Below are 144179 nucleotides of genomic sequence, written 5' to 3'. Positions count from 1 at the left end.
CTTGTAGTTGATGGTACCATTATACTTATTTGTAATATATTGTAAATACGTTGTAAATACTGTATGATACTTTGTAAATATTGTGTATCGTAATATATTTTGTTGCTATATAACATGTATCAATGAGGGCCTGCTTGAAAAGCAGTGCTTGTCACTGAAGCAGTATAACCCTCAATAAAGAAAGAATAAATAATAATAATAATAATATACACTGGTATGGTTTTAAACAAGATTTGACAAATTTTGGATTTTCACCCCTGCATAAGCGGCCATTTTGTATTTATTCAAATTAGGAACAGTTCCCGCACTACTTAACTTTTGGGGACTTTTGATATGTTCTGTAATACACTTTTCTGAAAGGAATAGTAATTAGGGACCGTTCACAAACACTTGTAAGGGGGGCTGATGCAAAAAAATTCATCGCGAACATTTTTCGAGCCCCCCTTCCCCCCCCCCCCTTTACAGACCTCAAAAATTTCAGGGCCCCCTTTTTGACATGAACATTATGGGTCAACCCCATAGAAAAGCATATAAACTCAATTTTTTCTAGGAAAATTTGTGGTCATTTTTTTCAGCCCCCCTTACGAGGATAAAAACATTTCAGGCCCCCCCTTTTTGTATCAGGCCCCCCCTTACAAGTGTTTGCGAACGGTCCCTTAAATGGTGTCTTGCTATAAGTGGTGGGTTAAGCCATGATTTTCCTTAAATTGACTACCCCTGTCCCGACCCATGTCAACTGGGGTGGTGAATTATGGAGGTGGAGGTTATGCGCTTGCAAGGAAGGAAGAATTCTAGTTCCAGAAAAAGTAATCTCCCATCTTTAACATAGGCCTACCCTTAATGTTAAGGGGTGGTGCAATAATTATGTGTACCCCCGGGGTGGTGAATGGTGGTGAATTCTCAAAATGGTCTGCCAAAATCGCTTGCCCCCCCCTCCTTACACATGTACATTTTATATTCATACATTTTTGGACCTGCCAATTGGGGGGGGTACCCCATCAGGGGCTGTGCAAGTACCAGTATAAGCCGGGGGTAGGCTAATATTTCCAAAGGGCCCGCCAAATATTGATTGCCTCCTCTCACAGTCCGCCAAAATATTGCTTGCCCACCCCCCTCTTGGCCTGTCACCCCCCCCTTGGCGCTGCTTTGGGATTTGCCCAATTTTGCGAGAGCAGCGAACAGGTAAATTTGCATATTTAATCGTTTCTGTACTAAGCCTTTTTCATTAGAGCTTTTTATTTAATACCGACGCAAGCGTCCCATGAATGTGTGCCAAAATCCCCCCTTGGCTTGCCATAAATTGCTCCACCCCATCCCTGGTTGGCCAAATATCCCCAGTATCCCCGGGCTCAAATTATTGCACAGCCCGGCCCCTCAGTTGAAAAAGTGAAGAGCCAATCGCACCAGCCCTTCGCACCAGGCCTACTCCTCCGGCATTCCGGTAGCTCTATGGTAAGTCTCGAACGACCCCCACCCAACCCACCCCACCCGTAGGATCTTGACCGCCTCGATATTGGATTTTAAACCTTTTTTGTACATTTTCGGTCATTTTGACCATTTTGTCAAACTCCCCCCCCTCTGAGTTGCTTTGTCTAACCCCTCTTGCCCCCCCCCCCCTCCTCCGAAAACATCCTGGCTATGCCACTGCATCCAGCACATATCATGATATTACCTCACCATTTAATGTTTAGGCGTAGGCCTACTGTAGGCCTAATTGCCATTTTTAGACCAAAAAGAGTAGTTTGATGTCTCATATTTGCAGTAAAAACCATACAAAATATATTTAACCCTTGTTTGAAAAAGTTGTTTGAGTAGAATACAAGTGCAAAACAAAAATAGGCTTTCTTTCATCAAGGAAATCAAAGAAATTACTCCCTTTTATTTTCTGGGCGCTAGTATGTCAAAAAAATGAAGCTGTTCAACAATGCATTATTATTTCATTTTTTTGTTACAAGTATTTTGCTTCCCAGAAATGCTTAAAACGAAAAAAATATACCGCTTTTCTCGATTTTTTTGACACAGGTAGTTAGATAATAGTGTTTTGCTGTCATTGAAACTAAATTTAATCAATTTGATGTCTGAATTTTGTTATTAAAAAAATCTGCACAACCAGAAAATCACATTCTGATCAAGTCGGGCATGAAAAGTTGCAAAATGGTTGCACAGTCTAATTGTGTGTCAAAAATGTATTTTGTGTTTACCAATTTGCCCCAATTTGCGTATATTTCTTTGTAGGTTACGCTAGGTTACCTTTTAAACATTTTACAGTGTGGATCAGGAGAAAACTTGCCTGCAGGAAAAGTATAAAGTCATGTTAGATCCCGTGTTAGATTTGAATAAAAATCTGAAAGTTGTAAGTTCTACGAATGAGTTTTGTTTATGTTATAGTCGCTTCTTGCAAAAACGCCCTCATCAAACCTCTGTTACAGGCTTACAGCTATCACATGATTCGATATTTCGTTCATGAGTAGCGAGGCATATAGCAATTCAACGTAAGAGTATAGGTCCAATTAAGGGGTCGTCTCACAAAATTGGCTTATAAGCCGCATCGATCAGCATTCAGTTCCTGTACATGTACGTAAATGTACCTGTGTGCAGTGCATTGAGAAGTATGTGAACAATTGTTTGACCTTGTCGACTGTGTGAGTGTGTTATGGTGTCTCTTTTCGTCCATGGGCAATGCCATGGGCAATGGCATGGTAGTACGTAGTGCAGAACATGTATGCTACATATTACCGTAGAAATCGAGGTAGCAAATTCCGTCGACCGACATGAGTGTGTGTCTACTCTCATGACTCTAGTCTAAGGTAAGCTGGTAAATCTCTATTTCACATGTTCATAATAATTATATTAAAAATCATGATTGTTTTACTTTCAGACTTTTAACTTTAAGCTTACTTCTTCTCCGAGTCAGCTAGTCCTATAGGCCGTGTAAAATTAATATTTTGGTTCTCGTCCCTCCCTCCTCAATTTCTGGGATTTGTCAGATTTTTTTTTTTTTTTTTATAGATTTTTCAATTTTTGTAGACTTTGGAATGATTTATGAAATCTTCATACATATAAATAAGTTTATTAGAGAACAAGCATCACTTCCAAGTCTTTTTGTGGTACTCTGGGGGTTTATCCCTCAGAATCTCACATTTGAAAAAAAAAAAAAAAAAAAAAGGGCCTCATCGTTTCCTCGAGCACTGTTGGAGAAGACCGAAAACTACTGACAATGCTAATTTTACATTGAAACAAAAAAAAAAAAACAAAAAAAAACACCTCCCTCCCTCATCAATTCATGAAAATCCTCTGGACGAGAACCAAAACATTAATTTTATACGGCCATATGTATGCTGTTACCCGGGTTACCTGTACGTGCTGATCATCATGATCATATGTGATGCTGTACCTCAATTAGAGGCAGTGGCGGCGCCACGGGGGGGGGGGGGGGCATGGGGGAAAAATGCCCCCAGTCAGAACCCTTCCCCCCCCTTTTGCGCCCAGTAAAATCCCAAAAGAACAAAAATTCCCACTTTTTACAGGATTTTTGGGCATTTTTTAAAAAACTTTGCCCCCCCTGAAATTCACTTTTCCCCCACGGCCACGACAATTCCCCCGCCAAAAATTCCTGGCACTGCCACTGATTAGAGGTTAATGACTGTGCATCAGTTGTTTGGTACTTTTAATATTGTGAAATGACTAAACATTGTGTGCTTTGGAACCGAGGGGCGCCCGTACAGTTTTACCCCTGGTCATGGAGTTTTAACTAGATATGCACGATCCCGATTGATTGATATCAGAAGATATATGGTTCCTTTTTTTTATCTTTCAATATTTATTGGTTTTTATTCATAAACAAAAAATAATTATGACAATTAACATCAAATCATACACAAAAAGCCCACAAAGGTAGTGCTCAACAATGGTTACACAAATTATGCAGTCACTTCTACCCAGATATAGGCCTACTACATGTAAACCGGGGGGATCACTCACTATTTGACTTGCTACGCACCCGCGTCCATTCAGAAAAACATCTAAAAGGGTAGGCCTATGTTTTTCACCACACAGTGTCGTCGACGTCTTTTTGAAAATGGGGTCCTTTTTCAGCCAGATCCTTAGACGTTTGGGGTTAGTATTATTATTGTTTGAGTGAATTTGCACTAATTTGATAAAAATCACAACCAGGCCCGTACGCAGGATTTTTTTTTGGGGGGGTGCTGATTTTGAAAAAGTGGACTTTTTTCCAAAGGGGGCGATTTTGTAAAAGTGGACTTTTCCCCAAAATTTGGACCTTTTTGACCAAAAAACGTAAAAACCTGATTTTTTGCTCGCTACACTCGCAAATTCTTAAATTTTGGGACTTTTTGTATACTTTTTCAAATTTGGGGAGGTGCGGTCGCACCCCCCCCTGTGTACGGGCCTGATCACAACTTTTTAATTGATTCTTGTTACCGTTGTGCATGTTTTCTTTAGTATAAATTTATAGTTTGCAACATCAAAAAGACACTTTGTGTATCAAATTAGCTCATTTTCTGTTTACGCCACTTAGGGTATAATTTGGACATTTTTCAATTGACGCCATTTTAGGGTATGGTTTGTGGATGTGCTACGCCATTTAGGGTAAGATTTTGCATGTGTTTCGCCATTAAGGGGTGCAATTTGGTTATGTGAAAATTCGCCACTTACCGAAGTGTGACGTCATAAAATTTTCTTTTTTGCATTTCAACATTTTCATGACCATATTTCAGTAGAACATGATGAAAAACATCCACAGTCCAAATTTGGTGGGAATCGGATCATGAGGGCCCGAGATATGGCTGCATGAATACCTAATTAGCCCCATTGAAATCAGTGTAAGTTCCAAGCAGTTATGAAGCAGGCAAATTTACACTGATTTCAATGGGGCTAATTACGTATTCATGCGGCCATATCTCGGATCCTCATGATCCAATTCCCACCAAATTTGGACTGTGGATGTTTTTCATCATGCTCCACTAATACATGGTATTCAAAACACTGAAATGCAAAAAAATTTTGTGACATCATCAATTCGGTAGGCCCTTCTCTATTAAGGGTGCATTTCAGAGGTGGTCGGATGTGGGTGGGTAGCACTTTTGTGTGAGAGTGACCTCCCCCCCCCTCCGGATGTAATCATGCTATTAAATAACCTGTTCATATGCACAAGGTCACAATATAATCCAGTCACATAGTTTACAAAGTTATGAACAAAAAATCTAGATACTATGTCAAATCTCCATTTACGAAAGTGGCAAGAGAATTTCTTTTTCATTTTAGCAATGAAATACTCTGTATCTCTGTTTATTTTAATAAAAGCCTTAAGGGTAGAGTAATGGGAGAGAACATGGACCTTTTCGAGCTTCATTATTTCAGAATTGTATGTCCAAAGTATATAAAACTATATATTTTTGGAAAGGAAATGAGTCAAGGAATCCCATGGTGACGTCAGATTTGTTCAAAAATCTCAAGTTTTTGAAAAAATCACAAAAATTCACTTTTCACAACTTAGAAAAAAATCCGTTCGGAGTAAAAAAAATCCAGTTAGCTTTTCATGAAGAAGAGACATGAACTTAGGGAAGGTTTTTTTACTTTTTTGAAATTCGTCTCTTTTTCGAAATATTGAAAAAACATGTGAAAAAAGCTATTTTGTCACTCTATTAAGCTAAAAATTGCACATAATGGTGTATATTTTTGTTTAAAACATATATTTTGAAAAAATGAAAAAACCTTCCCTAGACTTTGAAGGATAGTGCAAAAAGTTTACCCTTTGCTTACATATTTTTCGAGTTATCTTGTCACAAAAATCGCGCAATATTGTCAAAAGTGAACTCTGAGAAATCGACGTTTTAGTAAAAAATTTCAAAATTATGCACAAAACGTCCTTAAATTTTAAAACGGTAATACTTTCACACTTGTAAAAGCTGTATCTGGTGCATGGACTAAATATGCATCTTTTTGCAGATTTGCACCAATGAATCTATAATCTCTGCTTTCAAAATCTAAGTGGCATTTTGACAGCAAATTTTTGTTTTGTTTACACCACATTTGCTGGCGTTAACGACATACCGAATGCGCCTTGACTGCGTTGGACATACGCGCAGAGTTGCGCCGCGTCACGCGACGCGAATCGCGCGAATCACAATATTTCGCATTTGCGCATTTCTGACTCATTATTTCCCGCCAATTTACTAAGCTGTCTTTAGCCATGTGACTTTTTAGAGTTGAAAAGAGTGAAATAAATCAAGCAAAAATACGAATAAATATTAGCAAGTTGTATTTTATCAGTTTCAAGTGAAAGAATACATCTTAGTGTTGATAAATATCAAAAAATCTCAAATTCGGTCGTGGACGAATGTGTCTTCCATTACTCTGGCCTTAAGACCAATTGTATTGGGAGTTTTGTTTTGAAATTTACACACATAGTATTTGACACTCAAAAACTAGTAGGCATCTATGTCAAAAACATATCGTCGAGCACCCCAAAATTGTTTTCAAAGGTTTTTATAATTTTCATCACCCTGTATACATAGAAGCAAGCATAGCACCCAGGGTCTATGCTATAACACATACATTTTCTGTTGGGCCATTTCAAGCTCTTTTTGATTTTGTGGTCCTAGATTGAACTTAATACTCAGGCACTGAAAAGAAAAAGGGACTCCCAAACTACCGTCTCAACAAAAATAGGGCCTGTGGAATGGGGTCCCTGGTTCAAGCTCACTTATTTTCACCCTTGATGTCAAAGTATTATCTTCTAAATAATAGTGTTCACATTTTGTTGAAGTTGTTGAAACAATTGATACTAAGGGAGTGTTCATAAATACTTGGTGGGGTGGGTTGGAAAAGTTAGAACCTCGGACATCAACATTTTTTTTATCCCCCCTAAAAAGGGTGTATTTTTTATCCTCCTCTTCATGGTCTAAAGTTTTTGGACCCCCCCCCCCCTTCATGTCCTAAAAAAGAAACCAACAATATTAGCTATAAAAATTACCATTTGGATTTATTACTCATTGGAGTCATAGTGTTACACCCAAATTGTAAAGCGCACACATTTTGTTCATTTGAAGCTTGAGAGTACATAATTTAATACCGGTACTTAAAGCCATCAGTGTTGGAGGACTCGGACTCGAGTCCGAACTCAAGTCCTTTTTTCAAGGACTCGGACTTGGACTTGGACTCGGACCCCAAGGACTCGGGGACTCGGCTTCGAGTCCTCCCCGAGTCCGGCAAAATAGGGTATTTTTATTAGGTCTTTTATTTTCATTCATTGTAAACTTCCTATGCTTGATTAATGATCACATCACGTGATTAATTTAAGTAATTTTGCATGCAAATAAATTCAGTTTGTAAATAAAAGTCCAACCAAAAAGCAAGCTTGCTTTCAGTTATATCTTTAAATGGCTAAATGGATTGTTTGTTTTGACATGACTGCTTTGTTAGACACAAGTCTAGAATGTACATGAATAATAATTAATTAATATCTTGGGGCACTTAAGTTAAAATTTGGCAGGGCTGTGCGGCGCCGAACTTTGGGAACTAAGAACTGATTGGGGGGGGTATAATAGGGGCTTGATGAACTGAAATTTCAACATTTTTGTGGAGGTCTGTGAACGTAAATTGGGCCAAATTATTTGGAGCTAACAAATTCAGAAATGTTTCCAAATTTGAGCTTAAGAGCTACAATTTTCAGAGTGTTAGGCTCAATGAACTGGAGCATGATGCAAATGTGATGGGTCTAAGGAACGCACAAAAATTTGGAATGTGCATGCCTTCTCGTACATTATCACAGACCTTTAGGCCGTATAAAATTAATATTTTGGTTCTCGTCCAGAGGATTTTCATGAATTGATGAGGGAGGGAGGTTTTTTTTTTTTTTTTTTTTTCAGTGTAAAATCAGCATTGTCTGTAGTTTTCGGTCTTTTCCAATAGTGCTCGAGGAAACGATGAGGCACTTTTTTTTTTTTTTTTCAAATGTGAGATTCTGAGGTATAAACCCCCTAGAGTACCACAAAAAGACTTGGAAGTGGTCCTTGTTCTCTAATAAACTTTATTATTTATGTATGAAAAATTCATAAATCATTCCAAAGTCTAAAATAATTGAAAATATAAAAAAAAAATCTGACAAATCCCAGAAATTGAGGAGGGAGGGACGAGAACCAAAACATGAATTTTATACGACCTTAACCTGAAATTTTTTGATCCCCATTTTTTGATCCCCCTTTCTAGGACCCAATTTTTTTTTTTGATACCCTTATTTTCCACCCCTGCCCCACCAAAGTATTTATGACCACTACCTAAAGAAACTGGTTCCACCAAAATTAACTGGTCCAGGGGATATATATAAATACTATAGCATTGATGGTGAAATAAACACAAAATGATAAATAACCCTGTAAATATAAGCATCAATAATATGCTTTCCAGCAATGAATATAGGCCTACTTTTATATAAAATGGTATCCGGGAATGGTATTTTATTATACCATTCTCATCTCAAAATTGATGTTCAGCTATGAAAAAATAGGGTCAAAACTTTTGACACATGCAGTGCATGGCCATCTACAAGTTCTAGCACAATATACTGCTGCATGCAATTTAGGTACCGTAATGTTTAGGCACGGTGAAGTTGGCTCGAGATTAGAGATTAGAGATTAGACATTCGTTATTACGTTGAATATTACACTTTCAATCGTTTTTCTGCATCGATCAAGGGTACTGGAGTCATTTGAGACCGTTTTTGGACTTTCAAAAATTTTGGCCCAAAAATTTCAAAATTTTTGAACTTCGTTATTTGGGCGAATTTCGACCTAAAACCCACTTTTATGCATCGGTCAAGTGTTCTCGAGTATTTTTACACCATTTTGGACATTCAAAAATTTTAGCCAAAAATTTCAAAATTTTTGAACTTCGTTATTTGGGCTAATTTCGACCTAATAATCACTTTTATGTATCGATCAAGTGTTCCGGAGTATTTTGACACTATTTTTGGACATTCACAAATTTTAGCCAAAAATTTCAAAATGTTTCAACTTCGTTATTTGGGCGAATTTCGACCTAATAACCACTTTTATGTATCGACCAAGTGTTCCGGATCATTTTGACACTATTTTTGGACATTCAAAATTTTGGCCAAAAATTTCAAAATTTGTGAACTTCGTTATTTTTGATAAATTTCGACCTAAAACCCACTTTTATGTATCGGTCAAGTGTCCTCGAGTATTTTTACACCATTTTTGGACAATCAAAATTTTAGCCAAAATTTCCACATTTTGAACTTCGTTATTTGGGCGAATTTTGACCTGAAACCCACTTTTATGCATCGGTCAAGTGTTCTCGAGTATTTTTACACCATTTTTGGACATTCAAAAATTTAAGCCAAAAATTTCAAATTTTTTTAACTTCGTTATTTGGGCTAATATCGACCTAATAATCACTTTTATGCATCGGTCAAGTGCTCTCGAGTATTTTTACACCATTTTGGACATTCAAAAATTTTAGCAAAAAATTTCAAAATTTTTGAACTTCGTTATTTAGGCGAATTTCGACCTAATAATCACTTTTATGCATCGGTCAAGTGTTCTCGAGTATTTTTACACCATTTTTGGACATTCAAAAATTTTAGCCAAAATTTTGAACTTTGTTATTTGGGCTAATTTCGACCTAATAATCACTTTTATGCATCGGTCAAGTGTTGTCGAGTATTTTTACACCATTTTTGGACATTCAAAAATTTTAGCAAAAAATTTCAAAATGTTTGAACTTCGTTATTTAGGCGAATTTCGACCTAATAACCACTTTTATGTATCGGGCAAGTGTTCACGAGTATTTTTACACCATTTTTGGACATTCAGAAATGTTGGCCAAAAATTTCAAAATTTTTGAACTTCGTTATTTTTGATAAATTACGAGCTAAAACCCACTTTTATGTATCGATCAAGTGTGCTCGAGTATTTTTACACCATTTTTGAACATTCAAAAATTTTAGCCAAAAATTTCAAAATTTTTGAACTTCGTTATTTGGGCTAATTTCGACCTTATAATCACTTTTATGTATCGATCAAGTGTTCCGGAGTATTTTGACACTATTTTTGGACATTCACAAATTTTAGCCAAAAATTTCAAAATGTTTCAACTTCGTTATTTGGGCGAATTTGGACCTAATAACCACTTTTATGTATCGATCAAGTGTTCCGGATCATTTTGACACTATTTTTGGACATTCAACATTTTGGCCAAAAATTTCAAAATGTTTCAACTTCGTTATTTGGGCGAATTTCGACCTAATAACCACTTTTATGTATCGATCAAGTGTTCCGGATCATTTTGACACTATTTTTGGACATTCAAAATTTTGGCCAAAAATTTCAAAATTTTGAACCTCGTTATTTTTGATAAATTTCGACCTAAAACCCACTTTTATGTATCGGTCAAGTGTCCTCGAGTATTTTTACACCATTTTTGGACAATCAAAATTTTAGCCAAAAATTTCCACATTTTTGAACTTCGTTATTTGGGCGAATTTTGTACCTGAAACCCACTTTTATGCATCGGTCAAGTGTTCTCGAGTATTTTTACACCATTTTTGGACATTCAAAAATGTTGGCCAAAAATTTCAAAATTTTTGAACTTCGTTATTTTTGATAAATTTCGACCTAAAACCACTTTTATGTATCGGTCGAGTGTTCTCGAATATTTTTACACCATTTTTGGACATTCAAAAATTTTAGCCAAAAATTTCAAAATTTTGGCCCAAAAATGCATTTTTAGACATTCGAGATTAGAAATTAGACATTCGTTATTCCGCAGAATGTCGATCTAAAAACCACTTTTCTACACAGATCACGTGTCCAGGAGTAATATGACACCATTTTTGACCTTCCCGAAAATAGTTGACCCAAAAAATGGCATTTTTAGACATTCGTGATTAGAAATTAGACATTCGTGATTTTCGAAAAGTGTCATATAAAAAATACTTTTCTACACCGATCAAGGGCCATGGAGTCATCTGACACCACTTTTGTATTGTATTTTTAGACATTCGAGATTAGAAATTAGACATTCGTTATTCCGCAGAATTTCGATCTAAAATCCACTTTTTTACACCGATCAAGTATCATGGAGTCATTTGACATCATTTTAAGACATTTTTGCACTTTAGACATTCGAAACATTTTGACCAAAAAATCGAAACATTTTGACCAAAAAAATCTAAATTTTTAGACATTCGTTATTTCGCAGAATTTCGATATAAAAACCACTTTTCTACACAGATCACGCGTCCAGGAGAAATTATGACACCATTTTTGACCATCCCGAAAATATTTGACCCAAAAAATTGCATTTTTTAGACATTCGAGATCAGAAATTAGACATTCGTGATTTTCGAAAAGTGTCATATAAAAACTACTTTTCTACACCGATCAAGGGCCATGGAGTCATCTGACACCACTTTTTTTTATTTTTTTTTTTTTGACTCAAAAGATTGTATTTTTAGACATTCGAGATTAGAAATTAGACATTCGTTATTCCGCAGAATTTTGATCTAAAATCCACTTTTCTACACAGTTAACGTGTCATGGAGTCATTTGACATCATTTTAAGACATTCGACACCACTTTAGACATTCGAAAAATTTTGACCAAAAAAATCTCAATTTTTAGACATTCCTTTATTTCGCAGAATTTCGATATAAAACCACTTTTCTACACAGATCACGTCCCAGGAGTAATATGACACCATTTTTGATATTCCCGAAAATATTTGACCCAAAAAATTGCATTTTTAGACATTCGAGATTGGAAATTAGACATTCGTGATTTTCGAAAAGTGTCATATAAAACCACTTTTCTACACCGATCAAGGGCCATGGAGTCATCTGACACCACTTTTGACATCAAAAAATTTTGACCCAAAAATTGCATTTTTAGACATTCGAGATTTGAAATTAGACATTCGTTATTCCGCAGAATTTTGATCTTAAATCCACTTTTCTACACCGATCACGTGTCATGGAGTCATTTGACATCATTTTAAAACGTTCGACACCACTTTAGACATTCGAAAAACTTTGACCAAAAAATCTCAATTTTTAGACATTCGTTATTTCGCAGAATTCCGATCTAAAACCACTTTTCTACACAGATCACGTGTCCAGGAGTAATATGACTCCATTTTTGATCTTCCCGAAAATATTTGACCCAAAAAATTTCATTTTTAGACATTCGAGAATGGAAATTAGACATTCGTGATTTTCGAAAAGTGTCATATAAAAACTACTTTTCTACACCGATCAAGGGCCATGGAGTCATCTGACACCACTTTTTGACATCAAAAAAAAAATTTGACCCAAAAAATTAGACATTCGAGATTTGAAATTAGACATTCGTTATTCCGCAGAATTTTGATCTTAAATCCACTTTTCTACACCGATCACGTGTCATGGAGTCATTTGACATCATTTTAAGACATTCGACACCACTTTAGACATTCGAAAAATTTTGACCAAAAATCTCAATTTTAGACATTCGTTATTTCGCAGAATTTCGATATAAAACTACTTTTCTAGACAGATCACGTGTCGAGGAGTAATATGACACTATTTTTGATCTTCCAGAAAATATTTGACGCAAAAAATTGCATTTTTAGACATTCGAGATTGGAAATTAGACATTCGTGATTTTCGAAAATTGTCATATAAAACCATTTTTCTACACCGATCAAGTGCCATGGAGTCATCTGACACCACTTTTTGACATCAAAAAATTTTGGACCCAAAAAATTTCGTTTTTAGACGTTCGAGATTGGAAATTAGACATTCGTGATTTTCGAAAATTGTCATATAAAAACCATTTTTCTACACCGATCAAGGGCCATGGAGTCATCTGACACCACTTTTTGACATCAAAAAATTTTGGGCCCAAAAAATTGCATTTTTAGACATTCGAGATTTGAAATTAGACATTCGTTATTCCGCAGAATTTCGATCTAAAATCCAATTTTTTACACCGATCACGTGTCATGGAGTCATTTGACATCATTTTAAGACATTCGACACCACTTTAGACATTCGAAAAATTTTGACCAAAAAATCTCAATTTTTAGACATTCGTTATTTCGCAGAATTTCGATATAAAAACCACTTTTCTACACAGATCACGTGTCCAGGAGTAATATGACACCATTTTTGACCTTCCCGAAAATATTTGACCCAAAAATAGACATTCGAGAATGGAAATTAGACATTCGTGATTTTCGAAAAGTGTCATATAAAAACTACTTTTCTACACCGATCAAGGGCCATGGAGTCATCTGACACCACTTTTTGACATCAAAAAAATTTTGACCTAAAAAATTGCATTTTTAGACATTCGAGATTAGAAATTAGATATTCGGTAATCCGCAGAATTTTGATCTTAAATCCACTTTTCTACACCGATCACGTGTCATGGAGTCATTTGACATCATTTTAAGACGTTCGACACCACTTTAGACATTCGAAAATTTTGACCAAAAATTGCATTTTTAGACATTCGAGATTAGAAATTAGACATTCGTTATTCCGCAGAATTTCGATCTAAAATCCACTTTTTACACCGATCACGTGTCATGGAGTCGGGTGCAGGGTGTCAGTCCGAAACGTCCTTAGTCCGAAACGTCTTCAGTCCGAAACGTCGTCAGTCCGAAGTGCAAATTTACTATATCTGGGGGTTCGTCATTCTGAAAGTCATTTTAGGTTCGTCAGTCCGAAAAAAAGCTTCACTAGTCCGAAAATAAAAAACACGTCTTTAGTCCGACACTTCATCAGTCCGAAGTCTTCAGTCCGAAACGTCTTTAGTCCGAATCTGAAAAGCACGCCTTTAGTCCGAATCTAAAAAGCGCGTCTTTAGTCCGAATCTGAAAAGCACGTCGTCAGTCCGAATCTGAAAAGCACGTCGTCAGTCCGAATCTGAAACGCACGTCGTCAGTCCGAATCTGTAAAGCACAGCATCAGTCCAAATTTGACAGCCACGTCAATAAAATAAAATAAAATAAAATAAAATAAATGGAAAACAAAATTGAATCCTCGCTTAATTTTTGTATTGAGTTCACAGATAAGATATGAAACATTAGCCTAACCCGAACCTAACCCTGTCCCTAATCCTTACCCTAAACCTAACCCTAACCCGAACCTTAACCCTGCCCCTAATCCTTACCCTAAACCTAACCCTAACCCGAACCTTAACCCTGCCCCTAATCCTTACCCTAAACCTAACCCTAAGCCTAAACTAACCCTAACCCTAATCCGAAGCCTAACCCTAACCCTAAGCATTATCTAATCCTAGGTTCTTAGGAGTTGTTCCGGTGCCTAACCATAACCCTGACGCGAACCCGACCCCTAACACTAGACCTAACCCTAACTTCTAAACCAAGCCTATACTAACCCTAAGCCTAATCATAAACCGAAGCCTACCCCTAACCCAAAGCCTTCCCCTAACCCTGAGTTATTTCGGCGTCTAATCCTCACCCGAACCCTAAACTTAAGCCTAAGCCTAACCCTAACCATTACCAGGGTACACCCGTCAATCCGAAACACCGTCAGTCCGAATAACCGTCAGTACTATTTTTTAGGATTACTAACCCTAACACTAACCCAAAAAATTCGGATTGACGGTGGTTCGGACTAACGGTGTTTCGGACTGACAAGGAGACCCCCATAACCGATAAGCCGAAACCTAACCCTAACATTAACCCTAACCCTGAGCCTTACCTTAAAGGGACCATTGAAAGAAAAACATATTTGTTATCAAAACAAAGCTAATAACATATAGAATCCATTTCTAAAAATATGATAAACGCAATTTTCCTTTATTTTACCCCTCAAATCAGCAAATAAAGACAAAGCGCCCAATGTCACGTCGTTCCGCCCAATTCATATGTGCAGAGACACGTGGCAACCCCTGTGACGTCAAAGTGGTTATCCTTTCCGCTGCATGGCAACACTGCATAGTCCAGACTTGGTCCTAAACCAACGCATGAACTTGACGTGTATACAGCAATGAACTTTTATGTGCCTTTTAGGCCTAACAATTATATTAAAAAGGATATTATAATATAAATTACAAAGCTACAATGACTTCTATGATAGACCTATATATAAATTCTAGCTAAGCCTACAAAATTGGCCAACAACGGGGAAACATAAGTAAGTTAGGCCTAGGCCTTCATATTGACAAAGTCAAAGCTGTCAGTGCTAGCTGCTCGGCGTTTGCAAGAGAGTATCATTTGTTTTGACTGAGGCATTCTGATATAGCAACTCTTTACTTATATTTCCTCTGAAATATCTGGTGAGGATAGGAAAGAGAAGGCAATGATATTTCGGGTTAGCCCATGACATGCGACTTAATTTCTTTAGGCCTACCTCCGGACGTGCGGCCTAGGTTAGGCCGTATAAAATTAATATGGTTCTCGTCCAGAGGATTTTCATGAATTGATGAGGGAGGGAGGTGTTTGTTTTTCAGTGTAAAATCAGCATTGTCTGCCGTTTTCGGTCTTTTCCAACAGTGCTCGAGGAAACGATGACGCACTTTTTTTTTTCAAATGTGAGATTCTGAGGGATAAACCCCCTAGAGTAGGCCCTACCACAAAAAGACTTGGAAGTGGTCCTTGTTCTCTAATGAACTTATTTATAGGCCTATGTATGAAAAATTCATCAATCATTCCAAAGTCTAAAATAATTGAAAAATCTATTAAAAAAATCTGACAAATCCCAGAAATTGAGGAGGGACGGGACGAGAACCAAACATTAATTTTATACGGCCTTAACCGCCAGGCCCAGGCCCGTACGCAGGATTTTTTGGGGTGCTGATTTTGAAAAAGTGGACTTTTTTCCAAGGGGGGGGGGGCGATTTTGTGAAAAGAAGACTTTTCCCCCCAAATTTGGACCTTTTTTGACCAAAAAAACCGTAAAAAACCTGATTTTTAAATTTTGAGACTTTTTGTATACTTTTGCAAATTTGGGGAGGTGCGGTCGCATCCCCGCACACACCCCCCCCCCTGCGTACGGGCCTGGCCAGGCCTAAAACGCAAGCCGATCCTGACTCCGAAGTTTGGAAGCTGAATTGTTTGTTTGTTTGTTTACCCAGGTTGGTCCGTGAGGAACACATGCTAATCCATGGAAAACCATGGACCGTTCCAAGCTCATACAAATGCACAAGCCTGGATAGCCAGTGTAGGCTAATATATGCATGCTGGCCTAGATAGCTTTGATAAACAAAGCAAGAAATGGAAGAAAATAGCTAGGAAAAGAGAAAAGAGAGTAGGCCACTCCCAAACACAATTGTACAATTTTACTCTTAGCCCTTACTTCGTGAGAAAGGAAACTGGAATTCCAATCTCAGGCCCCGATGCAAAGGCTAATAAAGTGTGTTGCTTGTTTCTAAACGGTCGCTCCGTGTAGAGACACACGTATGGGACCAGGTTCAAAACAAAAGTCAGGCTCGGGAGAGCGAGTTGGCGCGGTTGTTTCCTCGCCTTGCATCACTACTGAGGTCCCGGGTTCAACTTCAAGCCCTGGCGCGCGGCCCAAAGACTCATGTGAACTTGGTTTATCTCGATCCCGCAGGTTTTCTTCGGGATCTCCAGTTTCCTCCTGCTTCTCAAAAATCGGTGATTAGTTGTTTGGTTATCAAAAACTTCCTTCACCCAATGAAATTTGGGGAGCTGAAAAGATCATTGGTGGATGTTACAGTCCAAGTGCGGCTAGATTTGCGACAAGTTCGGCAGCATCCAGCCTAGATGATGCGATCTGATTGTGATAAGTACCATGGCAGTGAAATTACAGCGCTTTGAATCCTCCGAGATCTGGGAAAAGGCGTTATTATATAAAAGCCGAAATTTATTTTTAAATAGATAAATCCAAGATATACATCCAAGATGGTTGAAATCATCCAAAGGTAAAGTGCTCAACCAAAAATGGGAGCGAAATAATTAATTAATTGGATTTGATACAGCTACATAATGCTTTACAAATCTGTTTCGTAAGGCCACAGGGCCTCACTCCTCATTTATTTTTATTTATTTTTAAAAGCCTATGAAAATGAGAAACAAATTTGAAGATAAAGAACCACGAGAGGAACATATAAAGGCCACTCCAAACAATCATATGAACAATATTTACTGTCAGCCTTTAGTTTACGTTATGGACTGTTTGACTGTTTTAAATCAAGGGGTCTACATTTTATTCATATAAATACTCAATCACTGCTACCTAAACTTTCTGAATTGAAAATTATTGTAAACAAAACTAGAGCTTCAATAATTGCAATATCCGAAACATGGATTGATGATTCTGTTACGGACTCTGAAATTGAAATAGAAGGCTTTAATGTTCTTCGTAATGACAGAAATAGACATGGAGGGGGAGTGTGTTTGTACATTACAGATAGCATTGCCTTTAATGCAAGATTAGATCTTTGCAATGATCAGATCGAATCGATTTGGGCTGAATTATTGTTCCCCAAAACAAAACCAATTGAATATATGAATACAAAAGCCACCTAAGTCCATACTTTGGCCAAATTGAGTTAAGCATGGGAAATTGTTGCTATACATAGGCCTGTCATATGCTTGAAAGAACAACTCAAATTCATTCTCTGTGTCTATTGGGCATGTGAAAAATAGCATGTATGAAAGAATCACCCAATTCCATGATTTGAGTCTTGTAACACATTGATTGAAATCCAGTATGTATAAAAGTCCACTTGTAACACATTCATTGCTAGAGAATGACTTTTGAACAAAAATGGGTTTAATAAAGGAAAGTGTGTGGTTTATATTACATGGCAGAATGCTTATCAACATTATACATACCTGTGTGCTTTATTTTGTATTATCTTACTAGTGGTAATCTCATTCTAACATTGTTGTCTTTGTATATGATTCAAAAACCACCTAAGTCCAAAATTTAAAATGAACCCCACGAAGTCCCTGAAATGCTAATCGTCATACCTAATACAGGTTAATCCACTCATTTGCACGTAAAACTTACCATATTGACCAGGTAAATCTAACTGAAGGAATTAAAATGATACACGGGTTTTTTCTCTCAAAATAACTTCGCATGGACTTAGGTGGCTTTTGTATTCATGTATTCAATTGTTGTAGGGGCTTGCTACCGCCCTCAAACTAACTCTCACTTCTTTGACATATTTGAAGACACTTTGTCTAGAATTCAATCTGATTTGGAACTCATTATACTTGGTGATTTTAATGTCGATTATGCCTTAAAACAAGACTATATTTTGTCAAAAATGAAACATGTGTTGCAAATGTTTGATTGTAAACAAGTTATTGATTCCCCAACTAGAGTGTGTAAAACAAGATCTTCTATTCTGGACCATGTCATCTGCAATAACCTTGACAACATCACCCAGGGGCGGATACAGGATTTCGAGAAGGGGGGGCACACTCCTGAAAATAAAAAAAATAAATAAATGGCCGCAAAGCGGTCATCCCGGAGCGCTTGCGCGACGCAGGGGTGTGTCTGAGGGGGGATATGCCCCCCTCAGAAGTGAGAAACTTTTGGAAAATGAAGACCCAAGTGAAGCCATTTGGTGGACCATTTTGTCAACATTATGGTGTAAAATTTTAGTTTGAAAAAGCCTAAAATTTGCAAAAAGACGGCCCAGTTGAAGCCATTCGTGGACAAGTTTTGACCTCTTTTGTAAAATTTGCTTTATATGTACCCATAACGTTTCGCGACATGGGGGGTGTCTGAGGGGATGCCCCTCAGAAATGAGAAACATTTGCAAAATAAAAACCTAATTGAAGCCATTTGGTGGACCATTTTGGCACTATTATGGTGTAAAATTTGAGTTTGAAAAAGCCGAAAATATAACATTTGCGAAATGACAGGCCAATTGAAGCCACCTTTTTTCACTGTTATTGTATAAATTCAGAGTGCTGGGTTTGAAATACAGAAGCGAAAACGGGCAGTTGTTTATACAGGCAGGGGGTGTCTGATGTTCCCCCTCCGAAATTTGGAAATTTTATGAAATGAAGGTCCAATTGAAGCCATTTGGTGCATCTGTTTTACACTATACGAGAGTATATCATTGCTTTTTAAAACAAAACAGGGCCCGAACTCAATTTGTAAAATGTTACACTGACACTTTAATAGGCCTATAAGACTTGGAGATTCGGCATGGATCGAAGTCAGCATGGAGTCCGTATTAATACTGACTTTGGTGACAAAATGTGACGGGCCCTGCATCATCGACGGGCCATCAGAAATCAACAAGTACTGCCTAAAAGAATCCGGCCTATATTAGGCCTATATAGGGCCTACTTTTGATATACCAGACTGTGAGCTACTGTGCGGTTTATTTGGCATGGGCCTACTAATTATACGTGCAATTTAACTTTTCCCCTTCTCCTTTTCTCTTCTCTTTTCTCCTTTTTTCTTTCTCTTCTCTTCTCTCTTTTCCTCTTTTTTTTTTTTTTGGGAGAGGGGGAGGAAGGGCGCCGCCCCTGAATCCGCGCCTGGAGAGTGCCACCCCGGTGTATGATACTCACTACAGATTTATTAGGCTATAGGCCCGAAGATTTTTTTCTTTCTTTTTACGTTGTGCCGTTTTCTTTTTTCTTTCTTTTCTTTTCTTTTTCCCTTTCTTTTCTTCTCCTCTTTTCTTTTCCTCCTTCTCTTCTCTTTCTTTTCTTCTTTTTTTATTTTCTTTTTGGGATCCGCCAAAGGGGGGGCACGGGCCGGCTGTGCCCCTCTAAATCCGCGCATGACATCACCCAATCAGGTACAGTCGGTGTAGGCATTAGCGATCATCAGTTTCTTATTTATTGCACTAGAAAGACAAAGAAGGTGAAGTTCAATAAACACAACGTGGTCAACGTGCGTTCTCTTAAGAATTACAGCAAAGATGATCTGCTGGTTGCACTGACTGATACTGACTGGTCACATGTTTATTGCAGTGATGTGGATTCTGCTTGGAATGTATTTAAAATGAACTTGTTGAGTGTCATTGACAAAATAGCTCCTGTCAAAGAGGTTCGAATAAAAAATAAAACAGAACCATGGATGAATAATGACATCTTGGATAACATCCGTACAAGAGATAAGCTTTTGCACAATTTTAAACATGATAACAATCCTGAGGTTTACACAAAGTTCTGTAAAATCAGAAATCAAATTCAACGGGATATCAAAAAGGCAAAAGCTTCATATTTTTCTAACAAAATTGAAGAAAACAAAAACAATCCTAAAGGTCTTTGGAAACAATTTAAATCTCTTGGCTACAGCTCCAAAGGTAAAGATCATTCTCAAATTGTTTTAACTGTGAATGGTGAGAAGTGTTTTAATTCTAAAAAAGTCGCCAATTGTTTTAATGATTTTTACACTACTGTTGCCGGCAACCTAGTGAAAGATCTCCCACCATCGAAAGGTCTTTTTTCGACTGAGTCTGAAGTTTATAAAAAATTTTATAAAGAAAAGGATGTGAAACCAAACAGTTTTAGACTCTCATCCATCACTTCTGATTTTGTTTTAAAGAACTCTGTTCATTAAACATATCTAAAAGTACTGGGCCTCGATGGTATCCCAGCAAGATTTCTTAGGGATGGAGCCTTGGTCATCAAAGATCATTTAACGCACATTATCAATTTATCTATCAGTTCAAGTTCAGTTCCAACCGAATTTAAAATGGCTCGTGTTAAACCACTTTTTAAGAAAAATGTAAGAACAGAAGTTGGTAACTATCGTCCTGTGAGCATTCTTACTGTTACTTCCAAGATCCTTGAGAGGGCCGTCTATGTCCAGCTTGAGAACTACTTAACAAAGAATAACATCCTTTACAGCTTCCAGTCTGGATTTAGGGGGCTTTTCTCAACGGACACATGTTTGACTCACCTTACTGACTATATTCATAGTCAGACCGCTTCTGGCAATTTTACTGGTATGGTTTTGATTGATCCGCAAAAGGCTTTCGACACTGTTGACCATGTCATTCTTTTGAAAAAATTAGAGGCCTTGGGAGTGTCCTCGGTTGAGTGGTTTAAATCTTGTAGGAGGCAAATCGTCAATGTCAACCAGGTTGATTCTGCCCCACTTGATATTTCCTGTGGAGTTCCGCAAGGCAGTATCCTTGGTCCACTCCTCTTTCTCTGCTATGTGAATGACATGCCCACCAGTGTCGACTGCAAATCACTTTTATACGCTGATGACAGTGTCTTGCTTGTTTCTGATAAAGATCCCCAAAAGATTGCTGATAAACTGAGTCTGAGGCAATGGATGATAGATAATAAGCTCTCCTTCATCTTGGTAAAACTGAGGCCATCTTATTTGGTACCAAAAGGAAGCTAAATTCAGTTGATAGTTTTACTGTTGCTTGCAATGGGGAGCTAATTAATACCTCTCTGTCTGTGAAATATTTAGGGTCACCCTCGATAACACTCTTTCCGGTGAATCAATTGCTTCTAATATTATCAAAAAAGCAAACGGGAGACTCAAATTCTTGTACAGACATGCAGACTTTTTATGCATGAAAACACGCAAGACACTGTGTTCAGCTTTAATTCTTTGTCATTTCGATTATGCATGTTCTTCATGGTATACAGGGTTATCTAAAAACTACAAAAACAAATTACAAATTATGCAAAACAAGATCGTTCGTTTTATTTTGGATGTGGGGCCACGTACTCATATTGGGCAGAAAGAATTGGATTTGGTGGGTATGCTATCAAGTCAAGACAGAGTAGTTCAATTAAAACTTAGTCATGTTTTTAAAATTTTCCATAACTGTTGTCCTGAATATATGAAAATGCATTTTACTAGAGTATCATCTCTTCATAATTACAGTACCAGGGTAGTCCATTCAACTTTAAGGTTCCTCACTCCAAGGGCCAAAATAGCCTCACTTTCTTTAATAGTGCAATTCATCATTGGAACTCACTGCCAAATGAAATCAAGAACATCAATGATTTTAAATTGTACAAACAATCTGTCAAACAGTTTTTAGCTGATCAAGGGCCCATTTGATTTTGAGGGTTTGAGCTGGTCTCACATTTCTGCTTTTTGCGTCCTTTGTGCACGTTGTCTCTGTTCTTGTTTTTGTATGGCAGTTTGTTCCTATCTTTCTCTTGCTTGTAAAGGACCCCAATGGAAATAAGCTTTTCCCAAGGCTTTTTGGGCTATCCTTGGTACTTGTGTTGATTTGTAATTTCGTTATACAATTTTGATGTGCAATATATTTTATTTTGTTATAATAATACTGTATATGTAGTGTAATTTGTATGTTATTCTTATAGTACCAAATAAAATCAATCAATCAATCAAAAATGCTTATAGGCCTAATCCAATCTCAACTTGAAAGTGCAAAGTGTCCGAGCGTTTTATCAAAGGTAGGCCTACAGTTACAAAGTTTATGTTGATTGGGTAAATCTTGTAAAATACAGCGCGCCTGGCTGGATATTTCGTTTTTAGAAATGACTGACATCAATTTCGCATAGCCTAGGCCTACCCCGGTCCTAACCATCCATGGATTAAAATAAGTGTAGGCCTATAGTATTTCCCATTATGTTTGTAGCATATAGGCTTTTTGAACATGTTCGGCCTATGTATGTTTGTAGGGGCTCCTCGTAATTTATTTCAAGAACAGCTTGCATGTCATGTTCTTCTGAACCAACTTCTTCATCTGCCGTTCAGCTACTGCCCCAGTGCCAACGGCTCAAATAATATTGGCAAGTCTCCCGTATAACACATGGTAGGCCTATAGGGGAATAAATTTGTAAAATAAAAGGGCCTAGGCCTACTTTTGCATTGTTTGGGGTATGAAAATAAGCACTTTTGAAAGTTAACTTATGGAAGAAAAAGCTTTTTTATACCAATTGTCAGGTTTTGGAAAAAATAATCTTCTCTTGAATATTTTTTTAGGTAGGTCCTACGGAAAAAATACATAGGCCTATAATAATAATACCCATGATATGATAATATATCATAGGTCTATAGGCATACTCATAATTAGTTTTATGGTTTTATATATGCCATGTAGGGCCTACTACATAAAGTCATCGAAATCATATCTTAGTCATGTTGACCGGGGTTGAATTTATGAATACCCCGGTAAGTAAAATAGGAAGCTGCATGCTTGATGATGATTAAAAACAAAACAATTGATCGTCCCCGCCCGCTTCCTTTCGCATGGCATTGCAATTGAGGGAGTCTGAAATGTTTAATGCTATTTTCTTTATTATAAGGGAAAACTTCTTTTTTTTAATATTTCAAAAGTTAATAATATTGTCAATAGTTTATATTTGCTTCTGTCCAATAAGCATATCAATTTAGAGGCTTTGTTTTAATCATCCTCTCAGAAAACCATCAAATAACATATAACAAGAGCCTCGATCCTATCATCCTCCTCTACAAATTACACAACTAGTAATAATGTCCGGGAATAATACATAGGCCGGCCTAAATGTTCCATTTGCATTGTAAAAAATAACTAATAAATGATAAATAAAATGGCCCTCCACTTCCTCTTTTTGATAACATGTGGACAATCAACTGGAATTTTATTTTTACTTGACCTTTAAATAATTATAAGTGGTTGTATTATCATGATTATTGCATCTGATATTTAGATCGCGATCGCTGTTGTCAAATTATCCCGGCATCATCAGGAAAGCTCCCAATTTTCTACTTTTGATAATGACGCGCGATGTAACGTCGGAAGGGGGTAAATCGAGTACGTTGTTTTCATTGTATTTTTATTTCTAAAATAGTTAGTTCCTCAATTGTTTTAGATATTGATTCTATATTTTATGGGCTTTATTTTGATACCAAATCATATTTTCTTTCAATGGTCCCTTTAACCCTAGGTTATTAGGAGTTGTTCCGGCGTCTAACCCCAAACCTGACCAGAACCCTAACCCTAACCGTAACCCTAATCCTTACCCTGACCCTAGTTTCTTAGGCGTTGTTCCGGCGTCTAAAAATAACCCTTACCCGAACCCTAACCCAAACCTTAACCCTAACCCTAACCCTAAACTTAAGCCTTAACCTAACAGTAACCATAACCATAACCCCACGCCTAACCCTAACCCTTTACCTATATCCTGACCCTAATACTAAGTCCAACAATGAGCCAAACCCTACCCTTAATCCTAGTCCTAAATTTAAGCCTAACCACAACAATAACCATAACCCTAACCCTAACCCATACCCTGATCTTTAACCTAACCCTTAAACCTAACCCTAACCTTAACTCATGCCCTAACCCTAATCCTAACCCTTACCCGAACCCTTACCCTAACCCGAGCCTAACGTAGGCACCATCGAGTATAATTGTGCCTATAGCGCCAATTATAAGGCTATCAGTATTAAGGTCAAGTTTTGACAACAGGTTAAGATTCTTAGGTGTTCTTCCGGGGTCAAACCCGAACCCTAACCATGACCCTGATCTTAACCCTTGCCCCAACGCTAAGCCTAACCCTTAGCCTATAATCCTAACCCATAGCCTACCCCTAACCCTAAACCTAATCCTAAACCGAAGTATTACCCTAACCCTAGGTTCTTAGGAGTTGTTCTCGTGTCTAACCCTAACCCTGACCCAAACCCGAATTCTAACCCTAATTCTAAACTTAACCATAACCGTAACCCTAAGCCTAAACTAAAGCCTAAACTAACCATAAGCCGAAGTCTAACCATAATCCTATACCGAAGCCTAACCCTAAGCCTTACCCTAACCCTAGGTTCTCAGGAGTTGTTCGCGTCTAATCCTAACCCTGAACAAACCCAAACAAGAACCCGAACCCTAACCCAACCCCAACCTTAACCCTAACTCGAACCTATACCCTAACCTTAATTTAACCCTAATCCTAAACTTAACCCTAACCCTAACCTATACCCTAACCCTAAACCTAAACCTAAGCCTAAACTAACCCTAAGCCTAAGTTACCCTAATCCTAAGTCTTACCGAAGTCTAACCCTAAGTCTTACCCTAACCCTAGGTTCTCTACCCTAGGAGTAGATGGGTGATCTCTGAGCAAAGTTTTAAAATACTTGTGGAAATAATTGTAGTGACATTGTGTGAGTGGGAAAATAACCTTTATTTCGTTTGATTCGGGCATTTTACCCCCTGGACATGGCTTCTTGCGTTTTTGCTCATTTTAGTACATTGTAATGCATAGTGTGTTAGCTGATAATAGTTTATGGGTGGCTTCAAAACTCAACAGCCGGTTGACCGGCAGTTAGTGGCGGTTGAACTGCATTCCACAATGTTTAGAACAATAGAAACCGGCTATAAGGCGAGTCTGCACATTATCGCCTCCCACTTTCGTGGTGACCACGAGCCCTTCGTCGTTAGCTTGCCACCGCGTCGAGTTGTATGCTTGGCCACTAGCAACTACTAGAAAGCTACAGCAGTGGACGCCGTTCACCAGTATTTCTAAAAGACTGCTAGAATAAGAAAACATTTTGATGCTCTTTTCTTGCACATGCTGAGGAAGCCTGATTACCTTTTTAAAATAGCCGAGTGGGAGGGTTTTCAATGAAATATTTTGTGTGTAAAAACTGAAGCATCATATGTATAAAAAAATATTTGAATATTAACTGTACATCATGTATGACGATTCATGATACCCAATGGTGCTACAGTTTATGTGGTTTAGAAAGCAGAGAATTTTATTTCAATTTTATATACGCCAAAATATTTTCTGAATTTAGTGGAAATTAACTATGTAAAGTCCCCACTAAAAATTACTGTTTCGTCTTTATGGGAATCTAATCGCCAATATCTGGGAGAAAATTTTGAGGACCTACAAGGACTTCTCCTATAAATTGCAAAAATCCAGACCGTACGAAAAATGGTAGGCTCCATACTGACCCGGTATAATATTGAGTATAGCACGTGCGTTCAAATCGATAATGTATTGTGCATGTATAGCTGCCCATTTTATTGTCGGATTTCTGTATGTAGAACACGCAGTTATCAACAATTGAGCCAGGTGGTGGCCGCATTGCATTCTCTAAATTCAGTAAATTTTCATCGTCAACCGTGTAATTGAATGGGATTATTTTGAAATTTTAAAACGCTTGAAATATCACAAACAAATAGGCCTATGTTGATAAATAATATAAATACAAGCTAAAACCGTTGGGGTTCGATAATGAACCCCACAAAACTAACTGAGTATATTGGAAAATGCCATACGGCCGGGCGGTTTCACAAGTTGCTGGCTCGATCGTGTCATCCGCCGCCTGAATTGAGCGCTATACACATTAATGTTTTTAAACATATACAATTCCAAAATATGGTACGTTACTGCATACATGATAGCGGCGCATTGCAGCGTGGGTTCAAGCCCCACCTCTGCCGAAATTTAATTTCCTTTTTTTTTAAATTTCATATTATGTTAGGGAAATATGGCTGCGAGAATTTATGTATGACGAAGAGTGGTGTGCTAGAAAGCTATGCTTTCTTCACCGGCTTACACAACCTGAAATACTGGTACTTGAAAACTTACGACTCTCGTTGGTGTTGATATGTCGACTATTGTCAACTGAAATTAAATTATAATTATCCCGTCTGTGATGAGCATTATCATGATAAAATATTCTATGCATGGCAAACTTGAGAATAATATGGTTGGTTTTTCTTTATTTGATTTGTGATAATTGCCTGAAATGAACGTTTTTTATTGCATTAATTGACTTGTTTGAACTGTCGTAGGCCCTACACTTCCAGGCTGTTCTTCAGCTGTAACTTTTTGATAAATTTAGGAAGACACTAATTAATGTAAACAAATATCTGGACTGACGGTTATCATTGTTTTTTTAATACAACAAATTAGTTAATAATTATGCTTATGCTAAAATAATTATATAATTTTTTATAAAGCTTTCTTTATGTCTTTCAATTATATTAAACTAGTAAGAAGTATACAGTACATGAGAAAATTGTGGTGTTTTTTTTACTATTATTTATTCTATGGTTTTCTAGCCACTTATTATAAATCTGACATATTTCTGGTGAGTTTTGTAACTTTTTTATTTTTTGATTTAATTTTTAATGCTACACAGTAATGATAATGTGATAACCGTTACAGTTTGTTAAAAAGACCTGACTCAATATGTAAGACTCATGTAATATGTAAATATTACATTATTACATGAACCCATGCACGTTGATAGGGAAAACATTTAACCCTTCAACAATATCTACGTGCGTTCTTTTTGACAATAACACGCAACAGATGTTGACCATTAATTCTGTTTAAATGATGCTGTAGTGACATCAAAGACAAACAACTGTTACATGTAGAAATATTCACATAAACGATCAATTAAATACTTTGATAATGTCTATTTTATGGATAAATTAATGTAAATGTTAAATAATGTAAGATCCGTGTTGTTGAGTTTGTATTGTCGACTATGTTAGCTTATGCTGACGTGTAGAAAACGTCATTCGGACCAGCTGTGTACAAAGAGTTTTGCAATGATGTGATGTGTAGATCTGAATCGTGGCAATATGAGCGTGTTTAGGCTATATTATAGTAAATTTGCTGAATTTTAAGTACATCTTTGACGATTATCTTTAATTTATCGCTACGGCTGCTGTTTATAGCGAATCAAATTTACCAAATTTAAAATAACTATTCCTCCCTCAAATGGTGAGATAATAACTGCAAACATGGGCATCAATCCCGGGAGACAGGGAGACATAAATCCCGGGGGACAAGGGGAGTGGATATCCCTCATGTTTTTAGATATATGACACAATATCAAATCCTCCATGTTTTGTTTTGTAGATCAACCGATAAGCAAACATTTGGAAATTATTTGTTAGTAATGACAAAAATTCACAAGCAGTTTCACATTTACAAAACAGAAACATAAAAAAAAATCGAATTTATGTAAATTATGGAAAACAGATCCATGTGGCATGATAGAGGCAATGCTCTTGTATTAACAAAACTGTCTCCAGTCATGAGCATAATTACAACTAGAGCTGCTTGACATTGACCTCAGAGGCGGATTTAAGGAAAAGGGCCCTGTCAGCAAAATATCCCGGGGCCCGGGGCCCAATGGTAAAGAGTTGAAATCAGGAACGTACCTGAATTTTGTCGGGAGGAGAGTAACAACAAAATTTGATAGTGATCATTAGTTCGGCCCAATGTTATGAGATACGTGCGCGTAGTGCGCAAACATTCATTCCATTTCATACTATTTGAAGTAAAAGTTGATAAAAATTTCAAGGCTCCCCGTACGAGCATTCGGTGGAAATTAACAGACGGTAACAGTTTGTAAAAGCTTCTTTACTTTTAATTGAAAATAAGCCAAAATATCAGGCACTAAGGTACTTTCCCAGATGTTTTCCTCTCATCCTCATATATATTAGGGCACCAACACAAATTCTCTTTTTTCAGGCGAAACAACGAGTGTCAACTTGTAATGTAGTAATTATTCTCTTCGAATGGAGTTAAACTTATTTTTGCAATAGGTATGCCATTTAATAGGGTTAAGAGAGTATAATGTATAGGTGGATACATGTTGTAATTTCAAGCGAAAGTAGAAACAAATTGAAGGTCTGTACAATTTGTCTTATTTTGTCACTTTCCAATTAAATTAATCAGTTAATTAACTTCGAAAAACAAGATTTTTTACCACTTACCATTGTTTCAGGCGAGTACAGATTCTAGTATTGTGAAAATGGGCGATTTTGACATTTTTGACTCCCAGGGAACCCTCAGGCAACCCCTCCACCGGACTGGTAAATGAAGCATTACAGAAGAAAATGATCATAATTTTTAAAATGGGCGATTGCGACATTTTTGCCCAATTTTCTCGACTCAGGGGGAACCCCCTCCTCGGCTCCACCAAGGGGACGGGTTATGCAGGAAACTACAGAAAATTTTGTTGCCTAAAAATAATTTTGAAGAGTATAATCCAAGGTGAACGGCTTGAGGAGGGTAGGTGCAAAACTTCCTTTGACGTCTGCATTATGATCCCTGGAGGGTAAAATTGGGGGAACGCCCTCCCTCGGGCTCCACCCAGGATAAGTATGTGATGTTAAAATGCTCATCATCGAGGGAGGAGGCATCCTCAAGTCGGCGTACCGGTAAAAGGCGGTCTTTTGGAGCAGCGAACAATTAAAAATGGGGGCTTTTGGAGCTGCGACCAGTCAAAATTCCCGGGTCAAAATTAAGGATCTTTCTTGGCTTTCTGGTTAAAAATCGCCTGAAAATACAGAAATATGAGGATTTCGGAATGAGCAATTTTTGTTGAGTCTCTTAAAGCTGAAATTATCAAAATCAAGGGTGTTTCAGAGCTGTCATTTTGGTCAAATATAAAGGGGTCTTTCGGAGCTGTGAAATCCAAAAGGGGAACTTTCCGGGGGAAATACACATATGGTCATTTGTGTTATTGTGCCCCCGGATCTTGCCCCCTGTTCATAATTATTGTACAGCCCCCGGGGCACAGCCCGTAACTTGGTGGAAAATAACAGACGGTAACAGTTTGTAAAAACTTCTTTAATTTTAATTGAAAATAAGCCAAAATATCAGGCACTAAGATACTTTCCCAGATGTTTTCCTCTCATCCTCATATTATTAGGGCAAATAAAACATAAAATAAACATGTTTCACGTCCCCTCCCGCTTCCTTTTTTGAGATTTCTTCAATTATATTTAGGGCCTAGAGGTTTCTTCAATGAGAGGGGCCTACCTCTCAGAACAACAAATAAAAAGAGGCCTCCTCCTTTTTCCAGGCATTATTGCGTACGCTAAAACAGCTCTAATTATGGGTATTTACACCGATTTTGCAATAAAAAATAAAAAGCCCCCTCCTCAACCTTTTTTTTTTTTTCTTCAAAATCCGGATGTGAAACATGTTTTTTATTTTACTTGGCCTTTATCATATCAAATACACACTAGGCCTACATAGTGCACTCTTGTGCACCACCATATACAAGTACAAAATACAAGACACACGGCCATACAGGTCAAGTTTGTCCCTTCTCTGTCGGACCATGGTGGGATCATAGTGGATTACAATTACATCATTTTGAAGGTCTGGTCCAAACATGTTTAATAGTGTTACATAATACATGTAGTAAAGGGCACTAAAATTATGTGTTCAGCATAAAGCCTAAACATGCGCATATGATCATGATATTGATCAAAGCTGCGTATATATTAGGTCTACTCATATTAAAGCAGTATTAACGTGCGATTTGCATATCAAATAGATTCTTATTATATTTTCCACAAAATGTGTGCTTTCACTGATCACATTGCTATTTCTCTCCAGCACCTATATAAATTTGCAATTTTTTGGATTTTCAAAAATCACGAATGTCTAATTTCTAATCTCGAATGTCTAAAAATGCAATTTTTGGGTCGAACATTTTCGGGAAGGTCAAAATGGTGTCATATTACTCCTGGACACGTGGTCTGGTTGAAAGTGGTTTTTAGATCGAAATTCTGCGAAATAACGAATGTCTAAAATTGAGATTTTTGGTCAAAATTTTCGAATGTCTAAAGTGGTGTCGAATGTCTAAAAATGATGTCCAATGACTCCATGACACGTGATTGGTGTAGAAAAGTGGATTTTAGATCGAAATTCTGCTGAATAACGAATGTCTAATTTCAAATCTCGAATGTCTAAAAATAAAAATTTTGGGTCAACATTTTTGATGTCAAAAGTGGTGTCAGATGACTACATGGCACTTGATCGGTGTAGAAAAGTGGTTTTTATATGACAATTTTCGGAAATCACGAATGTCTAATTTCTAATCTCGAATGTCTAAAAATGCATTTTTGGGGTCAAATATTTTCGGGAAGGTCAAAAATGGTGTCGTATTACTCCTGGACACGTGATCTGTGTAGAAAAGTGGTTTTTAGATCGAAATTCTGCGAAATAACGAATGTCTAAAAATTGAGATGTTGTGGTCAAAATTTTTCGAATGTCTAAAGTGGTGTCGAATGTCTAAAAATGATGTCCAATGACTCCATGACACGTGATCGGTGTAGGAAAGTGGATTTTAGATCGAAATTCTGCGGAATAACGAATGTCTAATTTCAAATCTCGAATGTCTAAAAATGCAATTTTTTGGGTCAAAATTTTTTTGATGTCAAAAAGTGGTGTCAGATGACTCCATGGCCCTTGATCGGTGAAGAAAAGTGGTTTTTATATGACACTTTTCGAAAATCACGAATGTCTAATTTCTAATCTCGAATGTCTAAAAATAAAATTTTTTGGGTCAAAATTTTTTGATGTCAAAAAGTGGTGTCAGATGACTCCATGACACTTGATCGGTGTAGAAAAGTGGTTTTTATATGACAATTTTCGGAAATCACGAATGTCTAATTTCTAATCTCGAATGTCTAAAAATGATTTTTTTTGGGTCAAATATTTTCGAGAAGGTCAAAAATGGTGTCGTATTACTCCTGGACACGTGATCTGTGACTCCATGACTCCATGGCCCTTGATCGGTGTAGAAAAGTGGTTTTAATTTTCGGAAATCACGAATGTCTAATTTCTAATCTCGAATGTCTAAAATGCATTTTTTGGGTCAAATATTTTCAGGAAGGTCAAAATGGTGTCGTATTACTCCTGGACACGTGATCTGTGTAGAAAAGTGGTTTTTAGATCGAAATTATGCGAAATAACGAATGTCTAAAAATTGAGATTTTTGGTCAAAATTTTTCGAATGTCTAAAGTGGTGTCGAATGTCTAAAAATGATGTCCAATGACTCCATGACAAGTGATCGGTGTAGGAAAGTGGATTTTAGATCGAAATTCTGCGGAATAACGAATGTCTATTTTCAAATCTCGAATGTCTAAAAATGCAATTTTTTGGGTCAAAAATTTGTTGATGCCAAAAAGTGGTGTCAGATGACTCCATGGCCCTTGATCGGTGTAGAAAAGTGGTTTTTATATGACAATTTTCGGAAATCACGAATGTCTAATTTCTAATCTCGAATGTCTAAAAATGCATTTTTTGGGTCAAATATTTTCAGGAAGGTCAAAATGGTGTCGTATTACTCCTGGACACGTGATCTGTGTAGAAAAGTGGTTTTTAGATCGAAATTCTGCGAAATAACGAATGTCTAAAAATTGAGATTTTTTGGTCAAAATTTTTCGCATGTGGTTTCTAAAGTGGTGTCGAATGTCCAAAAATGATGTCCAATGACTCCATGACACGTGATTGGTGTAGGAAAGTGGATTTTAGATCGACATTCTGCGGAATAACGAATGTCTAATTTCAAATCTCGAATGTCTAAAAATGCAATTTTTTGGGTCAAAAATTTTTTGATGTCAAAAAGTGGTGTCAGATGACTCCATGGCCCTTGATCGGTGTAGAAAAGTGCTTTTTATATGACAATTTTTGGAAATCACGAATGTCTAATTTCTAACCTCGAATGTCTAAAAATGCAAATTTTTGGGTCAAAAAATGTTCGGGTAGGTCAGAAACGGTGTCATATTACTCCAGGACACGTGATCTTGGTAGAAAAGTGGTTTTTAGCTCGAAATTCTGCGAAATCACGAATGTCTAATTTCTAATTTTGAATGTCTAAAAATGCAATTTTTGGGTCAAAAATTGTTTGATGTCAAAAAGTGGTGTCAGATTACTCCATGGTACTCGATCGATGAGGAAAAGTGGTTTTTATATGGCAATTTTTGGAAATCACGAATGTCTACTTTCTAATCTCGGATGAATTTTTTTGGGCCAAAAATTTTTTGATGTCAAAAAGTGGTGTCAGATGACTCCATGGCACTTGATCGATGTAGAAAAGTGGTTTTTATATGACAATTTTCGGAAATCACGAATGTCTAATTTCTACTCTCGAATGTCTAAAAATGCAAATTTTTGGGTCAAAAATGTTCGGGAAGGTCAAAAATGGTGTCATTTTACTCCAGGACACGTGATCTGTGTAGAAAAGCGGTTTTAGGTCGATATTCTGCGAAATAACGAATGTCAAAAATTGAGATCTTTTGGTCAAAATTTTTCGAATGTCTAATGTGGTGTCCAATGTCTAAAAATGATGTCAAATGACTCCATGACAAAATGGTGTCAAATATATGTAGAAGACTTGAAGTATACATAAGAGTTGTTTTTAGGTAGAAATTTGACCAGATAACGAAGATACAAAATTTTGGGTATTTTGGCCAACATTTTCGGATGTCCAAAAATGGTGTCAAAAGACTTAAGAAGACTTTAAGTATACATACCAATCGTTTTTAGGTCAAAATGTGGTTAGATAACGAAGATACAAAATTTTGACATTTTTGGCCACATTTTTCGGATGTCCAAAATGGTGTCAGAAGATTGTAGAAGACTTAAACTATACATTTCAGAGTTTGATTTTAGGTCGAAATTTGGCCAAATAACGAAGATCCAAAATTTTGTATATTTTGGCAAAAGTTTTTGGATGTCCAAAAATAGTGTCAAAATTGTAGAAGACTTGAACTATACATAACAGTTGTTTTTAGGTCGAAATTTGGCCAGAAAACGAAGATATAAAATTTTGAAATTTTTTGCCAAATTTTTTGAATGCTCCAAAATGGTGTCAAAAGACTTAAGAAGACTTAAACTATACATAACAGTTGATTTTAGGTCGAAATTTGGCCAGATAAGGAAGAAACAAAATTTTGAGTATTTTGGCCAAAATTTTCGGATGTCCCAAAATGGTGTTAAAAGACTTACGAAGACCTGAACTATACATTACAGTTGTTTTTAGGTCGAAATTTGGCCAGATAACGAAGATACCAAATTTTTGAGTAATTTGGCCAAAATTTTCGGATGTCCAAAAATGGTGTCAAAAGACTTACGAAGACCTGAACTATACATAACAGTTGTTTTTAGGTCGAAATTTGGCCAGATAACGACGATGCAAAATTTTGAGTATTTTGGTCAACATTTTGGATGTCCAAAATGGTGTCAAAAGACTTATGAAGACCTGAAATACATAAGAGTTGTTTTAGGTCGAAATTTGGCCAAATAACGAAGATACAAAATTTTGAATATTTTGGCCAAAATTTTTGGATGTCCAAACATGGTGTCAAATATATGTAGAAGACTTGAAGTATACATAAGAGTTGTTTTTAGGTCGAAATTTGACCAGATAACGAAGATACAAAATTTTGGGTATTTTGGCCAAAATTTTCGGATGTCCAAAATGGTGTCAAAAGACTTAAGAAGACTTTAAGTATACATACCAATCGTTTTTAGGTCAAAATGTGGTTAGATAACGAAGATACAAAATTTTGACATTTTTGGCCACATTTTTCGGATGTCCAAAATGGTGTCAGAAGATTGTAGAAGACTTAAACTATACATTTCAGAGTTTGATTTTAGGTCGAAATTTGGCCAAATAACGAAGATCCAAAATTTGGTACATTTTGGCAAAAGTTTTGGATGTCCAAAATAGTGTCAAAAATTGTAGAAGACTTGAACTATACATAACAGTTGTTTTAGGTCGAAATTTGGCCAGAAAACGAAGATATAAATTTTTGAAATTTTTGGCCAAATTTTTTGAATACTCCAAAATGGTGTCAAAAGACTTAAGAAGACTTAAACTATACATAACAGTTGATTTTAGGTCGAAATTTGGTCAGATAAGGAAGATACAAAATTTTGAGTATTTTGGCCAAAATTTTCGGATGTCCCAAAATGGTGTTAAAAGACTTACGAAGACCTGAACTATACATTACAGTTGTTTTTAGGTCGAAATTTGGCCAGATAACGAAGATACCAAATTTTTGAGTAATTTGGCCAACATTTTCGGATGTCCAAAATGGTGTCAAAAGACTTACGAAGACCTGAACTATACATAAGAGTTGTTTTAGGTCGAAATTTGGTCAGATAACGAAGATGCAAAATTTTGACATTTTTGGCCAAATTTTCGGATGTCCAAAAATGGTGTCAAAAGATTGTAGAAGACTTAAACTACACACAAGAGTTTGATTTTAGGTAAAATTTGGCCAAATAACGAAGATACAAAATTTTGTATATTTTGGCCAAAATTTTCGGATGTCCAAAAATGGTGTCAAAAGACTTACGAAGACCTGAACTATACATAACAGTTGTTTTTAGGTCGAAATTTGGCCAGATAACGAAGATACAAAATTTTGGGTATTTTGGCCAGAATTTTCGAATGTCCAAAAATGGTGTCAAAAGACTTAAGAAGACTTTAAGTATACATACCAATCGTTTTTAGGTCAAAATGTGGTCAGATAACGAAGATACAAAATTTTGACATTTTTGGCCAAATTTTCGGATGTCCAAAAATGGTGTCAAAAGATTGTAGAAGACTTAAACTATACACAAGAGTTTGATTTTAGGTCGAAATTTGGACAAATAACGAAGATCTAAAATTTTGAATATTTTGGCAAAAATTTTCCAATGTCCAAAAATAGTGTCAAAAAACTGTAGAAGACTTGAACTATACATATAAGTTGTTTGTAGGACGAAATTCACAAAAATAAGGAATTTCAAACATTTTATATTGAACGTATAGAATTATTCAATTGCGAATGTCTAATCTCTAATCTCTAATCTCGAGCCAACTTCACCTCGCTCATCGGGCCTGGCAGCAACTTCGTAGCATTGCCAGTGTCCTAATGAGACTAAAACAGTATCACTATTGATCGGGTTGCATGGTAGGCTAGACTAAGACTAGTAGTCTAGCAGCGATATTTAACGAATACTGCTGGTAACAAGTATCCGATTCATATCGCTGGTGCCTACTAAATTAACCTGATAATATCGTAGAGCAACAAAAGAAGTATCAAAATACGCAGGAGAAAGCTGTGTTTTATATACATTAAATAAGTTTTTGCTATATATTTCAGTTCCCGATATATCTGACCATCTATAATCGTTTCGATACTTTATGGGTTGAGTTTATAATAGGTATGCCTTGTTTGCTTGTCACCCTTAGCACCCCCTCCCAAGAAAAAAGACCAGCTACGTCACTGACTTACTGGTGTTGAGCTATATATCATACGGCGATGGTAAGTGGACCTTCAAACAATTATTAAATATCTTGTTACTGCTATTGGTGAACACTTTTATTTTGACATAGAAACCAAATGATGAACTTCATTTCAGCCAATAATTTAGAAAAAGTCTTAAAAAAAAAAAAAAAAAAAAATATCTACTTTTATTGCGCAAAAAATTCAAAATAATAAAATAATCTGAGTGGCATTTTGACTGCAAATCTTTTTTGTTTTACACATGTTTACTGGCGTGCGTCAACATTCCAAATGCGACTGGACATTCTAGATGTTAAACATACACGTAGGTTTCACGCATATTTTCAGCCAATTTGTTTAAGTCTTGAGCCATATGACGGGAAGAGTAAACAAGTTATTTTTTAAATCAAGAATAAAATGAGGATATTATTAGTTTGTAGTATTTAATCAGTGTCCAGTGAAAGAGTACATCTTCGTGTTTCTAATTATAAGAGTCAGCATTTCCCCAATTCGGGAATATTTCCCTTTAAACGATCTGGGCAAAGTAGAGTGACCACTGTTGAATAGCCATTATTGACAGTATTGAGGTTTGCCGCTGATATAATCAGATACCATTTATGCTGGTTTCATACTTTCCTGCCGCTTGCCGCTTTGCCGCTCTGAAGATGATTTTACTTCAATGCGCAATCTCACCAAAAACGCTAGCGGTGACCAGCGGCAAGCCGATATATCGATCACTCCACCGCTTTGCCGCGGCGGCAGCACCACTGGAAGTTGAATTCAAGTCAACTCGGAGCGGCGCCGATCTGACGTATGAGAACAAAATACGATTTTGGAGCGGTGTTGAGCGGCAAGAGCGGCTTTCAGAGTCATGCCGCTGCCGCTCAGCGGTGTGCCGCTCCTCTTGCAAAAAAGTACAAGCGGCAGAAATTGTGCGTGTCGATTACAAATTTACCCCAGATATGATAATGTCCATAATAATATGCTGCTGAAAAGTTTGTATAAATAATACTACGTTCGCACACTAAATTACAAAGGACACGATTCAAACTTACACCAACCAATTATAAACACGTGAATGATACGTCACAATAAATAGGTGACACGATCTGGTCCATGGTGGCAAAAGGAGGCATTTTTGAAAATTGAGTTACTGTAATTATTACAATACCCATACAACAGGCTATCATTTACTGAAAACACCAACGGTCTAGCAAACTTGGTTCTAAAGTTTCGAAGTTTTTTGATGTCTATTTTCTTTATTGTCATTGTCAATTTGTTATTGTCATACGATGGAGTATATATTATGTTTTATAAAAAGTTAGAGCTCGCTAAAAGTACACGTGCACACAGGTGTATACAATGTCATAAAATTACAATCTCTGTAAAATGTTTATCAGAAATCTTTTTTAATACCTAGCTGCAGCTCAATAAAGTACACAGCTGGTTTACTGATATCATGTTAACCAAACGATATTATGCTTAAAAATGTACAGCTCGATAAAAGTAAACATGCACACAGGTGTATACAATGTCATAAAATTACACTCTATGTAAAATGTTTATCAGAAATGTTTTTTAATACCTAGCTGCAGCTCGATAAAGTACACAGCTGGTTTACTGATATCAAGTTATAATACAAAAACACACACAAACTCTGCATAGTTGCCCGGGGCAAGAAATAAAATTGGCGCCACCCCACCACCACCACCCGAGAATATCTTAGACCCACATTCTTGAAACAATTGGACAAATAAGGCCTACCACTAATTAATTTTGGTTACTAATAGTTGAATATAGGTCTTAAAATGTTCTTTGAATTGATTTTGTGTTGAAATGCGCACGAAGCTCGCGAAAATTTTGACTTTCATCGCTTGGAGGGCGAAGAATCGATGCTGAATCGGTCAATTTGGCGCCCTCCTAAGGGTGGCGCTGGGGCACGTTGCCGCCGCCCTAGTTACGACACTACCGAAGCCTGCGATTTCTTGAAATATCATACAGTCACGTACATTCTCAAAATGTGATTGCAAATTGTAAAAATTCGGCAAAGTTGCAAACAAATTTTATTACAAAAAAATTAAACACACTTTTTATGAACTAATCGTCTTTATACATGATATAATCCCAGCGGGATTAAATTAGCGAGCGCGATTCGAATCTTCCGCTACAAGTCGGCGTGTTATTATTACGATGGAAATATTAGTCGAACACGTATGCACAGTACGTACACGGCGTGCGGCATACGTAAATTCCAATTTTCTATGCTTTACCTCACTTGTTCGGCTCAAAATTAAAAGGGGACATATTTGACAGTGAAAGCTAACATTTTATGGAACATAAATACTAATCTATATTTACACGAATGTTATAATATGGATTTAAAGGAAATTTTGGTCATAAATGGGTCTAAAAGAAGAGATTCAGATCAACTACACTGACTTTGTTATTATCTGTCCTGCGTGCAATTAAGGGGGTAATCCATGCGTGCAGTACGCACTCGTTTCTAACTGGAATTTCTGACAAAATCTCGTTCGCGCAGCTCTTGCTTTTTGACTCTCGCCTACAGACGAAAGAGATACAGACCGCGTACAATCAGTCAAAGTCTCATCATCACCCGATAATGAGGGCCGATTGTTCAACGAAATGCGACAGGCCAGACTGCTACGCACTTACAGCGTATTTTTACGGTCTATCGCATAATCACGAAAGCACACAACGCTGTGTCGCGTATACTCGAAATCACGCAACGATCGAATCGGCCCTCATGAATATGCGAGAACTCACAGCATACAATGCACGGGGATTTTGGTTGTACGCGGTATGTTGCTCTTTCGTATGTGCTCTCGCCCCAGTGGGTGTAAAAATAACGTTTTGACCCGTTCTACTGGGACACGAGAAAATTTTCCATTTTAACCCAAATCAAGGTGATTATGTTGTGTAAAGACGGAACATTTTGAAATATATTTACTCTATTTTGCCCCAAATCATGATGATATACAATAATAATATTCTAGTTAACTTTTGCCGGTATAATTTTTGTCGCCTATATTGCGCATCTGATCTTCCCGAGGTTTTCACCCATGCATGAATATAAAACATTCCTCGATGATAAGTTTATAAAATAATAACTTTATTTTAGGGAATGGGCTTTACCGGTGGGCTTATGGGTTATGGATTTTAGTGTAATTAATTTGGGCGAAATTGATGTGGGATGGGACTTCTTTTGATATACTTGCAATTACTTATGTCTTTCTCGGTTATTTTATGCCTTATGTTTTATTATGTCTCTTTCTTACTTTATTGTTTCTTGCTTTATTTTTATTGACAACATAAGTCATTTCTCTTTTTGAATAAAATGTAGCCCTGAAAAGGGCTGTTTATTTTGTCTTTGGTTCTTTTGAAGTGAGTGTACTGTGCTGCTCTGCCCTCTACCTGGTTGCCTCCTTGACGAATAACCCTAGTCCTCATTGCATCAATTAAGTTGCGTACCAACCTTGTGCGCCGGATACTTGCGAATATAGCAGTAATACGTTTGCAAAGATCTTGGAATTTGCCACAAATGAAGAATTCAAGTGGTGTGAGGTATGGTGATCTTACAGGCCACGCCACAGCATAACCCATCCCAAGCACTCTGTTTGCTATCCGTGGACAGAGTGATAAACGGTTACTTGTCTTTAAAAGGATATATCTTCAAAAGTTGTGAGCCGATTGGAATAATTGCTTTGGTTTATTAAAGCTAACAATTAAAGGTTTATTTACATTCAGAAATAGGCGCCTCTTTTTGTGGGACACCCTGTTTGACATTGTTTACAATATTCAGAAATATCTTTTTAAAAGGAACTTTGTTGTGTTGGTATTTGGCGCCGAGCCAGGCACTCAAAATTATCATATGACATTTCAGCATTATGAATCTGACATTTAATTTAATTAAATAACATAACTTGTGTTTATATTTGGTGTTATGCTGACAGCAGACAACACCAATGACACGCCTTTCGTACATGTACTGTCTATTAGCCAATAATGCTCCTACACCGATGGAAACATTCACCAATGTTGTATCGTTGGTACCTAATGATTGGTCGAATAATATCACCACAGTACAGTGTGTTCAAGAACATACCGTTCATTTACAAATAAAAGCGAGTCACACAGTGTAGTATTCATAATTTGGACGTTCTTCTTCTCAAGTTCAGACATCACAACTTGAAGTTTCTAATATCAAACCAGTTGAAGAAGTTTTCTACAAACTCATCATGCGTGTGTTTGGATGTTTGCTGTTAGCTTGCCTTGTCATTGGGGCCTATGGAGCTGCAAAGGTAAGACTAATATTACTCAATCTTTTTTAATCTATCCGAGGAATATATGTTTGTTAGTGGTTTCAAAATGTTTGGATTGTTTTGGGTGCAAAGTCAACTATATATTGAGTTTAAGTTACTGAATGCCTATGAAGTTCACATATTAAGGTTATTAATTATTTTAAACTGTTGTGATTTGATAGTTCACAGCATCTTACGAATGGTAGTGAGCTTTGGCAAAAACTGCATTGCTCAATTCATAGCGAGCGGATAGAAGAATTAAAATATCACAGATATACTTTTATAGGTGCTGCGGTTCTTGAGTTACGTTGTAAAGAGGGCTGAAACAACGATTTTTAGGTTGCTTCGACCAACAAAAGCTCGTCTACCCTTAAAAGGCATATTCAGCGATTTTCTCATTCATTAAATAGTAAAAATCATCAAAATTCAATTTGTTGCCCCTTTCGTAGCAGTATAGATACGCTAAAGTTGCCTGCTAGTGGTTAGACTGAAAGTCGTGTATTAAAGTCAAAACAGAATTTTAATAACTGTAAAAACTGTAATATCTCTACTTAAGGTTACACAAAGAGACGTATAAAAAACGTATAAAAGACGTATAAAGTTGTTCTCTAAAACAGAGTTTTCTCAGTAATCAAATATCGCAGCGAGTGAAATGTTGGTGCATTGGATGTAGCTTAACATTTTGTGTGTGTTATATACAAATTATTAGAATAAATTTGAAAATCCTTCGTTTAAAGCATTTTTACCCACCATGTTCACAAGATCAAAAACACGTTCCATGAGGTTTTTTTCAAATGTGCGCTCCGTATAAATCCACACCGAGCGATTGTTTTCTTCTTTTTCGTATTGTATTACAAATCGATCAAAGAAATAATGTTGCCATGGGGAAGAACCAAATACAGTACCGATTAAATTTTAAAAGCCCGTTTTGGGGGAAAATTTTGGAGAATTTGCTTGAGAAAAAGCTGGTTTGTGAAATTATCGATATCTTGATTACAAGACGTTAATTTAGACATCTGAATACCTACATTATTTCTCAACATTCTGCCAATTGCTATTCCATTTGATTTTCACTCCAAATTGAAGCTAGTTTTGCAAAAAACGAGGTTTTCCTCCATCAGTTCCTTCAAAATTTCAGCGCCGACATGCGTGTTTATTCTAAGAGCCATAATGCGGACGCGATTGTAATCATGTAATTGCATCCAATTATAGTTATATCATCCGCTTTGAGAACAGTCAATTGCGTAAGGTGATCTATGGCCGAGTGGATAGAGCGTTGGACTGGGAATCTAATATGAACTATTTTTGTGGGTTCGAGTCTCCGTGTGGCTGAATTTTTTTTTTTTCTCTTTTCTCATTTTTACTTCCTTTCTTTCCTCTTTTCTTTCTCCCTTTCTTTTTTTATTTCTTTTTTTTTTTTTTTTTCTTTCTTTCTTTCTTTTTCGTTCATTTTCTTTTCTCTCTTTCTTTCTCTTTTCAATAGGCCTTTCTTTATTCTTTCTTGCTCCTTTCTTTTTAGTTTTATTTGATTGATTCGCTGAGTGCAGTGAATCGTGATTGATTGTTTTTCACTTTATATAATTCAGAAATTTGTAGGCCTGCTAAGTCTGTCTTGTTGATTTTCATCCCAAGTTCGATTTAGGCCTACAAATAATTGCTTTTTGATATTGTTTTTTTTTTTTTTTTATCTTTGACAAATAAATTGTCTAGCTTACGCCTTTATTTATGAAATTTTCTATATTCTTTCTTTCTCTTTTTCTTTCTTCTTACCATTATTATAAATGTAGTATCATTACATAATATTCCAATATATTTTACTATAATTCCATTTTTCTTTATCTATATTTATCCTCAGTTTTCGTTTTGTATTCAACATTATTTGATCAATTCTTTTTATTTCCTGCATAAATAACATCAATATAGGTACAGATTTTCCAGTATCATTGTATATTATTCTAGATTTGTAAATAGCAAAACACCCCAAAACAATTAAAATATTAGCTAAATGTTTTCATTATTTTCCATATCCCACCCACATAAAATGTTTTCCAGGTTTATTTTAAACAAGTTGCAATTTTCCATTTGACAAATAAAGTTTGAAAATTTAATCCAGAATACGTTGTTATTTGAACACATAAAGAAATGTTCCAAATTATCTGTACTATTACAAAAGTCACATGTATCTGAATTACTAAGTTTCCATAAATACAAATTCCTTTTACATGGAATAAGATTGTATAACACATTAAATTGGAATTGCCCCAATCTATTTTCAATTCTGTTTCGAATTTTAAATTGAAATACCTTTTCCCACACTCTTGCATACACACCATGTTTTCCCAATACTGAATACACACAGGCTTCTCCAGATCAGTATTTAACATACTATAAATTTCTTTCGTTTCAAGAATGGATATATGTTTAAATTGCTTATTCTGAAATTCAAAAATAGTGAACGATTTTTCTTTACAGGAGGGCATAGAATTACTCCTGACCTCTTTTTTCCAGTTTTCCGGAATCGCATGAATTAATTTGTGAAATAAGAACATGTTCAGTGGATTTTTGATAATTTGAGATAGTTCATTTAAATTTAAAAACCTATTATTTATAACAATGTCTTTCATGCGTATTACACCTGCATCAATCCATTCCTTAAAGAAAAGAACTTTATTTTTATGTCTTATATTTGTATTGCCCCATAATACAGTATTATTGTTTACAGAAATGTTTTTCCTTTGTCTGTTTTGCAGTGTATACCAAGCTTTTAAAACCTCTTTATAGAACAGAGGCATTTTGTCATACACGATTTCTTTTATGTCTTTCGCATTACAATTAAACTCGAGTATTAAAGACAAGCCACCAAGCTGTTTGAACCAATGTTGTGATATTTTCTTCCATATAGCGTTATTGTTATTTCCATCTAAAATTCTAGCAATCCATTTTATTTTTAAAGCAGCTATTTGATGCTCTAAGTTTATCATCTTCAAACCACCATATTCCATATAACCTGTTATTGTTTTTCTTTTAACCTTTTCTCTTTCTGAACCCCAAAGGAAATTAAAATTTGTTTGTTTACGTTCTTAACAACATACTCTGGTACATTTAGATTACTGGCATTATAAAGTATTTGTGAGATACCCAACGTTTTGATAATCGTTATTTTACCATAATATGTTAGTTTTCTCGCTTTCCAGCTAATTAAGGTTTTTTGCAATTTGGTCAATTTCGGTTTCCAGTTAAGGTCCTCAGTAATCTTCTTATCCTTCCCAAAATATAAACCAAGACATTTCACTGGACCTTCGGTCCATTTAAAATCTGGAATTAAATTCGATGGTTTATTTATTCCCAGCCACATTTCCTCAGTTTTTTGTTTGTTAATACTTATTCCTGAAAGAAAACTGAACTTCTCAATTTCTTCCAAAACAAATTTATAGAATCCATATCATTTACAAATACAGTGGTGTCATCTGCTAGTTGAACAATTTTAATTTGTAGGTCTGGCTCCTCTTTGAAAGAGACACCCTTAATATCTACATTATCTTTAATATTCATTGACATAAATTCCGCCGCCATAATAAATAATAAGGCCGATAATGGACAGCCTTGACGAATACCTCTTTTTAATTCAAATGATCTTGATAACCATCCATTCATTGAAATGCAGCTATTTATATTAGCATAAATGGTTTTTATCCATTTTAAAATTGCGAGCCAAAACCAAATCTTTTAGACACTTCAACAGAAAATTTATTTCCAACGAATCGAAAGCCTTTTGGAAATCAATAAATAATATAGCGCATTCATTATTCTTACCATTACAATATTCAATAACATCCTCAATAATTCTTATGTTTTGTCCAATGAAACGACCCTTAACATATCCACATTGTTCTTCACTTATAATCTTTTTAAGAATATTTTGGACACGATTTGAGAGCACAGCAGTACATATTTTATAATCATAATTTAACAAAGTTATAGGTCGAAAATTATCCAAATTGTTTTTATCACCTTTTTTGTAAAGTAGGTTGATAATCCCTCGTCTCTGAGAGAATGACAATGTACCTCTTTCAAAACCTTCATTTAGGGAGTTCGTAACCATTTCCTTTATATCAGACCAAAACATTTATAAAATTCGGGAGTTAATCCGTCAATTCCGGGTGATCGATTAAGTTTAAGTGTTTGTACTGCTTTTGTACATTCTTCAATTGTTAGTAGCCCTTCACATTCGATTGTTTCTTCATTTGATAATGTTTCTACACGAGTTTTGTTAATGTAGGCATCAATATCTTTATCTTCTATTTCTTTTGATTTATACAGATTAGTATAATAATCTACAGATTCATTTAGAATGTCATCTGTGTCTGTGATATTTTTACCGTTTTTTAACTTAAGTTCTGTAATTGAATTTCTAGTTGCTTTGTGTTTTTCGAGCCCCATGAAATATTTAGAATTGGTTTCACCCTCCTCAAACCACTTGACTCTTGACCTTATTATAGCTCCTTTAGTAGTTTCTTTATACAGCTTTTCTAGTTTTGACTTTGCTTCAATATATCTGTTCTTAAATACATTTCCAACATTATCCATTTTCTCTTCTAATTCTTTAACATCATTTTCTAATTTCTCCAAAAGCTTTTTTTTTTTTTTTTTTTTTTTTTTACAGTATTTTACAGTGAAATCTTTTATATTTCTTTTACATAATTCCCAAGTAAGTTGATTGGATAATTTTTGCCGGGTACAATCCTTTTGGCAAGAACAAATAACTTCACGAATCTCTTTTTTTGTAGTTATTATCATTTGTGAGTGAAGAATTAAATTTCCAAAAACCTGGTCCAGTATTTGTTTTTCCCATTTGTAACTTTAATGAAATAGCATTATGATCTGATTTTACAGAGGGTCTAATATCAGTAGTTTTAACAACATCGATGAACTCTTTGTGAATCAGCCAATAATCTAGCCTAGAGAATAAACCAAGTGATATTTGTCTCCATGTGAATTGATGTTTTTCTGGCCATCTATGCCTCCAGATATCAATTAAATTACAATGTTTAATAATTTTTGCAGATATTTACATGGTACATTTTTCCTTTTCATGTTTTTAGTATCTTTATTATGGTTTTGAGTACAATTTAAATCACCACCAATAATAACATTGTACCTAGCATTTCTTTTAATCCAATGAAATGTTTTCTTGAAGAAAATATCTTTGTATTTTTGTTTCGTTGGTGCATATAGATTGATTAAAGTGCAAGGTTTTTTACGGATTAGCATATTCAACAAAATTTTTCTACCATCGTCAGCAATATGACTGTTTTCGATTTTTACATCTAAGTCTTTTCTATAGACGATTGATACCCCTCTACTGTGAAATGTTCCAAACGAACTAAAAGATTCTATCGCCCACTCTTTCCTCAAAGCATTTTCCAACCTTTGATCAAGATAAGTTTCTTGCAAAAGAAATATATCAACTTTTGGCTTTTTAACCAGTTACATACAATTCTTCTTTTATCTTGATTTCTAAGCCCTCTAACATTGAGGGAAATAAAATGAACATTACACGAATTCATAATTATTTACAGATATATACCTTATACATATTATATACTATATACATACTTTGTTTTGGGTTTTTTGTTGCTTTTCTGCTTGTTTTTTTTTTTTTTTTTTTTTTTTAAGCTCTAAAAGAGAACAAAAGAAAATGCACATTATACATATGGTCGAATCCAACCAAAAGTGTACACGGCATGTTCAGGGCCATAACTTAAAAGTATTAATCAATTGGCATTCGTTTTTGTATTGTGTTTATTCGCCTTGATCATACGCTTCGCGCCATATATAATAAGACCCCTTCTGTGAAAAACTTAGACACAGAGACCCCAAAACATGCTATTTTTACCAATTTTTTCAAAATATTTCTTACAGTATTTTTAAAAACATCTAAATCAGTTATGAAAAGAAGTCATTGGATTGAATCTAAATTGATTTCCTGAAAGTTGTGTATTCAAAGATTGCCTGTTTAATTTTTCACATATTTGTACATAATTATGAATTTTTTGTGATAATTTTTTGAGTGGTATTTTTTTACATTACCTACGAATACAATTTTTCATAGCACTAGATATATCTTTAAAAATGGAAATCACTAATAAATGCGCAATTGATACAAGCTTTGATATGTCCAATACTGAAATGCATTGCATTCGGACATCTTTATTATTGTGTTTAGCTGCCAGAAATTCTAAATGGCACAAAGGTAGGTTTGGTAAAAATATGCATTACCTCCGAATACATGTTAAAAGCTGTGCCATTTCCACAAAGTGAGAGAATAGTAAACAATAGTTAAGCAATAGGTGCAGGGTAATACACTCTTTATTTCTACCAAGTTTCAATAACCTGCGTTTAAATATTTCTGAGATGTCAACAATAAAAGCAAGTATTCGTAGGTAAATTTCGGTAACCGAATGTTACTTACGAATACACTTTGACATCATGACAGTATTGTGAAACACCGCCATTCATGCCAATGCCCATATTGGTACATAACAAAGGCCTGTATGTTTGCTATCAAATCATATGTCAATGAAAGTTGTGAATTCACATACATGCCCACCATGCAAAACTGAATACGGCTTAATTGGTGAAAAATATGTACTGAAATAGACGACGGTCTGGTCATTTGAAAGAAAAATCAGATTCAAAGAAGATTAGAAGGGGATAAATACTTGAATTTGTCAACTGTCATGTGTGCTTCATTTTAAATGTTTACCGACCTTCTGGTTTCTGAGTAATTTGTGTCCAAATTGATTTATTCGAAGGTAACTTTTGACGTTTTCGCTAAGGTTACCTACGAATACCATGGAAAAACGACTGTTCTCATTGTCTCATGATCTAGACAACACATTGATGGACCCTGGTATAAAGCTAATTGTAGTTGCCCTCAAACGAAAGGCCACAAGACGTAACTGACTCCAAGATGGACTTCACAAGTCTGCAATAACGGTTTTAAGCGATTTGTGTGCAATTAAGCAAATTAAAGTCACTTTAGTGTCTTTGTTTCTTACTTCAATCCTCTTTCAACCGCTGTGAACCGGCATTATTAATACATGATAGGGTCTAAAGTATCAATAAACGCACATAAGAAAATAATACATTCAAAGTGCTTTATAAAATGAAGTTTTGATTGCGATATCCACCAAAAGTCTAATTCTTACCTACAAATACTGAAATGTTACTTACGAATACAGCATAATACATGACATGTGTAATGAAGTGTCCCTACCAATGGAAATTAATTGTCAAAAACTTTAAACGGTACCCCAGGACACTATTATTACCCATATACGGATTCATTCAACAATTATTTATTATGTAAAATTGCTGATTTACTACTTGTATATCAAAATGAAGTGGTCAAAATCTTGCTAAAAGCATCAAAAATTTTTGATCTAAGGTAAAAGCATTTATTCATTTGGACGTACCATCTGAAAGAGATCTAAAAACTACCATTTTATTAATTCATTACCATAATAGCAAAATTTAAACCTATAAACTCAATACAGATATTGTTAAATCGCTCATGTTACCTACGAATACCCGGGTTTCTTCACCTTTTCATTGTATAAAGCGTTAGGTGTATGCGTATAATTCCGAATATTCTTGAAAACATATATCATACTCGTTCTTATACAATGTGTAAATTGATTCATACTCATTTGATAAATAAAATACAGAAACTGACCTAAACTTCATTTTCAAAAATAAACTAGCATAAATTGACTAAGATCATATTGATCGCGTTATAAAAATAAAAATAAATATTTTCTGGTCGAGTTAGCATTTTCCTGACACCCTGTGGTCTACATTACACGAAAAAAAAGCGTTAATGGGAATATTCCATTTGTTTTAGGTTGATTAGTATTGCGATAGTGAAAGCATCCTAGTGGTATTCGTAGGTAACATTGGGTTTTGATATCACATTTACTATCACACGTCCTGGATTTATTTTTCAAGATTAGTAATGGCACTTTTGGTTCCTATAAGGCCAATATGTCATCAATCAATGGGCAAAAGGAAAAAATTGTGGAGACATTTTTATTTCGGACTTTTATTTTTGGCCCGTGGACACTTTTGGTTGGATTCGACCATATGCTTCTGAAAGTAGATGGGAAATTGGGCTATTCCAGATAATAATCAATCCCCCCCTATAGAGGGCACTGGAATTCCATACTCTTTTTGTATGTACTCTTGTCTGGAATTCCAGACTTTTTTCACCCAAACTCCTTCACAGTCATATAATCCAAACCTATAGAGGGCATCGGAATTCCAGGCTTTTTCCCCCCAACGCGTCGGAATTCCGGACTTTTATTCCCCCAGCGCATCAGAATTCCAGACTTTTTTTACTCCTTTTTAAGGCTTTTTTCCCCCAACGCGTCGGAATTCCAGACTTTTTACTCTTTATTTATGGAATTCAAGACTTTTTCCCCAAACTCCTTCAAAGTCATGTACTCCAAACTATAGAGGGCATCGGAATTCCAGGCTTTTTCCCCCCAACGCGTCGGAATTCCGGACTTTTATTCCCCCAGCGCATCAGAATTCCAGACTTTTTTTACTCCTTTTTTCCCCAACGCGTCGGAATTCCAGACTTTTTTACTCTTTATTTATGGAATTCAAGACTTTTTCCCCCAAACTCCTTCATACTCCAAACTATAGAGGGCATCGGAATTCCAGACTTTTTCACCGAATGACGCATTGGAATTCCAGACTCCCCCAATATCGCACTATTAATATTAACTGCACTTCCAGACTGTCTTCCCTCATGAAATACCTTCAAAACCATATATACTCTAAACCTATAGAGGCCGTCGTACTGCCTACCCCCCCCCGGCCTGCCAAGAAACCTTTGCCTCCTCCCTTGACACATGCCAAATTTTTGTGATCCCAATTTACAAACCTTAAATGGTCAAGTCAAGAAAATTTGCCAATTTAAGCGTTTCCGTACTGTGTTTTTAGAGCGTTTTATTTAAAAGGTGGCCTATGGGTGCCAAAATCGCCCCCCCCCCCCCTTCTTGGCTAGCCAAAAATTGCTTCCCCCCTTCAGCTCCTGCCCCCCCCCATGGCTTGTGATTTAATCTTGCATAACCCAAATACACCTATTTATTTGATACATGGGCGTTTTATCGTCATTCGTGTTGGACACTCTGAGTTTAATATTATGAGAGTTTTAAAACTCTTTTACACATTTCCACTCTGTAATTTTGAGAAATACTAGAAAGAAATCAAATTCAACAAGAAATGTCTTTAAAAGACAACACCATGGATGAAATTCATGTTTGATAATTTTACATTGACAAGTACTTGGAATGCTAGTAATTTTTTGTGTGTAGCACATGCACAACTAACCGGGTTGGAAATGTTGTTCTTGTTACCACGAATACCACCAATGACATACTATAAGCTAAATTGAAAAATGTGTGTTAAATAGGTCACATTTAATTTATACTTAATTTATACTTGTACAAACAAAGGGATCAATGGCAATCACATCCACCGAGTTTCGCATCAATCCAACAATCTAAATTCAGACGACTTTGTGATTACGTTTTATGATATGACTTTGAACATTCGGACAAACCAACAATATATATTCCACCTCAGGCTCAGATGACCTTTAACAATTATAATCAAAAAGACTGATTACTCAATCCCAGGGGTTCCCTGGCTCAATTCAATCTTTATTTTCTGAATGTGTTGATTATAATTGTTACTACTAACTGCCCAGTTGCTCTACCAAAATGTATAAAACCAAAGCAACTATCTACCCCAATTACTGGTATTTAACCCCCCCCCCCCCCCAGTGTCACTCCCAACATCAATTAGTGATGGTATAAACTAACCCTAGTTAACAGTGCAGGTGCCTGGGCACCTTATACCCAGCTTGGTTCCTGTCTGGTCATATAATTGCTCATTATAATTGTTGAATTAGTGGTCACTTGTTGACAGCTTATCAGTAGCCTGGATCAGCAGGGGTGCATTTATATCATTTTTCATAGAGCAATTGTTCAAAATATTTAATGTCAAATGGTTCCTAAAAACCTTATTTGTGAATGGATTTTTATCGTTAACACAACCAAATGTATGTTTAATATATCAATTATTCCATTAACAGCAATTTCCTAAGTTTCCATCCATAAATAATCACAGAGTATCATCTGTTTACAAAATAAGTGTTTATTTTCAGATTTCCAATTAACCATTATCAGTATAGCTGGTAGGGTGACCTTGCTAATAGTTATAGTCAGAAACAGGTATTTTGTCCTGTAGTCCCTGGCAACCCAGTCTGCTTGTGGTTCACTCGCAAACATACACGACGGAAACCGGCTGTGAAGGAGCCTAATGCACGTAAACAACTTCCTTATAACATGTATAATAAAATCCGAATTTGAGTATAATAAAGAAAGTCATGCATATGCAAAATGAAGCAATTACCTATTGCTAACTTGGTAAAATGCATACTCGTAGCCCAATCTTGTACATCATAGCACCCAGTTTTGGTTTGTGGTTTCGAAATGTTGCAATTAAACATTAGTTCTTTCAAATATGAAACGCTAAAACCTAAATCTAGAACAAACAATCATATATTTAGAAAGATATAGCAAACTGTCCATGATAGAGATTGGACCCAAGACAAAGTACACCCAAAATTAAGTACGCAAATAACGTAAACATTTATTTAAAACGGGTCCACCAATGGGGGGCTTCCTCGGTTTGAAACTAAGACCAGGATGAGGTAAATGATGCAAATATCACAGCTTATCATATAAGATCGCATATAAGATAGGTCCCCCATAGGAGGTATAGGACGGGTCACAGTTGGATAGTAAGCGGTCTGGTGTGTCTGTGTGAGGTCCACGGTGTGTCGATTAAAAACGGGTGTGTGAGTCCTCGGTTTGAACGTATCAAACGTGTGTGTGTGTGGTCCACGGTATGTCGATTAAGACGGGTGTGCGAGTCCGCGGTTATGCAGAATGAGGTCCACATTTCCTGCCTACCGCAAGTGGGGGTGGAGGTGGGTGTGTGTGTGTGTGTGTCGGAGAGACCAACTGTGAATTCCCATTCCAAGCTGTAGCAAAAAGGGTTTTTTTTTCATTTCAAGACATAGATTAAAAATCAACAACAACAACAACAAAACACATTTCTCGTTTGACTTTTTTGACCTGCTACAGGAAACAAACATGTTTTTTTTTGTGTGTGTGCGTTTTTGTGGCCTTATGTTAAATAAAATATTCTGATGTTTTTTTAATATAAACATAGCTATGGATATAGGCCCATTGCAAGTAATGCCCTAGTTCTAATAACCCACCCACTGTTCCATTTACACCAAACGCATACTATATGTATGTTACTGACTACTCACAACAGATAAGTTTTCTGAATTACATACTATACCTTTGTCTTGAGCTCACTCCATTTACCCCATATGACTTGAATCACTACTTGATATAATTCATGTCTATGAAAACTTGTATGGCCACAGTTGTTGTAAGTTATACTTTATTAGCGGTCACCCGTCTTTCGCAGCGGTCACCCGTCTTTCGCGGTCACCGTCTTTCGCGGTCACTGTCTTTTGCAGTACTGATATTATATATATATTTTAAATGTTCTACTTTTAATGTGATTAGTGATGTGAGAGGATATTGTCATAATTACAATTGAGAAGGTCAGGTGCAATTTCAATGTTTGAGTTAATTTTTTTACCTTGGGGTACACCCCATTTTGAAAGTTGTTGTTGAATTTCACCTGATGCAGTGCAATGTGATGTGCAGTCTCAGAACAATCAAAATAAATTTACAATTTTGTAGGATTAAGTTCAACATGGGCCTAAATAATTTAATTACTGCACTCTCTCTTAGTTGAATAAACTTAGGCCTTCAACTTAAGACATTCAAATCATGATTAGCCTCAACAGACTTGCACCTGCATTGATGAAAAGTCACCCAATTTTTTTCTTAACCATCTGTTTCTATGGGGCAGGAAATTGTCGAAGTCTCAGGGAAAATCTTCAAATGTCGCCCGTTTGTGCTACCAAACCACAGGTTTTGTAACCGTGATTTGTCCTTCAACACAAAAGCATCAAACACTTGAACTAATCAAGAAACAATCACTCTACTGTTGACAATAGGTTCTTCATAAAAAAAACAGTCACCCTTTGAACACTGAATACAGGCTAATGTTGACAAAATAGTTGAATAATTTAAATATGTTAATTACTTATGAGTTTCTCCTGTGATGTAATAGTTGATGCATCATGCAGTGACCGGAGTATAAGACAAAAAAGTAGTATGCGAGTGAAAAATACAGGATGTCCCAGAATGATTTATACCGTGTTTGAACAAAATATCAAAAATATATAGTCAACAGTGTATCTAATCTTAATAAGTGCAATACAATGCCAATACATATCTCCTACTTATTCTGTGACTTTCATGGAAATAGCTTGATTCGTTTTTACACAGGAAGATCTGGAAAATATACCTAAATTGTCCAAGTCCAAATATCCGTCCATGCCAAATATTTACATCACAACAAATGGCATAGAAAAGCTACTGACTGACCTAGACCCTAACAAGGCTTCAGGACCTGACGGCGTGTCAGCACGCATCCTAAAGATGGGGGCAAAGGAGATTGCGCCAGCCCTGGCGACCATCTGCAGGAGATCTCTCGAGACTGGAACTCTACCCGAGGATTGCAGTTGCGCTAACATTACTCCAATCTTCAAAAAAGGGGATCGCACCAAACCAAGCAACTATAGACCAGTGTCCTTAACTTCTATATGTTGTAAGGTGATGGAGCATGTGGTTCATTCGAACATCATGCAACATCTTGATGGATTAGATATACTGACCGACCAACAACATGGCTTTCGCCGCAATCGATCATGCGAATCCCAATTAATCCTGACTACAAATGACTTCGCCAAAGCCCTCGACAAGCGGCAACAGACTGACGTAATCATATGGACTTCAGCAAGGCCTTTGATGTGGTACCACACCAGAGGCTCTTGCTGAAACTCGACCATTATGGTATCCGAGGACTGACCCACACGTGGATTTCACACTTCCTGACGCGAAGAAAGCAGAGGGTTGTGATTGGAGGTGATGCTTCGGACTGGGTACACGTCAAATCAGGCGTTCCGCAGGGCACTGTACTCGGTCCGTTGCTCTTTCTTTGTATATCAATGACTTGCCGACCATATCACCTCCACCGTCCGACTTTTTGCTGATGACTGTGTCATGTACAGAACCATCAGCAATGACGCTGACGCTGACCTTCTCCAATCTGACCTTGACAGACTTAGTAGCTGGCAACACACATGGCTCATGTCTTTTAATACAGACAAATGTTTTATGTTACGGATAACAAACTCCCAAAATCCAAAGAAACATAATTACAAACTCAACAACCAAACTCTACAAGAAACAACATCACATCCCTACCTGGGAGTTAACATAGCACACAACATGAAATGGAACAGCCATATCAATACAATCTCCGCTAAAGGTAATAGAAATTTGGGTTTCATCAAAAGAAACCTCAGGGCTTGCACAAAAGACATCAAAGAACTAGCATATTTCTCACTTGTAAGACCATCATTAGAGTACTGCAGTGCAGTATGGGACCCATACACATCAGAGCTTATAAATAAGCTAGAGGCTGTCCAACGCCGAGCTGCCCGTTTTGTACTCAATAAATACGAACGGCAGAGCAGTGTCACCAAGATGTTACAGGACTTAGACTGGCAACCCCTTACCACCAGGAGAAAAATCACCAGATTATCTGTGTTCCAGAAAGCCTGTCAGGGTCACCTCGCCATCCCAGTTGAAAGCCTGCTGCACCCGGTAACTCGTCCTACCAGGAAGTCTCACAGCAAATCATTCATAAACATCACTCCGTCCACAGACACTTATAAATATTCCTTTGTTCCAAGAACTGCCACTGAGTGGAACCTACTGACAGAATCACTTGTATCAATAGAAGATCCAAAAGCCTTCAAAAGCCAGCTGAAACAGCACTTCATCTAGCACACTTAAATAGCACACACACACACGTTCCGGTTCGTCTTTCCCCACTAGGGGTGTTGAACTGTATTATCCAGATCCAGATCCTGGCGTGACATTGATATTACTGAAAATGGACGAAAACTGCATGTGTGTAATTTACAGTGCAAAGGCATCATCCATGTGTTAGGCCTCGTATCCATAGGCTGTTCTCTTGTGGCATGTGCCCTTATTCCGTGTTTACTTTTTCCCATGTGACCTGCCACACAGACAACCTATGGATACGGCCACTAAGCAAAACAAAGGTTTGTTGTCTGTGTGGCAGGTCACATGGGAAAAAGTAAACACGGAACAAGGGCACACGCCACAAGGGAACAGCCTATGGATACGAGGCCTAACACATGGATGATGGATCCTTTTTCACCATCGTCCAGCTGCACTGTGCAATATATTGGAGAAATCCCACATTCTTTTATAGGAAATACACCAAATTTGGGACAGATGTAGAGCTTACAATGCTAAATAATTCTTGATATGGGATTAAGTGAAACATTTCAATATGACATCAGATATTTAGGTTGAAAAACATACTTTTTATATGATTTTTACCACAGTTTTTACCCAAAATTGTCATTATTACAGAGGATATAACTTCCTAGGATCCTCCGCAGTAAATTTTAATCTTCTTCATTACGTAGCTGTGGGTTTGCCAATATACTGTGCCCTGTGGACATAAATGCATGCTGTGACACTAAGGAGTAGGACGAACCTTCTCTACACTTTTATGAAAAATCCATCTCTGCCTTGGCATTTCAAATGATGAAACTCACACACCGCAATTGCCTTCAAAACTGCCCATGATGCAGTCATGTCTACAGTAGAATTCATCTCGACCTTTGCAGGACTTAACCCCATTAAAAGCTATTAAACCAAGATAACACTCATTGAAACAGCTCAACTGATTAAATCGGATCTTCTCTGGTTGTGCACAAGTGACTGTTTTCATGTGCGATATCGCAATAAAGCTGGTATTCATAGCTTCAGTTGGGTAACCGATTATAAAGGAAACGAAAGGAAACAATGTTATGTGTGGCTTTGTTCACGAAATCAGACAATGTCGTGCTTTTTGTAAACCAGCATTCTTGAAAATGAGCAACATAATGATTTTTGACTTAACACGGTTTAGAAATAATTTCTTCATATTTTTGGTGTTATCTGTCGTTTACATATCCTTCCTAAAACACCAAAGTACGAGTATTTCCAAACATCTAAATTTGCTAAAAATTTAGGACATGTTACAAAACTATATTGTCTAGAATTTTAGAAGAGTACTTTTAATATTGGCCGGTTATTTTTCACACAGCGACGTTAACTAGGCAATGTACTATTACCTATAACATTAACTAAAACACCAAAGTACGAATATTTCCAAACATCTAAATTAGCTAAAAATTTAGGACATGTTAAAAACTATATTTTCTAGAACTTTAGAAGAGTACTTTTAATATTGGCCGGTTATTTTTCACACAGCGACGTTAACTAGTCATATCCCCATACTGTTAACGTAGGGCTATTTGTAAAGGTCACGCGTCAATGGGAAAGAGCACTGTGTATTGTGTATAGGAAAACGGACAGTAACTGCAGTATGCGCCAAAGAAAGAATAGTTTAAGGTCACTCAAGCGTAGCAAATCCTTTATTCCATACAAGGATTTCTTCGTAACATCATAGATAAATGATAGATATTGACTATTTATTAGAAGTAAGAACAGGACACAGCAAATATACTGAATAACATTTTCCAAATAACTTTGTGCTGAACGGTTAGTAATTTTATAGATTTTAAAATAGGTTGCTTTGTCAAAACTTGGAATTCACCATTTTTACGCAATCCTCTTTAACTTCTACTAGAAACGTCCAATCTAAAAAAATCCGAGAAAGCCAAATATATGTAGAACTTAAAATGCAAACAATATGACCAATAGAAATGCCGTTCATACCTCAGTAAAAAATTCCATCTTTCCCGGTATAAATCATTCTGGGACACCCTGTGTGACATTTGATGAGACAAAAAAGTAGTATGCGAGTGAAAAATATGACAACCTTATTTTAGTCCGAAAGGCCCTTTCAGTACTTTTTAAACTAATTAACTTCAAATGAGCAAAATGTTGATAAATTATGGAATTGGATAACTGCTCTCTTTATATAAAAACTACAGCTGAAACTTCTAAAATTTAATCTGTACTGGTTCTTATAAATGGCGACCTCAGGTTAGTAGCAAAATACAAAAAGGAGAAAACAATCACTCAACATGGGTTTTTAGAGGGCACACATTTAAAAAAAAACCATGCATGGTACACGTTTTTGAACCATTTTGGATGTACCTAGGTTAAATTTACAATTCATAGAAGGTTTGTTTTTTGTTTAATATATTACACTAAAATGTTTACTCCAAAACATCTTCGATTTCTTTAAATACTTACTTATTATGTATTATATAGTGAATCCTCACGGCCCTCTACACTGTACGCGAAAGCATTAGGTAGGCCTACCCTTAATAAACCTTTCTTTGTAAAATACAATGTACATGATGCTTTTGATATATAAAAGAAAAGACATGAAGGTGCGTTCTTCTTTCGTGTAAAAGAGTGCTCAAAAAGAAATTACGATATTTAATATGTACAAAATCAAAATGCTATAGGTACCACGTTCAGTTGATGGACTTTTCTGAATTTTAGCCATTTTAATATTTGCTTAGTTTTTAGTAAAATTTGTGTAAAATCTCAAGATCTATTTTTCAACCCCCAGTCCCAACTCACATCGGTTTTCACCTTTCAGAAAGATTGTTTTTGGCCCTAATTTAAAAAAAAATATTGGCCAAATATTAAAATTGAACTTTTATTGTCAGATAAGTCCAGGTAAAGTATAATCATTTAAGTCCAGGTAAAGGATTATTATGTCTTAAATTAACTTTTTTCAATATTTGACAATGCGACAATATTTAAGTGAAAAATCAGGATTTGAAATTTAAATACTTCTAATATTGTTAGACCCAACAAATTTTCAATTTCCACTTGAAGAACCAATAAAAACACTAAATTCTTTACAAATTAGATCGCTTACCGCCATTATTTTCTAAAAAGCTGTAGATTGTCGGGTACCATGATTTTTTAGATCGTCCCATCAATTTTATTTAGTACAATTGGCACGGGAGGGTGGCAATGGCAACCCCAATAACAGAAAATTTTCACAGAAAATGGGGACGGCAAAAGAGTAAAGTGTCATTAAAATGACTAAAAATGGGTCAAAATGGACAATTGGGGACAAAAATTTGGCTTTGCCCCTCCACAGTAATTATAAAAGGCTGCGCCCCTGATTGAAGGCATCGCTGTGGTGCAAATCACGCATTAAGTTTTAAATTCTTATCTTTGGGCCTTCGTCAGGCAAGCGGCAACACTTCCCCAGTGACGTAACTGGTAACTGGGGGGCAACGTGCCACCCTTAGGGAGCGCCAAATTAACTAATTCAGCATCGATTCTGCGCCCATCCAAGCGATGAAACTCAAAATTTTCGAGCGCTTCGCGCGCATTTCAGCACAAAATCAATTGAAAGAACATTTTAAGACCGATATTCAACTTCTAGTAATCAAAATTAATTAGTAGTAGGCCTTATTTGTCCACGCGCGGACGCTACCAACCCTAGTTACGCCACTGCCCCCCTACCCCCCAAAAAAAAAAAGGTCCAATTTTTGCTATTTTTCCAATAAACGGTCCAGAAGTGGGAGAACAAATTTAAAAAAGGGGATAAGACATTTACACAAACTAGGGCAATTTGTAGAGGGATATGGGTGCACAAATCTGCCCAAGTATATACAGTTATCATTTGAAAGTCAGCTTTTTGGAATTCCTCGCCCCCCCCCCCCCAAAAAAAAAACGAATCTGCGTATGTATGGGCCTTCATTAACTTTTACAGGCTCAAACTCAACTTCAGTTCAATTACACAATATTTATACGGTTATTTTTGTTTGTTTGTTGGAAAATGAACCAAATTTTCAGGGGCTATTCAGGCCATTTAGAAGGTCTAGGACTTTTTTTTTTCTAACAAATACTACATGTATGCACATGATTTTTTCCATAATCTGATTGCATTTATCTTTGTCTTCCATATCTAAATGTTAACACTATCATGACAGCTCATGCCGGTATTTAACTTTGTTACTTTTGAAGAGATGATGATTAATAGTAATTCAAAAACTGCCCAAATAAAGTGATCCTTCCTGCATTCTGTTAAATATACTAAAAAATTCTATTGAGATAAATATTAAACATGTACATGTACTCAGTAGGCCTAGTTTGTCGCCGTAAAAATTGAGTCTGAAATGCATTATATCCTAATTTGAATATGTCTGCAAATAAGTAAAGTTTATAGGCCACCTTATAGGCCTACGCACATAATACCAAGATTCCCCAAAACAAAACGGGACTTTGCAGGAAGTCAGTCATAACACAACAACAACACTAAAAGTATTAACATTAACAATTTTCATTTAAAGCATCTCATTACTCATACTTTCATGTGCTGCTAAAAGTGTTATTTTTAATGTACACAACTATTTTTATAATGATGTACGCAACTACTTTCTTTTTAGGCTTGGGTCTAATATTTTAGAAGTACGTGCATTTCTCATTCACTGAGTGTACCATATAATATTATATGATATCACTATGTTCTTTGTAGATTTGTAAATTATTAATTACTAATGCCTAATTATTTCATTTATAAAATATGAGTATTTGTAACGTTATGACACTTTTATTCATGTTCAAGTTTATTTAAAATATTTTATTCAATAAATACGTATACTAAGTATTTAATAAACTTTGGTTTTACTGTGTCACAGTATTAATAGCAGAGCCCTACACTGGGAAGTAGAGGTATTCGGAGTCTATGTTCAAATCTACCACTAAATATTACAAAGGTCAAATAGGGCGAGCTAGGGGCAAGAGGCTAACATGCTTAATGGCTTTTACAGAATTCGTGTACTGCCATTAAAGGCGCTCTGGCCTGGTTGGAGTATACTAGTATTATTAAACACACTCTATAGTGTTTTTTGAAAAGATAATAGCAGTGAATAATGTGAGTTTTAAATATATAGGACTTCTGTATGTACAATGTATTTAAATTATTTACTTTATTAAAATACTAGAGTAGTGTTTAATACTAAATAAATACAACAAGTGGCAAAATCAAACATTCGCTTACCAAAAAATCAGCCATCTGTTTAAACATGTTAAACATCTTTTAGTTTTATATTGTTAATATAATTATTCAATATTTATAATATCTAGGTGTAATGACACAATGTGTATACAATTTTCCATAAAACAGTGAAAAATTCTGCTCGTTTTATAAAAGTTGATAGACACAATCCCGGGGACACTTTCAAATAGTATGTTTGATGTAAATTTCTGGTTCAGGAAATGTGTCAATTTGAACATAAACTATTTCTTATTTGTAAATGTGTTTATCTCGCATGAAAATTGTAGTCCTATACTTCCCTAATGTATAAAAAGGTCCAACCTTAATGCCTTTTTTGCACAACACATCTTTTCGATTTTGTTTGTTTATTTGTTTCTTGTGCAATAAACATATTAAAATAAAATTTAAAACAAATTACGTTAAAAATGAATTTGGAATTCCAGACTTTTTCCCCAAAAACGTTTGCCCTCTATAGGGGTTCTGGTGGAATATGCCTGGAATTCCAGATATTTTTTCCAAAACGAATTTGGAATTCAGACTTTTTTCAAAAAATAATTTGCCCTCTATAGGGTTTTGGTGGAAAGTGCCGGGAATTCCATACTTTTTGCAGAGATTGTGTCTGGAATTCCAGATATTTTTTCCAAAACGAATTTGGAATTCCATACTTTTTTTCAAAAAAATAATTTGCCCTCTATAGGGTTTTGGAGGAATGTGCCGGGAATTCCATACTTTTTGCGGAGATTTGGTCTGGAATTCCAGATATTTTTTCCAAAACAAATTTGGAATTCCAGATTTTTTTTCAAAAAAAACATTTGCCCTCTATAGGGGGGGGTCTTTTATTATCTGGAATAGCCCATTCATTCAACTATTGTTTATATTGTTCACTTTTTTCTACTTGATGCTCTGCTTCTCCTCTTCTTCTGTTTGCTATCTTTCTGCTTTCTCTTGGCACCTTGTTGATCAGGTGATGGAGACTTAGCACTTAAGCTGGAATATTGATAATGATCTTGATCGCTTGATAGATCTGAACTATTATTACTATAATATTCTGTCTCATTCTGGTCAGATTTGTACCCACTCCTTCCCACAGATGAGTTTCTATCACAATTCGGATCCCTGGTGATTGCAATCTTGCCAGCAGTTAGTTTTAGCACACTTTGCTTGCTAGGCTTAGTAGATTTGTTGCTTTCACTCATGTCTCGCGATGGGGTGGGATTAGATAGGACAGGTGTCTTTGGTAGATGAGACGGTGTCTCTTGTTGCTTCTGCTCCTTCATTTTGTTTTGGTTCGTTTCATGTTGCTCATCTGTTGCATTATGGTCATTTACCATATCATATTGTTGTTGTTGCCTACCCTTACATTGTATAAAGATATCAAGGCTATAAATTCAAAATCAACACATTTTTCAGGGCGTAGCTTGACGAAGTGCCCCCAATCAATTTTAAAATTTATAAAATCCTTGTGAACATTGCCGAAAACGGCTTGTGCCACCCCCCCAGGCATCCGAGCTCCGGGCACGAGCTAAGCCAAGTTTTATAGCCTTTTCATGTCTTGACCGTGGGTCGATATTCTATTGTAAGTAGGCCTACGTCCCGGTACGCCTGTTCATTTTCTGCATGGCTGTTTCTGTTATGAACTTACGCCCCTCTGAAATCAAGCGCATGAAAAACTCTCGGCTAACCTTAAGTAGAGACATTAGCTACACATAGTTGAATGGGCTTCAGCTTTATCAATACTGCTAGTATTTTCATCATTTTTTTTGCCATTGTTTATTTTCAAAATAGCTAATGACATTTTTATCACATTTAAACAATTTATGCACAACGTTTTTTTTACATTTTCGCTAAGATCACTGAATTTAACATCGTTGGATATGTAACATCTCCAGTGATCTCACTGCAAACGTCATACGGGTTACGTATTACGACATTGTGCGGTAGAACGTCACATAGTGCCGTTCACATCAAAACTAGTCTCCTACACAGCCAGTTATGTCGGTCCTAACGCTCGTCGTTCCTAGTATGTTCGTGATAGCCTCATAAAGTCTGACCGGAGACTATATCTAAACGCACAATTTGCAATAAGCTCATGGTGGCGCTATGCTGAAACAATTATATTTAATATCTAATATCTTATAGGAAGCACCCATTGATTCACCTTGGGTGCATCGAACCAGAGAAGATGAGAATAGATTCTCTTCTTCTCTCTTCGAACCACGGAGCTATCATATTCGTGGAGGCGCAATAGATTATGTAACGCATTGTAACTTTGTGCCGATTAGAAGTTCCGCCAAGCTATTCATCGAGAGGTACCTTTTGTTCGAGACAAAGGGCTTCCGCCATTAAATCGGTAACTAACCTGACAGCGTATTAACGCTTTACCAGGCAGGCTACTGTCAATAAGTGATCAAAAGAATGTCATGTGAAAGCGCCCACTTCAGTGAGAGGTCCCACTTCAGTGAGAGGTACCTATTGTCCTTATTCAACACACGGGTGTGACTGAGTGTTCGCCAGCACACAAAATCACACTTCACCATCGGAGTACAATTATTTACCACCCAGCTTTATTTAGGCGCCTCATTTAAATCAATTCAACAGAGTTGCTAATCGATTACCCGTAACAACGTGCCATGGCTGCTATGTATAAGTCTATCTGTCACTTTCTATAATTAACTCCTTCGCAGTAGGCCTATATGTTGTTATCGTGGTTATAGGCCTGTTGTGATGCGATCAAGCAAAATCAGTCGGAACTCGGAAATATTGATTTTGAGATATAGCCAAACAAAGGCAAAATTTCCTTTTGTTTCCTATTGTTTTGGAAGCGCTTTAATTGCTCATATCTTTGAAACTGGTTGTTCAATTTCAATGGGGGTTTCTGCAAAATCCAGCTTCGTAAATCCTTTTTACTATCCTATAAGAAACTGAAAATTTATTATTGCCGAGTTCCGACTGATTTTGCTTGATCGCATCACAAATGGGTTTCTTAATATCACGAATATCCATTTTAAAAACTAGTAGGGGCAATTGAGGTAGTGAAGGAGGGTCGAGGGTCAAAGAGGAGAAGCGGGTGGGTGATCGGATTGTAAGGAGTGTAGGAAAAAAAAAAAAAAAAGAGGAAGAGGAGGAGAAGGAGAGAGAGAGGGGGGAGAAGGAGAATGGTGGAGTGACAGGTCCCTAAAGTACATAGGCGTATAAATCCCGGGGGGGATAAATGGGGGGTGGATACATTTTTCGCGCGCATTTGTACAATAAGGTACAGGTACTGGATTCACTATACCGGGTAGGCCTACAAAAATATCCCACCCCCATGTCAAAAAGAATTCTACGCCACTGCTAAAGTGTAGGCATAAGAAAGAATAAGTGCAGAGAAAGGAAAAATAAAGAAAATAATAAATATTATTATAGAAACTAAGCATATAACAGCACTAGGCAGCCATTCAATGATGCCAAAAACCTTTATGCGTTACGTAATTAAAACACCCAGTCAGATGTATTTCACACCTGCCCAACACAAGTCACCCAATTTCGATAACTGGACGTTGAATGTACACTCTCATGGATATTAATTGGCAACATTTTCCAATATGTCAGCGCTCAAATCGGACACAATAGAACAATAGGCCCTTCAGTGCGTTGCTTCGAACCCACTTTCCTCGGTATTGATATGCAAATACGACTGGCTGTTCTATTGCTCTAAGCATTCAGTCCAGATTAGCGATATTTGGGTTTTGCGGGCTCATTGGAAAATGAGTAGGCCTATTGTTCACACGTGTATATGCTATTTGTCTGAATAAACTAAACAGAATTTGGTGTTGGATGCCTCGGAAGTCGCCATGGTGTATATTATATCGAACAACAAGAAACAAACCCCATTATCACATAAGTAGTACCCTGTTTACTTATTAAAGCAAAATGAAAATAGATAATTGAACATGCCTAGCTCGATTACTACCCACCAAACACAAATATATTACAGAACACGGGAAATGTCGGGTTAAAGGGTATGTAAGAGTCAAGGGTATATTAAAAGGTTTTAATAACATTCAAAAACATTTTGTTCAAAACTTGCTGCAAAACATTCTAACATAATAGACTTCAGTACACACAATGTTTGGCAAATGATATTTTACTCCAGGATGTCGAATTTTGGTTCAAAATTGTTTGTTTTTTTCTTCAGTATAACACGTTAAAAAAGTGTTTTCATGATTTTTATATAAACCAATATTGATATGTTATCAAAATGTTTAAACTAAAACCAAAAACATATGCATTATTTTGGTGTTTGCTGAATAGTATCCATAAGCAAACACTTTGACAGCTGTTTAATGCAACGAAATAGCAATGGCGAAAATGACGCTGCACGAACTGCTGTCACCCGTCCAAAACAGACAATTCTACCTCGTTTTGTCGTAAGACGTCACGATCTTGCCTAAAACCTCTTCGCAAGCTGATTTTTGGACGGCATTCTCTACACACAAATGAATAGGCAATCTGCCCGTTCGGACTCTGCTTGTTCTATTTGGATACTTTGATTCGCTTCATAACACGACAAACATAACATCTGTGACCGTACAGCACGAATGAGCCGTAAATTCCCTAAAGTGTATTCTGAGTTACAGTGTAAATTGTGTACGAAGATCGTATTCATCGGTAACCTAAGCTGGCGCGACATCTATCTCATTTTGATAGTCAAACACCAATCAATAATCCTATTGTTGAAATGGATAATAAGCTTCTACCTTAGATGGCTATAGAAATTGTAATAGCTCTGGTCTTTGTTTGCTTTGGCTAAATCCTGTTCAAGTGGTGGGTAACCAGGCATTGCATTTTGTACAGGTATGTTAGTAAAAAAAAAAAAAAAACACTTTTTTTCTCGGATCGACTTGGAACTCTCGGAGAATTTTACTGGGGTACATACTAGTATTGTGCTGAAATATCAGTAATATCGGAGCATATTTGGCCCAGGCAGTAGATTTTATTTCAGCACAGACAACAGCTGTGGAGTTACAGTCAAAAATGAGGGAAAACCAATATTTGATCAATAAATCAATAACTACTTACCTTGAGTTGCTGATTATATATACATATTTTACTTGTCACCAATGCGCTATAATTTTTGAGAAAATGGCAAAAAGAGGCACAAAATTGGCCAGGGGTGTAGTACCCCCTTAACCGATGATATATGTGATGAAGAATAATTTCCATTTTCGCTTTGTTTCTGCAGGATCTCCTTGAGAATAGAAGTGGAGGTAACTCAGGTAATTTTCACGGGTTTTTTACTATTGGTTTTAATGGGACAAAAAACAACAACACAGAAGTCGTGAGAGAGCCAATGTTAAAAAGTCCCCCAATTTCTTTCTTAACCATTAGTTTCTATGGGACAGTAAATTGTCGACAGTCACGGGGAAAATCTTCAAAATTTCCCAATTGGGCTCCCAAATCGCGGGTTTGGTAAATGATGACGTTCAACAAGTGGCCAAAGTGGCCAAGTTCGAGTGACACACAAGATAAATGGTATAAAGGAGATTCGAAGGTTTGCTTTAAGAGGGTGTCACCCTAGACTGAATCCTCCAGTCCTATCAACATCTACGCACGGTCATCGGGTTGTGCTGATGGTGAGGACTGAATCGTTCAGCAATCCAATATTGGTGCAGTGAAAAATGCTAAAATATGAATATTTAGTAGATTTTGATTACGTCATTGCTTTCAGCTACTATTGTGCCCAATTCTTCGTTCATGATGCTACCATGGGAATATAAAGATAAACGGAGCCCTGAATAAAGCCCGACATTTGGCTGATTTGGGTAGCTTTTGTTCGCTACACATAAAGCGAGCTTGAAAACAAACAGCTGAGTACCGATGCAGGGAATAAACCTCTTTGCCAGCAAATTTGGTAGCTGATGTTTAAAAAAATTTTTCTGTTGCGTCCGCGATTAGTAGTTTTACAATTTTCCCATTTTAAACCAAAATAATCAACTTTGCACGATTTTTAGTCATCATGGTGAAACTTTTGTGGTTTTGTAACATATTGAGTCCATTGCACACCGTCAGATCGCAATATTTAACTTGATTTTGAGAAGGAAAGATCGTCGCCACAGACCCCGCTCAGACCACAGTGACATGGATGCACTGACACTGCACTGCTGACTATGCAGCCTCGGCGTTCACGGTGCGGTGCAGTGGCACTGGTGGTAAACAATGTAAGTATAAAAGCTGAAGTTATTTCAATTATTTTCACGTGTAGTGTGCATGGTTTATAAGGCCATCTTTTACACCGTAAACAAGAGCAGTGTCGTGACTCATGACTGATTCACTCTTATATTGTAGGCTAGGCCAGGCCCGGGATCAGGCCACGAAAAAACATCAGTCATTAAAACAACCTGTATCAATGACAATTGATTTGATATGGCATGCACGCAGTTGATCGCCAGGCATTGCTGTCTAGATTTTAAAGCCGAGTGGTTGATGGTACGCGAATGATGGTACGCGAATGGTTGAATTTTCACAATACACTTATTGGGGTATATTCAAATAAGAGTTTCGGTTTTAAAATTCACGTTCAAATGCACGCGAAAGGCACTAATATTTGTACCTTTCTAAATCGTTTTAACACTTAATTCGCTGGCTGAGTGATTTTGTGAGATTCGCAGCGAGTACTATTTAGTGTCCATAGCGAGTGGAAAATCGCTCACTAGAATTTTTTTTGGGGGGGGCGAGCGGTGGCGAGCGATCGCTCACCAAAAAAAAGTCAAACGGCAAGGCCTGGGGTTCAATAATTATAGGTAATTATGAATGCGTATTACTTACTGCTCGAAAAATAATGCATATGCGCTGATGCTGGTGCGTCTAATGCATGAGCCCCAAAGGGGCAGACAAAATTAGACGAATCGACATCAGCGCAAGTGCATTATTTTGCCTAATTTCTCGAGCAATAGGGCCTAAGTAATATGTGTTTATTAATCTATTTCATACAGTGGCGTAGGGCCTACCGTGGCCGCCCCAACCCCAGGGGGCTGAAGAAAATTAAATTTTGCTGCCCCTTCCTCAACAGCCCGAAAAGGTTGACCCATTTTTTTCCGGTTGTTTGACTTTTTTATTTATTAATTCTTTTTGCCACCCCCTTTGTTTTTGTTTTTGCCACCCCTGTTTTTGCAGCCCTTCAATTTCGCTGCCCCTGATTTTACCCTGGGGGCTGGCACCCTGAGGGGGGCACTCACATGTTAAGGTGGTACGGGTATGTGCGGCGCTCAAGGGTCCCTTTTTCAGGCTCTCCGGCAGTTCCTTAAGCCCCGGACAACATGATCTTTGAGGGCACCTTAAGTTTGTTCGGTTTTTATAAGGTGGAACAAATAAGACTTGTAACAAGAAACAACATGGTATTGATATGTGGGTATGTAGAATGGCATGCCCGCCCTCCCGGGGGGGTACTCAAGTTTGGTTTTGGTAGGGACGTGCCGCTGAGATTTTGGAAGTAGACCCATAAATATACCAATTTTTCAAGAAATTTGGACCCATTGATATACCAAAAGTCAAAATTTTCGGCCGAATTTACCCAAAATTGTCTTAGTTTTTACAAATTTTCCCAAAATTTTGGGAAAATTTTGAAAATTTTGGCTACATTAAGGAAAAATTGGGCTGTTTTCCGAAAAAATTGAGAAAATTTTGAAAAAGGACCCATTCATATACCAAAATAGGCTTTGAAAAAGGGTCATTGATATACCAGAAGGCTGAAATGCTACCCATGTTTGCGGCACGTCCCCGTATGGTCATTTGTACTGAGTACCCCCCCCGGGCACGCACTGCCATGCAGGTGGTCGCAAGCAATGCTTAAATCAAATGCTATTTGTGCGAAATTGACAATCTCCAATGTTAAGGCGTAAGGCTTTTTTGTGAAAATTTTTTATCGCAAAATTTACAAGGCGGAAAAAAGCGGAATTTGACATTTGTAAAGCGGAAAATTTTGGGCTTTTTTTATAGTTAGTCCTGACTCCCATCTCACACATGATGATGAGCTGATCATAGTTTAGCCTTTAGGCATGAATGGGCAAAATGCCAAATTGCAATACATGTGCTACGTACACTACGGATGCACCACCATTGATCTCCAACACAACTCGCATGCCATACAAGTCACACACAGATGCAATGATCAAATTTTTATCTAAAAGGTGCGCAGTAAATCCGCAGTTTACTTTTGTGTGCAAATAAAAACAATTTCCATAAATATATTTTGAATTGGTACCGTACTTAGGCCTCCCATATATGTAACTCTGGCCCTGGGGCTTGCAGCATGGAGCAGCCCAATTTCAGAAACCTGGAGGCACAGTGAAACATGCTTGTTCTTGTAAAACGTTTCTCCATTTTAATATTTTGTTTCTTGAATTTTCCCAACTAGGTGATACCAGTGATGTCAACTTGATGTGAACTGTACAGTTACGTTGCAGCAACTGTTTTCAGGAGGTGGTGGCTTTTAATCAGAATGTATAGTGATGAACTCAACAGTACTGGTACAACAAAAAGCTGGTATGTACATGTACTATGATTAACCAGGGACTGCCTTTTGAGGAGAGTGAGAGCATTGCTCTCTACTGCCCAATTCTGTGCATATTTTTGCATTTTTCTCAAAAATTATAGTGCATTTGTAACAAGTAAGATATGTATATTATAGGGGCAAGGACTACAACTACTGCACTGGAAATTTTATTTCAGCACAAACAACAGTTGTGGAGTTACAGTCAAAAATGAGGGAAAACCAGTATTTGATCAATAAATCAATAACTACTTGCCTTGAGTTGCTGAATTTTCAGTGCAGTACCGTAGTTGTACTCCTTGCCCCTATAATATACATATCTTACTTGTATCAAATGTGCTATAATTTTGAGAAAAATGCAAAATTAGGCACCAATTGGCCAGGGGGTAGTAACCCCTTACATCTGATATAGGAGAGTGATGTTTGACATGTGAAACGGCTCTCCTTGAAGGCTCATGAAGAGCTATTTATTGCTCTCCTTCAAGTTCCAAAAGACAGTCCATGAGTAACTGCTATATATTGGTTGATGAAAGGATTAGGCCATAAGGCCTGGCTTAGTAACTCAGGCCCCAAGATAGTAACTTCAAGCCCCAAGATAGTATCTGACTTAGTAGCATGGGCCCCTTATTAATAGTCAGGCCCAGGGTTGTCACCACGCTGGACTGGGCCGTCTGGCACTCACTAAATTGGGGTTTTTTTTAAGTTTTTTTTTCAATTTTTTTTTTATATTTCCGGAAGTGGATGATGATATTTCATCATAAAAAGAGGAAGAAAATTTTTTTTAGGGGGGTGGTACCCTCAAAGCCTATTCCCCGATCCCTAGCGTTCAACTAAAAAGATAGTGCGAGGCGCGAGAGCTTCGCTCGCTATGCTAACCAGTACTATTTGGGTCCTGGTGACAACCCTGGTCAGGCCCGTGCTACTAATTCAGGCCCAAAGATATTTTTTCTTTCTATGTCACTTTTGGGGATCTGTAGGTTGTTCAATATTAAAATCTAAATATTTTAATTGATATTTTGGTTATTTTTCTTTACAGATGAAATATGAACTTATTGGAAGGAACCACCTGCAGCAACAAGCTTAAGCAAGAGACAGGTAAATGCTCCATAGCTTCAACGGCACTTCAACTAAAAATCAAGCGAATTTAACTTCGAGGGAAAACTATCGACAGAAAAAGACATTGTCAACATATGGCTGTTACGGCCTACGCCTACCTATCAATTAGGTTTAGTGGACTAGCTGGCTGGTAGCCACTAGCCATCACTGTTAATTTGGAACATGTTTTACCACACAGTGGAACTCATAATATATAATTATGATAATGTGGACTACAATTAAGTCAACAAATACTGGACACAGTGGTAACTAGGCGAGTTAAAAAAAGGCGAGTTAAAAAAAAGGCGAGTTAAAAAAGGCGAGTTAAAGAAAAGGCAAGTTACCCCCCAGAGATTAGGGTGTGGTTTTTTTCAATTACCCCCACAAAGTAAGCTAAAGATGAGTTACGACAAAGCCATCAAAGTCCCACCAGCGAGTTACGGCAAAGCCATCAAGTCCATATGGCGATTTACGACAACACGATCAAATCGGCGAGCTACAGCAACGCTATCAAGTCCTGTAAGAGAGTTACAGGAATGCCGTAATGATGAATGGAAAATGGCTTTCACTATAGAAAAATTATCAAATTTGTGTACATCGTGGAACATACTCTTTGCGTGGCTGTGCGTAGTAAGCAGTTGTACGCAGATAGCCTCGCTAATATGGACGCGTAGAGTAGCATTGTATGCGCGTGTAGTTAGCATGATTAGTTGCGGAGTAACAAGCGTAGTTGAATGTTCCATGATGTACACAAATTTAATATTTTTTCTATAGTTGAGGTTCATGATGAAAAGAAAAAATCCATTTTACCCTAAATCAAATTGTAATCTTAACTTGCTGATAAGACTTGCCATAACTTGCTGATGGGACTTGCCGTAAATTTTAACTCATCGATGGGACTTGTCGTAACTCGTCTGCCAAAAAATCTTAACTCAATGGCGAGACTTCCCGTATTCTCAGCAGGGATCAATCTTTACCCTCTGCAGGGACCAGGGATATTAAACTTATCTGACTTGCCATTTTCTCTCGCTCTTACTCGCCCATTTTTAACTTGCCAATAACTGTCCCCTTACCTGTTAAGCTACGTATGACTTTTGTACATGTATGTACCCATTTACAGACTATGAATTATAGTAATAAATAAATAATAAATAACCTAGAAGAGAGGGATGTGGTGTAGGTTATACATGTACCTGTATGTATTAAACAGTGGACAATAATTAGATAATGTTAATTTTCAATTTTAGTGATCCTAGCATCCTCTTTTTATATCATTTTTAGGTAGATATCCCCCAAAAAAGGTTATTCCCAAAATTGCAGTTGATTCCGATTTTGCATTTGCGAGGTATGCATGATTATTTGTTGTAATTTTGTTTTGGTGTACCAGAACATAATTCAAATTTCATGATATTTCTGCTGAACAAATTAATCTGCAAGAAATTCTTTGTACATAAACATAATGTTGCCAGAGGTTTCCAGTGGTATAAAAATCTTTTTTTGAGAAAAGTGGGGGGGGGGGGTATGATGCTGTGGATCACAATCACAAAATGCCTTACTTCCAAAAGCAGCAATTTCAACTGCACTGACTACGGAGCCCCAAAGTGACATGGAAGAAAAAAATCGAGGTCCTGTTTAGTAACTTGGGTCCAAGATAGTAACTCGGGTCCAAGAGTAACTCGGGTCCGAGATAGTAAATTGGGGACCCTGAGTTACTATTTCGGGGCACGAGTTACTATCTTGGGCACGAGTTACTAAGTTGGGCCCCAAGTTACTATCTTAGACCCTGAGTTACTAAGTCGGGCCTCGAATTACTATCTTGGACCCCGAGTTACTATCTCAAGGCTATCTCAGACCCCGTTTTTTTCTTCCATGTCACTTCGAGGGCTCTGTATAAATCAGCACAGTCGAAACCTAGATTTCGCCTTGGTTTGCAAGAATCAAAATCCATCCTAGTCACTGCACTTACTGTATGATACAAAGAGAGATTTTGATTCTCGCACCCGAATCTTACAAGAATCATTACGAGAATCGATTCTGTGATGCTCGTTGAAATCTAGGCCCTGACAGTGATGAGTGATGTACAATTTCATGAAAAGGTGTTCAGAATTGGCTAGGCCTCTTTGGTCATAGTTTATTAGGGTTGCAGATTGGACAAAAGTTGGGGACGTGGCAACTTTCAAAAATAAGTAAACTGAGTAATCTGGATATCAGGTACTTCATGTTAAAATAAATTGATGTTTGTTTAAACATTATTGACCATATCAAGTTGTTATCCTTTTTGTATCAGTCATGTGTTAGAAAAATAAAATGAAAAGAAATATAACATGTGCCGGTATCTGTGTGTTTTCAGGACTAATCAATATTTGATGTATTCGGTGATACGTTTTCCAAAAAAAAACACAAACTTGTAAATGTTAGAATTTATAAAATGAAACACAATTTTTCATTAAAATAATTAAAATGTGCATGCCTTCTGGTACATCTTACCCCGGACTTTTACCCTCAATTTTGTTACCCGGCCTCCGCTATTAAGGACTGGTTTTATTCCCTTTTAGAACCCAATATTTTTGATCCCCCACATTTTACACCCCACCAAAGAAGTCATGAACACTCCCTAAGAACATAAGGTCATGAAGACGTGTTTACATGAAAACTCTGCAAAAAAGAAAAACATTTTTAAATGTCAAAATATTTGTATTTTTTTAAGTTCAAAGTTGAATTTATTTATTAAAACGTTGAATGCCCTTTATATAAACCCGATTTTTTTGCGGTTGCTTTTGAGAAATCTTAATGAAGGCATAGGGCAAAATTCTGCAATCAGTTTTGTTGAAATATTTAGAGACTGATATGAAACAACATCCCTGGACCCTGGTTGAAAGTAGTAGGACTACATCGTGATTTTTTTTTCTGGGTTTTTGGGGAATCAGTTAAAGTGAAAGTCGAGAGAACGGCATTTTGTGATTGGTTAATTGATTGGTTGTGATTGAGTAAAAATTAATTTTGCAAAAGTATAAAAAGAAAGTCCCCAAATATCACAATTTGTGAGCGTAACAAGCCAAAATTCAAGTTTTTAACTTTTGGTCTAAATAAGAAGGTCCAAATCCGGGGTCCAAATTTTAGGAAGAAAGTCCACTTTTCACAACCCCCCTTGGAAAAAGGTCTACTAATAATGGTAATAAGAAGAATATTAAAGAATAAGAATGATAATGATTTGTGGCAATGAAAGTAAATTGAAAACAAAAATATTAAACTTAAACTGTTGCTTTTCCAAAACTCCCCGCAAAAATCAATTAATGCTGTCTATACACCGCTGGCTGCAGTTATGATTGTCCAGATTTCGACAATATGCAAGCTATGACGCAAACTCATTACTTATTCATGACATAGTCTCCTCAACCCGGGCCTCAGCTGCAATGGTTTGAGCGGAACAAAACTGGCGGTGTTGGAGACTATGAGAAAAAGTGTCCTACTGCGCATGCTCGTGGAGCCAGAATTCTGGCTCCAGACGAGAAAAGTGCACCAAAATTTTTCATGTTACGAATTCAGGCCCTGAATAAGGCAACGTGAAGGATTGTGGGTAATATAAAGACGCTGCAATTCTGGGCCTGGAAGGATTCAGGCTAGTGTCACCCCATGTTCATGAACATGTCCAAAGCGTATAATAAAATGCAATATAAACATAATTATTGGCTTTCTGATTTTAAGATCAATGTACTAATATTGACTTTGACCTCTGACATATCGAGGAAATTGCTGAAATTATTAATAATTAATTTATTATTATAATAGTATTATCATCAGAACTATATATTAAAATAACTAATGTATACAATAACAAATTTTAAACTATATTTTGTATGCACAAAAACAATTTTCTGAATTTTCATAATAGGTCAGAAGAAAAAGTGTCCCAAAACTGCAAAACTGTCCCACAATGAAATGGAAACTTCCAATGCCGAATTTGGCTTATTCTACAACACACATCATCACAATTATCACATTTTCACTGCATCGTAGATAAACTCTGTCATAATCATTCACTTGAATTGAACAGTTAAATATGGTTCCTCTGCTGAACCAGCCTCTTCAGGTCGAGAATGCGCACACTATCCAAGTCTATGCTCACGGTTGTTTGATGTGATTTTTTTTTTAATTTTCTAACAAGACATTTATAATGTTCAATTCTAGACAATGCCAACAACTACAGTAGAACAGGTTCTTTTTCAGATCCAATAATGCTGGTACTTACTCAGAAATATTTCAATTCCTATCAGGAATCTTTATTAAAATTAAGATTAAGAGTAAGTACCAGCATTATTGGATCTGAAAAAGAACCTTTCCTACTGTATTGAACTATGAACGATCCTGATGAATCTGTTTCAAAAGAAATGCCAACAACTATCACACTAATAATGTACATTATATTGCAAGCTCTTTTTTACAAGAAAAAAAACTGGATTCGCGTTCCATGATAAATTGTATAGATGGATGGCAGGTGTTTAGGTGATTAGTAAAACTCTCAATAGCACTCTTCTTGATGATGACCGGGGGGGTGGGTGTGTGTGTTGTGGGTGTGGGGCTTGCGTTTACGTAGCCAGGCAAACGAGGACACACACATGTATGTCAAATGAAGACACCCGGTGACCATTGACATCCTCGGTGTTTTAAATATATCCAAGACATCGCAAAAAACGTAAAAATACATTAAAAACGGGTCCACCTATGGGTGGTATAGGACGGGCCACGGTTGGATAGTAAGTGGTCTGGTGTGTGTGAGTGAGGTCCACGGTATGGCGATTAAGAACGGATGTGTGAATCCTGGGTTAGTTTGTTTTAAATCAAGTGAAAAATGAGGTCCTCGTTTTCCTGCCTACGGGGATGGGTGTGGATGTGTGGGGGGTATTCGGTTAAAATCAAGACATTAAGTTCTTCGTGAAGATGTTTGCAGTTTGGGGGTACGCGGGACCCCATACCCGCACCTTCAAGCGGGTTGTAGACTTCATCACCATACTGAACATAATGTGATGGTCAGCTACAATCGAATCAGCTTAATGATTTCATCAACTGACAAACATGCAAGGTTACCCAGAGTAGGATCGTTCTTATGGCGTAACTCAATGATATCAATAGTTTTACTTACGGATGTGCACGTGACCAGAGCCATGACATCATAACTGACCAATTTTCCATCCACAGTAATAGTAAAGTCATCAAGTTTAATCACTGGGTCCTTAGTGTTGTTCTTGAAGTGAGGTTATGTGACCAACTAGTGGAGTTACGATGTTCGCGATAAATTTGAACGAGGCGTACGTAATGAAGCCACTGCAGGCAACAATAGGCCAAACAGCTGAACCTCACTTATGGGAAAGAGCTTTCTGTATTGAACCTCCGTGATAGCACCACTTTGCTTGATGGATTGCAGAGTCTTACTCATCTTGGCCTTGTATTTCTTAGTTGGGTTGGATTTAAGCTTTGCATAGGTTTTATTGCCACATTGTGTTATTATCATTATTATTTTTATTTATTCATAATTATTTTGTTCGCAACTAAAGGAATTTAATATATTTCTCTTCAGATGATCCAGACATTTGTGCCGTTAAAGATGGTAGCGTAACTTTCGTTTACCTTCCGCGACCCCAACCACAAGCAGCAGATGACGTCACTAAACGAGGTAATTAACTTATAATATTAAAAATATTTTACTAACTTATTGGGACAAATATCCAGTTATGTTTATGTATATCCACCGCACCTCCGCCGTACATCATCACGTAGGACAGTGCGTCTGTTTTCGCGTCACAAGTTGCCTCGAACATCTGCGCTGGCTGTGCGTTAGTTAACGCGCACTTTGAGCACCTACGCGCTGATACTTGGAATGCCTCTTCCATCTGGCAGCTCTGCAGTAAACATCACAACGCAGGAGTGAAGTTTTTCGTAAAGTATCGGATGCGTGCCGCTGGACCAATAGCCCTATAAAATAAACACCGTGTCGGACAAAAGTCATTCAAACATGGCAAAGGTAGCAAGTCAGGAAATACATCTGAATCCAGCGATACTGAGGTCTTCATCAGTGCTCGGGCCCCAGTACTATAAAGTATAAATACGCGGATACGCGTTTCTGATTAGAAAACATTAGCACAAACATGTTTTTCTAACCCGAGCAGACGAACCACTTCTGTTGTTGATGATGTTTACTGCAGAGCTCCATTGTGACCAAGTACATTTGCAAAGACCACAGCCAAGATCCTAAACGACGCTGCGAATGGTTTATAATGCGAATACTTAAGTTTGTCAAATCATTCCAAATTTGTTTAATTCTAAATATGTTGGAGTCAGAGAAATAACTCCAGTTTAAGCCTTAGGGATCTGGAATGAGCGTTTTGAGCATTTCGTCAGTATTTTTTGTGGGACATGAGAGCACATCAGACATATCGAATTGAATTCTGATATCAAATAATTTTCATTTTTTGAAATTCACGATATAATACAAATTTTATGACAAATTATTAAAATTTGATAGTTTTCACATTTTTGATATATAACAGTCCTCGAAATAAATTGTTTTAAATCTAATGATATATTCTTAAAGTGTATGTAGCTGGGAGGAAAATCCGACGAGCAATTGAAAATGTTGACCTTTCATATTGAAGATATGGATTTTTTTTCCCAAAACGACCTAATTTTTTTGGTGTTTTGGGAAAAAAAATCCATATTTTCAATACGAAAGGTCAAAATTTTCAATTGGTCGTCGGCTTTTCATCAGGGGCGTAGCAAGAGCATCAGGGGCCCATGGACAAGGAGCAGTACGGGCCCTTTTAACCAGGGCAGGATTTAGCCTACCTTTTTGGGGCCCTGGGCCAGGCCAAAATTTGGAGGCCCTGAACTCACGTGCCGAGAAAGGTATGTGCACTCAAGTCAGTGGCCAAATTTTGGTTTAACTAATGGGAGACCAAGGGGGACTAACATATTTTGTTCAATTCAATTTCTGACTATTTTGGCCCCAGATCAACATACATTTTGTTATTTGAATGCGCGCGAAGCGCGGAAAATTTTACAATTTTGCCCTATTTTGACCCAAAAACATGCTGCTATTGGAGTTAAAAGAAAGATGCATAGGGCAATTTTGGGGCCCCCAAAATTTGGAGGCCCAAAATTGCCTTGGACCCGGGCCCACCTGGCCCAATGGTATAAAAATCCGGCCCTGCTCTCCATTATGAGCCCTTATTTAATTTTCGTTTTTGTGCTTGGGGCCCCTGAACCCTCGGGGCCCATGTACTTCGTCCACCCTGTCCCCCCCGCTTGCTATGCGCCTGCTTTTCATCCCACCTACATACACTTTAAGTATAAATCATCAGATTTATAAAGTTTACTTGAGTACTGTTAAATATCAAAATATCAAATTTTAATCATTTGCCATAAAATGTGTATTAAATTGCGAAGTTCAATGTGCTCTAATGTCCCACAATAAATACTGTCCAAACGTTCATACCCATCCCTGAAGGTATGTTTTTGAATTATTTTGTACCGACTAATGGTAAAATTACATAACCGATCCAGTGTGGGATTTTACTACCTTAAATTACTAGGGTTGCCGGGCTAGCCATCTGTCTCTGCCACTGAACATATTCCTGATCTTTATGGTAACTGTGTTTCATTTCTAAGCCCAAATGATAGGCCAGGCTAGTACAGGTAAAAGCAACAGTAGAATGCACACAGATTTGGTTTGGGAACAAACCAAAAGATCGATGACGTCCTTTAAACGTAACTGGTTTCGTTTCTCAGCCGACCCCCTCCCTCCCTGCCAGAAAGGTAATAATAAAATGTTGAACATTCTTACATAGTATATATAATAATGACACATTTTTTCAGACCGATGTTTTTGTACAAATGTAATCGAGTATTTTACCCCCCCCCCTAAACGAAACCAGTTACGTTTACAGGAGGTCATCGATCTTTTGGTTTGTTCCCTTAATATGTGAGTCACTCCTGCATTACTTTGTTCATCCTGCAAGTATACCAAAGATGAGAGATATTGGGTGGTTTTTCACAGGGATCATAGTACATTTAATTTTAATACGTTCTTTTCTCTTAATTTCGAATTCTTTTTCAGGACATGGAGGACAAAACAAATTCAAGCTGATTCTTCAATATCTGATAACCGAATATTCTTTGATAGGCAACGGTAAGCTGCAATGCCATGGCAACCTATTTGCATTACAGCTATGTCAGAGTATTACATGCAAATAATATTGTCGAAAGCTTTGTACGACTTGGGCCAATTACATGTATAACGTAGAGTGATCCTGAATAAACAAAATCCATGCTTTTTGGGTCACACATAATCATTAGAAGCGCCTTCTATGAACAGTCTACTTTGAGGCGCACCATTTGATATCCGGAATTTAGGGATGGGAATTTTTAGAAAAAAATTCTTCGCCCGCTAGTGATATTTTCTGATTAGTTAAATATACACACATAATATTTCCCAAGATGTATTTTATTTAAAAATACAAACATTATAAGTATACATACAGCTTATTGTTTGATTGACAATTGATTAAATTGGTTTATTGATTGGTTGTTTCCTTGATTGAGTATGAACCTTATTTTTTCAGTTTCGAATTGTGGTGTTGTCGATGTGGCTGACTTTGTGTGTGTCGATGAGACTAAAAATGCTTGGAAGATCAGATTTGAAGGAGATCCTCGTGCTGATGAGGTTTTTAATGCGGTCGACAACGCATGTGAATGATCAGCACACCATCAGGATCCTAGAACTTTATGACTGCACATATAAATGACTGAAATATCGAATGCCTTTTTTAATATTATTGTCATTACAGTATAACTTAGCAATTTGAATGAATAAAAAATGTGTTCGTCATTACTACCATAATCGCAACTCGCCTGCAGGTTTATGCCATCATTCTGAAGTTACTTCGTACATTATAACCATTTATATGTGCTTTCGAAAAGTGTTTAGTGGAAAAAGTTTTGGTTAAAAGTACACTTTCATAATATTTCATATTTTAACAGCACAAAACAAATAGCATCACCATAATTTTTTTATATTGCATTGATCAGAAAGTGGTATCTAAAAAAAGAAAATAGTTAACCTTAATGCAGGCAACAAGTGAAAGACACGAACATACAACTCATGCGACATAATTTGCCATACCGTAACAAAAGTTGATTTCCGTTTTACACTTGTATGAAGAAGAACAAATCTTGTAAATTCCAATGTCCAAAGACATGTCATTATTATTATGGGATAGCAGCTTATAGAGCAGTGCTTGTATATTACCTTAGATAAACCCACTATTACCCAACCGTCATTTTGAATCTTTAATCTAACATGCAATAAAGCGTATCTTAGGTGTAACCAAAGGGTTTTAAAATTAATATTGGTACCGTTTTATTACTTTTCCATAAAAAATATTGTCTTGTACCTAACTTTGACTTTTCAAACATTACAAGAATAATAACTGTTTTTTATTTAAGAATTTTTATATTGTGTTTATTGGAGGGCATTCCAAACTAGTAGATGTAAACATAATTGGCACCGTTATTACTTTACCTTACCAGACAAATGTTGTTCGATACCCGACGGTGTCTTTTTAAACATTACAGGAATAAAAAACGTTTATTTTAGTATTTTTATATTGTCTTTATTTTTTGCATATTCCAAATTATATCTTTTTGGTATATCATTGATAGAAGTACATAAAATATATGTTTAATCTTACAGACATTCCTGACATTTTAAAGCGTGTTAAATCCATTACAATTATATATTTCGGGTCTGTCAACATTGAGGGAGTAATACCTTATCGGATAGTTGCAATCAAATATTTTAAAGTTATATTTTATATTCATCTAAAAAAATATATATATATATATATATATATATTTATATTTAAATGTAGTGAATTTAATATTTACACCATCATCATTCAATACAGAACTGTTTCGTATAGGTGTTGTCACACCTACACTCCTCAGTTGAATGAGAGCACAAGCAAAATATACCTGGCCATGACCTGGCTGGGTGGGCCAAAACACAGCATTGAGCTAATTGAAGTGTCTATAAAAAGTCTGACATAAATTATGAGCGACTATAAAAGTCAATGATAAAGTGCTAATAAAAAGGCATAGGCCTTGGTTAAAGTCAAGGTATCAAATGTTACACAATAAGTACTTCTTCTTATGTCTACAAGCACTCACAAGTTCATTTCTATTATTAAGAGTTGAAATAAGTGGTTTACAAATGATATAATATTTTTCAGTCAAGCACAAATTACATCTCTTTGTATTTGGAGAGTATGCTTTGGCACGTGTGATTATTCTCCATGCAATTGAGTAATTAATATTCTTGTCCTTTAAAGACCATATATATTGGCTGAGAGTGGTGGCATTACGTTGTTTTTCATTCTTGAATGAGCTGGTATGGCAGTTAAATCTAGTCTTGAATGGTCCTTCCGTTAGTCCAACATAAGATTCCTTTGTTTGAGTATCATCCCGAGTTACAGAAGCCTGATAAATGACTGATGGTGTAAGACAATTACCATCTAGGGGGCATGCGGACTTGCGCCTACAGTTACATGGTCTAGAAGAATCCGTAGAAGATACATTGAGATTAGCCTGAATTGATTTGTTATGTCCAGAAATGATCTGATGCATGTTAGGCATGCAACTGTAGCTGATTTTTATGGTATTTCTGTTGAGGATTTTGTGAAGTTGATGTTCAGGAGGAAAGCACCTATCCAAGAGTGAGAGGAATTTCTGGCCGACATTGACAAGAATATTAATTACTCAATTGCATGGAGAATAAAGAGGAGTGTAGGTGTGACAACACCTATACGAAACAGTTCTGTATTGAATGATGATGGTGTAAATATTAAATTCACTACATTTAAATATATTCCTGCTCCTTTTTAGTTGAGCACTTTATCTGTAGTGATGGTTTCATCTAAGTTTATTCTTGTTATATATATATATATATATATATATACAAAGTAATGAACTAAAGTTTCTTCAGAGAGTGCTCAACTTTAAGTGTAAAGGAGCGATAATAAATAAATAAATATACAGATGGATCAGTTCATTAAATTTTATTCATATCCTACAAACTTGTTTCAAGAAGACTGCTGTCTCCTCTCATCAGGGATAGTCAAATGTAATGAAAACAAAACAAAACAAGATGAAGTGTATCTTTCCTGTGCGTAATTGCGGAATTAGCGTGCGCATTTAACTCTCGCGCGCGCATTTAACTCTCGCGCGCGTATAGGTTGTGTCTGCGCGAGATTTTTACGCGAGATTTTTCAGTTTGAAGTTTGCCGCATGTCGGCATGCGCTAATTAGTTCAGTTTTTTTATTCAAAGATGCCATTTTGGGGTGGCGTATGATGAAGTATTTCTCCATGATGCATAAGTTGCATCGTTTGCTCACATTTGAGTATGCATTGGCATACTTCAATATTTTCCATTCGATAGTGAAATTAACATTATTGTCCTTTAGCTTCCAGATGTGTTTGGAGAGTTCTGTCTGGTGTTTGTGCTTTTCGTTTTTGAAAGATTGTTTGTGGTTAGCGAGTCTTAGCTTAAACTCGTTGCTTCAAACTGAAAAATCTCGCGTAAAAATCTCGCGCAGACACAACCTATACGCGCGCGAGAGTTAAATGCGCGCGCGAGAGTTAAATGCGCACGCTAATTCCGCAATTACGCACAGGAAAGATACACTTCATCTTGTTTTGTTTTGTTTTCATTACATTTGACTATCCCTGATGAGAGGAGACAGCAGTCTTCTTGAAACAAGTTTGTAGGATATGAATAAAATTTAATGAACTGATCCATCTGTATATTTATTTATTTATATATATATATATATATAAACAAATTCAAAGTATAGACCTCTGGCAAGGCAACCGTTACTTAAAGTTTCACGGAATATATATATATATATATATATAATATATAGTTAATCAAAACAGCTGAAGATAGTGCTCGATACTATTAGATAGTAGAGCGTGTAATAAAATACATAAAACAACGTAATTATGTTATAACAGCATGATTTATTACTCGGAGTTTCACGCCTAAAATGGCGATCATCAGATAAATAGCTGAACACTGAACTGTAACTCCAAAACAAAACAAATAAATTCACAGCGTTGAAAGCGTACGCGTCTTCACTAGAAAAGCATGACAGCTCGCGCAGTAGGCGTAGCAACTACGCAAGTAATGAAGTGCGCAATTTATTTTTTCTTTGCGCGGCTTGGTGGTTTCCGACCGTGTCGGCATTTTGAGATGAGTTCGGTTTTATTATTGAGGGTGTTAGGCCCTTTTGCACGCAGTATTTCTAGTTTCTCTTCAATGCATAGGTTGCATTGTCCTGAGTCACGTTTGTGTGTGTTTGATTCTTTCAAGATTTCCCAGTAGATAGAGTAGTTGCTTCCTTTTCTTTTAAGTTGCCATACATATTTTGAGAGTTCTGTTTCCTTCTCATATTTGTCATGTTTGAATGATTTGGTGTGGTTGTTGAACCTCTGTTTAAAGGTTCCGCCTGAAAGTCCTATATAAGATTTAGATTCTGTATTCGAAGTTACACTGGCTTTATACTAAAGCACTAGTCATGCACTTTCCACGGAGGGGACAGGTTTCTTTGACTCTACAGTTGCAACTTTTTTGTTGATGGCACTTGGTTGGCTTTTTTGGTGATTTGTGAGTTGTGAGATTTGATGATTGATTTCATATTCTTCATACAACTGTAGCTGATTTTCACCGTGTTCCTGTTAAATATTTTGTTGAGTTTGTGTCCACGCGGGAAGTGCTTGGCCAGAAGCTTGATGAACGTACTCCCTACATTTGATTTCACGGCTTTGTTGTACGGAGGGTTAAACCAGGTGACTTTTCTGGTGCGGCGTCTTTTTTTCTTCTTTGCTGATGGTCTCGTATCATTCTCCTTGGTGGTGTATTGAATGGATTCAGCGTGACCACTTGATTTCAGAGCTTCGTCGTATGTGTGGGCGGCTTTCTTGAAGACGTCGTGGTTGGACGAAAGTGTGGAGATTCTTTTCCCGATGGCGATAGGGATGTGGTTGATGACGTGAGGTGGATGGTTGGATTGGGTATTGATGTAGACTGGATGGTCTACATCAATAGATACGAGACCATCAGCAAAGAAGAAAAGACGCCGCACCAGAAAAGTCACCTGGTTTAACCCTCCGTACAACAAAGCCGTGAAATCAAATGTAGGGAGTACGTTCATCAAGCTTCTGGCCAAGCACTTCCCGCGTGGACACAAACTCAACAAAATATTTAACAGGAACACGGTGAAAATCAGCTACAGTTGTATGAAGAATATGAAATCAATCATCAAATCTCACAACTCACAAATCACCAAAAAGCCAACCAAGTGCCATCAACAAAAGTTGCAACTGTAGAGTCAAAGAAACCTGTCCCCTCCGTGGAAAGTGCATGACTAGTGCTTTAGTATATAAAGCCAGTGTAACTTCGAATACAGAATCTAAATCTTATATAGGACTTTCAGGCGGAACCTTTAAACAGAGGTTCAACAACCACACCAAATCATTCAAACATGACAAATATGAGAAGGAAACAGAACTCTCAAAATATGTATGGCAACTTAAAAGAAAAGGAAGCAACTACTCTATCTACTGGGAAATCTTGAAAGAATCAAACACACACAAACGTGACTCAGGACAATGCAACCTATGCATTGAAGAGAAACTAGAAATACTGCGTGCAAAAGGGCCTAACTCCTCAATAATAAAAACCGAACTCATCTCAAAATGCCGACACGGTCGGAAACCACCAAGCCGCGCAAAGAAAAAATAAATTGCGCACTTCATTACTTGCGTAGTTGCTACGCCTACTGCGCGAGCTGTCATGCTTTTAACGCTGTGAATTTATTTGTTTTGTTTTGGAGTTACAGTTCAGTGTTCAGCTATTTATCTGATGATCGCCATTTTAGGCGTGAAACTCCGAGTAATAAATCATGCTGTTATAACATAATTACGTTGTTTTATGTATTTTTATATATATATATATATATATATATATATATATATAAACTCTTCTATATCGCTTCACAATAGTATGGTTTATGGGATCTATCCTGCATGATAAAATACCATTGTAAGCATATAATAATTCGCCAACGAAGTGGTTCCTTAACTATGGAAATGATGTTAGATCCGGCAAATGTTGAGTGTCGATCAATTTGATCGTGGTTCGGGCAAGGGCATATAATCTAGTGAACATCATCGTGATAATCGTTTTACACGTTACACATCGATGGCGAGTTGCCTCACATATTTTTTGACATTTTCTTTTTACTTATTATCATACTAATTATACTATTTTAAAAGTTTTTAATGTTGCAATTGTTCTGTCTTTTTCATGATTGTTATTTGAAATCACATTAGTATTTCATCATACTGCTGCAAATAAAGAATTTGTTTACAAGGTAAAGGTTGCTTCTATTGTGTTTCATTTAATGTAACTTAAGGGATCTAGAATGAGCGTTTATGGCGTTTCGACAGCATTTTTGTGGGACATGAGAGCACCTCAGACGTATCGAATTGCATTCTGAATACGAAGCATGTCTTTCTGATATCAAATAATTTTCATTTTTGAAATTCACGATATAATACAAATTGTATGACAAATTATTAAAATTTGATATTTTTCACATTTTTGATATATAACAGTCCTCGAAATAAATTTTATAAATCTAATGATATATTCTTAAAGTGTATGTAGCTGGGAGGAAAAGCCGACGATCAATTGAAAATTTTGACCTTTTATATTGAAGATATGGATTTTTTTCCCCAAAAGACCTATTTTTTTTGTTGGTGTTTTGGGAAAAAAAATCCATATCTTCAATAATTCATCAGATTTATAAAGTTTACTTCAAGTACTGTTAAAGAGCCGTAATTGGTGACCAGGCCAGCCAAGCACCATATCTGTCACCAATAGCACCCATAAAATTTGACCTTATTGACCTTTTTTCTATTTGTAAGATTCAAACCTGTTTACAAGTTGTCAAATCTAGATTGTAAAAATGTCATTATCCAATTATGAACACCTCCCTGGTGTATGTAGTTAGGGCAGTAAATACGGCCCTTTAAATATCAAAAATATGATTTTTTAATGATTTGCCATGAAATGTGTATTACATTGCGAATTTCAAAAAATCAAAATTATTTGATATCAGAAGGACATTCTTCGTATTCAGAATGCAATGTGCTCTAATGTCCCACAATAAATACTGTCCAAACGTTCATACCCCTTCCCTTAACTAAACTTGCAAAAGTGTAGCCTCATAAAATGTACAGGGCCAATTTGATAGCCATACACCCACTACACATGGGGTGTAGATTTTAAATGAAGTCACCCATTCAGGTAACCACATTTGAAATTCACACTCACTGTGTGGAATATTAAGGTTAGATTATGGAATAGCCCATTACGTTGCTAGACCCTTTAAACGACTTGTTATTTTTACTGGGATTTCTTAATATCGGTCACTAGTGTAAATTGTCCATTTAACTTTACTGCCAAATGTGCAATGATTCACGAGATTGACTTGTTTGGTCCAGCTTGACTGAGTTACTCCTAAATGTTTGAGAATGTTTATGGAATTTCATTATTTTATTATTATGTCCAATCGTGACTGTTTGAAATCCATACTTTTTGCAAAAAATAAATAAAAACATTCCGGTCGAAAGGTCAAAATCAGAAATCCTCAATTCGAGAGCCCAGTTTGGCAATGTTTCCTCTATTTAATTGGATTTCCAAGCTTTTTCAAGTGACATTGGCAACTGGAATTCCAGTCGTTTTCAGAAAGCAGACTTGGAAACCCGGACATTTCTTTGATTTAGAATTTACTCCTCTACAGGGGGTTTCACTTTTTTTTGGAATATAGCACAATGAGCATGTATATCATGACTGCCGCAGCACATGCGACAACGAGTGGCTGTTTAAAGCCGTGATATACTATTTCGGTCAAATTTTAATATGATTATTCTTTGCGAAATATTGTAAAATATTCCCAGCAAACACAAAAACGTTTTAAAAAACGTTTTAAATAAGTTATATTTTGGCTTTTGGTTTAGGTTAAAAAGTTTTAATAACATTAAAAAGTCGTGTAATCTAAAGATCATGATCACGTTTTAAAACATTTAGTATAAAAACACACTACAACAATATTTTTAAATGTTTTCAAAAAATGTTATTGTAAACTATTTTTGCAAACATTTTTGCCAAATATTGTGTCAATACTTAAATAACATTATGTTTAAATATTTGAACCCAGCAAACACAGAAATGTTCTTAAAATGTTTTTTTTTCCAAAACCTTTTAATAACATTTAAATGTCGGGTTATATAAAGGTCATGAAAACGTTTTTAAAACGTTATTGAAAATATTTTGGGCAAACATTTTTCGAAAAATATTTTTCAACCCCAAAATAACATTCTGTTTAGAATGTTTTGTATCAAGTTTTCAAGAATGTTTTTGGAATTTTATTAAAACGTTTTATACCCTTTATATAACCCGACATTTAAACGTTCTCTGTAAAACATTTTTATTTGCTGAGCAGTAGATTATCAAAAAATGTTTTTTAATGTTAAGAAAACGTTTTATACTCTTAATATACCCTTTAAATAACCCGACATTTAAACGTTTATACCCTTTATATAACCCGACATTTAAACGTTTTCTGACAACCGTATACCTACTATGGAAGACATAACCTTAATCTCCCACACAAGGGGTGTAAATTTTAAATGGAGCCACCCATTCAGGTAACCCCATTTGAAATTCACACTCCCTGTGTGGAAGATTAAGTTCATGTCTTTTATTGGGGGGTGTATGGATTTCAACTTGAATAGGCAAATGGAGGCATTCATTCAGGTAACCCCATTTGAAATTGACACTCACCATGCGGAAGATTAAGGTTAGATTACGGAATGGCCCAATACGTTGCTTGACCCTTTAAATATTGGGTATTTTCAGTGGGATTTCTTAATATCAGTTTCTTGTTTTAGATATTGTCCAAATAACTTATAGCTATGGGCACTTTGCCAAATTGGTAATGATTCACGAGATGGCATTGTTTGGTCCAGCTTGCAAGTATGTTGGAATGAGTTACTCTTAAACACTTTTTAAGATAAATTTTATGACATTTCATTACTTCATGCTTGTTGATGCCATTAACCTAAATCAAAGCTTGTTTAAGTGTTGTGCATCCTTAATCATTGCATTCCTATGGCATGTTTGTTTATGTGATGAGTGCCCTTCAAGTATGCTAAAAATAGCCTGTCACCCATCACATGTAATTTCACTGGACGCTGACATCTTGAAAATTTGATAGTAAAGTTGTCGGAGCTCTCGGTAAAATACATTCTTTTACCGCTTGTTCAACATATAAAGACTTCGATATGTAAAGGAAAGCTAAGTGCAGATAGTAGTAATAAATAAGATACATTTCATCTTATAAGTGTATCCTTTTGTGCACTAATTTGTCATTTGAAGTCAAGTATTTGGTTGTTGGACACGAGTCAAAAGATTACCAAGCTTCCTCATAATTAATCAGGGGAGCTATCCAATTTTGCTCCTATAATGCTCGTGTTATAATGAGCAGATATAACATGACTGCAGTACATGTGACAACGCGCTCACATATTTATTGTGAGTCCTTTTTTGTGATGGGGTGAAATGGAGGGGATTATATTGTTTTGGGGGGAGGGTATGCAACTGCTGCCCAATGCCCTTATTGGTGCCGTCACTTGTAATCTTTAATGCCCACACAACCTTTAACAAGTATGGCACAAATTCATTCCATAAAATATAAATGAACAAATCGGGATTTTGCAGGGCAATCTTAGACATACCACAATAACCCTTTAAAAAGAGACCGGTGTTAGTTAGTAGTCCCACGTTCCAGACGGTATAGGACACGTGAGGCAGACGAAACTACAAGGCTAACCTTCCGTTCAAAGGCGACGGTATTAAAGCAGTAACAAATTGAAAAACACACATTGCAAAATAATGGGTACTTTGTTGCCACCCAAACGGATTTTTATATAGAATAACATAATTTTGCTTTGATATGACACCGCATAGCACAATATTTATGAAGATTCCGTGATTGCGCAAATGGCGATATTGTATGTTTCATTTAAGTAATTTTTCCAGATGATTTGATATAAACTTGGACACTTCTTAGCCGTAAAACAGCAGGGTTCAGTCGCGCTAAACAAACTTTGATTTTCTCAAAGCAACAGATTGTTATTTCTTGTTCCCACGATTTATGGAATAAGAGGTAGAGAACATTACTTTTTTTTTAAATTTTAGATCGCACTTTTCCATATTGGGTGATTAATTATGTGGCTTTAGTTACCAATCATATCGTTATGAACACGGCAGAGTGCCGAATACGCAAAATTGTTGTTCTGAGTAAACGGCGTTTGAAAATCTTGGTACCATTCCATTGGTCCTTCTAAAAATTTTGAACATTCGTGAGCACTCATTTGATTTGAAATGTATATTATAGAAGTGAATGTACAGGAAATATTGGCAATACGTGCATGTTCTGAAATAATCGATATATCCCTCAAAGCGCGTTTTAACAGCTATTCGGCTTTATGCTCTATCCAAAATGGCTCTACCACTGCGCAGAGAGAGGTCGAATACGCATTCAACTACGTGTAAACCATAGCACGCATTCTTGATTTGGGGCTTTTGTGTAGAAATTACTGGTTGTCCTAAGGCTATGTAGACTTAACTTGCTATATAAGGTATAAATAGTCATCCCTGTAATATTTAGCAAAAACTCGAGGATTTTAAAGCAAAAATGACAATATTGGCCTATATTTTGCGTATGATTTTCCAAGATTTTCCAATTTTACGGGCGTGCCCTCAAAACCACAGCAATAACATGTGGGGAATGTTTTTGGTATCACTGGATAGAAGATACCTACAGCTATACGTTGGTATCAAATATATTAGTATAGAACATGTAATATAGACAATTCGGGGTTTCCCGCTATACAATACTATAGATCAACATGATTTGTACAGCTAAGTATACGATTCGTCTCTCTGCCGAATTTATTTATCGCACTTAGGCTCGATTTGTCCATATCAAAATTTCAATAACTACGTCGGTGAGTAAGATTTACCATTAATTTGTGGTGGAAATAAAAGATAACCTGAAACATAATCATAAGCAGAGAAAAACTCAATTTGCTCAAAATTCTAGATTCGTCACTCTGCCGAATTCATAACGATATTAATGTTTAATAGTACCTTAATAATAACTAATTATAACAATAATAACAGATCAGGATATGATATATTTTAAGCAAGAGTAAAGTAGTGTAGATTGGGATACTGGGCTATTCCACTTAAAATCCATTCAACTCTATGAAAGACACGCCCTTAATGTCCCAAATTCAGGTAAACCCAATTACAAAGCACACACTCGGTGTGGAAGATTAAGGCCATGTCTCCCATAGGGGTGTGCAGATTTAAACTGGGACAGTCCATTATATGTACCTCAAATAATGTAATTCAAAGTTTAAGAGCCAATTTATCCATCGTTCAAAATGAAGACCTGAGCGCAAGAAGACCACTGGGCCCCTCAACATTAATCATGGAAAAACAAAATGCAAATTTTCGCGCGCTTTGTGCCCTTCAGGTTATTATATGATCATTTACCTTAAAACTGGCAGTTTTTCCGTGCTTCGTTCGCACGGAGTTTGTTCAATATGAGATAAGTTCAATATGGGAGCAAAAGTCGCTAATTCGATTGCAAATTTTCGCGCGCTTTGCGCCCATTTGTCCAATTCAACAGTTCATACTTGGATCATTTTAGCTTCAAATTGGCTTCAAATTGGCCAAATGTTTGCACTTTGCGTGGAAGAAGAACTTAATCTGGAAGCAAAATGCCACTTCAAAATTGCAAATTTGTGCGCAATACGCGCGCATTTGCCTCCTTCAATGTTCATATTTGATTATTGGCAGCTAAACATGCTACTTCCGCTCCGCTTCAACATAATATGTGACCATCCATCTCAAACCGCTCGTAAAGTCGGCAAATTGTATTTTGAGTTACAGTGCAAAATATGCATAGAGGTTGTATTCATATGTCCTAATATTTGTCCGACATGTTTCTCATTTTAGTCCAACCAAACACCAATCTTTAATCCTATTGTTGAAGAGGATAATAAGCTTATAATTATGTATAGCATTAGTAAAAAGCTTAAGTCTTTGTTTGCTTTGGCTAAATCCTGTTCAAGTGGTGGATTAACCAACAATTAACAATGAGAGGACATTCCTGAACCTCGTTCAGTTGGGGATGATTTGAAGTGACCGCCAAGTATGACCATTTGATATTTGATACCAGCAATGTGGAAAAAAGGAAATAATGTAGTTCCAAAATAATGTACCCTTTTACTGAAGGAGCAAAGTTTAACAAGTTATAACTCCGCTTCTGGATATCGTTTGAAGTCAAATGATATATCATTGTAAAGCTTATGATATATATTTTCTAAACACGGAAGAAAACAAATTTGACCAGGGGCCGACTTTACGAGCGTTTCAACCTGGACGGTCACATATGTTCCAGGATTTTACACCAACCTCCAACCTCCCTCTCCCATGTCACAAAGAAATTTACGCCACTGCTACCCCCACCACCCCCCCCCCCACACACACACATACATTGCCCCCGGGCCCCGGTAGTGGCACTGCGGAAATGCATAATAATGTAAAAACTTTGGACAGTTATCCTCAACCAAGTCAATCACCTAATAAAGTCAAATAGGTGTCCTTATTGACAAATTTGTTTCCGAAAATGCAAGCTTCACGTGTCTACAGCTCAACTTACCGTACTTTTCCTAACCAGACAGTCCATGCCAAAATTGTTACTACACCTTTACATTTCATCGAATCTCTTTTTGATGTCTGTCATTTTGAACATCACACTTGAAAGATGTATGCTATGTAGAAACGTTATTTTGCAATTTCATAATTTGCATATTATTAGCATATTTGCAAGAAAAACATGAAAATCAATAAATACCTATATTTTTCACAATTTCAATATTTTATTAGAAATTAAGCATGTAGGCCGTTTGTTATGACTTGATGAAAGAAACTGTTAAAACAGATTTTGATATTTGTGCTTATTTTTCCTTTTTTTCCCCAAAATGTGTAAAAATCAACATTTTTTTGATGACCTATATTTTCTTTGAATATTTATCAAATTTCTTAATTTATGTATAATACAGTGCAGAAAAAGATGTCATAAAAATCTGTTAAAACAGATTTCCAATAAATTGTTCCATTTTCCATTTTTGGGTTAAATACTCAATTTTCATGCGCGGGATATTTGAAACATAAAATGAAAACATGTCCATTGCACTTTTTCCTCGAGATGTACTATAATATCAAGGTTACGGATATATTATAATCCCTTCTTATCTTCACTGATCCATCAGATACCTATTGTTATGAATGATCAATGAAAAGGTTCAGAACTGGGCTACTAATGGTCTGTCAAGTATCTATAGTTATTTTCATGACTGTGTCAACTCAAAAATCATGCAAGGTCGAATGTAGGAAAAGTATGATCAGTTGAGCTGTAGTATACAGGGTATTCCAGACAAAACTGTGATTAGCAATTATACTACCCTCATGGCCCATTATTGAAAATTACACACTGTTTGTCAAAATGCTTCACGTGAAAACACTATTATTTGAAATAATGTTCTCTGATTGCGTATGAAATGTAATAAAGCGCGAACATTTTACACAGAGCAATACGCGAGGTTACGCTACGCACACGTGATGTAAACAACTTCAAATACGTGTTCGAAAGCACTACGTAGTACATTCACTATCAATACCTTCCGTGTATTTTTCTTACCGCTATTGTTGACATTGCTTTGCGAATCACACTTTCTAAATGTAAAAGAGTAAAGAAGCTGATATATCACTCTAAAAGATTGGCTATAGCTATCACGTAATTCACTCTGGAATGAGTTTCTGTAATTAAGAGTGGAGAATGGGTGCAATTCACTCTCAAAAGAAATTTTTTCACAATCCTGGTTTTTTACACGATTGTAAAAAACTTTATTAAGATAAATTACACCATCCCAAGATTAAGACTTAAAGTGCTGTAGTTTTGTCAAAATCCGAAATTGTGAATAAATTGCAGGAACCGTCGTTGCTTTACCACAGTTGTTCGGCTCAAAATTAAACGGGAACATATCTGACAGTAAGAGCTAACATTTTAAGGAAAAGAAATACTATTTCTGGCTAACTGCAATTTGCTCTAATGAGATGTGGCTTAGTTGAATTGTGCTATATCTGCAATATTAAGTGGGTGTTGGTAATTATCTTGGTACCAAAATCTCAAAATGGCCACAAAGTGAGTTAAGACTTTCTGGTTCGCAACTCTCGATATGTTGCTGCAACGTTTGTGTAAATCAAATAATACTTTCGCACACAAAAGGTCACGATTTTGAACTTATACCAGTCAATTATGTACACGTGAACAATCTCAAAATAGTAGGTATATTTTTTTATAATTTTTACTCATTCAGGTAGAAAGCTAACTTCACTAAAACAAACAAAACACGGAGTAACTATTTATTTTTATACACTTACGTAAATACTTTATTAGTACGGGTTAAAACCCAAGGTGGATCGAGCCAAGGTTCTTGATGAATAGTACAGAGCGACAAACTCATAAAAATTCTAATCAGTTGATTGGTCGATTACTATTCTTTATTTTCAACCATCCGTATCAGAAAGTAATGTCCGGCAAAATAACAATAGTTGCTATAAATTCGTGCTGAAACCCCACTGTTGAAAACTTTATTAACAATGTGAAGATGAACTTATGTTTTTCCACAATCTTTTACCAAGTGTTTGAGAAAATAGTTACTGATTTGATAGAAATGGTGATTTGGTATTGTTTAAATCGCTTATTTATAATTTAAAAAAAAAGGAAGAAAGTCATTGGGTGTGGCTTCTTTTTATCATAAATGCCATTGGGTGTAAGCTTCGGCGAGACAGGGGTCAGAGATCAGTGTGTTTTGGACTTTCCAGTTTATTATTGACAGGTACATCATGTACATGACATGTCTGCAGACAGGGGCAACCATTTAAAAGTCGCCCCATCTGGAAAAAAAATCGAAAGGCATATCAGCATTTTGAATTTTATTTTAAAATTAATTTTGTTAATATTTGGTGTCGTGTTAAGCAATCAAAAATTATCAAAGGGCTTTCAGTATTTTGAATCTGATTTTTATTATATTTGGTGTCGTGCTGAGTAGCAGAAAACACCGGGTCCTTGAATGATGACACGCCTTTTGCATCCGTACTGCTTCCATATAACCAATATAGTACCCACCAGTTGTCTCTACACCCCGCCCTACACCGATGGAAACAGACACGTATTTTGCCGGAAGTTATCCATCCACATCGAAATCCAATGATTGATTGTATTAGCAAATATCTTGATACGTGCTGCAAACAAGACAAGAGGATACACCGACACGTCTGATTGGCTAGTTAAACCACGGGTCTTCACAAACCGGTGCCAGAGCACACCAACTTGACAAATAAAAACGACACGCACAAGTGTCAAATTCGCAATTGGGACGTTCTTCTTCTCAAGTTTAGACATCCCAACTTTCGGATTTTAATATCACCTATTCTTAGTTGGCTGAAAGAATAGCTTTTCATCATGCGTGTGTTTGGATGTTTGCTGTTAGCTTGCCTTGCCATTGGGGTCTATGGTGCTGCATTGGTAAGATTAATATTACTCAATGTTTCTTGTTTCAATCTGTATATGTTTGGGGTATCAAAATGCATGGTTTCTTTTGGTTATCAAGTCAAAATAAATATATTGGTTTTAAGTTACTGATGGCTTATGAAGTTTTATACTCTTTTATAGGTCTATCCAGTGCATTATTCATCCTAAAATCATCCAAATTCATTTTTCCCCTTTCTTTCCAGCAGAGATGCGATAAAATGGCTTGCTAGTGGTTAAGACGAAAGTCGTGTATTAAAGTCAAAATAGGACATTTGTAACGTTGTCAATACTGATGTTTTCCTCATTTTTTCCATAACTTATTTTGCCATAACTTGTTCAATATTTTTAACATATTCAAAGTTTTTCCTATACTTTCGCTGAGATCACTGAATTTAATAATGTCGGATAATCGCCAGTGATCTTGATATTTCTTTTTTGTCTCATGTCACATTATTTTAGGTTTGAAACACAAATGTTTTTGATTTGATATTTCGTATACTGGGTTCTATTATGTCTGATTGTTTTGTTTTTGGGTTTTTTTTCAATGGTTTCGAGAAATCTGGTTATTCTTTTAAAACTTAAAACTTCTTAACGAATTAATGGTGTAAAAAATATATGTAAAAGACTAAGCCTGAAATGCTTTAATTACAGTAAAATTTAAATTGTTTTAATAAACACAGGGATTCACCGTTTCGCCGATCGAATGATGGCCCACACGTGTCGTGTATGCGTATCATCGAATCATTCATTCACGTATACCGATATTTGTCTTTAGTCATACGTCAACTGTGTGAAGCTCTGGTGTATAACAATTGGTGAGCTAATACACGCATTGACAATTATAGTTATAGGCGCTGGAAGGAAAAAGCAATTTTCTTAGTTTTACTTCATTTATTTGACTTGAAATTAAAAGGGAAGTGAAGTGAAAACATACATTTTGCTGAAAACATATAGGAATATTTTCTTTATGGAAATCGCAGATTATTGCTTTAATATGAATGATGCCTCTTTGGTTGGTCTGCCAGCTTGTCTGTTTGTTGGGGTTTGTTTGTCTGGTTTGGTTGATTTGTTTATTTTGAATATTTATACTGGCAAATAACAAATATTAAGGAGCGATTGTCGAATAGGGTGAAACTCTAGTCTTATTACTAGACTGCCCTACCCCAACCCTAAACCCTAACCTAAACTACGTAAACGAGGGCTGAACTCAATTCTAACAAGTTGCACCCTATTCGGTAATTGTACGAATATGAAACCGTCAGTTATGTTCACATTCCTTTTAGACCAATCAATTTAAAAAAAACACCCACCACTAAATCCATTTTGCATGCGTACATCTCCCAAAAGCCAACACAAAAAACATACAAAAGTCCCAAAAAATTCAAATTTCTTGTTTTCAGTGCATGTGGGCCATCGGAAAGTATTTCTAATACAATGCAGCGTCAGACCCTAGCTGAGAGCTTGGCCTAAGTATTTCGGACTCCAAATACGGATCTTCATACACAAATAAACCACACCACTCCACGCCATACATAAATTCTCCCAGTCACATTTCCCCAATATGAAATTTTAAAAAAAGTAAAATTTAATTTAGCAGAAAACACCCACCACTAAATCCATTTTGCATGCGTACATCTCCCAAAAGCCAACACAAAATCATACAAAAGTCCCAAAAAATTCAAATTTCTTGTTTTCAGTGCATGTGGGCCATCGGAAAGTATTTCTAATACAATGCAGCGTCAGCTGAGAGCTTGGCCTAAGTATTTCGGACTCCAAATACGGATCTTCATACACAAATAAACCACACCACTCCACGCCATACATAAATTCTCCCAGTCGCATTTCCCGAATATGAAATTTAAAAAAAAGTAAAATTTAATTTAGCAGAGGCGGGGTTCGAACTCACGGCGCACCGCTTTGGATACTCTATGAGCCTAGCGCCTTAGACCGCTCGGCCACTTGTCTTGTTGGTATCCATTTGAAACTTATTTGAACATATAATCGCAACTTCAACATAGGCCTACCACGTGACAAGCAAAGACAGAAAATGTACCGTATTTTGGAATTTTATTTGCCTAAAAACGTTAATGTGTATTAATAGCGCTCAATTGTTGTTAACTGCGTGTTCTACGTACAGAAATTCACCAATAAATGGGCCTCTACATGGACAATACATTATATCGATTTTGACTCGCCGGACACGTGCGCTCGTAGGCCTATATCGTGTGTCAGTATAATACTATAGTGGATCCTACCACTTTTCTTGTATACACATTCGATGTTTTTATCATTTATATAAAAATTCCACATTATACCTCAAATTTGTTTTCAAGAAATAAAAGATTAGATTACCATAAAAACGAAACAGTAATCTTTGGTGGGGCCTAATGTAATTTTTACATAGACTTTTCAACGTTTTTTCTATCCTTATTCTTGCTCAATTAAAAAAGTATTTTGGCGTATATAAAATTGAAATAAAATTCTCTGCTTCTTAAACTACATCAAATGTGCCACAATTGGGTATCACGAATCGTTATAATGATGTGCAGTAAATATTCATATATTCTTGTATACATAGGATGCTTCAATTTTGACACAAAAAATATTTCATTGTAAACCCTCTCACTCGGCTATTTAAAAAAGGGAACCACGCTTCCCTAGAATGTGCAATAAATTAGCATTAAAAGTTTTCTTATTTTAGCAGCATTTCAGAAACACATTTCATTTGGCAAAAAGAGGAGTACAACTAAACAAACACAATGGAGAGTAGTCTCTCCGCTGCCAGTTTTGTTCCGATGGAGCGATTGTATGAGTTGCGATTATATGTTTAAATTTACACGATGACACCAAAAAGTCCTTGTGGCCGAGCGGTCTAAGGCGCTGGTGATATGTCAACTGTATAGGACTACATGATAGCGGCTCAGTGCAGCGTGGGTTCGAGCTCCGCCGGGGCCTCTGCCGAAATAAATTTCCTTTTTTTTAAATTTCATATTATGTGAGGGAAATGTGGCTGGGAGAATGTATGTATGGCGAAGAGTGGTGTGGCTCCTTGTGTTACTGCTTTTTGTTCCATTGTAATTAACGCATACGGAACCCTGGGAACTAATGCTGGCTGTGAATGTTTATTTTCGAGTGTCTATATAGGGTGTGCGGTTATAATTCACAAATCCCTGAATTGTTATTATGTTATATAATAATCATCATTTACGGTTTGTTTATATTTCTACAGGATAATTTGGAGAAACTAGAGCGGCGCCTGTTTAATCTTCTTGAAGCGAGAAGAGGTGCAGGTAATTTTCCGCTCTAACGCAGGGCTGTCAACTTTTTGGAATTGCTTGGCGTGAGACAGAGGCGTACCGCAGTGGCGTAGATTTCTTGTCGCCATCGGGGGGATGGGGTTAGAAAAATTTCTTGAAGTCAGCACCTTTTGGCGACAAAATAAGGATATGGTACAAATGCGCGCGAAAAATTGTGCAATATTAAAGCTAAACTGGTGAAATATTGTACAAAAGTTGAATAAATTTGCGCGGAGCGTGAAAAATTTAGCACTTTTTAGGTTGAAATGGCCAAATATGGGGTTAATTTGATTGGAAACCCATTACAGGCGTCAACATTGGGGGGATGATTGTATGGATCATCCCCCTGGCAAAATATTGGGGGGAGGGGTTGGGATAAATCCCCATCCCCCCCCCTCCGGGATCTACGCCTATGGCGTACCGGGATTTGCCGACTCTTATGTTCTTTGAACAATGATTATTTTGAGCCACGGCGCTCGAGAATGTGAAAAGCGCGGGGGGGTGAGGAACAACAAATTGTTCATGACGATGCGTGAGATTTTACTCATTTTCCAGCATTTTGTGTGACATTTACTACCTAGGCGTGAGATTATACTACCTTGGCGTGAGACCGTGAGAAAGTGACCCAATGCGTGAGAGTTGACAGCCCTGCTAATGTAGAATATTTTATATAATTTGTGACCAGATCAGGCTAAAGTCGGCAGTAATGAAATTGAGAAATAAGGAAATGTGATTATTATTGGCCAAAACAAAAATATTTTTTAAAGAAAGAACGTTTGGTGGGTAGGAAAATGATTCCTTTATTCACAGCTTTTTGAAAATTTCAAATGCTTTAGATGCGAAGAAAACATAGAAGGGTTCATCAGACACATATGTTTGCGACATTATCCAGATTTCAACTAAGCCACGTTTAATGCTATGCGTGCTAGCCATAAGCCTCAACATAAAAAAGTCCAAGTTTTGAGATATTTTGTCAAAATATCAAGAGCTATCTTAAGAACCACTGAACCAATACTAGCTTTGTTTGTCACAGTACTCATTTTAATGCATTTTTCATGATGATTCCAAATATGGTCATGACAATTAACAATTCTGAAATTGTTTGAATTTTGATTTTTTTAACTTGTCGTCTGCAGTCGACACCAGCGTGGAGAGAGTTAAGGTTAATTCGTAAGTTCGTCCATATTTAAATCGTTGGATGCATCTTGCCGTGGAAATAAGATGAACAGTTTGTTAATCACCTTGTAACATACTTACAAAATACAATACCCGTTCTGTTAAGAGTTTCAAATTTCAACCTGGATTTAAGTGATCTGTAGTAAACTTAATAGATTTTATATATTTTTCAAAATAAATAAATACATAATATTACTGGTAAACTGAAAACAATAAGTACAAAACTACGTCACTCTGGGAAACAGGCAAAACTTAACGTTAACCTTACTCCACCTCGATCGCTGGTGTAATCCCTATGGCGTTACTTTCCGTCGGCTTCATTCCATGTCGACTTTATGTCCGATGCGTCACTATGACGTGTAGCAAGGTGTACGCCACTATGACATGTAATATTTTTTCATTTTTGTCGATATATCTTAATTACAAAATAATGTGTATAAAAGGTGGCATTTAATTAATTAGTTACTAATAATTAGCTAATTTTGACTGATGAGATTTACAAAAATGAAAGAGAACATCATTAGAAACATATGTGCCAATTTTCAAACAAAATGACCAAAAATCTATACGCCAATATGGAATGCCACCGACGATTTTGTAATGAGCCACTTGTCTTGAACCACCGAACTTTCAGTAAAGTAATTGGATTCCTTGCCCCTATAATATTCATAACTTTTTGTTACCATTGTGTAGTTCCACCTTAATAGCTGCGCTAGAATTTGCGCTTTGCCCTTCCTAAACAGCCCGAAAAGGTTGACCCAATTTTTTTCTCGGTCGTTTGAAAAGTGAAGAAAAAAAAAAAAAAAAAAAGGTTTCAGGCGCTAGTGCCCTAAAAGCAGCACATTTTGACAATTTTTTCACCATTTTTTATGCTTTATCAAACCCCACCCTTTTATTTACTAATTCTTTCCCCTATCCCCTTCGTTTTTGCCGCCCCTTCTTCTTCCGGCCCTTCTTCTTCCGCCGCCCCTTCATTTTGGCCGCCCCCTGCTTTTACCCCGGGGGGATGGCGCCCCCAAAGCCACCCCCCAAATACGCGCATGCCTATATACCAGCATTAATTATTTCCTTATTGTAGTGCTATTCAGTCAATGCCTATTGTTCAACAAGACCCACTCAGTCACTTAATTAGGCGCTTGAAACGGTCGGTATTGAAATAAGTAACATTTTTAGTTACATCTGTTCACGCAATAATTGATTTTCTCGGTCAAATGAAAAGCAATAATTTTCATTTATTCGGTAAATGTCAGAAGAAAACTATAATGCTTGGTACTGTATTTTTTTTCAAACCCTGATGTTAAACTTAGGTGTGAAATTTTGGCTTCTGGTGTAAGAGTTTAGATTTTCACAGGCTTCATTTTGCCCCGAGAGATTTTTCTGTGATTAACGTTTTTGCTTTTCAAAGTAACATAATTCGCTGACGAAATATATTTCCCAACTTTCTAAAGCACATCATAATGGGCTATATGTCATAGTTTTGTCAGATTTTTGTCAAAATCAACTCGCGAATGTACCCATAGATGGATGATTTTGCAAGCCACAATAGAAATATCGATTTTTTCTGCTAGTTATATTAGAAATGAAGCACTGGTTGGACATTTTGGGAAAGTGAAATCAAAACGGATATTCTGACAAAACTGGGAAATATCTTTCTTTAGCAAATTATATTAGTTTGAAACGTTAAAACATGAATTCCGCAAAAAGCTCGCGGGCGAAATGAAGGTCTATAAAAATCGAAAATCTGACACTAAAAGACACAATTTCATGCCTAATTTTAACACCAGGATTTTGTTTTTATAAAAATGTATATTTTCAACTGACATTACTGAAGGAAAAAAAATACTGCTTTATATTTGACCGAGAAAATTAATTTCAAAGCAAAAAAGGTGTATTTCTGAATTATGCTGGTTTCAACATGTATCGATCGACTTTTTGCGGGACTATGCATAACAAAAGAAGCTGTCACCAGCGTTCAGAGTGCAATTGGAGTAATACTTATTCTCTTCTTTATTTGTCAGATAAACCACACCCGCCACCTTGTGATGACACACGCGAGGATGATACAAAAGCATATCCTAAGGGATGCACAATAGATGTAGATTGTACATGGTAAGTTAATCAGAACGAAATTACCTATTAATTTATTTGAGCTTCTTTTATTTTATTTTGATGGAAAACTCCAAGCTGGGAAAGGAATCTCAACCAAAATATAAACAACCAAAACCACCAAAATAAAATAAAAAGATATTCCCCAAAAGGGCTAAAAAATAAAAGTAACAGCAGCTACAACAACCAAAAAAGTACATCTGACTTGCTTAGACAATTTCTTTATACCTTTTTTACCTCCTAAAAACCCCTCATTGTGCCATCTTTCTCTCCTATTTTCTCCAATTGAGCACACTTATATTGTCCATATACTAGCTATATTTCATTGAGCAATGGCCAATTCTCTTTGCAAATCTTGTGCAAAAAGTTACTATTTTCGCCTGTTTTGTCAATCCTATCTGTGACCGTCCACGGCGAATGAGCCGTAAATTCCTCCCCGGTCAATTTTGTTTTATTTCGTGTTTAAAAATAAACATCATAAACTTAAAAATGGTATATCATTTGACTTCAAACGATATCCAGAAGCGGGGTTATGGTTTGATAAACTTTGCTCCTTCAACAAAATTATAGCTTTTTACGTTTTTACATGTGTCTCTTTTTCCACATTGCTGGCAATAAATATCAAACAGTCATAATTGGCGGTCATTTCAAATCATCCCCAAGTCAACGAGGTTTAAGAAAGTTCTCTCATTGTTAATTGTTGGTTATGCATACCTGTACAAAATACAATGCTGGTAACCCACCACTTGAACAGGATTTAGCAAAAGCAAACAAAGACCAGAGCTATTAAAAGTTATATAGCCATCTAAGGTAGAAGCTTATTATCCACTTCAACAATAGGATTATTGATTAGTTTTAGACTATCAAAATGAGACGGATGTCGGGCCAGCTTAAGTTACCGATGAATATGACCTTCGTACACATTTCACACCGTAACTCAGAATGCAATTTAGGGAATTTACGGCTCATTTGTGCTGCCGGGTCACATATTGTCATGTTGAGTTATAATATAAGCTGAAATCAAGTTCTGACCACTGTAATGTAGAAATATAATGTATTCGTTTTCAGTACACTTACATGTACAGAAATTGAAGAAGATGAGTGGAAGTGGATACCAAACGACGGATGCAGACCTGGTAAGTTTGACTTCCACATAGGCAAAGAACCCGTATTTGCTTTATGCTGATGAAGTTTATAGGAAGATGAGGTAGATGTGGAAGATGGGGAAGATAAGGAGGATGAGGAAGATAAGGAAGATGCGAAAGTTGAGGGAGATGAAGACGGTAATGAAGATGCGAAAGATGGCTATGGTGCGAGAGGTTGCTGGTTCGAAGCCCGGCGGTTGTTTAGTACGCTCTCGTGGAAAACATAGAGTTCTGAGGCCTCTTATCCACGTGTAGGTATTATCCCTGTGGGTAGCGCACTATAAATTACTGCGCCCCCCCCCCCCTTTTTTTAGAAGAATTTACCTGGAAAGCCGTCTTCATAATATTAACATAATTATTAATTAATAATTGATTAATAATTAGATTATCATGGAATTGTGCCTGAATGTATGCGAATAGTTGAAACAAAATATTGGGCCATTTCATTCATAATGTTGAAATATTTCCACTGACTACTGTAACATTTTCATTATTATTCTAATCTATTCATAATCAGTCCACAACTGAAGGAAATTATTATTTTTCTCTTTAGATATATGTGCCGAGAAAAACGGTGATATTTACATTCCACTACCTGGAGATGACATGGATAAACGAGGTAATAATTAACATTTAATATTAAAAGGGATTTACTTCATATTTACTGTAACAACATTTAATATTACTGTTATCTTTCCCTGATGGACATTAAGTGTATTTTTTTCATTGTTGAAACACGGTTAGAATTGTTGATTAGGGTTAAGGTTTAATTTTGATACGTTTTTGGTTCTTATTTTCGACTTGTTTATTTCAGCCCACGGAGGCGATGGACCAAATATATACATGCGGATTCTTGAATATGTGATTAATGAATACGGTAAGTTGCAATATGCCTACATAATGTTCATTGCCAGATTGAGATGATCAAATATTTAACCATGTAAACTATTTTAATTACACCTACGTGAGAATATTAAATACGCCAGCACAGTTAAACGCAAATCATTGTCGAAAGCTTAGTAAGTCATGGACAAATTATAACGTAGAGTGATCCTGAATAAAATACAATCAGTGCTTTTTGGCAGGTCCGTAGCCAGCTTTCATGGTGGGGGCGGGGCAAATAAAAATGTCGGAGGAAAGGATGATTCGAAACAGATTACCTGGTTGCATTCTTTTGACCCTTTTTGTTTAAGAGACTGCACATGTAAAGTTTTTGAGATTCAAAAAAGGACTTTATTGGGACAATGCAATGTGCTCGCGAGCGCGTAAGCATTCGGTATTTTACACTATTTTGGCTCCATGATTGGCTGCAGTTTAGTGGGAAACGGGCTCCTTGTCCCTTTTCTTTTCATTTGCCTTGCCGATTGTTTGTTTCATCTTTTGTCAGAGTGGCACTAACTGTTCTCTTACATTTTCTTGTCAAGGGGCAAAATACGCATTCAAAACCAGCGAAACTGATTTTGAAGTGTAGACCTACTGATTTATATGAATGTGAATAGTTAATATTTAAGGTTATTAATTATTTTAAACTGTTGTGATTTGGTAGTTCACAGCATCTTACGAATGGTAGTGAGCTTTGGCAAAAATTGCATTGCTCAATTCATATTAAAATATCACAGATATACTTTTATAGGTGCTGCGGTTCTTGAGTTACGTTGTGAAGAGGGCTGAAACAACAACACTTTTGTAAAACGTACATAACTAATTAACAACAATAAATTAAGCAAGTTTGCAGAGTATACGATTTGTAGAATGAACTTTTGCAAAACATCAAGGTGTTAATTTTCAATAATATATTGATCTAGATAATGAAAATCGATTTTTAGGTTGCTTCGACCAACAATACCTTGTCTACCCTTAATAGCTGACAATCTCACGATGTGAATATGAATATGATAACATGTATACGTAACGAGGTTTAATCCAGGGGCATCCGCAGGTTTTCATGTATTCTCACGCATGTATAATAACGATTATTAAGACATCGATGGGGAAAGCTGGTGACGCTATAATAACAATCCATCAAATGTTTTTAAAATGTATTTTATTTAACAACACATTTTACAAACAATATTAAAATGCCTTCAGCTCTTGATTTGATGATAATTGATTGACTGGTTTGTTGATTGACTTGTTGCTTAAATTGATTATCGCCTATCATCTACCTCATCTTCCTAATCTTCCCCATCTTCAACATCCTCCTAATCTTCCTCAACTTAATCATCTTCCTTATCTTTCATATCTTCCTCATCTATCGCACCTTCCTCACTGTCCTCATCTTCCTCATCTTTCGCATCTTCCTTAACTTCCTCATCTTCTTAATCTTCCTCATCTTGCACATCCTCCTAAGTTTCCTCAACTTCCTCATCTTCCTTATCTTCCTCATCTTCCTTATCTTTATCATCGTCCTTATCTTCCGCATTTTACTCATCTTCTCTGACTATAGCTCTTGCTTTGATGATAATTGATTTATTGGTTTGTTGATTGACTGATTGCTTAAATTGATTACCGCCCTTGTTTGCTTTCAGTTCCGGACTGTGATGAAGACTACTCATCTTCCTTATCTTCCTCATCGTCCTCATCTTCCTCGTCGTCCTCATCTTCCTCGTCGTCTTCATCTTCTTCATCGTCCTCATCTTCTCTGGATATAGCCAATCTCGGGGACGCTGTATGTGTCGATGGCGATTTTCTGGAGATAAGCGGAGTGCTTTCTTATTTGGGAATCGATGTCGAAGACTGTCCAGAACGATAAACTATCAAGAAAACAAAACTTTGTAAATGCACATATAAATGGCTGTAATATCTACTTTATTGCAAAAAATAAGTAAAACTAAATGTATAATAAAGTGCCTTTTAGCGGAAAATATGCCTTAAAGCACACTTGCATGGTATTTAAATCACACTTAATTTAGACAAGTAAAATATAAGAATATGTAACAGCATAATAATCTGTCATACCGTAAGAAAAGTTTATTTTCCGGTTTACAGTAGCTTGGAATGAAGAAGAACAAATCCTGTCAAATTCCAATGTCGTTTAAGACATATTATTAGTATCATGGGATTGCATATTATAGAGCAGTGCTTTTATGTCAACTTATTTAGAAAAACCCTCATTTTGAATCTTCAATCTAACATGCACTAATTGGGTTTTTTTTTGGGGGGGGGGTAAACAATTTTCTTATTAATATTGCCACCGTTTTATTCTTTTCCAGAATATTGTACATGACATGACACAAACGTTAGACTAAAAAAATAATCCTATGTCTCAAAGCCTATGGCAGTTTCAAAAGCGAATGCGGAAAGAGGTTTTTTAAAGATTTTTCCTTTTTTTTTTTAAAGTTAATTTTGAATTAAGATGTCACTTTCGAGTGTTCAAAAGTAGACTGCATAAATTGTGGTTTATTTACACAAGTGAAGTACATATATCAATAATATTGTTTTATACCTACAAAATGCGAGTATCGAATCCGGTAACTTTTCTTCCAAATTTGTCACATAATTTCACGGCAAAGACTAAAAAAAAAAGTTTAAAAAAAGGGGGAAATACAAATAAATTTGCTGTTTCAGCTGATGTGGACGCGCGGGTTCCACTGATATTGGAATAAAAAAATCCAAAACCCACAGTGCCCTGTATGTACTATTAGGCCCTGTATCCATAGGCTGTTCCCTTGTGGCGTGTGCCCTTGTTCCGTGTTCACTTGTTCCCATGTGACCTGCCACACAGACAAGGTGCTTAGTGGCCGCTATGGCCACTAAGCAAAACAACAGCTGAAACAAAGCTTCGCTGTCTCTGTGGCAGGTCACATGGGAACAAGTGAACACGGAACAAGGGCATATGCCACAAGGGAACAGCCTATGGATACGGGGCCTTACAGACATACCTGACATTTTAAAGTGTGTTAAAATATAACACCATACAATTAAATAGTTCAACCTTGAGGGAGTGATATCTTGTCGGGTAGTTGCAATCAAATTTCTTAATGTTATATTCATTCAAAGACATGTAAATTCTTCTAGAGTCGCTTTATAATAGTATGGTGTGTGGGATCTATCCTGCATGATAAAATACCTTTGTAAGCATATCATAATTCGCGCACGAAGTGGTTACATAGCTCCCTGGTATGGATCACGGACCTACGGAAATGATGATGGATCCGGTAAACTCTATGTCAGGCTGTGTGTTGATCATTTTGATCGTGGTTCGGAACACAAAAGCATGATCTGGCGAACATCGTAATAATTGGATTGCACGTAGCCTTTCGATGGCCAATTGTTTCACATATTTATATTTTGACTGGTATTTTTTATTATCATATTAATTGTACTATTTTAAAGTTTTTTATATTGCAATTTTCATCTTTTTTCATGATTGTTATTCGAAATCACATCAGTATTTCAACAGGCTACTGATCTTAATAAAGAATTTGCTTACAAGGTAATGTTGCTTCTCGTGTGTTTCATTATTAACTAAGCTTGCAAAAATGTAGCCGCATGATGGGCAGGGATATTAAAAGCATTACGTTTCTAGAACCTACATGTATTCCCAGTTTAAGATAGGGGCACTTTACGAACCAGATGGGGAATGATTCACAAGAACTTGTTTGGTACATGGTCCATCCTACAAGTATGATGCAATAAGTTGCACGTAAACACTTGATAATTTTTATGGAATTTCTTTAGTGTTATAACGAGCAGGGCTGAGTAAAAAAAGGTGCAATATAGGGGAAAGAATCGATATTTACGTGAGAACCAACAATCCTGGAAAAAATAGTTGGCACACTTGCACTAAACAAATGCGTGCCCTATCAAAATTGGAGAGGCGAGTGAAACATACATGCAGTATGTGAAGTATAGACTACCCCCCTATATCTCACTCTTCCCCACTCCCTATCTTTCAATGTGGGAGGGTCTCACGGGCCTGTTGACAACATGGCTTGGTCCAACATTAAATTGGGGGAGCGGGGGCAGAGATATACCAAAAGACAGATAAAGTGTGCCAACCTTTTTTTCCTGGATTGAAGTTGACAGTTTGAAGTTTTCTACGCAAAGTATGCGTGAGAATGTTAATAAAATGCAGTAGGCTTGCAATGTAAATTTATCGCATATCTCCATGTTATATTTGCTAATTTACTCGTTTTCTCTGATTTCACATCAGGTCGCCGTCCATTCTCTATCATCGTCAACCGTGTAATTGAATGGGATTATTTTGAAATTTTAAAACGCTTGAAATACAGTGGCGTACCGTGGCCGCTCCTACCCCGGGGGGCTGAAGGAAATTCAATTTTGCCGCCCCTTCCTCAACAGCCGAAAAGGTTGGCGCCCCAAAAGCCCCCCCCCAAAAAAAAATACGCGCATGAAATATCACAAACAAATAGGCCTATGTTGATAAATAATATCAATACAAGCTAAAACCGTTGGGGTTCGATAATGAACCCCACAAAACTAACTGAGTATATGGAAAATGCCATACGGCCGGCCGGTTTCACAACTTGCCGGCTCTATCATGCCACTCGCCCCCTGATTTCACATCTTATACGTCTCGTATGTTTGCAGCTTTTAGCAAACCTAAGGTATATTGTTTGCATGTCTCAGAAATCATTATAAATAAATAACAAATCACTAGTTTCTCTCAAATTCAAGCATATACTATTACACTTGAAACAAGTCATTATAATGTTTGTTAACAAAATCAACACTAAATACAATAATATAATAATAATTTTCTGAATTATAATGTCACCCTAATTATGTTGTTAATATCGTCATGCGTATTGATATTAATCGTGGACAGGTTGGTTTTAACTTCCCATTCAACATAAAAACACACCTGTCGTCATTTCTGAGCTCTAATATCTTAAAAACTAATAAAAAATCACTAGTTTCTCTCAAATTCAAGCATATACTATTACACTTGAAACAAGTCATTATAATGTTTGTTAACAAAATCAACACTAAATACAATAATATAATAATAATTTTCTGAATTATAATGTCACCCTAATTATGTTGTTAATATCGTCATGCGTATTGATATTAATCGTGGACAGGTTGGTTTTAACTTCCCATTCAACATAAAAACACACCTGTCGTCATTTCTGAGCTCTAATATCTTAAAAAATAATAAATACGGATACTATTAGCATGATGAGCTGGATATTTAAGCTGGATAAGATGAAACAAATGGCTCTTAATATAAACATAAAGAGATTGAATTGTCATTGTCAAGAAATCAGAACGTAATATGACAAAAGTTGATTGCTTTTATGATGAATCCGAAATAAAAACACTTTTATTAAAAGTGTAAATCAAAAAAGCTTATCATGCCAAAAAAATGCGAGGAGTTCATTCTCCTAAATTACTTTAAATTACTCGTTTTCTGGAGTTTTCCTTCCCTTTTCCCCTTCAGGCTTACATTTCTTATGAATTTTTAGCAGTTTTTCTTTCATTTGTTTATTCCTTGCGTCCTTTCTCTTCGCTTTCTCCTTTTAGCCCTATTTTCTCTCTTTCCTTTCCCTTCTTAACGTAAGCGTTATCTTGCCTTTCTCATGCTTGGTCGTCCTTGCTTCTTGTTCATATTCTTCACCATTGGTTCCCCCTTCTTTCACTTCTTCCCCCCTTCATATTACTCACATATTTTTTCCCCATTTGCTTTCCCCTGGGAAGCAAATATTCCAATAATGAGTATTCCTTATCTTCCCTTTCATGTTTGGTCTTCTTTTCCGTCTTGTTCATAATCTTTGCTAATGGTTCCCCATTCTTTCACTCCTTCCCCCTTCATTACTTGTGGAATACTTGCTCCACACTGGGCTAAATTGGTTTTTTTTCACTTATTGTCTTCTCCTCTTTACTCTCTTACGCTGACCTTCATCTCTGCCTTTCCCACCCCTCTTTAGGTTTCCCGCGTTTGTTTTTGTTTTACTCAGTCCCCTTTCTTATTTTCTTTTTACACATACGTGTTACCTTTCTCTTGGTTTTTTTTTTCCTTTTGACCCTTTCATACCCGTTTCTCTCTTCCTTTACTCGCCCTTTCCTCATTCCTTTACTTTCCCCTTCTTTTATTCTTTACTCCGTTTTCTTTATTGTTTCTATTGTTATTGCAAAGTAACCCCCCGGGTCTTAGCCAGAAATTGAGGGTTGACCGTCATTTGAATAAAATTGCCTGTCCTAATTTGACCTTTAAAACATTTACCAGACATCTAGCCCATTGGGGGTTCAAAGAGTTCAAATATGTGCTGACATGGCCTTGTTCTACAAATTGGGTCTACCAAAAAGGTCAATAAAGCTTCTCAAAACATACAATTTATAATATAGCATCTGTCAAAGGCATTAATTTTGCCCGACCCAGGAGCAAACTGGCCGTCTAAAATGACGGCCAGACAGGTGGCTAGCTAAGACCCCCCCCTCCCCCCGGTAGCTAAATCGAAAACCCTACCAACCCCTATCTACGAATAGTTACCGGCCTCCAATTTGAATTTGTGGACTGATATACGAGTACCATATAATATTAATATGTATTAATATTATACTCTTTTGGCTAAAATATATACCTTTAAATATCAAAAGAGAAGTTGAATTCTTTTATAATTTAATATCTGGATTAAAAACGAATAAAAATTATCTCGAGATAATAAAATTATCCCGGGATAATATCTCGAGATTATAAAATTATCCCGGGATAATAAAATTATCCCGAGATATCTATTTCTACCATGAGCTGTGTGCATAGCAAGATCTGTGACTCAGCTGACTGCAAGGACAACAGTGACGTAGCCAGGACAGAGGAGGGGCAAGGGAAATGCGATTTTCAAGGGGAGCAAACTTTAACAAAAATGAGTAGGCCTACAAAAGACCTAACAATCTTGAATAGGCCTATCTACGGATATTTTTCTGTTCTTTCTGTAGAGGTATTAGGCCAGCATGCTTATATAGGCTCAATTAGCCTTTGTTTGAACCTGGCTGGTCCCATCAGGACTCGGTGTGTACAAAGCCTATGTATCACGTGTATGCTCGCTCAAAAACTAACGAGTAAAACGGGTGCTGTGCTCTGAAATAACCATGCTGTCCATTTTGATTCGTAACTTTACTTTTTGTTGTCACAGGGTATATTGAATGGCTTATTTTCGTGTGATACAAGAATATATTGCACTCGATAGAAAAAAATAATATTCTTGTATCACACTCAAGGCCTGGTAAGATAGTGCTCAATGTTTGTCTGTGATAGACTTTAGATTGTTTGGATTGTTTCGGGTGTAAAGTAAAATAATAATTTTTTAACTTTTAAGTTGCTTTTGGTCAATATGGTTGTTATTATCATTATTATTGAGTAGTTTACTCATTTGTGACATGATCAAGGGGAATGGGTTACATGTCGACCATGGTCGAAAATGAGATTTTCATAATTATGTTTCTAAAGAGGACATTTAGGGCGAATTTCTCGATAGGAGTCTTAGTAAGCCTTAGGCTTAAGGTGGCCTTGAGGCTACTAAGCCTAGCCCGCTCACGAAGCCCGAGTCTTAACTGTAGCCGGATTTCTTGAACGCAAATTCAACCTGGTCTTAGTGGCCTTGCAGGCTTAACGCTTGACAACCACGTCCCTTTCTACCAGCGACTTAACTGTATAGGCAGTTGGAGGAAGATGTGCATAAGCTGTTGTCCTTCACGGTTTGCCGTACTAACAAGGTTACCCTTTTATACAAGCTCAAATACTAGACTAGACCGCCGGTAGCATGAGTGCATAGTTGTTGATGTTGATGTTGATGTTGATGTTGATGTTGATGTTAATGTTAAGGGTTTTTTCTTGATCATCCAAACGTTTCAAGAACTGTTCCTTCGGGTATGTTAACGAAACGCCTCCGTTCACAAATATCCTCAATATTACCACCAGCATGCCTCCGAAAAGTCGCACTCAGGCAACAAATGTATACAGAATTGAATTACTGCATATTTTGCAGCCACTGCTTCATGTCAGGGGTCCAATAATAAATCTCAGGCAAAAAAGAGGAAAGCATGGGAGCAAGTTCATGTGGAACGTCAAGGTTTTCGGACATGTCATATATGGGGGGAGCACTTTTTGTAGCAAAATATCGTAAGGTTAGCAATATTTGTTGAACAGGAAGGAGAGGGTTGCTCCTATTTGTTGACCGTTACATGTTAGGTTCAAGCAGATCAGTAACCCTTTTAAGGCTTACTGATCTGCTTGAACAACATTGCCTTTACTGAATCGGCAGCGCGATTTAAATTTGGTATCCGAATACTTCAGAAAAGGATCCTTCCTCTCCTGAAGACGCTCACGACAGCAAGTTGACGTCGAATGTTGACGTCGAAGATTGCGTCTCGCTTTAATTGCACCCCTTTGGCACCGTTGCTCTAAAAGAAAGTTCATCATTCAAAATGAGTAGGCCTTATAGCAACAGCAGGTTTAACTGACTCGAATGAACACTAAAATAAAATGGTGAAATGTTCAACTAAATCAAACAATAATTATTACTTACTCTATGCTGAATGAATGACAGCATCTGTTTCGATTACTCAAAAATATGAAAGAGAAACTTTGTATTACAATTTAAGCAACTTGTCAATTGAAATAGACCACGGCTTACGACGTAAGACCTGCTCTGAGGTAGGGCCAAGAAAGACCGCTGTAAGCCTGGCCTAACATTAGGGATGACCAATGAACCATCAACTTGATTAGAACACTCCCATAGACATGCAGGGAGCTCAACTGTGCACTGCTTGCACATACATTTCTAAATTGATCTCATTCTTTTATTTTTCAATATTTTTCTGTAAAATTTGGGGAAGTTACTGCCAATTATATTTTGTAACTATCTTGCAAATTACAGCAACATAACTTATTTTGTTTTTCTGTAAGTGCGAGTCAAAATTGGTCCATCGCCACAGTGCGCTTAATTGCCAGTGGCTGAGTTTAGCACTGCTCAAGAATGGCACAAAATATTCAAATCAGTAAGATCAGGTGAAAAACGCGGCCTACTGAGCTGTAATTTGGCAGAGTTGCCAGTAATACCTCTATCATACCCTCTGTAAAAAGGTTAAAAAATTGAACAAGTAGATCTCGAGTTACAAATTAAATCACCAGCTTCCCTTTGGAAATTTTATATTCCTTTCAAATCATGTTAAGAAGACACCTTTCTGAACATAAATGTGAAGTTTCGTGCTCATTCGATGTATTGTTCACCTGATCTTAACCCTAAACGTTTTCTTATATTTAGGCCTATAACATCTACAACTTGCTGCTGGCTATACCTTGTTTAGGACTTTCAAAAGAAGTACCTGAATGTGCAACCATAACTGTTTCAAAATAGCCCGCGATAGTCATGCAGGTAACTCCGAGGTCAAGCATTGAATTGGTTTGAACAAAGATATTCATAATGTATTGAGTGCTACTTTGGTTTGAATGAGGAATACTACAGGAATACACATGAGCATGATGAGGATAATCTCTATTGTTGTGAATGAGTCAATGACCTTCAAAACTTAAGATTTTGTTTACATACACCTACTAATTGGTCATATTAAACCCAATAACATTGAAATTTTGGTTGTGAAAAAAAGTTCACCTACTTAGTGCAATTTTGATTTTGTGCCATATCGGCTATCTTGGATGATTTTTGGCAAATGTCCTCTAAATGCATGATTTCAATGCCTTGGTTTAAAAAAATAAGTTATGCCAGTGACTAGTTAAGTGCCATTTCATAAGACAACCCTTTTATACTTTCACAATATGCTTGTTTCATGTTTGCAAATATGTTAAAATAAAGAAATATATAAAGGTAAATATATGCTTATGCCAATTTTGCTCCCAACTGCTATTTTTGGACCTTGTCATTTTATTTCGTTCCAGTGACCGGTCAGAATGGGAAACTTTGATAATTCATAATTCGACAAGTTTTTGACCGATTTTGACCATTTAACCACCAAAATAAATCTTTTGTAGCAATATGGTTAACATGAAATTTTGATGGTTATCCCTACTAACATGCTTGCGTAGACTACGGCTACAGAAGACTGATTTCGAGAAATGCAAATTTTACCGAAGTCTGGGGCTAATCCTACAAGCCTGGCTCACAGGTTAACGAAGCCTCGAGGCTATGGTAGCCCTGTTTCGGGGAACGTGTTTTCAGTTAAGCCTTGTCTTATGACGTCTTAAGCCTTTAGGCTAGACTAGCCAACTGCTAAGCCACCCGTCGAGAAATTCGCCCTTAGAGCTTTAAGAAGCTGAAAACCCCAAGTTGATACGACTTTTCTTAGCAAAATTATGTCACTTTATTAATCGCTGAAAACAATAGAAAAAAGGATTTTCTTTGCTAATATCTCAAAATCAATGTTAGCGACATCCGACTCATTCCCCTTGATCGTGTCACATTTGTGACACTATCTGGTCCATGGAGGCCAAAGTATAAGGTTATCATAATATATACTTGTCCTATAATAGTTGTGAAGTTTTATGATGTCTATTTTGTTATGTATTTGATTTTTACTCCATATGTCTGCCTTTATTTCAATTTCAAATCTGCCACATTAATATGGACCAGATCATGTCATATTTGGAAAATCATAGATAACCTTAAAATTCAGTTTTGTGCACCTTTGTTTCGAGCAACGATCGTCGACTTTATTCCATAGAGGCGTATCGTAATTTGTGGTATTCTTTTATTGTATTAACAAATGTTTGTAATGATGTTCTCTTTGTCTCAGAAGTCAAAATTAGCTAAATAAAACTATAAATAATTAATTATTGAATTGGCCGTATCATTACATAGTAAAATTTGGTGTATTCCATAGTGGCGTATCGAATATACGCCACTTTTCATAAACTTCAGTAAACACATTAAGAAATATCGGCAAAATGAAAACATTGTATGTCATAGTGGCGTATCACCTCGCTTCATTCTATAGCAGAGGATGATTTAATGAAGCCCCATCATGCACTGCAAAAGTGTTATCACTAGAGTTTCAACTGCCACTTTACTTTTCAAATCCCATTGAACTCTGTGCAAAAGATGTTGTTTTAGAATTGTGCGTGTGTCATTATTACTTGGTCGATTTCAGAACAAAGGTAATGTGTGTTTAAATGATAATTCACACCTTCTGTAGATAACATAAAATGTGAAATCTACTAGCATCTTCACAGCGTTTTTTATGTAAATATAACTGTACAAATTCAAATTAAACCATGCACGTGCAGTACGTCTATATGCAGTGGGCGAGTAGTGGTGTCATGTTCGCTCACACAGCTATGCTAACCGCAAGTAACATAGTGGAATGTTGGGAAGTGCTTAAATCATCCTCTGATTCTATAGTGACGTCTTGGACCTATATGCCACTGTGGAATGAAGCCAACGAAAAGTAACGCCATAGGAATTACACGGCGACCGAGGTGGCGTAAGATTAGTGCGTTTTGCGTATTTTCCCTAGTGACGTATCGTTTTGCATTTATCGTTTTCAATTTGCCAGTAATAAGGTGTCTTTATTTCTTCTGAAAGTTATATATAAATTAAAGTTATTTAGTTTACTAAAGAAATGTCGCATCAATTACAAAATATAATGAATGCCTGATTTACCCAACTCGATTTTATGTTGGCATATCCCCAATCCGTTCTTTCGCGGAGCCCAACCACACGCCAGCCATGGAATACAGCCAGAGACGAGATGTGCTATAAATATGAAAGTGGTTAATATGAAAACCGCACAATAAAGACCAAATGATGCATTTCACGTGAAACTGTAATACTGCTATTTTCCTCATTTTTTTGGTAATTGCTTTATTTAAAAAAATACCTTAAAATAACAGAAATCTCATTTTCAGCCTCTTTTTGAAAAGTGGATCAAACATATTTTGGTATGTAAAGAAACCTTCAATCGTTAGTTTTAATAAACTAAAACACTTATTTCAATCGGCGCGCAACTTTTGATGATAATTATGTCCTTTTACCAGTTTTTAGCGTTTATAGTCACTTTTCTCAAAGCGAGCACATCTTATTTCATGACGTCTTTTCTAGGCCAACTCTGTCTCGTCCGAAGGAACTCACCACTTAAGTTGGTTTTTGCGGAATATCAATTTTAAACGTCTTATCTTCATTGTCCTCATAATATTAGCTTGCCAATGGTATGATGTTGTTTTTGCAATATACTTGCCCTTTAAGAGTCAGTCGCACCTTTGGTCTTCAAAATATTGGAGCAATCCAGCGCGCTTGGTATTACGAATATGTCAGCTGACTATTTTATTTCCCTGTGAGTACATTAACCATTTTTCAATATTTATTTTGCTAAATTGAAAAGGTATGGCTAGTATAAATGTTTTGTTACAAGCCTCATATCATGTGTTTATAAAAATAATAGTTAATGAGTGACAGAAAAAAGCGAAAACATTTTGGAGAACAAGGTGATTTCTCTTTTGAACTTTCGTAATTTGCATATGTTCATGCCTAGCCTTGTCATTTTGATTTAATTGTTAGTATAATTATCTACATGTTGATATTGCTAATTATGTTGTAAATATTTCTAATTGAACTTAAAATGTATAAAAAAACATTAATTATAACAAACATTATTTTATAAATAATATGCAGCAACATTGTAAATCAGAAATTACTAGTATGTAATATTTCTTCTTTGTCCTTTGTCGGATTGATAGCTGTGGTGGTAGTACGTCATAATAGTTGGCTGGCTAATTATTTACCCCATGTTGTTATGACTCTTTTATCAGCTTCATTTCAAGTACTAAGTATGTTAATTTTAGATTAAGAAATGTATAGGTTTGCATTAAAAGACAAAATCATATAAAAGTATCAAAATTGTATCAAATTGGTAACTTTCTATACTCCAAGATTAGTCCAACACTAATTGTTCAATGTTCAATGTTCAATTTATTTCATCGAAAATACATAACATGATAAATGTACAAAACAGTTCATTGGTAGGAAAACCAAAAGAGAGCGGAGTACCTTTAGAATACCCTACCACATCGACGGCGCCGCGAAGCTGCACCTTTTTTTTTAAAACTACACCGACGTCGGCGCGAATTACTTATTAATGTGATATATTTAAGTTAGAGGTATTATATGAGTCAGGTTTTTAATAAAGTATGTCGGCGTTTGACTTAATGAAGTTTGCATTCATCAAGGTAATAAGTGATAGTACGATTAAATTAGTATGGTTACTTTTAGATAGTAGTAATGTCATTTGAATTTAATTTAAGCATAATGAAATAACCATATATTGCATTATATAATGGCTTAGAAGTATTAATTATGTGTAATAGAGTACTCAAGTAAAACTGATGACCGCATCAAAAGATGATGTTAATAAGCATGATATAATTATAATTAGTGTGACGTATAAGAGGCCGATTGTAATTGGTTATGAATGATTATATAATTCTAATTATTATGATGGATTAGAGGGCGATGGTAGTTAATTAATAATTATGACATAATAATAATGAGTGTGAGGGATAAGAGGGTTGTAAGTAATTAACAATGATTGTTAATAGTGATTAAAGTTATATTGATAAGAGGAATTTTAATTGTTAATGGGTGGTTTGATTAAGAATGAGTAGCATTTATTTCATGGATTAAATACGTTAAGTATCATATCTATATAAATAAAAGGAAGTCGCTAAATCTTGTCCAGAAGCAGGCTCCGAGATGCTTTCACTTTCAGCTTTGATTTATTCGTAGATCGATCGGGTACATATTGCCATTAAACCATCTGACGTTCATTTTTGCAAAACTATTCAATCACTATGGAAATAACAAAAAAATTGGTCGGTTGCTAGGCCGTTGAGGTCAATAACCTTATGGGTCAGGCATGACAGCAAACGCGTCATAAGTGGTGAGTCACGCACCTGGCGCGTACACGGTACCATGGTTTCGCGCATGGCGGCGCATGGTATGGACGCACTTAATGTTGGCTTACTGCCTGTAGGTCTACGTGTATGTGACGGACTGCTTCTCTGAGACAGTGGCGGATCCAGGAATTGGGAAGGGGGGGGGCACACTCGAAGTTTTGCCTGCCAACTTTTTGAATGCCACGAAGCACCATTGTGTCGCGCGCCGTGCAGCCGGCTGTGTCCCCTCAGAATTGGAAACTTGGTCAAAGCCATTTCGGGGGATCATTGGGTGTAGACCTAAGCTAATGAAAAGGAGGGTCATTGGGTGACAGATTTGCAAAAAAGTCCACTTTACAGAGGGAATGTTAAAATGTAACCAACAGAGTCGTTCAACTGTTCAGTATAGCCCGAAAAGGTTAAATGTTAGGGGCGTGGGTGAGCCCACTTTAGTGGAACTTGAAAGTCCACATTTTGGAAATTCTGCGGCGCCCGCAAATAAATCCTGGCTATTATGTAGGCCCAGCTATTAACAACACGGGCTCGCTTAAAATATTTTGCTGCAACTTTTAACCATGTTGCTTACAAGTTTGATACCATTATAACCCGAAATTGAAACGTTTTCTAGCAACCTCTTCTAACATTAATGTTTTATGTTTGTTGGGATAAACTTAAAATCAACCATTTTGTCACGAGCTGTTTCAAAAGAAATCTGAGGGATTGAGTGAGTAACAACATTAACACAGGTTCGCTTAAAGTTTAGCTTCTTTAATATAACAGGAGCTAACATAAAAAATTATGATTATCAAGCTAACATGATCATTACTATACTGGATGAATAATCTACACCAAGACACCAGGATTATCATCACCGTTTACCATATACTAACCACTCCCGTTTACTAACCGCTCCCGTTTACTCAACTAGCGGGTCACCTTGGTCTGGGCCGGACATTTTAAAAATGAATTTAGAAGAGCAGCAACGACATCACTTGCATTACATTCCAGATGTTAAATCTACATCATATGCAAAATTTGAGGAAATTCGCACGAGTCCGTTTTATTTTAGGGCCATTTGTTTATAACTGGTCTTTACATGTAGCCCTATGGAGAGAGTGCCCGTTGAGGGCGCTATAACCCCATTTTAGGAACAAAATGTGATTTCAAAAAACGGACTCGTGCGAATTTTCTAAAATTTTCAGAGTATGTAGTATGAACATGTAGAAATATAATCAAGTAGTTGCCCTACCTGCTCTTCTCCGAAAAAATAAAAAGTCCTATACCTCAATGATAATGAAACCTAGGTGGGACCCGCGCGAAGCGCGGGTCTCCCGCTAGTATTGAATAATGATGTGATGGTGAATGAAGGTATCGTTGTTGCTGTGCTACAGCGACGCCGCAAGGGTATCGCTGTTGCCGTGCTACAGCGACGGCGCGAAGCTAGACCTTTTATGAGGGGCCTACACCGACGGCGGTAAGGTAGACCTATTTCCGCAAGGCTACACCGACGGTGCAAAGGTGCACCTTATGTAGGCCTAATTGTTAAAGTTGTCATATTAGCAAATGAGTGTGGTGGAGGAAGGTATCGTTGTTGCCGTGCTACAGCGACGGCGCAAAGCTAGACCTTTTTACAGGACTACACCGACGGCGCGAAGGTATCGCTGTTGCCGTGCTACAGCGACGGCGCGAAGCTATACCTTTTCAATGGGCTACACCGACGGCGCGAAGGTGTCGTTGTTGCTGTGCTACAGCGACGGCGCAAAGCTAGACTTTTCGAGGGGATAAATCGAGGGCGCGAAGGTATACCTATTTTCGTATGCTAACACCAGCGGCACTGAGGTATACCTTATTTGGTCATGTCACCAAATGAATGTAGGGGAGGTAGGTATCGCTGTTGCCGTGCTACAGCGACGGCGCGAAGCTATATCTTTTTACTGGGCTACACCGACGGCGCGAAGGTGTCGTTGTTGCCATGCTACAGCGACGGCGCGAAGCTAGACATTTTTGAGGGGCTAAACCGACGGCGCGAAAGTATACCTATTTCCGTATGGTAACACCGACGGCCCCGAGGTATACCTTATTTGGTCATGTCACCAAATGAATGTAGGGGAGGTAGGTATCGCTGTTGCCATGCTACACCGACGGCGCGAAGCTATCGTTGTTGCTGTGCTACAGCGACGGCGCAAAGCTAGATTTTTTGCGTATTTTGTAATGACTTGATCAACTAAATGTAATGAAGCTACATCGACGCCGCGAACGATATGATGCAAAAGGTTATAAAAGGTTGGCAGAAAACGTTTAAATGTCGGGTTATATAAAGGGTATATTGAGAGTATAAAACGTTTTCATAACCTTAAAAAACATTTTTTGATAATCTACTGCTCAGCAAACAAAAATGTTTTACAGAAAACGTTTAAATGCCGGGTTATATAAAGGGAATAGAAACGTTTTAATAACATTCCAAAAACATTCTTGAAAACTTGATACAAAACATTCTAAACAGAATATTATATTGGGCTTGAAAAATATTTTGCGAAAATGTTTGCCCAAAATATTTTCAATAACGTTTTAAAAACGTTTTCATGACCTTTATATAACCCGACATTTAAATGTTATTAAAAGGTTTTGAAAAAACATTTTAAGAACATTTCTGTGTTTGCTGGGTTCAAATATTTTAACATAACGTTATTTAAGTATTGACACAATATTTGTCAAAAATGTTTGCCAAAATAGTTTGCAATAACATTTTTTGAAAATATTAAAAAATATTGTTGTAGTGTGTTTTCATGCAAAACGTTTTTAAAACGTTATCATGACCTTTATATAACCCGACATGTTAATGTTATTAAAACGTTTTTACTTAAACCAAAAGCCAAAATATAACTTATTTAAAACGTTTTTAAAACGTTTTTGTGTTTGCTGGGTTGTTTGTTGACAAGAGGAAATATTAAGTTAAGTTGTCATTGGTAAGCGCATAATGCACATAACTTAGTTTGCACCTGGTTGTCACTGGTTGGGGCATTTTATGAACGACGTATACACTGGTTTATGTGATTTTATAATTTCCAGATATTATAAATAAAAACAGGACCGTGACCACTGAAAAGTTAATTAAGAAGAAGCAGAACTTTTGCACCTGGTTATCACTGGTTGAGGCCTTTTATGAACGAAGTATACACTAGTTTATGTGATTTCATACTTTGCAGTTGTTATAAATAAAAACAGGACCGTGACCACTGAAAAGTTAATTAAGAAGAAAATGGTCATACAGTCCCGACTAATTAGGTGAAAAAATAGGCATCATAAGACATTTCTTTTACAAGTTCAACAAAATATTGTGAATGAAACAGAACTGTTATCGTCCATCTTTATTCAGATTTGTATTGAACGTAAGAATGCGGTCAATGTAAAGTAAAGCTTGTGAGTGGTAGGGGCGTGTTATGAACAACGTAAAATCATGATCCTTTTTTTTTTATCATTTAGGCCTATACTCAGCAAGGTCTTTTAAAAAGAAGAAATTTGGTACAAAATCATGGAAATCGGTAGTAGGGTTGTTGAGAAATTGTCGTTCAAAGTTCACACGGTGATGTCGCTGTAGCCCTGCAACAACGATAACCTTCCTCATAGGCATCGCATTAATGGGTGATTATTTATAAGTTAGTTAGTTTGTTTGTTTGTTTGTTAATTAATTCATTAATTATCAAACGGCGATGTCGCTGTAGCCCTGCAACAACGATAACCTTCCTCATGGGCATAACCACGATAACATTAATGACTGAATATTGATAAAAGTTAATTGTTTAAGAACGTTAATTAATTGATTAATTTTCAAACGGCGAAGTCGCTGTAGCCCTGCAACAACGGTAACCTTCCTCGTGTGCATCATAATCTACATATTATACGGTAATTAATGAAAGATTATTGTTTAAAGTTAATGTTATTATTTAATGTTCTTAAGTTAATTAATAATTATTTATCTCTTCTTTAAATAAGATAATAAATGAATGGAAACCGATCATTATGCAGATTTATGATTCCTGGCTGATTATGGGAAGCAAAGCAATTACTTAAATTTAAAATTTACTAATGTTCCTTTTCTTCATTGTATAGTGGCATTATTAATTAAATTACTACAATGTTGTTTTGAATCTCTCTCGTTCGTTTATTTAATTTGCTGAATTAAGTGATTTATTTATTGCACTGAGTTAATCCATACATCATTCAATGTAATCCTATCATCGAGTTTCGCGCCGTCGGTGTAGCAGGGCTAAAACTAGGGTAGCTTCGGCGACGGTCAAATGTGGTAGGGTGTAGTAAAGCTTAGCCAAGAGAGCAAAGTTAGTTAAAATTGGCCACCTTAATTTATCTCCAGAGAGGTTTTTCTCATCTTCTCTGCATGAAGAAATGGTTCAAAAGAAGAAAATCAAAATGCATGATAGAATCATAGACCACAAAGAGTTCGTTTAATTGAAGCGTGTCATTGGATAGGAAATTGGATCAATACCTAAGTAAACCCAATTACCACCATTAGCATATGTGACAATACAACTTTTCACAACTCTGTGAATTCTTCTTTAATAGCCACTCATCATGTAAACAGTTATTACCGGTATAATTTGGTTTCAGGATATTCCAGGAATGGTTTCCAAGTGTTTGGCATTGCATATCTGTAAAATCACATATACAATCCTGTTGCAGGATATTCCATATATCCAATTACTATTCATGATAATTCATGGCCGGTCAGATAAAAAAAAAACATGAATAAATATGGTATTGTAAGGATATTGGCTCTACTAGTGTTACAATGCATATGCAAAACGTTGTCATTCCAAATTTCCCAAACTGGGAGTCAAAGTATTAAATCAAGTATAGGGTGATATTTATTAATTGTTTTGTACGGACTAACGGTGAGGTAGCACGTTGGCCTAGCGGAACGGGCACTGACTCATAATCGGAAGGTTGCGGGTTCGAGCCCCGGCGACGCCATCGTGTTGTGCCCTTGAGTAAGGCACTTTATCTCGATTACTCCTCTCCACCCAGGTGTTTAAATGGGTACCGGCATTCTTAAATGCTGGGAAGGTAACAGACTCGCTGTAGAGGAGGTGTAGCGATCCCCTATAGCAACATTACATGGAGGAGTCTGGTCCAATCGCCAATGAAAGAGAGATGGGCACTCCGATCACTGTTTATACAGGATCGTCTCCTTTACTTTACTTTACTTTTTAACGGTGAAACTACACTAAAGGACCAGATTTGGGATGCATGTAATGCATTTTTATTACTTGTTGTTTGGGTGCACATTTGTTGCTGTATTAGTTACTATCTGATAGAATAATCATAACACTTGCATATCAAGCTACACTCATAGGAGGGAACACATATTTTCATGTAAATGTTGTACCGCTTTTTTACCGTTTCCGGTGTTTAAAATCTTATTTGAGTTGGGCCAATTGATAATGTAAACTTCCTTTGGCCAATCGGCAGGTAGTTCATGGGGTTAACTGATAGTTTCACCAGCTATCTTTAGTCGCATATGATCTGCAGCAATGGCAAGTACTCCTACAGCTTGAATAGCACCTAAAAATGTAAAACCAGCGTCATAGTTTCCAGTGTGGTCGTAGATCCAACCTAGAAAATTACAAAGAAACAGTGAATTGTTATTAGTTGTGCTACTTAAGAAGGGGGGAAAGGGGAAGGGTTAAAATGGCGAACTAAATATATACTACACACTTTATCGAAAGAAAGAGTAATAAATAAAGAGAGAGAGAAGAAGAAACAACGAAAGAAAGAAAGAAGGAAGGAAGGAAATAAATAAAAATGAAGACATTTATGTAAGAAAGGCGGTAAAGAAAAGCAAGAAAGACAGACAAACAGACAGAAAGAAAGAAAGAAAGAAAAAAAGAAAAAAAAAAAGAAAGAAAGAAAGAAAGAAAGAAAGAACGAAAGAAAGAAAGAAAGAAAGAAAGAACCAACAAACAAAGAAACAAACAAACAAACAAACAAACAAACAAAAATAAGAAAGGAAGAAAGAGAAAAGAAGGAAAGAAAAAGAAACGATTGTCTTGACAGGAGTATGCTTACCAAGCACGAATCCAGGTATTATTCTCACCAATCCCGAAAGTCCCATTCGCCATCCATATGCTTTCGCCAACGAATTTGGCTCCACAATGGACTTCATATAGACATCACATAACGGGTATTCTATTCCTATGGCCAAGAGCAACATCATATTTGATATAAAAACGGTAGTAACCGTTGATGTATATCTATCTGCCAAGAGAGCAACTGTTGCAACAATTCCTGAAAAATACAGACCACCTCGAAGACTTATTAGATTGTTAGATAAAAGAGGTACGTAGATAACATGTCCAATTAAATTAGAAAATCCAGAAGCGGTTGCCAAGAATGCAGCCTCGAAAGGGGTAAGTCCTTTTGCCAAACAATGCGGTATAAAGTATACAATCCACCCCGTAAAAAGAGCAGTCATACTGGTAGAGATAACACTGGTTGCCAAGAAAGACAAATTTGCAAAAAGATCCAAACCAGAAAACTTCATAAATGCATTTATTCTGTCAAATGTTGAAGATTTTAAAGAGTTGCTTTGCCAACCAAAGGCTTCACAATCGTCTGAAGTATGAGATAATGGCGAATATGTATTTTGCAAGCTCTCAGTTGCCGTAATGGATGAATCAACTTGTTGCTGATGACGTAATAAGCTACCGCTTAATATTAGATGGCAATTGATGCCTCCGATAATAAGTAGCGTCCCTCGCCATCCATACGTGTCAAGGAGAAGCTGAGCAACGGGTGGAGCCGCCATTAGTCCAAGTGAAGCACTTGCATAAACAATGCCAATTGCTAAGGAGTAGTGGGTGTCAAAATACTGAGCCAAAAGAGCATAGCCGGGAACCAATAAAAGAGCGAATGAAATCCCTGTGAAAAAACAATTCAAAAACAATAATGCCACTATTAATAACAAGAATCAAAATAATATTCATTTATTTATTTATTATTTATTACCGCATATTTACTCAGGGTAGCCCTATTAGATAAAATGCTTTCTTACACGGGACCCCGTATAACATTTAAAGACCATACAAATTCATTGAGTAATATAGAGCTCAAAATTATTGGTACCATCATCAGTTTCCAGGGATTACGGACAAGAGTGCCACATTAAAATACAACATAGCTGGTACATAAGTTATATATGAATGTTATAAAAGTTTGAAGTACTCAACTGTACACATTGACAATATAGCCAGCAAAGCCAGCAAAGCCAATAGAGCGCTGGGAGTTGTGTTTTTCCCAAAGTGGTCAAAATGACTAACTATTATATAGACCACTTGGCATGTGACGTCATTGCCCGGCAGTATGCGCGCGCATTATGATAATTTACATTGTTCTTTGCCCTGCAGTGTGCGTACGCATCGTAGTCTGCTAAGGGCACGTGCATTTTAAATCGCCCGCCACATTTCATACAGTACAAGAAAGCCATTGAACAGTGTAGCGGCTCGTTCGAGCATATCGAACAGTGATGTCATGTGGTCTATAACCTATGCTCCTGTCATGTTTCAGTATAAGGTTTGCATTTCTAGGGGTGCGTGTGTGTGTGTGTGTATTTTTTCTTCAAAATGTGCACCTTTTTCAACCAAAACTCGCTACAGTCGCAGATGAGACATGTTTTGTTAAAAGGGGACTCTTTTTGGCCTTTATTCGAATTATAAGATAAAGTTATTAGAGAACAATGGTCACTTTGTTGTTAATCCGTCAGAATCTCACAAATAAAAAAAATAAAGGGTCGTCCTCGTTTCCTCGAGGACTGTTGGAAAAGACCGGAAACTATTAACAATGCTGCATTTGCTTTGAAGAAGAAGAAGGAAAATCACCAATCGCCATCATGAATTCATGAAAACGAGACTGAACCAAAACATTTATTTCTTGTATCTTTGTACTTGTATAAGTTTGGAATGATATCCAGTTAACATTTTGAATTTTTAAGTGCATATAGTGATATAAGTTTAACGTTATAATTTGGCATCCCATACTACACATTCACAAAGTAAAATAATCAGTCTACAACATCGACATAAATATAACTTTCTTCATCTTTGCTCATGTTAATGTTAACACAATTAACACACCTTTCACTTCTGTGTGAATTATTATAACTAGCTAGTGCTTTGTAAACGGACATACGTACACCCGATCCCTTGCAATAGGATCTAATGTTGAAAATTGGACGACTTGGGCGTTTCAATAAACAATAAAACTGATGGGTACCAATTATTTTGATACACCCTATAGACGAATCTCACGAGCCAAGTCATGGTCAGGATTTGCTCGGCCATTACTGGATCCCCGCTGCACCAAACTGGTGTTTTGACCGCCCAATTGTGCGAATAAAAGCCGCCTAACGCCTAGAGAAGATGCAAGGACGGGGAGGGTTAATAGAATACAATAGAGATAATTCCGCAGGTACTCCCGTCGCAACTATTCATACATAGTCCTTTTGTTCGCAAGTACTAGATATCCATTTGAAGTAGCGTTTGATATTTTCTTTGTACCGCACGTCAAAGGCAATTGACCATGTTAAGAAGCTGTGTGTTTTGCCGACGGGAATTCACCATTCCTTTGTCTGCGTGTGTTTTAGCCGCAGATGTAAAACGGGTGATGGAATGCAGTTTAAAATTCCCGCCAAGGCCAAGCATTTCACATTGTGGGTGCATTGTAGCCGACGGGGACCCAGTTATGGCTGCCAGTGAGGTTTAGGAATGCGTGAAATGAGATTCTTCTATAATCTTACCATTTATAACTGATAAAAGAAGCGAAAGTACATAAACACTGTATCCAAATGACGCGCACACAGTTGAAACACCAATAACGATGCCACCAAGCATTCCAAGAACACGGTTGTTGATGTTACTTGCAAGTATTCCAACAATTGGTCCTGGAATAAAAAAAATCAACATAATGAACATATAGTATAATATAGAAACTAACAGTATATTGTGGTATACCACTGTCACACGCGGGTTATACCTTATTGGGATTTCGAGATATAGACCCAAAATATATAAAAAGGAACCAATAACATGAATAATAAACGGGATATGTTCATAATTTTCTCAGATAATTTTCAACAATCTATCGTCTGAATATCAATATATCAGATACACCATTACAAAAACGAGCCGAGTGGTTCAAACCATGCTCGATACGGTCAATGTATGAATAAAAGCACCTAACAATAAAATCGCCCAATTGAACAGCTGTAGGTGTCGATCACACGACTTCATGAATATTGATTGGCAACATTTTCCAATATGTCAGCGCTCAAATCGGACACATTAATAGAACAATATACCGTTCAGTGCGTTGATTCAAACCATTGTGGTCTATTGTTAAGGAATTCTTTAAATACAATGAGACACTGCTTTTTAATATTTTATTGTCCCCCTCAACAGTAGGACTTTTATTCTCTTTGGTCGTTCCTAACAATAGGGTAGTTATCATTGATTAGCACCGATTTGATTTGGAAAGTCAGCTCTATTTTGTAACTGCAATAGGTTAAATACCGCTAATTGTGCACTACATGGGTTTCAATTAGAAAATGCCTAATTTCGGGTGCAATTTTCTCATAATTATTTAGAACTCTCACAGTTAAATGCCACTAATATCAGGTGAAACTATATGATTTAGATGCCAAAATAAAAAAAACTCAACATAGGTTGACCTGAGACTTTTCTTGTTTTAACGCACTGAACCGTAAACACCTTAAAATGGCAGTGCGTCCTCGAAGCTTAAAGTTACAATATGGTACACAGCGTCATCAACCCTATATCTTCGTCTCAAAAATTGCCATGATAGTACGGCGAATCATCTCGTTTTTCAACAGCTACGCATGACGATTTTGTTCGTGATAGGCCGAGCGATTCAGGCTAAGCACACCATCTACACGATATGAGATACCACCGAGTTTCTATTCTACACGTTTTTACGATTTGCGCATGCTTAGTACCCCATATGATGTTGCCATTCCAAGAAAATTCGATTTGTTGTCAGGTAAAACCCAGGTTTTGTTTTCAACACACTAACTGGAAATTCATTACACTAAGCAGCGGCGATTGCTGAATGCTGTGGATATATTTAACTGCATTTTATACATAACGATTTTTAAATCGTACATTAAACATGTGAAACATTCAACTGTTTGAGAATTGAAATCAGATCCACGTGCTGTACAGAATATTAAGTCTTTAGTACATCTGTACATTTTGAGTTTGTACTTCATCACTGAGCGATCTAGCGATCGATTTCTAGCCAATCATATAGGACTCATTTTCTTGCGTTCGGTGAAATTCCAATCGCCCGTAGCTCACCAAAGGAGTATTAAGTTGCAGGAAAAAAATCTTTATAATACAGGGTGTCGACACTGTGTGGTAGGGCGACTATTTACTAAAACCCGAAGACGTGCGTATGAATTTTGGTACTATTACAACAAAAATGTAATATAATGAGAGAAAATATACCATAATTATAATAATGTATAATATACCAATCATCAAACCCTAAAAAGTACCTTTTTTGGCTATATAACTTGATCAATTTCAGCGATTTTAAGGGGGTACTACACCCCTGGCCAATTTTGTTTATTTTTTGCATTTTCACCCAGAAATTATAGCGGATTGGTGACAAGTAAGCTATGTATGTATAAGGGGCAAGGATAATAGTGTGTCCACTCTGAAGTACAAAGTGACAACGCGCGCGTATACAGCGAGTTAACAGTGCGTAGTGCTGCGTCTCCGCTGCAGGTATGCGTGCCTTCAAAGTCAGCACAATGTGTGCGTCCGCGTCGGTACTTTGTACTTCAGAGTAGACTGACTGTACAACTACTGCACTGGCAATTTTAATTCAGCACAGACAACAGTTGTGGAGTTACAGTCAAAAATGAGGGAATACCAATATTTGATCAATAAATCAATAACTACTTGCCTTGAGTTGTGGAATTTTCAGTGTAGAATTTGTAGTCCTTGCCCCTATAATATACATATCTTACTTGTCACCAATGTGTTATAATTTTCGAGAAAAATGCAAAAATAGGCACACAATTGGCCAGGGGTGTAGTACCCCCTTAATGCAGTCTTTTTAGATACCATGCAAACAAATAGTTACTCGTAGTATTTCCATGTATCGCCCAGGTCTATTAGTGGTACAGTGTCAACACCCTATATTATAAATATTTTTCCATAATCCGTTGCTGATTATATTGAAATCAATACTCTATTATTGACACAGATAAAGAAAGTTTACATAATGCATTGTGTTATAGACCATGATGATTGGATAGTCTATACAAGCATCTGGATCTTAGGTGAATGGGCTAAATGTGTGCCTTTATATAATTGTAAATTCTCAAAATTAAATATATCACAATTTTTATTTACGATTTAAAAATCGTTACTTATATAATGCAGTAAAATATATCCACATCAAACAGCAATGGCCGCTAATTAGTGTAAAAATTTCAAGTTAGTGTATTAAAAACAAAACATGGGTTTTACCTGAAAACAAATCGAATTTTCTTGTAATGGCAACATCATATGGGGTACTAGAGCATGCGCAAATCGTAATAATGTGGAGAATAGAAACGTGGTGGTATCTCATATGACAGTCGTATGGTGTAAATGGTATGCTTAGACCGAGTCGCTCGGCCTATCTCGAACAAAATCGCCATGCGTAGCTATTGAAAAACGAGAGGATTCGCCGTACTATCACGGCAATTTTTGACACGAAGATATATGGATGATGGCGCTGTGTGGTATATAACCAATAGTGGTGTGATAGCAGCATAACACATTTTAGTCAATTTTGTCCCAGGCAGGGCCTAATATCTAGAGCCAGTGGAAAACTTGCATAAAAGTGAAATTCAATAATGCGTTTAACATAGCCCTTGAAACTTTGCATTGTGTGGGCCGTTATACCAGTCTACAAAGCCACCATATTGGCTCGTATATCGCGAGCATGGCCTGATTTTGTGGTCATCTGGTAAGCCTATGAGGCCTTTTTTTTATTAAAGGTCAATTTTGGTACCTATGGCCAATTTGGGTTTTTCTCAAATTTTGTCCGCCAAAAAGAATATTGTCCTCAGTCATCATGTCAGTGGCTAAATTTGTGAATTTATCCCAAATTTAACACGGAATATATTTGGTCCTGACGCTTATAAGGCCATATAAAATTAATATTTTGGTTCTCGTCCTGAGGATTTTCATGAATTGATGAGGGAGGGTTTTTTTTTTTTTTTTTTTTTTTTTTTTCAATGTAAAATCAGCACTGTCAGTAGTTTTCGGTCTTTTCCAACAGTGCTCGAGGAAACGATGAGGCACTTTTTTTCAAATGTGAGATTCTGAGGGATAAACCCCCTAGAGTACCACAAAAAGACTTGGAAGTGATCCTTGTTCTCTAATAAACTTATTTATATGTATGAAAAATTCATAAATCATTCCAAAGTCTACAATAATTAAAAAATCTTAAAAAAAAAAAAAATCCCAGAAATTGAGGAGGGAGGGGACGAGAACCAAAACATTATACGGCCTAAATGCAGGTGTTCAAATTTTGTTGAAAATGGTTAGCGATGTGAGCTCATTAAAAAAACAAAAACAGGCCGATTTCAGACTATTATTATATAGGCGGAACAATACTCTAATTTCTATTCTACAATCCAGTATAGCATTTTTGATATATAGATTTTTAGAACTTACAACTTGAGATGTAATATTCTCTATAGATAGTAGGCCTGGGGCCAATAGGTACTCCTTTAGCCAACAAGGATTTGTAGGCAACTTTTAATTATAATAAATCCCTCCCCTATTATGATATTTGCACACTTGGGTAAAATATAACGTTTAAAGGTATTTATTAAATTTTTCTCACTGATTCATTCGTGGTAGGCCTACCGATTTTACAATTTTTAACTTCTTTTGTGAAACTTTAACCTATGACCACCACATCCACCGTGATCCGCGGGTTAGCCTGTTATTTGAAAATTGAATGCACGCGCGCGCGATGAAGTTTTTACATGCGATTTTTAGTACAAGTTGAGAAGGCTGTAATACCGTGGAAATAAATCTTGCACAAGTAATTTCAACGGAATAAATTATACCAATCGGTATATATTTATTCTGTAATATTGAAATTAACTACGCATTTCACAATTTATTGAAAATCATTGAGTGTTTTGGCGCAATCGGAGGTATGTGCAGATTTGAGTAAAAATCGTTCCTGTTGTACTTGAACATTTGGAGTAGCCTTTATGCAAAATTATTCAAGCTAAAACGAATGAAAATATATTGTATAATGAATTTGTAATCTCCTTTTAAAGTTACTGCCTTTAGTTTGTCTGTATGCTGTAAAAAACGTGTGTTATAAGAGTTTTTGTGTTAGTGTACCTAGCGCATCTGAGCGCCTTCATTTACGCTGCGATCTTTTACCTCTTAAACGACTGCGTAAAAAGACTACGGGCCATAAACCTTATTTCTACTTTCGCGTTGAAACGAACAGCCGTGTGCTAACGCCATACGGGTTACATATTACGACATTGTGCGGTAAAACGTCATAGTGCCGTTCACATCCAAACTAGTCTCCTACACAGCCGGTTTGTGTCGGTCCTAACGCTCGTCGTTCCTAGTATTTTCGTGATAGCCTCATACAGTCTGATTTGAGACTATATCTTAAGGGCTGGGGTATGAACGTTTGGACAGTATTTATTTTGTGACATTAGAGCACATCAGACATATCGAATTGCATTCTGAATATGAAGAATGTCATTCTGATATCAATAATTTTGATTTTTGAAATTCGCAATTTAATACACATTTTATGGCAAATCATTAAAAATTGATATTTTTGATATTTAACAGTACTTGAAGTAAACTTTATAAATCTGATGATTTATACTTAAAGTGTATGTAGGTGGGATGAAACGCCGACGATCAATTGAAAATTTTGACCTTTCGTATTGAAGATATGGATTTTTTTCCCAAAACACAAAAAAATTATGTCTTTTGGGAAAAAATCCATATCTTCAATATGAAAGGTCAAAATGTTCAATTGACCGTCGGCTTTTCCTCCCTGCTACATACACTTTAAGAATATATCATTAGATTTATATAATTTACTTCGAGGACTGTTATATATCAAAAATTTGAAAAATATCACATTTTTATAATTTGTCATAAAATTTGTATTATATTGTGATTTAAAAAATGAAAATTATTTGATATCAGAAAGACATGCTTCGTATTCAGAATGCAATTCGATAGGTCTGAGGTGCTCTCATGTCCCACAAAAAATACTGTCGAAACGCAATAAACGCTCATTTTGGATCCCTTAATAGTTAATGCAATTGCAATAAGCTCATGGTGGCGCTATGCTGAGACAACTATATCTAAAGCTATAGGAAGCACCCACTCATTCACTTTGGGTGCATCGAACCAGAGAAGATGGAGAATAGATTCTCTTATCTCATCGAACACACTTTTATTCGGTATTGATATGATATGCAAATACGACTGCCTGTATCTGTTGCTCTAAGCATTCAGTCCGGATTAGCCGATATTTGAGTTTTGCGTGCTCATTGGAAAATGAGTAGGCCTATTGTTCACACTTGTCTAAATAAACTAAACAGAGTTTGGTGTTGGATGCCTTGGAAGTCGCCATGTTGTATATTATTCGAACAACAATAAACAAACCCCATTATCATATAAATAGTAACATGTTTACTTATTAAAGGAAAATGAAAATCGATAATACAACATCCCTAGTTCGATTACTACCCAGCAAACACAAATATATTCCAGAAAAGCAAAACATTTCAACATAATAGACTTAAGTACACACAATGTTTGGCAAATGATATTTTACTATATTTTAATAGGAACGACGAGCGTTAGGACCGACACGAACTGGCTGTGTAGGAGACTAGTTTGGATGTGAACGGCACTATTACGTTCTACTGCACGATGTCGTAATACGTAACCCGTATGGCGTTAGCAGTGAATGTCTCTTCGCAATCTCTCTAGTATTGTGAGACGTGTAACATTAATCCTTCATATTGCTTAATGGAACAAGTCGCGGAACTAAATCAGTAATAGAAGAAGTAGATTCTTAGGGCTCAAATTGGAGAAAAGTGAAAATATTTGTCCCTGTTCTAAAAAAAATATAAGTTAGAAAATTATTAAATATATTTAAAATAAAAATTGAGATTTTTAAACAAAAAGTTACGGCTGTGTGGAAACAAAGATTTATATCAAAATAACTTGTCTATTTAATACTTATTTATTTCCCGTACATGGTTTTCCACGAAAAAATCCTTAGGCAAGGATCTCCCTTTTAGATTTTCCGTGCTATGTGTGAACAACATGTTGCTTTTACCATTTAAATATATGTTTGTGTTGTATCCGGGGCAGCAAGGGAGAACAGTGCTGGTCACTGATTGCTTGTCGCAGGTTAAAGAATAAATAAATAAATAAATAAATAAATAAATAAATAAATAAATAAATACATAAATACATAAATAAATAAACAAACAAACAAACAAACAAACAAACAAACAAACAAACAAACAAACAAACAAACAGACAGACAGACAGACAGACAGACAGACAGACAGACAGACAGACAGACAGACAGACAGACAGACAGACAAACAAACAAACAAATAAATAAATAAATAAATAAATAAATAAATAAATAAATAAATAAATAAATAAATAGTATAGACCACATCTGTTTTGTCCCGTAATAAACTTTTTAGCCTGCGTCTTAATTGCAGCGCCTCTAACGGTGACCTGTTTTCAATTTAATATCGTAGCGGCTCTGTCATTGGCTACTAGCAAACAAAGCTATAGCCTCAATTCTATACAAACTACGATTAGGGGTACACTTAGAAACGTGCTTGATAAAACTACGAAATTCTTTTGATATGGTAATCTACAGAAGATCTTATCTGATAACACATACATATGCCTACATGATTCTACTATACTATGTTAAATTTTATAAGACGGATTCAATTATTATTATTAGGGATGCCCACTCTCAATACAGTTTCCACTAGAACGATTTTTCATTTACTGTGTGCGTGCACTCACACACGTATTGTCTATGGAGAAACTGATCGATACAAGAAATCCCAGGCATGTTAAATGGCGTACATACTTGTTTTGATCCAAATGTAGGCCTATATCAGGGTGTTTCAAGAAATTCCTGATTCCACCAGAAAACATTCACCAAACTTTTTCCTGTTTGGTCAGTAAATAGAGAGGACCTTCCTGCATGAAGAGATCAACTTTTTTTAATGAAAAATTTAATGAGATGAGACCTACAACAGGTTGAAGTGACACCATTCCGTGCATCAGGTGTTCAAACGCAATTATCTCCGAATTTGGAGTGAATCAGACAAGCAAACTTACATACTCATAAAATTTAACTATTTATGAAGACAAAATGTGTAGGATGTTAAGAAATTTAAGAATGTTTAAGCCTACCGCGGCCCATCTCAAATCATGCACTTCCCCGTGCACTTCTCACTACCATGTCCATTTCATAGGGAGTATAAAACCGGGGACCATCATGGCTTCCATGCACACAGTGTATTGCTCAATGTAGTAAAGATAACCTTTGAGTTGGAGCAAATTTCTCAAAATTGGTAGTGATTAATGTTACCAAACTTATGCCATGATGAAATATAATAATTTTTGAAGATAAAATGTGCTGACATTAAAAGATTGAACAATGTTTAAGACTACCGCTTTTCATTTGAAATAATGCACTTATTGTTCATCTCCTCTATGGAGATATTTTCCATGTCGGCCATCTATGATCATGCTTGAGGTTTCAACAAACAAACCATGGGTTTTGAGGTCTTATAGTTTTTGTTGTATGTCAACAAAATCGATTAAATTTTCAGGATGATCTTATTTTCATGTTGTTATAAGCAAATTTAATGTTCCAGATAAGATAGTTAATAAATACATTAAGAAAAAGTACCTTAAAGTTGCACTTTCTGTTAGTATTCCTTTTTGGACTTTAACTTTTTAACATGTTCTAGCAGCCCTATATAAAACCGTGACACTCGAAAGGCCTTATCTCTGGAATGAAACGTCCGATTAAGATTATTTAAACGCCAAAATGTTTCTTTCATCAATTCCCATCCAATAAGTTAGGTCTGAATCAATTTAAAAGTACTTCAATTTTTAGTGGACATGCCTATTATTATTCTTCACGAAAGAAAAAGAAAATTATCTGAATTAAAATTCTGCCGGGGTTCGAACCCACAACCTCCGGTTTCACAGTCGAGCGCTTACACTGAAATGCTACCGTACTTGTCTCTTTATAGGGCCTACTGAATCTCCAATCAATATTGAACCTTGCCTCTGACTATGCAGTTCCTATGCAAATATTGAATGTTTATCAGTAAAAAAAAATCGGAAGTGGCAAATGCATTATACTCACGGGGTGAAGGCACTTTTAAGTGTTAAAACACAAATGACCATACGGGTATGCTCCCCCGGAAAGACCCCCCTTTTTGGATTTCGCAGCTCCGAAAGACCCCCTATATTTGACCAAAATAGAACTCCGAAAGACCCTTGATTTTGATAAATTTAGCTCTAAAAGACCCCAAAATTGCCCATTCCTCATATTTCTGGGATTTCAACCAAAAACCCAAGAAAGACCCTTGATTTTGACTGTTCGCAGCTCCAAAAGTCCCAATTTTACTTGTTCCAGCCCAGTTCGCAGCTCCAAAAGACACCCTTTTACCGTTACGCCCTCATCTCCCAAAGACCCACCACCTCAAAGTTCCGGGGGAACATACCCACCAAATATTGTTGATGTGCCCCACGGATTATACTAGGCTACTGCTGAAATTTTAATTAACATTGAATTATAACATTATAGGCCTACTATTGACTTGGTGATAGTAATAGTAAATTCAGTACTATAATATATCAACAACAAAACAAGAGTCAATATTAATAATATTAATAATACAAATGATATTAATATATGAAGAGTTTTGTTGCAAAAAAAATGAAATATCTCATTTACTTTTTTAATTAAGAATTTTTTTATTAAATTCGGCAAAATGGCGTTTTGTTAGTATTTCCGAAGCTACAACTTTTGTTAATCAAAACGTTTTTTTCAAACATAGTGATCCAAAAACAGTTCCTTTTGGTTTTAATAGGTAAAGATCATTCATCGCTACTATTAGGCCTATACATCAAAATATTTTGACATGCCAAAAATATTCCCCCTTATACCATTTGAATTTAAGCCTATATCCTGACATGCTTCTACATCACAATTTAGGTCGTAATATCAGGTGCAAATACCTATACCTGTGCCAATATTTGCTCCCCCCTTGTCCGCCAAAAAAGCTTCCCCCCTATAATTCACACAATGGCTAATTTAAATAAGAATGCGGCCTCGTGCTAATTAGGGAGTGCCTCTTCCTATCAATTATTCAATGACCTAGGCCACATCTTCCGGTTTGGTGACGTCTTCAGATGCCCATCCCGACTAGCCCTAGAACTCTGGCCATTCGCTACTTGCACGGTTCCGCCATTATGCACTATGTGCGGGAGAGCCTCGAACTGGCAGCATACATGAAAGGAAGAATTATGTAACCTTACACAGAACGTTTTGACTAGTTCAATTCCCATTCATGTATGCTGCCAGTTCGAGGCTCTCCCGCACATAGTGCATAATGGCGGAACCGTGCAAGTAGCGAATAGTATCCGTTTTTACTTCTACTAGGGCCAGAGGCACTTACATTGAAAAATTTGTTGGAGATGCTTGAACGATCCAGTACAAAAAATGACAGCATTTCAATGCTTGATCGAGGTCACTAATTAACATGATAAAACCCTCTTGAGAACACACAATCGCCGGTCATTTCTAAAGATGCATTTATACTCAATCGCTTTTGGAGAAACCTGAATCGCACGCACGGTCAGTGTACTAAATCGCCGTCGTATTTGCCTGCTGAGCATGCGCATGATTCGCTGTTTTTCACTCTGTCGGTCAACGTTCTCTAAAATTGCACACGTAACTTGTGTAGTTAGCGACAATGATTCAGTCTGGGTATAAACACAGCTTTACACAATGACTAATTTACATAGGCACAAAAGACCGTGTTCATGTACCGTTACTCAGCCAAACATGGCAGAGTAGGTCCCGGATCTTCTGTACATGTTCCTATCTCCTCAACGTTATACCTTTCCAACAAGGAAAGAGATACGAAAGGCGAACGTCTTAATCCCGACTATTGATCCCTGACATTGCCCTTATGAACTCACATCATGAAGCAATTCCTGGAGAGGGCAATCCCTCATTTGCATGTGACGCTTTCTTATTTAAATTAGCCATTGTGTTATTGCTTAATATTCATATGTTATGGGGAGCACTTTACACCACCAGGTTGGGCAAGTCATGAATAATTTAGCGTTGTGAAGCCAAATAAACTTATTATTTCCCAGGCTTGAACAAAAATTACAGGCAGAGGTGGGAATCGATCTCGGTACCTCCCCGTTAAAAAGCACAGTACAAGACCGCTAAGCCAGCTAAATATCTGTTGTGAGACGTGTAACATTAAATCAGTAATAAAAGACGTAGATTCTTATTTTGGGCTCAAATTGTAGAAAAGGGGAAATATTTGTCTCTGCTCTAAAGAAAATAAAAAATGAGATCTTCAAAACAAAAATGTTACGGCCCTATTGAAAAAAAAAAAAGATTGATATCAAAATAACTTTAAATTCATTTCACGAGGCGGCATTGTCACAGACGAACACTGTATAGGCTAAAAACTACGTCCTCCCCACTAGACGACGTCGTAGCACAGTGGTAGAGCATCAGACTGGTGATGCAAAGGTTGTTGGTTCGAGTCCTCCTGTCAGCAATGTTTGTTTTTGTGAATGCAATGCTACGATACCATTTGTTCAAATTTTTCTTATTTATTTCTTTTTTTATTTATTTATTTATTTATTTGTTTATTTATTTATGTAAATAATTATGCTTGTATTTATTTTGTTTAATCGCTCACTCACACTCTTTAGAAAAAAGGGCTCTTGGTCGATCAGTTCATTTATTCATTGTTTGATGGTTTGATATGATATGTCTATTGATTGAAATTGAATATCATATAATTTTTTCATATTCATTGTTAGTGAATTGATTGATTAATTAACTGATTGATTGATTTGTTGAGCCGGTGCAAGTGAGTGCGTGAAATGTTAGAGGTGAGTTACTTGAACAAGCCTTAATAATTATAATTAATTAATTAATAAATAAATAAATAAATAAATAAATAAATAAATAAATAAATAAATAAATAAATAAATAAATAAATAAATAAACAAACAAACAAACAAACAAACAAACAAACAAACAAACAAATAAATAAATAAATAAATCGCTTTCCCCCTCTCAGCCTGCAAAAAATATTGTGACCACCCCCTTGTTGCACATTCAAATTATTGGGATCCCAAATAATGATTAAATACATCAGATTTGTAGATGTAGGCCTACAGTAAAAAAACCTTTTTTTTTAAAACTAAACCGATATTTTACTCATTATTGACCATGGTAGGCGAAACCGTCAATAGTGATTAAAGAATTTTTGTTCAAAATAAAATTTCCATATCATAAGCGTTTCCGGACCTTTACTATTATCCTCCCCCCCCCCAGGGGGTACTCACGTATAAGGTTTTCCACGAAAATCCATAGACATGGGTCTCCCTTTTAGATTTTCGGTGCTATGTGTGAAAAACATGCCGGAAAACATGTTGCTTTTACTATTTTCAAGCTCAAATCCTTAGATAGGCCTATGGGTCCTTACTTTCCTGACAATCCTTAGATATGGGTAGGGGGCCTACTTATTTTCGGTAAAATCGTGACCCTCAGAAATGGTTATGGGTTCGGAAGCTCGGGCCGCACATCTCCGTCGAAAAATAATCCAAGTACCCGCCCCCTGGTTTATATCCTAAGCCTTTTAAAGCGTTTTAAGGCCAAAATCGCACCCCTCACCCCAATTTTACCTCCCCAGGACTCATAATTATTCACAGCCCCTGATAATCTCCTAAATTATTCAATTGTTTTTTTTTTGGACCTATAAAGCTCCTGTAATATGCATGCACATATTGAATACAGCAAGCTACATTCAAATTATACATGCACGATGCAAGTGCTATTCCAGAAACGCTGCACATCAGTGACATCACTTAATTAATATTACTACCGGTAGTGAATAGCAAGCTTCGAAGGTTGAAAGTGCGCCCGCTTTACTACCTGAGAGCAATCCGGTAGTGGCGTTTCAATTTATTACGTGTTGGGAAAGCCACAAGATCAAATAGAACGGTGAGTGATGATTATTTACTTATTTTTAAAAACAAACTTCTTAGGCCAGTTATAAACTACGTTCACGGCCGACAACTATAGTTTGAATGATATTTATTATCACACGAGGAAATAAAAACAAACGAATATGGCGCCTCACGTGCTTCAGGTCAGGTCAGTGGTCAAAGGTTTTTTTATCGCTAAATCGCTTGCTGAATATCGTATCAAATTCAAGTGATACACTACCGTCGTATTATTGACACCAATTCCTAATTTCGACATTACTATTGCGAAAGGTTATTCCATTATCAAATTAGTAGACTTTCTGTAAAAAACAAATCACTGGTGCCTGATGGGAAATACTAGTGCGCCATCACCGGATTGCTCCCTGCTCTGCTAGCTGGCGCACTTTCAAGCTTGCTACTCGCATTGAACAGGCAGAGTTCGCAAAACTAACGGCGTCGTTATTTGCCAACCCTAAAAGGGATCGAAATTAATTATTCATAACCGATCGATAACTGGCCTCATTTTCTAACTAGCAAACCAGCGGGATTTGTCATAGGTTTGCGTTGATAATAGAACAACCGTGAAGTTAGTGTCACCCCCTTGCTCACATCCTCCTGCTAAAATGCAGTCAGTGAATAATATATAGACTCACTTCCAGTACTGCGCACGCCTCAATACCGGACCTCGTGATAATAACAAGCAGATTTTTTTTAAATAGTAGAAAGAGTCGAATTCGATTACAAATATTTTTCACAGATTAAGAAAGGAAGCTAGAAAAAATGATAACCACACACACAGTTACCTGTTAAATCCCGTACAGAGGTCAAGAGTGATATCATGGTGCCGATCACCCAGGTGTAAGTTTCAAACTGGTCCTTTAAAGTAGGTAGTAGAACTGCCAGTGATTTTAGCGTAACTTCATACAGAAATAGAGTTACACAACAAGATAAGAGAATCATCCAGGACCAGCCGGTATCCACGTCGTGAACCCCATTTTTCAACATATTGCCAGAGAGTTGATATTCTTGAGAGGGCACTCTATTCACGTGGTTTCTTTTCCAACGCTAAAAGATCAAGAATTTTGGTGGTTTGCAAATGAAAAGTGTCCGCACTATCGATTGATTACGTAACTGTTATGAATAATTTATTAGGTTTTTCAATGCAATCGCCTCGACCCATTAATACATATTATCTGTATTATCAAAGTACTTGGAACAGCAATCCGGTGAGTTCACTGAACTACGCCCTAATACTGATGGAGTTTTAATGGCGTTAATCCTCTCCATACACAGATGAACAAATACAATAGATGAAGGTCAACACGTATGACCTCATATGTGACATGTTATATGTGATGTACAAAACCTGAATATCATAAAGATCAGTATTCGTTTGTGCATATGAACTGCACATTTACGTTGCTAAATATTACTCATCATATATAATGACAAATATTGGTATTATGACAATACGGTATATACATTGTATATAAAACGACTAATAGATCCTACTATCATGGCGTCAGGTCAATGTTCATCATATCCCGTATGTTTCTTAAAATTCATTCATATTTGAGACAAATTGCTGTGCCCATTTTATAGGTGCACAGGTAGATCCATGTTTTTTTAATTTTCATTTCCTTTTAATGAAAGAATTAAGGTTTTCCACTGCACGGGGGCCACAAGGGTGATACTAATTTTAATGCTATATTATCAAAACGAATACGTGTTCCCGATTGGCTCTATAGCGATTTCACAAAAAAGGTATTTCTAGTACAATGCAGCGTCGGACTCTAGCTGAGAGCGTAGCCTAAGTCATTATAGACTCCAAAAAGGGCTCTCCATACACAAATGAACAAACACAAGGAGGGTAGTCTCCTCCGTGACCAGCTTGATTTCGATGGAGCGAAACCAAATTGGCTGCAGAGGAGACGGGTAATTTTGCCATGCAAATGAGGTGAGTGTCATAGCCCTGATATTGCTTTAGTACGAACGATTCAAAGCTGAAATGTTATGGAAGTTGAAGCATCGAGCTATAATAGAAAAGCGTCAACGAACCCAATTCCCATTTGTACTATGATCGTTATGAGGCGTTACTGACCAATCAGGTATGAATGGTGCATTATTATCCATTTGCTAAGCTTTTGTATTTCTATTGAGCTTGGCTGGTTATGAACAGATAATATGAGAAAAGAGGAGGCGGCTCATTATAATCCGATTGCCCACAGTTAATCACATGCACTTTTATTTGTGTGGTCAGAGAAGATAAGAATGTATTTAAATCACAACTTGAATATTCTTTTCCGGGTATCTATAATCCGCCACACGCTCGACTGATCTTGCAGTTCTCTTTAGTTCCATACACGGAAGTACATCGTTAAATTCCCAATCTGGCAGTCAAATCATACATTTTTCCTTAAAAATAAAACAAAAACTTACCTGGGTGACCACGAGTTTTAAAGGAGTGAAAAGCATCTACTCAAATAACTGCCTCACTGTGAAAAGATCATCCCAGAGCGCCAGCTGAGGCACGATTTAGGGAAGTTAAAATGAGAGAAAAAATCCTCACTTTTTGATTTCTTATGTTTCTTATTATTTTGTGAGGGAAAAAGTGAGAATTTCTATTTCTTTTATATTTTTTTTATTTCTTATGTTTTCTATCATTTTGTGATGAAAAAAGTGAGGATTTTTTTCATCACTTCGCAAATTTTTCATTTGTTATGTTTCACATTATTTTGTATGAAAAAAAGAAGCTTTTGTAATTACTTTGGATTTTTTTTCTGTAAAATGTACAATGTTGCTTTAGCGCATGGACCGGGAAATTTAATATTATTATTCCATGCCCTGATATTTTTTGATTGCATTTCGGAATTTGTTTTTTCAAAGTGATGAAAAAAGTGATGAATTAAGATGATGTCTAAAAAAAAGGTGCCAACAATTTCCCCCTAAATCGTGCCATATCTATTCAGAGCGCAATGAAGACCCGCTCGGCAGATAGTATTTCCTTCTTTGTGCCTCGTTCTAAGAAGGGTGCTGGTGATAGAGCTTTTTCAGTGGCAGCTCCACGTATGTGGAACACCTTACCGGTTCATATCAGAAATGCTGCTACTCTTGAATCATTCAAAACTATGCTCAAGACATATCTTTTTCCATAATGTTGTTTTCTGTATTAGATCATGTTTGCTGTTCTTTTTCATATGCTTGTTGCGCTTTGTAGCCACGGGAAAAGGCGCTTTATAAATTGTGTTAGTTAAGTTAAGTTAAGTTAAGTTAAGTTAAGTTAAGTTAAGTTAAGTTAAGTTAAGTTAAGTTAAGTTACAATATCGCAACTTGCATTAAAAAATATCAACATTTTTGTTAAGTTAAGGAAATTCAAGCATTCATAATTTTCCAGTAAAATTTAAATAAGGTCAAAGGGAAAGACATTTAAATGATAATCATTTGAATATTTGAGCAGTTGACGGAAACCTAAAATCAGTGCAATCAGTAATTCAAACTCGTGTCAGTTTCTCCATATGTGACGTGTCATGTCAAAAGGAGACACTTTTGGGCAGGTTATCAATTTTGAGGTTTTACATATCTTAAATACTCGTATAGAGATATTTTGCTCCACAACACCGTTTTGAGAGTAGGAATTAATTATTAAGTAGCATTGTAAGGTTTTGTTTTGTACCAATAAAACTAACTTTGAAATAATTATATGATTGTTTACTAAAATGTTGTGTGAAAATGAAAGATGTCCATGACTTCAGGGCTGAATAAGCCCATAATTGAAGACAAAACTGCCCTTTTCAAAAGTCACAAAATAGGCCAATGGTTGTCACAAAAGTTGATTCATGGCTTGTCACTATTGGACTGTGGTTAAAGATGTCCCTGCACCCCACGTTCCGCGTTTAGCAGGGACCTCGTCATTCAATATCCATCATTTTGTTTCACGTATGAGACATATACATTTGTAAATGTAAGATTTGTTGTAGGCATATACCTACATTATTATGTAAATACGATATGTATACTATAAAAAAATATTAATTTACACTGTATACATGCATATTCATGTTTATATCTCAGTTATACTTTATAATTTTATTCTGATACCTACATTTAATTTGTAAAATGTAAGATTTATTGTAGGCCTCCACCTACATCAACATGTAACTACGATAGTGTGTTATATTGAGTTAATCATATCTACCAAAAAACGTTTCAAAACGTAAAAAGGGGCCAAGTTTAAAAAATCTTTCCTGTGTGGCTTTTCACCCTTTTTTAAACTTGGTCCCATTCAGTAAAGTAGTAATAACATGAAGAACGAGTCCTAATTTCTACATGCAACAATTAGGTTTAAGACTGTTCGAAAGCGGTGCAATATGACGTAGGCTATGCATTATCAAACACATTTGAAGGTTTATGTTTTATTATATTGCGTGTTCATGAAGAGTAGTAGAGTATTATATATACTTAGCAAATCAACCTGCTACATTATAGGCCCTACATCTGTACATAAGGCGCAGAATCGCACACGACGACGAAGCATTTAACAAAGTGAGTATTTGCTACTTTTGCTTAAATCAAAATACATTATAACGTCTTTACGGAAAAACTTCAATCCCGCACGAACATTAATTCATTAACTCTACAAAATGAACACTGGCAACTAAGAAAAGAAACAAGTAGCCTAAAGATGACTTCGTATGGGTCTTTAGAAACTTTCATAAATGGGACCAAGTTTAAAAAAGGGTGAAAAGCCACACAGGAAAGATTTTTTAAACTTGGCCCCTTTTTACGTTTTGAAACGTCTTTTGGTAGATATTAATTCTTTTTTGAGGTAAAAAATATTGCGCGGTAAGTGGTTCTTTGTAGCCCTGCGGGGCAAACTAGTTGGATATCCATATTTCGCGGTTTGTGGTTCTTTGTAGCCCTAGAAAACATACATGTACAAAACATTCTAGAGAAAGAATGAGGCCATATACTGTTGAAATATCTTTCATACTGCAGTTACTGTCCGTTTTCCTATACACAATACACAGTGCTCTTTCCCATTGACGCGTGACCTCTACAAATAGCCTACGTTAAAAGTATGGGGATATGCCTGGTTAACGTCGCTGTGTGAAAAATAACCGGCCAATATTAAAAGTACTCTTCTAAAGTTCTAGAAAATATAGTTTTGTAACATGTCCTAATTTTTTAGCTAATTTAGATGTTTGGAAATATGCGTACTTTGGTGTTTTAGTTAATGTTATAGGTAATAGTACATTGCCTAGTTAACGTGGCTGTGTGAAAAATAACCGGCCAATATTAATAGTACTCTTCTAAAATTCTAGACAATATAGTTTTGTAACATGTCCTAAATTTTTAGCTAATTTAGATGTTTGGAAATATGCGTACTTTGGTGTTTTAGGAAGGATATGTAAACGACAGATAACACTAAAAAATATGAAGAAATTGTTTCCAAACCGTGTTAAGTCTGCAAACCACCATGTTTCTCATTTTCAAGAACGCTGGTTAACAATAAGCACGTATTGTCTCATTTCGTAAACAGAGACCATACAAAAGTGTTCTCTAGCGCTCGCTTTATAATCGTTCACCCAACTGAAAGTATAATCCCAGCTTATTGCTCCATTGTACGTGTAAAGCAGACACATATGTTGTGTGTATTTAACCAGAGAAGATATGATTTAATCAGTTGAGCTGTTTTCAATGAGTGTTATCTTGGTTTAATAGCTTTTAATGGGGTTTAAGTTCTGCAAAGGTCGAGCTGAATTCTACTGTAAACATGACTGCATCATGTTGTTGATTTCGAATGATAATGTCATGAAGTCGTAAATGTTAAGGTCAAATTCCTAAAACCAAAACAAAACATTGCGACGCAGATATTTCCCGACTTACGCAATTTCATCATCACATCAGTGTCTTTATTATTTGTTTGAAACCTTTCCCAAACGTTCGTGCTCTTTATGCATAAAACGGCTAATCTATCTTTACAAAACGCGTCTTTTTTTAGTAAACAAAAAGGCTAAAGATGGCATTATGAGATTTATCATTACACTCCTCCACTCAACTGCCACCGTGGCCAAGCGGTAAAGCGCTAGACGCGTAATCAAAGGAAGTTCCGAATCGCTGGTTCGACTCCCAACGAAGCCTGTAGAAACTAATTTTTCTTCAAAATTCATGATCGCATTCCGAAATGAGTCACTTGTCGGTAAATCATGTATCATATCCTTAAGGTTAAATACAATTGATTTTCAAGGCTTGATTCCAGAGGGGCGTAAGTTAATAATGGAAACAGCCATGCAAAAAAGAATGAACTCACGCGTACAATATTGTATCAATCTGAACTAGGGCCACGGACAAACCGCGGCTCGTGAGTCATCCTAGATATGTTGCAGGGCTAGGGAAGGCGCGACCATGATAGGACCATATGGGCTGATGGGGTGTGTGATTGTGGGCAGCCATTTTCGGCAATTTTCCTTTGGATTTTCTAAATTTTCAATTTTTAAAATTATCCTGGATGATATCTGTCGTGAAATAAATCAATGCTTCTATAGGCTATGATAGGCTATGATAGGCCTAGTATGCCTATTTATACCCTGAATATGCCATATATAGGCCTACAACAATAACTACAACAACAGTAACAAAACCAACAACCAATATTTTGTTAATCTAATTTGTAAAAATATATTCATATTCCGCGCCTATTAGACTAGTATAGCCTAAAAATTCCTGAATTATATAATGAAAAAAAAAAGGGCAAAAACAATCAATCGCTGCAGTCAGAAAGAAAGAAACGAACAAGAAAAAAGAAAAAAGTGAGAGAAAAATAAAATAAAATAGATGGAATGGACCACATAGGGGCTCGAACACGTACCAAAGTTTTCCAGCTCAAAACTATAGTATTATATAGTCGAACGTGAGTCCAGCGCGCTAACCGATTGAGCTACTGAGTGATCTGTGAAATCGATTGATCTCAAACTGACTATTATGGAATAGTGCATACCAGGCTCTTATGATAACAATCTCATCACCGCTGTAAATGTCGGAGGTATCGATGGCGAAAAACCTCGATTTTTGCAAAAGTAGCTTAAATTTGGAGTGAAATTCAAATGGTACAGGAATCGACATACTTTTGAGAAATAAT

At 36.5% G+C, this 144179-nt stretch overlaps 3 protein-coding genes and 1 long non-coding RNA gene across 5 annotated transcripts; 3 read left to right on the top strand and 1 right to left on the bottom strand.

The window, feature by feature from the left end:
* The first annotated feature begins 40072 nt into the window (after positions 1 to 40072).
* LOC140141410 (uncharacterized) lies at positions 40073 to 78867 on the top strand. The gene is made up of 5 exons (XM_072163261.1): positions 40073 to 40283; positions 64819 to 64852; positions 74795 to 74890; positions 77330 to 77401; positions 77835 to 78867. Exons 1-5 carry the CDS (start codon positions 40221 to 40223, stop codon positions 77966 to 77968), a joined length of 399 nt encoding a protein of 132 aa, XP_072019362.1. The 5' UTR covers positions 40073 to 40220; the 3' UTR covers positions 77969 to 78867.
* On the top strand, positions 65541 to 69563 carry LOC140141411 (uncharacterized). 2 transcript variants are annotated; one of them, XR_011857407.1, is made up of 3 exons: positions 65541 to 65794; positions 67990 to 68117; positions 69161 to 69563. It is a non-coding gene; the product is annotated as an uncharacterized lncRNA (long non-coding RNA). The 2 variants fall into 2 exon arrangements; XR_011857406.1 differs by lacking the exon at positions 65541 to 65794 and adding an exon at positions 67672 to 67762.
* A 14133-nt stretch (positions 78868 to 93000) lies between the features above and the next one.
* On the top strand, positions 93001 to 103672 carry LOC140141636 (uncharacterized). Its single transcript, XM_072163547.1, has 7 exons — positions 93001 to 93063; positions 96299 to 96359; positions 99560 to 99650; positions 100716 to 100783; positions 101346 to 101411; positions 101607 to 101669; positions 103321 to 103672. Exons 1-7 carry the CDS (start codon positions 93001 to 93003, stop codon positions 103542 to 103544), a joined length of 636 nt encoding a protein of 211 aa, XP_072019648.1. The 3' UTR covers positions 103545 to 103672.
* A 17200-nt stretch (positions 103673 to 120872) lies between these two features.
* On the bottom strand, positions 120873 to 138045 carry LOC140141407 (monocarboxylate transporter 12-like). The gene is made up of 4 exons (XM_072163260.1): positions 137845 to 138045; positions 124450 to 124593; positions 121725 to 122576; positions 120873 to 121271 (listed from the first exon to the last, which is right to left on the bottom strand). Exons 1-4 carry the CDS (start codon positions 137999 to 138001, stop codon positions 121141 to 121143), a joined length of 1284 nt encoding a protein of 427 aa, XP_072019361.1. The 5' UTR covers positions 138002 to 138045; the 3' UTR covers positions 120873 to 121140.
* Between the last annotated feature and the right edge of the window lie 6134 nt (positions 138046 to 144179).

This window comes from Amphiura filiformis, chromosome 19 (genome assembly GCF_039555335.1).
Source record: "Amphiura filiformis chromosome 19, Afil_fr2py, whole genome shotgun sequence".
Lineage (NCBI taxonomy): Eukaryota > Metazoa > Echinodermata > Ophiuroidea > Amphilepidida > Amphiuridae > Amphiura > Amphiura filiformis.
This window is presented reverse-complemented; position numbering and strand designations above follow the sequence as displayed.

What these genes read in the sequence shown, in the direction of transcription:
- LOC140141407 (XM_072163260.1), bottom strand. Translation starts at nt 138,001, where the DNA reads ATGATTCTCTTATCTTGTTGTGTAACTCTATTTCTGTATGAAGTTACG. An exon ending in TCTTTTATCAGTTATAAATG is followed by an intron (nt 122,577 to 124,449) that starts GTAAGATTATAG and finishes GTTTTTTCACAG; the next exon opens with GGATTTCATTCGCTCTTTTA. An exon ending in AATACCTGGATTCGTGCTTG is followed by an intron (nt 121,272 to 121,724) that starts GTAAGCATACTC and finishes GTAATTTTCTAG; the next exon opens with GTTGGATCTACGACCACACT.
- LOC140141410 (XM_072163261.1), top strand. Translation starts at nt 40,221, where the DNA reads ATGCGTGTGTTTGGATGTTTGCTGTTAGCTTGCCTTGTCATTGGGGCC. An exon ending in GGGCCTATGGAGCTGCAAAG is followed by an intron (nt 40,284 to 64,818) that starts GTAAGACTAATA and finishes TTGTTTCTGCAG; the next exon opens with GATCTCCTTGAGAATAGAAG. An exon ending in TAGAAGTGGAGGTAACTCAG is followed by an intron (nt 64,853 to 74,794) that starts GTAATTTTCACG and finishes ATTTCTCTTCAG; the next exon opens with ATGATCCAGACATTTGTGCC.
- LOC140141636 (XM_072163547.1), top strand. Translation starts at nt 93,001, where the DNA reads ATGCGTGTGTTTGGATGTTTGCTGTTAGCTTGCCTTGCCATTGGGGTC. An exon ending in AGATGACATGGATAAACGAG is followed by an intron (nt 101,412 to 101,606) that starts GTAATAATTAAC and finishes TGTTTATTTCAG; the next exon opens with CCCACGGAGGCGATGGACCA. An exon ending in ATATGTGATTAATGAATACG is followed by an intron (nt 101,670 to 103,320) that starts GTAAGTTGCAAT and finishes GTTTGCTTTCAG; the next exon opens with TTCCGGACTGTGATGAAGAC.